Source organism: Manis pentadactyla, chromosome 2, assembly GCF_030020395.1.
Source record: "Manis pentadactyla isolate mManPen7 chromosome 2, mManPen7.hap1, whole genome shotgun sequence".
Taxonomy (NCBI): Eukaryota; Metazoa; Chordata; class Mammalia; order Pholidota; family Manidae; genus Manis; species Manis pentadactyla.
Window position 1 is genome coordinate 142,750,200 of NC_080020.1, and position 122,717 is coordinate 142,872,916.

Sequence of the window (122,717 nt, forward strand, 5' to 3'; positions counted from 1 at the left end):
CCATGATCTCCCCTTAGGAGGCTTGTGGGGTGGTCCCAAGTGAGCTGGGGAATGAGGCAGAGGAGCAGGTTTCCAGAGTCATGGTGAGTTTTACTGGATGTGTTTAGTTCCCGGCATCTATGAGACTTCCCAATGAGATGTTTCCCACTTAGCTGGGTATGAGAATGGAAGCCCAAACGACGAGATCTGGGCTAAAACATACATGTAGGAGCCATCAGCCTAGGTGTGGCTCCTAGAACAAAATGACCAGGGAATGCCAAGGCTGGGTAGGAAAAACTCTGGAAATGCTGCCACCGAGGAGAGATTGAGGATGAATTGCCCAGAAGACCAAGACTCAACCATCAGAGACAGAAATGGAGAACCCAAGGGACTGTGGAACACTAGGGTGTTGGGGGTCATGTGGGAAGAAGGGATTGATGGTCTCAGTGGCAATGGGTAACAAGCTCCTCGAGAATAAAGACTAAAAGGCACTTGTCAGCTTTGGCAATGAGGAGGTCCCTGGTGACCGAGGCAAGAGCAAACTCAGAACATGGGGACAGCAACAGCCAAGTTCTATCAGAGTGAAGAATATATACAGCTGTTTCATTGTGAAATCCATACCTATGAACGGCAACAATGGTTGTCAGACATGCATACACAGACGCTCTGAGGGTGAGTGGCTCAGCCCACGTGTGCATGCAACAAAGTTCAGAACAGGCTCTCAGAACCAGGTCTTCAGACTCCAGGGCCAGGGTGTCAGGCCAGCCACCTGCCTCTTTATGTAAGTGTTCAACAAACATCGTTTTTCAGCATGCAATAAACATGTTCTCTGGATGTTTCTAAACTGACATCAACCATATCTTTTATATTCATACTAGGCCACCTATTTTCCAGTCCAGCTACCTAGAAGAAGGATCTGGAAAAAGGGACAGAAATTGGATAAGTTTGGTGAAACAGAAAGAATAGTTTAGGAAAGTATCTTGTGACAGAGACTGGTTAGACACTCACAAACCCCGTTTTCTCCCCCTGGATGTACAAGGCTGCTGCAATTCTCAGCTGCAAGTCTCTCCTCGCAGACAAACCAGCTCTTTCCACAGCCTTTCTGGGAGTCCCACATACTCCTGCTGCGGCTCTGGGTTGGTGTGGAAGCATGGCGCTGGGGATGGCTGCAAGGAGGCTGAGAAAGGTTACCACTCAGCCAGGTGCATCTCACTGGGTAGAGCTGGGGAGCTCCTTGTGGGACAGAAGGCTGGACAGAAGGTGGCAGGTAGCAGTTCTTATGGTTGAATTCCCATAAAATACTTTTTTGTCCCCCATTTCTGGTTTTCCTCTGTGGATCACAGGTTTTGAGGACAATGAGCTCGTATCTGTGGTAGGTGAATAAGGATGTCCCCAATACTCTGTAGAGTTAGATGCCCCCCAGGGCCACATTAACCCTCATATGTTGTCAAGTCTTCTGCCTTACAGATAACCTATAAAATGTTCTCACACATGTGATAAAATGCCATCAGTAAGTGTCATTAAATATAACCCAAGAACAGATGTTTTACATGTTCATACTGTGGACTCACATCCTCTGCCATGAATATCCACTGACGCTAGAGTGACAACCCCATGAACTACTAACCCTGTTACCCCAAAGCCATGGATTATGGTGAAAATGTGAACTTGTCTATTGGAAGAACGAATTTGCTGACTGACAAATGAAGACATCAACATTCCGTATTTCCAAGCTCAGTTCTCCTCATTTCTTAATTTTTCTGGTACAAAGGAAATAGGTTTTATAACATTCTCCTGGTTCCTTTATTAGAAAGGCATGTTGATTTATGCTTGCAGCTAAATGACAGTATTACAGGTCATTGCACAGATTTAGCATTTTGGACCTTTGCACTGTTCAAGTCACAAAGTTATTCTCAGTGAGGATCAATTATACTTAGACATTTACTGCTTACATAAGGGAGGTGGGGGCCCAGGACCAGCACAGGGAGACCTCACTGCACCCTGACCTGTAGCTCTCCCCTCCACCCAGGTCTGGCCCTCCATCCCTGACAGAGGGCTCACAGCGGTACCTTCCTTATGTGACTAGAATCATTGCTGAGTGATCCAAATCCAGGCGAATTCAGGATCAACACTGTCCAGGGTAGGAATCGTGGGCAAACAGGCAGTAAAGGAAGGAAAACCTTAATTTTTTTCATTAGCAGCAGGATATTGGGTATGGCAAAGTTTAGTTAAATAACTAAATATGAATATCATTCTCCAAAGAGACAAAATCTGCTGGAAGCCCAACTGGTTACCTTGCCTCTGACCTGGAGCTGTCCCATCTGACCTTGTCCAAGGGAAGGACAGATTACCCAGGCATTCATGGATCACTGACCCCTTCATTTCTCATGTCTAGTTAACTGAGACCCAGGGTCTAACATGGGCAAATGCCCCCCACCCCCACCCCAGACTGTGTCTTCTTCCTCACTTTGCTAGGGATAGAGGCTTGTTCCTGTCCTAAAATAAGTTTCCATCATATTTAAATCATGATCCAAATCCCTTTATGTGGCCCATGGTCTCCACTGCCCTTCTGTAACTCCAGGCGGGGGGGATATGTTTCCAACCTGGGGCAAATAAGCTTTGAAGCCAAAATCAGTCAAAGGGAGAAATAAAGTGGGAGAAACCGGTTTACTGCTTACAAGCAGTTGTCTACTCCTGCTCGCCTGTACCTCTTGTGACCCAGCTGCAAAAGGACCCCACCAAACCCCTCCAGTCCAGATATGCCCTCACTCCCTCCACCCCCCTTGTGATTACCTATTGGTGTAGAGATGGACTACTTCTCTCTACCCCTTGGAAACACCTACTGATACACACTAAGGCCAGGTGAGATTCTGGAAATATTGCAATTTTACCCACACCTTCCCTGCCTGGCTCTGCCCTCCTAGACCAGCTCCCTGCCTCTCTAGGTTTCCCCAGCTGTCTGGTTCTCTTTTTCCTCAGGGCCTTTGTATGTGTTCTTTGTTCCACGTGGAACACCTTTCTCCCTTGCTCTGCAGGATTCCCTCTGTCTCAGACCAATCCTGACCGCTCTCTCAGCCACAGCACTGCCCTCACGCACCCTTATCCTCAATGCCAACTACTTGCTTGTCTCCTGCTACCACGTAACTCTGTTCTGATATTTTGAGCTTCTGTTTGCAAACCAAGGTCCTCTACAGGATTTGTGCTTTTAGGAAGACACTGTAAGAGTTTCGGCCACAAATCTTTATGTTCCTGTGTTTGTTGCATGTGGAATGGTGATGCATGGCCAGCAGGAAGTCAGGTGAAGCTTCATCAGCTAGCCTGCCCATCTCTCAGGTGGGCAGGACTCCTGGGGCACTGACTCCAGAGAGCATGGCTCAGCATCCAGAGAAGGGGGAAGAGTGGAGCCAGGCCCCGCCTGCTGAGCCTGCCGTCCTCTTCCCACATGGGAGAGCAATTCGAGTTCTGCTCCGGTTCTGAGACAGACTCCATGCCATAGACAGGGCTGTGGTCCTTGATTCTGAATAATGTAGTGAGTGTTAATTGAGCACCCACCATGGGCATAAACATGTCCTACAATAGTCATGCACTTCCTGTGATTTAAGAAATGTAATTTCCTGGAAGGAACTCAGATAAACTTTGTTTGCAGGTGACCAGAAGTCTGCTTATTGTGCCGACCTGCTAGGCAGAGACAGGTAAAATGCTGGGACCACCTACTGGAAAGGAACCTCCGCCTTGTGCACTGTATTGGCCTGATGCCACTTTTCCAGGATCTGTTTACCAGTGGGTGGGTAATAATCCTCACCCACAGAACCGAGGCACCTTCTCCCCTGTGCCTGCTTATCACATCCACAAAGCCCGTTTCGTCGTAGTTGTTTGACAACCTGACTACTGTCTGTCTCCTCTAACAAAGAATAGGCAGTTTAAGGACCAGAGATCTGAATGGTCTTTCTCAACACCAGAATAGTGCCTGACTCCAAGAGGTATTCCATGCGCATCTGCTGAATGAATAAATGATCTGTGAATACCTTAGAAGAGAAGAACCCTATTTTAATGAGTTGAGTAGGTATAAAGAGTTTTCTTCCTGCTCGCCCAGCATGAGATTAATAGTTAGGACACAAATTTTTAAATAATGATGACCAGGATATGGTTGTGCTTTACTCACTGAGATAATTCTGATGTGCTACAGTCTGGGCATGTTTTCTGCTGACGTGGGAGACCTACCAAATCTCTATGATCATGTGCAGAACTGCGGCTCCTTGGAAATGAGAACCAGGGGTACCTCCCCCGTATGCTCCAGCCCTGCTGGGCACACTGGAGGAAGAGGGGGACAGGCAGGTCATGGGTCAGCCATGTCATCAGGCATGGGTTCTAAATTACCTTCCATTCTCCACAACTCTGAGAGGCCCCATGCGCCCAACCGTGATCCCCAATCTTGATTCATGTTTGTATCAAAAATGCTATCTTTGGCCATTTATGCCTCAGCCTTTTAAGGAAATGTGCAAAGCAGAAAACCATGTTATCTTCAGGGTTCCCGAGGCATAAATAAAGAAGATAAACAACAATCTCTCTCATTTAATTCTTTCTCTCAATGAACTGAATTAATTTGTTCACTCATTTATTTGCATGTGGCAATCGAACATTGAGGGATAACTCCATCTTTTCTTAGTGGCATGTTTTTGGAGAAAAATGGCTAATTTTTTCTCCTTTTCTCCTATCTTTTGGCAATGTAAGCATCATCTCTCTTTGGTTAATTTACTATCACCATTTAATTTCCAATAGAAAGAAAAAATTACACCTGAAATAATCTCTGTCTTACACTTACAAAATGAATATGTCAAAGAGCCAAAATTATATTTAATAGTAAAGATTAGCCCAGAATACCTACTGCCATTTGATTCCCTAGGTTCCTAATTTGATAATTTTAGTAATTTTATCATAAACCCTCTGTTAAATTCAGCATGGGCAGTATAAACAAGCAAGCGTGAACACTGAGTCAGAATTCTCACTTGAGAACCTGCATTATCTGATTAAACGTCCATATTGGTCAAGGAAATTGAGTAAATGTGGTTCTGGTCAATTTCGTAAGAAGCAGAATGTGTCTTTAATCCAGGTTTCTTGCCCCAGGACCACACATTTTGTCTCTCTTTTTTCCTTAAGCTCTTTACTTTCTCATGTGTGAATTAAATTGCACGTACCTAGGGCAGGAGGGACAAGATGGAAAAGGAGAGAATAGAAATCTAAGGTAGAGGAGCTGTTCTGTTCCTGTGTGTGTGTAGGTGGGGCTGGGGAAGAAGGGTAGGAGAAATTACATTCCTTTAAAGATTAGGGGTTTTTCCTAATTACTCAACTTTTGCGAGAGAATTGACCAATACTGAAAGCAATGTCCTCTCAAAATGTTTGTGTTTCTAATGTCTTTCTGATTATCCACTTACATGAGGTAGTCGCCTGGAGTTAACATGGGTCTGTACGTTTACGCGGAGTTACACGGGGTGTATATGGTTATCTAGAGCTGTACTGGGTGTGTGCGGATGGCGGGGGTGCCAGGGGAGAGGAGAAAGAGCAGTCCTGGTGACTCAAAGCCTGTAGTAGACGTGGGGGGTGGCGGAGGCGAAGACAGGAACGTGCCCGAACCTGAAGAGGTGTCTCACGGCTGAAAGCAGGCAGCAGCGGCCCTGCCTGTGGCCATCTCGGTGGGGGGTCTTCGGGTGAACGTATCTTGATTAATGGTATTTTAATGCTAATTTAGCACTCCTGTGCCTAAAGGCTCTGGTTGTTCTGGTAAGGACAAGACTCCTCCTCCTCCTCCTCCTCCTCCTCCTCCTCCTCCTCCTCCTCCTCCTCCTCCGGAAAAAAAAATCAATGAGTTTACAAATCCCAGCTGGTGTTTTTGCGGGGCAGGAAGTCCGGAGCCAACTGTGCGCGCCGACGGGCTGCCGAGGGGCCCGGGCCGAGCGGGCGCCCGCGTCGCCGCCGGGGAGCGGCCTCTAGGCGGCGCCGGCGAGCTCGCCGCGAGGGAAAGCCCCTGGCGAGGCCCTAGCTTCCCGGCGTGCGCCCCGGACGCGAGCGGTCGGGGAGCGTCCCGGGAAGCCCTTCGGAAGAGAAGCGAAGCCGAGCTGACCGCGGAGAGGCGTCTCGCGGCAGGCAGCCTCGCAGGCCTTCAGCGCCCGGAGCACCTGCTTCCGAGAGCCCTGCCGGGCGGCCACCTGCAAGACCTGCGGGCCCAGACGGGTTCCAGCCGGCTGTCCTCCCTGACCATCTTCTCGGAGTAGACGCCGGTCTCCAACACGGCCAGGTAAGCCCCGGTGCTTCCCTTTGAGCCTTCCATACGCTTCGCTGTGGACGAGACAGAGGTGTCAGCTGCTGAGAAACAGCCTGAGTGCATTTTTGAAATGCGTGTCATTTTTGGGTTGCGTTTGAACAAGCTTCCCCCATTACTGTGCGTCCGCGCTACTATTCTCAGACATGAGATTGCTCCTTTGTTTTCAGGAAAACATCGGAAACCCGATTTTGCTATTGGTCGCTCGTTTGGTTTAGTGAGGCAAACTGTGTGCGCGCTTAGCGAACTTGAGGATCTAGGCTACTAAGACAACCGGTGTCTCCTGGAAGCGTGAGACGTGCCTCAGGTTTGCGCCCGAGCCAGGCTCATGGGGAGGGCAGGCAGCAGCTAGGACTTTCCTTTAGCTGGACTCTGCATGCGCGTCCCACCCCCAGGTGTCCTCAGTGTTGTGGACACCTGTGGAGACATTTCAGGTGCAGTTTTGAATCAAGTCTGATACCTGATGTCATCACCCCTGTCTTGGGGGACTGGGGAGGCGGTGGGAGGAGGGGTTATGTATTTCTGATGACTGAGACTTTCCTTTCCTGCCAGGAGGGTTTGACAGTCCACAGGACAGTCCGTGTCCCTCCCCTCGCGCCTGCTGGGAGTCCCAAAATCCTGCAGCAGTCGCCCCTGTGTGGAGGAGACTGAGGTTTTAGGACAGAGAGGGCAGCAGGGGAGGGCCCAGGAGGGTCGGGGCAGGGGATACCTTAGCAGGGCAGAAGCCCCGTCCACCAGGGGAACTGGAGGGTGGTTGGGACACAGGGATGTGACAGGAATGAGGAGTGGGGAGATGGGGCAAGTGAAAGCCAGGCCCCTCCCCGGCTCTCCAACTAGCCTTGCTCTGTGATTCTGAAGGTGCATTTGTGAGACACTCTCTGACCAATGATAAAACTGAAGCTAATTCAAAGTATTAATGAGGTGAAAAGCCATAATAGATTAAAGGAGAAAGGGAGTCAGTTCATATACTAAGAGAATATGTCTAATTGGCTTTGGTACTTACTCTGAGATCTCTAAGCCACAGACACTTAAAGCCTTTAAAGTTACGTTTTGACTGAGTTCACCAAAAAGAGTTACTCATCAAGATTGGGAATCAGCGTTTGTGTGGATGGTTGCTGGTGTGTACCCTTCACTGCTGAGGAGGAGGCCTGGGAACTCGGGGCTGGGCCAGCTAGGGGGGGTGCTGTGCCACCTCCCCCAGTCTGTAAGTGAGCCAGCCTGCATGGTGTGGAGTATCAATTGTGACAGCGCATTGGGAGGGTAATCCTGGAAACACATGTCTTTGGGAGGAAAAGTAAATAAAATTTTCCTGAAATGTTTGATTTTCTGTCTGGCCACTACCCAGCTTCTAAAAGTAAACAGAATTTTCATTTGTTGAAGATAGATCTTTGTGAAGGTCAGAAGGGTCTGGGGCTCACCCTTCTTTCTGAAGTGTCCCTGTGTTCCCGTTCCTAGCACGCCCTGCCACTGGCAGAAGCCCAGTGTTTGCTTGGGGAAGTGACAGAGCCCGGTCTCTCCCACTCACACGGGCAAGCCAGACTAACCTTTCAACTGGGAACATCTCGTCAAAAGTGCCTTGGTCCCAGAGGACCACAGATAGAAGCCAGGTCACCTGAGTCTCCTTTCTGGGTCCAGGTGAGTGAGTTTTGTGGTTTCCAAAAAAGGAATTCCTTCTCAAGGAAATGTCCAGGAACTCAACTTCAAAGACTCAAGTCAATCTGAAATTCAAGCATGGAAACTATAAACAGGTTGGTGTTCTTGAGGCCAGCCCAGTGGTCGCCTGGTTGGGCCCCTCTGCTGGCGTCCCGCCCTCAGCCTGCTGGGTGTCCTGCCCTTGCCTCTTAGCAGCTTTCCTCAGCCTAGAGGACACCTGCTCCTTGCTTTGATGCTGTCTTAGCCTGTGCCTAGCTAATTGCACACACCAATAACATTGTTAATTAACTCACATTAAGTTCATTTAGCACATTAGGTCAATTAAGAAATAAAGGCCCCAGTCCCTACATCTGAGACTGCCACCCACTGCGGCCCTTCACTGCCCATTGCTGCCCATCACTCCCATCACAGCCTGGGATGCTGGCCTGAGTGAATTCTCATATAGCAGGCTGGACTTTCATTCAATGTTTTTTGTTTTCCTGAAAAATGAAGCAAAAGAGAAAAAATAGATGTCCTGTCATTTAACCTCTGCCCTATATTCCTATACCACTTTACAAAGCATTTTCATTCAGGTCTTCCCTATTCTCAAATAAGAAATAGGGCTTAGAAAGGTTCTATGACTCACAAATAATGATTATGGCACCAATGACAGCTAACAGACCTGGAGCACCTAGAATGCTGGGCCTTGTGCTACGAAATATGCTCTTCGGAGCATGAACCTAGGACTCAGTGCCTGCCTCTGGCTGCACCCCTGCCCTGTAAGGACCGGTGGAGAAGGTGCTATGACAACCACCAGGTAAATGGGAGGGTAGAGGGGGCAGACTTCCCCTTCGTGTGCATCAGTCCCCAGGGGCCTGTCAACCCAGATGCCACACTGCTTACTGGCCTCCTGTCCTCATCAGAGGCAAGCACTGCAGGGGAACAGCGACGTTTTGTTCTTTGTGAGCCATCCCCAGAAAGGTTTGGTAATAAGGAAAATACAGCGGATTTGTACATAATGCAAACATAGTTGACTATATAGCTTTGGCGGGTTCAGTCTTGTACCCTCTGGTAACAGAGAGAAGTTTTCAGGTGGCTTTGGGGTTTAGGCGCCCTGACAAACCCCTTGGCCTCTTTTAGTATAAACAGGTGAGACTGCACTGTATTTAACTTTTTGTCATCCTTTGTCCTGAGATAGTCACAAAGCATTGCCCAAAGGGGGTCACCTTCCACAGTCAGAGCTCAGGAGAAAGCTTTGTCCTGGGTCCTGGAAGCAGGGTGGACCTCCATTAGATAGCATATAAGAGACTCCAGTAACTACAGGTGTCCTCAGTCCCCACTAGCACATAGTCGGCACTCAATGAAAATTCCCACTGATGGAATGCATGGGATCCTTCTTGTCAAAGAAAGGAAACCCATCACCCCTTCTACTCACACCATGGGGGTTAGGGGTGGCCCAAACAGCAAAGTACTCTAAGCCAACAAGCAAACAGATTCCAGCTGGCAAAACCACCCTTTCCAGGTACAGAGATGTGTCATTCTTAAAGGCTAGGTGCCCAAGGATGTTAAACACACTGGCTACAAGGTAGAGCAGACCGAAGCTGACCTCCTGCCTCCACACCTTCCAGAAATGCCCAGAGGTCTGTGTTCACAGCTGCACGCACAACTAGCCAGGAGGCCTTTGTTTTCTACTTCTGACAAATCAGATCACTGTGGGAATGGACGGTGGTAAGGAGACTTGCATAGGGAGATGCATTTGCACTGACAGCCACAGCTGTGCCCCCCAGCGGGCCCACATCATGTCAAGTCCCTTCACAAGCCATTGTGCACTAAGCACTGCAGGAAGGTGCCGTGGCTTGTCCCAGTGAATCAGCAAGCAGAGCAGTGCAGTCACAGTCGTGCTGCCTTTACTAATAGCAGTGAGGCCCAGGGTGCCTGCAAGCCGAGCTCAGCTGTGGCATTTCTACAGCCCTTTAGTATCACTACTGCTAAATGATACTATTCAACAGCTATACATGAGCAACTAAAAGGTAGGCTCAGTACTGAAACAAGGTATTTGTCTACTGAAAGTAGTAGGGAGGTCACTCTGCCAGCATCATGTTAACCCTGGTATCAAACACTTTCTCAGGATATGAAAGAAGATGAACAAACTAGACTGCAAATGAGAAATGAGAGGTCACAGTTTGGACAGCTGTCACACCATTACCAAATCTTCTCTCTCAAAACAGTATGAAGGTGCCTAAGAAAATTTAAAACGGAACTACCATATGACCTAGCAATTCCACCTTAGAGGTATTTGCCCAGAGAAAATAATAACACTAATTTAAAAAAATATATGCACCCCTATATTCATTGCAGCATTATTTGTGATTTATCCATTTCACCTGGGTCATCCAATTTGCTGGCACAGTTATTCATAGTGATTTTGATAATCCTTTGTATTTCTGTGATATTGGTTGTAACCTGTCTTTCATTTTTAATTTCAACTGAGTGCCTTCTTTTCCTGGATGAACCTGGTTAAAGTTCTACCATATCTTGCTTATCTTTTCGAAGCACCATCTTTTTACAGTGATCTTTTCTATTGTTTGCTTAGTCTCTGTTTCACTTATTTCCACTCTGATCTTTATGTCCTTCCTGCTACTAACTTTGAGCTTTAGTCTTCTTTTTCTAGTTCCTTTAAGTGAAGGTTAGATTCTTTGAGATTTTTCTTGTTTTTTGAGGTAGGCCTGTAACACTTAAACTTCTCTCTTAGAACTGCTTTTGCTGTGTCCCAAAGATTTTGAAAAATTGTGTTTCCATTTTCATTTGTCTAAAGGTATTTTTTGATTTTCTCTTTGATTTCTTCCTTTACCCACTGGTTGTTTAGTAGCATGTTGTTTAGCCTCCACGTGTTTGTGATTTTCCATTTTTTTCTTGTAGTTGATTTCCAATTTCATACCACTGTGGTTGGAAAAAATGCTTGATGTGATTTCAGTCTTCTTAAACTTATTGAGACTTGTTTTGTGGCCTACCATGTGAACAAACTATCCTGGAGAATGTTCCATGTTCACTTGAAAAGAATGTGTATTCTGCTGGTTTGGGATGGAATGGTCTGTATATATCTGGTAAGTCCATTTGGTCTAATGTGTTGTTCAAAGACATTATTTCCTTATTGATTTAATGTCTAGTGATCTATCTGTTGATGTAAGTGGGGTTTAAAGTCCCTTATTGTTATTATATTACAGTCAATTTCTTCTTTTATGTCTGTTAATATTTGCTCTATGTATTTATGTGCTCTGTTGGGTGCATATAATTGTTATATCTGTGTGCTGGATTGAACCCTTTATTATATAATGCTCTTCTTTGTTTTTCATTATAGTCTTTGTTTTGAAGTCTATTTTATCTAAGTATTGCTTCTTTTTTTTTTTGCTTCCACTTGCATGGAATATCTTTTTCTATCCCCTCACTTTCAGTCTGTGTGTGTCCTTAGGTCTGAAGTGAGTTTTTTGTAAGCAGCATATAGATGGATGTTGTTTTGTTTATCCATTCTGCCACCCTGTCTCTTTTGATTGGAGCATTTACTCTATTTCCGTTTAAAGTAATTATTCACAGGTGTGTAGTTATTGCCATTTTTGTTACTTGTTTTCTGTTTGTTTTTATAGTTCTTAACTCTTCCTTTCTTCTCTTGCTTTCTTTGTGATTTGAAGACATTTAGTATTGTGATTGGATTCCTTTCTACTTTTTTGTGTATCTATTATAGGTTTTTGGTTTGTGGTTATCCTGAGGTTATATATAACACCCTATATGTATAGCAGTCTACTTTAAGTTGATGGTTGCTTACGTTTAAATAGTCTTAGAAGCACCACATTTTACTCCATCCACCCATGTTTTATGTGTTTGATGTTGTATTTTACATACTTTTATTTTGTACATCCCTTAACTAATTAATGTATATGTGGTTGATTTTACTACTTTTGTCTTTAACCTTCATCCTGGATTTACAGGTGGTTGACCTACATACACCTTTGCTATGTTTGCTTTTACCAGAGAAATGTTTCCTTTCATCATTTCCTTGCTCTTGTTCTGGCCTTTTCTTTTCCACTTAAATAAGCCCCTTTAACATTTCTTGTGAGGCCAGTTTAGTGGTGATGAACTCTTTAACTGCTGTTGACCTGAGAAATTCTTCATCTCTCCTTTAATTATGAATGGTAACCTTGCTGGGTAGAGTATTCTTGGTTGGTAGGTATTTTTCCTTTCAGCATTTTGACTATATCATTCCACTCCCTTCTGACCTGTAAAGTTTCTGCTGCAAAATCATCTTATAGCCTTATGGGTATTTCCTTGTATATAACTTATTGCTTTTCTCTTCCTGCTTTCGAGATTCATTTTTTATTTTTTATTTTTAACATTTTAATTATTATGTGTCTTGGTGTGGACCTCTTTGGGTTCATCTTTGGAGCTCTCTGGCTACCTGGATCTGGATAGTTGTTTCCCACCCTTGGTTAGGGAAGTTTTCAGCTATTATTTCTTCAAGTAAGTTGCCTGCATCTTTCTTCTCTACTTCTTCTGGGATTCCTATAATGCAAATATTTGGACATTTGATGTTGTCCTAGTGGTCCCTTAACCTATCCTCATTTTTAAAACTTTTGTTTTTGCTGTTCAGATTTCTGCTACCCTGTCTTCCAAATCACTGATGCATTTTCTGCATCCTCTAATCTGCTGTTGATTCCCTCTAGTGTATTTTTTATTTCATGTTTTCTATTCTTCTCTGATTGTTTCTTTTTATATTTTCTATTTTTGTTGAAGTTTCCTCTGAGTTCATCCACTCTTCTCTTAAGTCTGTTAAGTATTTTTATGACCATTACTTTGAACTCCTGATCAGATAGATTGCTTATCTCTTTTTCACTTAATTCTTTAACTGAGGTTGCGTCTTGTTCTTTCTTTTGGGACATATGCCTCTATCTCTGCATTTTATCTGACTAGCTGTGTTTATATGTGTTAGACAGCCAGCTACATCTTCTGGTCTTGAAGATAGGGGCCTTATGTAAAAGGCATCCTGTGGGGCCCAGAAGCACAACCCCCCCGGTCACGAGAGCAAGGTGCTCCAGGGGTGACCCTTGTGTGGGCTGTGTGCTCCTTCCTGTTGTGAGTGGGCCATAACTGCTGCAGGCTTGCTAGTGGGTGGGGCTGGCTCCTGGCCCAGTTGGCTGCAATGTCATTCTGTTCTTAACACATGGGCATACCTTACAGGTATGCTGGGTTTGGTTCCAGACCACCACAGTAAGGTGATTATCACAGTAAAGGGAGTCAAAGTTTGGTTCCCAGTGCATATAAAAGTCATGTTTATACTATAGTTTACTAAGTGTGTCAGTAGCATTATGTCTGAAAAAACAATGTGCATACCTTAATTTTAAAATATTTTAATGCTAAGAAATGCTGCCCATCATCTGAGCTTTCATCAAGTCAATCTTTTTGCTGGTAGAGGGTCTTCCCTTGATGTGGGTGGTTGCTGACTGATCAGAGTGGTGATTGCTGAAGGTCAGGGTGGCTGTGGCAACTTCTTTTTTTTAAAATTTTGTTATCATTAATCTACAATTACATGAAGAACATTATGTTTACTAGGGTCCCCCTTCACCAAGTCCCCCCACAAACCCCATTGCAGTCACTGTCCATCAGCGTAGTAAGATGCTGTAGACTCACTACTTGTCCTCTCTGTGTTGCACAGCCCACCTCCATGCCCCCCCACATTATACATGCTAATCGTAAGGCCCCCTTTCTTCTTCCCCACCTTATCCCTCCCTTCCCTCCCATTCTCCCCAGTCCCTTTCCCTTTGGTAACTGTTAGTCCATTCTTGGGTTCTGTGATTCTGCTGCTGTTTTGTTCCTTCAGTTTTTCTTTGTTCTTATACTCCACATGAGTGAAATCATTTGGTATTTGTCTTTCTCCGCTTGGCTTATTTCACTGAGAAAAATACCCTCTAGCTCCATCCATGTTGTTGAAAATGGTAGGATTTGTTTTCTTCTTATGGCTGAATAATATTGCATTGTGTATATGTACCACATCTTCTTTATCCATTCATCTACTGATGGACACTTAGGTTGTTTCCATTTCTTGGCTATTGTAAATAGTGCTGTGATAAACATAGGGGTGCATCTGTCTTTTCTAAACTGAGCTGCTGCATTCTTAGGGTAAATTCCTAGAAGTGGAATTCCTGGGTCAAATGGTATGTCTATTTTGAGGAACCTCCATACTGCTTTCCACAATGGTTGAACTAATTTACATTCCCACCAGCAGTGTAGGAGGGTTCCCCTTTCTTGTGGCAACTTCTTAAAGACAACAGTGACCTTTGCCACATCAATTGACTCTTCCTTTCACAAATGATTTCTCTGCAGCATGTGATGATGTTTGATAGCATTTTGCTCACAATAGAACTTCTTTCAAAATTGGAAGAACCCTGTTCCTGCTTTATCAACTAAGTTTATAGAATATTCTAAATCCTTTGTTGCCATTTCAGCAACCTTCACAGCATATCCACCAGGAGTAGATTCCATCTCAAGAAACCACTTTCTTTGCTCACCCATAGGAAACAACTCTTCATCTGTTCTAGTTTGATCATGAGCTGCAGCCATTCAGTCCCATCTTCAGGCTCCACTTCTAAGTCTAGTTCTCTTGCTGTGTCCACCACATCTGCAGTGACTTCCTCCACTGAAACCATGAGCCCTCAAAGTCATCCCTGAGGACTGGAACCAGCTTCTTCCTGTTAACGCTGACACTGTGACCTCTGCCCATGCGTCAGGAATGTTCTTAATGGCTCTAGAATGGTGACTCCTTTCCAGAAGGGTTTCAACTGACTTTTTCCAGAGCCATCAGAAGAATCACTGTGTATGGCAGCAATAGCCTTACAAAATATATTTCTTAAATAATTAGACTTGAAATTAAAATGGCTCTTTGTTCCATGGGCTGTAGAATGGTGGTTGTATTAGCAGATATGAGAACAGCATTAATCTCATAGATCTCCATCAGAGTCCTGGCTAACCATGTGCATTGTCAATGAGCAGTAATAGTTTGAAAGGAATTTTTTTTTTTCCTGAGCAATAGGTCTCAACAGTGGGCTTAAAATATTCAGTAAACCATGTTGTAAACAGATGTGCTGTCATCTAGGCTGTATTGTTCCATTTATAGAGCATAAGCACAGCAGATTTAAAGAAATTCTTAAGGGCCCTAGAATTTTTTTGGAATTGTAAATGAGTATTGGCTTCTCCTTAAAGTCACCAGCTGCATTAGCCCTTAATAAGACTGTCAGCCTGTCCTTTGAAGCTTTGAAGTCAGGCATTGACTTCTGTAGCTGTGAAGGTCCTAGATGGCATCTTCTTGCAATAAAAGGCTGTTTCATCTGCACTGAAAAATCTGCTGTTCAGTGTAGATCATCTGGGTGACTTGCAGCGTCTCCATCATTTGCTGCCTGGTCTGCATTTTGATGTTATGGAGATGGCTTCTGTCCTTAAACTTTATGAATGAACCTCTGCTTGCTTCCAGCTTTTCTTCTGCAGCTTCCTCCCCTCTCTCAAGCTTCACGGAACTGAGGAGAGGTAGGACCTACCCTGGATTGGGCTTTGGCTTAAGAGAATGTTGTGGCCGGTTTGAACTTCCATCTGACCACTGAAACTTCCTGCATATCAGCAGCAAGGCTGTTTGGCTCTCTTGTCATTCTTGTAGTCACCAGAGTAGCACTTTTAATTCCTTCCAGAACTTTCCCTTTGCATTCACCAGTTAGCTGTTTGACACAAGAGGCCTGTTGGCCTATCTCAGCTTCTGACATGCCTTCCTCACCAAGCTTAATCATTTCTTGCTTTTGGTTTAAAGTGAGAAATGTGTGACTCTTCCTTCCACTTGAACACTTAGAGGCCATCATAGGGTTATTAATTTGCCTAATTTCAATATTGTTGTGTCTCAGGGAATAGGGAGGCTCATGAAAGGGAGATGTGGGGGAACAGATGGCTGGTGGGGCAGTCAGAACACACACAAATTCATATGCATGGTCCTATATGACTATGGTTCAAAAATAATTGCAATATTAATATGAAAGATCACTGATCACAGATCACCGTAACAAGTAAAATAATTTAAAAGTTCAAAATATTGTGAGAATTACCAAAATGTGACAGAGACATGAAGTGAGCAAATGCTGTCAAAAAAATGATGCTAATAGACGTACTCAAAGCAGGGTTGGCACGCACCTACAATTTGTAAATAAGTACAATAAAATGAGATATTCCTGTGCATTCACCCACTCAGCAAATCTTTCTGAGCATCTGTGACAGACACTGTGCTGTGATGTGATGCAGTGGTCCTGTGCATGAGCAGAGAAAATGCCTCTGCTTCCTGTAGTATGGATTCCAATGTGGAGGGAGAAGCCATAACACAGATACAAGTATAATTTCAGATAAATCCAATGCTGTGAAGAAATGACTGAGCAGGGCAAGCAGGGGGAAAGCTCTGAGGTGGGAGTGAGGTGGACCTCCTGGGGATGTGCTCTCCAGGTGAAGCCTAAATGCAGTCAGGGAGTGAGCCACACAGAGGCCCCGGAGTGGGTGAACCCAGGGCATCCTGGCACCAGCAGTAGGCAGCGGAGCTACCACAGGGAGAAAGGCAGGGAGAATAGGAGGGGAGGGCAGGGAGGGCCGAGAGCCAGAGCACGCTGTCTGGAGGCCACGGGAAGGTGTCTGACTGCACGGAGGGTGTTGGGAGGGAAATGGACTGTACCTTAGCTCAGCTGCTTTGTGGCAGGCTCATTTGTGCATGCCCACAGCATGCCAGTCAATGTATTTTGAAGCCACCATGATTCATATTCTAGATACCATCTCCTTGAGAGGGCTGCTTTGGCTGGTGCAGAGGGCAGGAGGGGCCGGCAGCAGGAAAAGCTAGCAGGGTGGTGGGACAATCCGTTCAACCCAACAGAGGTTCTCTTTGCAACTATCAAATGGCAAAGGGGCTCTTTCAAACTAGAAATAAAACACTTAACATTCTAGTAGAGTCTAATGTCTCCTTCTATGCCACTGCAGCCCTACCCGGGGCTCTACAGTCAGCCCAGAGCACAGAGCCTGAGCCACTCCACTCACTCCTGTTTCTCGCCTGGACAGATGGAGACACACTTGCCAGCGCTGGGAGAGATGGGTTGTTGTGGCTGGAGAAGCATTGCTGTTGGTACTGCCCAGTGCCCTGACAGCTCCTTTAGGAAGGTGCCTCTTCTGAGTGTGCTGTTGGGAAACTAATTTAGAGGTCAGTTCACACCTGATTTGGCACGCCAGAGCTGTTCCTGTCTGTAGTGCACAGCCCTGTAGAGCCAGGAGTACCCTGGTGGCTCGGCCCCGTGCAGCATGCAGCCTGCCAGCACCTGCAAGTCTGATTTCCTTCCAAATAATAGGACTGTGGAGATCGATTAGGTGGGAAGTCAGCCTAGAGGAGACCCCGTCTCTGGTAAGCCAAAGCAGTGAGGGTGTAGGAATGGGCCAGAGGGAGGGGCAGGGCGTGGATGCATGGCCTGGCATCCAGCTGAGCTGAAGCTCAGGAAGGCCTGAGACCACGGAGGATGCAGGTGGGATGCCAAGTCTATTGGTTTGGCTGATTTTGCTTACGTGGGAAATAATGTTTTATGGTTTAATATTTTAATTAAGGCTCTGTGATTTTGCATAACAAGCATTACCTCTGGCCCAGAAATGCCCTAATCCTTAAAAATATTGAAATATACTGCACTGCCCTAAAGGCACCTCAGAGGACTTTCAAAGTTCATTTTCTTTAAGATTTAGTCCTTAATAATGGCTTAAAATGGCTGTTCCTAAAACTTCCAGTGCATAATGAAGAAGTTGATCAGAATAAAGACTTTGGGGATGCGGCTGCTTAGATGCTCTGTTCTCTGCCGAAAGCTGGCCTCTCCAAGAAGCATAGCCAAGTGGGGAGGGGGGCGGTGGCAGCCGGGGGCAGCGCAGCACCTGGGAAGGGCAGGGTCAGCTCTGCAGCATTAGGTTTGCTGTGTGGTTTCTGCCCAGTGGATTCCCTTATGGGTGATAATATTTCAAAAGGTATCTCTTAAATTCAGCAGAAGACCTTTTTATGTTTAGCTTGTTCTTAAAGAGATTTGGAGAGAGAGAGATCCATTTTTAATATGGGAATATGCAGCAGATGCCTGCTCTCCCAGGGGGTCTGGCCAGGACCAGCTTGGCCACAATCCAGAACACCACTGTGACCTGAGCTCCCCAGGCCCCTGAGCAAATGTCCTCATCCCCCTTTGGCACTTCATGCAGTTTGCTCCTCATTTTATATCAGGGGAAACCAAGGCAGGGAGACTCCAGTGATTAGGACACTTGGTTTTGAGTCGCGTTTAAAAGCCAAGACACCAGGCTTTGTCTAGACCTGTGGCCGTAGGTTTCCAACATGAGGCTTCTCCATGAACCTCGTTTTCTGAGCCGACCACACACAGCTCTGTGACTCAACTTCTGCGCCCGGCGTGTGTGAGAGAAGTGGCGCTTTAGAATATTACCCAGTGATGATCACAGTTGCTCTTTGAAGGCAAATATTTACTTTGTGAAGGTTGCAAAGCTAAGAGCAGTAGACTGCCCAGCTCCTCATGTGTACAGAAGAGAATTCAGACACTCACACACGTGTCCCTTACTCTCTAAGGAGCTGGGTGTTCGCCTCCCACAGCATCCCACAGTTAAAAGCCTCTTGGGATGCAGGCCTCCATCTCCCTGAGCATCCTTCCACCCACCCCGTGGCTTTTGGGCATGGGGGTTGAGGACGTGGGCTCCCCGATTGTGGGCTGCACAGCAGGGTTGGGGGCATCTTTCCTGTTTACTCTGGTGGCCTGAGAACACTTCTCTAGGCTTCCCTGGAGGGCCTCTTGTTAAATTACCAAGGCCACTGCATTGGCCATAGGATGATGTGCTCCAAATGCTGCTACAGGTTGTATAAGAAGCTGTAAGAGAAGCAGAAGGCCTGGCTCCTCTCCTCATGGCCCACAGTGCTGAAAGGAAGAAAGAGGACAAGTAACCAAACAGAAAGAAAAACGAACATAGGCAGTGGAACGAGCAGCACTACCCTGCTCAGGGCTGGCCCCGCACTGCTCCGAACTGGCTCCCTCTAAGGATGGGAAGTATCTCTACAGGGTCACTAGTGTGTGCCTGGCACAAAGTAGTTACTCAGTAAATGTTTATATAAACCAGCCTTTATTGGCCACTTACTACCTTCATAGGTTTTCTTCATTTAATCTGTATAACAATCCTACAAAATAGAAATTATCATCACTGCTTTACAAAGGTGCCATTAAGGCCTGAAGGGGTGGATGATTGCCTGAGAACTCTCTTCAGGTTCAAGGCAGCCAGCCTTTCAGCCCAGGTTCATGGACTCAACCTGGTGTCGTTCCTTCAGAGATCAGATCTGGGAAGAGGTGAGCTGTTGTAAGTTAGTCTGAAGTTTAGTTTTACATCATAACCATTCAGGGTAGGCACAATTTCTACCCAGATAGAAACCCTGGACATGTCTGAGCTCCCCAGGCCCCTGAGCAGAAACCCTGGTGGCTGGGCCCCCAAGCCTGCTCACCTGTTGTTCAGGGCAGTAGGATACAGGGAGCTAGAGCAGAAACAGAATCTCCTTTCTCCACCCCCAAGGCTGGTGCAGACCCAGGCAGCCATCCTCACAACGGCAGTATCCTAATTGCATGAGACCGAACAGCAGCCAGGTCTACTCAGGAAGCCTTTCTTCTCTGATGTGAGGCTGGATGGGTCCTGTTGAATTGGACTGGAGGGGTACAGCCATGGGAAGTGGGCACAGCCCAGTTAGAAGGGTGCCGAGGCCAGGACAGGGTGGGAGGGTGGGGAAGAGCACTGCTCCCAACTTCTGGTGGACGTGGGCCAAGTCTTGGCATCCCGACATGTGGCGATGGGAGTCTGGACAATCGTTGCGGGGCGGTGTCTCTCAGCCACCTGAGGAAGGATGACAGCTCTTGCCTCCTGGGATGACTGAGACAGGAGAGCCCTGAGCACAGAACAGGGCACACTGCCTGCCTTCCCATCCTGCCAGTTCCCCACATGCACCCATGGGTGAGCTTAATATGTCAGCCTGCCTCTGCATGTCCATCGTCCACTTTGACGTCACCAAGGCCAAGTCTGGCTGAGGTGTCCATCTTTCCCTGGGACAACCTATCAGCTTGGCCACAATCCAGAACACCACTGTGACTCTGCCAGCTAAGGGGCAGCTGCCCGAGGAGGAAGGCAGGGTGCGTGAGCCCTGGGAGCATGTTATCTGCCTGGTCACCCCCACAGTGCCACTCTGACCCCTGCTGCCCCTCGCACAGGCCGCCAGGTGCTGCACCCACTCTTCATTCAGCCTGCACCTCGTTTACTACCTTTGGGTCTCAGCTAACAAGCGTGCTCATCACACCTTCCTAGCCCCTCTGCATAACTGGAAGCTCCCACTCCAGAACTCACAAATGGCATTGATTACTAGATGCTTTATTAACAATGCACTGTAACATAACTACCATCATGGGAATGTGAGCCTAGAACTTGGTGGGCAGTTGATAATGTCTGTTTAGAAATAAGGAATAAGGCTTGCTGCTGAGACTAGTGGTGGGCACCCTGCCAGAGGTTGGGACTTCCCTCCTCTGTTTGTGAGCCACACATGGCCGATCTCTCCTCTGCAGAGGTTTTGGGATGTGACTCAGGAGCCTTCTGGGGTTTCACTCACAGGAGATCTGCCTGGAGGCAGTGGTGCGGATAGGGAAGTGGACAGAATGAGCCAAGAAGAACAGCCAGGAGATGCTGACACAGCAGGACTTCGGGCTGAGGACAGAAAGCAGCAGGTCCCTGGCCCACATGCCCACACCTGGGAACCCCCCAAGGCTGCACTATTCTGTGCAGGTCACATGCGGTTGCCAAAGCGCACAGCCAGCTGGATTGGGGTGGAGAAGGCCGATTGTCACACTCCGTCACACCCTGGCAGCCGTCCCCAGTTCACCCACCCCAGGACCACCCTGCTTCCCTGAGCTGCCTGACACAGCTCACTGGGGGCCCATCAGGGAACACAGCTCACGGCAGGTGGCCAAAATGAAGAAGCTGTGTTCAAGGGGCCAGTAAATCTGGAGGTGAGGTCAGGGCAAAGGGAAGAGCCCCCTGACCCCCATCCTGAGCACCCCTGAATGGCTTCCCTGGCCTAGACCTGTAGGACCTCTGCCAGATCTTCGGATCTTGCCCCTGTGTCCTTTGTAGTTAATCACTGGATGGGCAGGCAGGAGGGGCTTCTTTTCTCCACAAGCAGCATGGGTCTCAGCAGCCCCAAACCTGCCACCCTGACAGCTGGAATGTCCTCCATCCTTCCAACCTCCTGTCCTTGTCATGGGTAAACTCCGCTGAGTTTGGGGCAGGTGCTGCTCTGCGATCACCGCTCCCCAGCCCCACCCCAGCTGCTCTGGGGTGCCATGGTGGTAGGGAGGGGTATGAAATATAGCAAGCAAATCAGCCTGGGATGAGGTGGGCGCAGGCTGGGAAAGAGAGGTGAGGGGTGGGGGACAGCCTGGTGTGGCCTCAGCAAATGAGGACTTTGCAGGGGTGGAGGGTCACCAAGTGGAAGTGGCAGATCTGGCTCCCAACTCCCCCAGCCAAGTGATACCTTTACTTCCTGCATGTCTGGGCTCTAAGCTGCACATTCTCCCTTAACCAGTACCAAGGTGTGCCTGTCCCTTAAGCACGAGTCAAATACTTGGGAGGCATGATGAGGAAACGCGGGGGGCGGGCATCGCTGGGCCGTTCATTATCTGGAGTTTTAGGTGCATCTCGTCTTCTACAGCACTGAACATTTTTGAAGCTGGCATTTCTCCACAAAGCCTCCTGAGGCCCCATTGGAAATAGAGTGTCTAGTCCTTATGCACCCCTGCCCTGTGAGGGGTAGTGGTTTCCTTTTGAAAAGCTTTCAAATTGCATTCATTTGAGTTTACATTACCTACTTTCTTCTACTCCATGTGTGGATATTCTCCTTTTGGGTTGAATTTAACCAGATCTGCAGGTGTACTAACAAACTCACTGGCGCCCTCCTCTTTCAGAATGGATGTTTCTACGCCTTTTCTCTGACTTTACTGGTAGACCATCTATAGTGAATCACTCCCAGCGTCGAGCACTGTGTGCTGTGTGTTCCTAGTGCTACAAAACCCATTTCCTCTGACTTTACTGCATCTCGGACTCTAACAAATTCATTCTAATATTTTCATAGTTAAATTAATTATTCAAAAAAATGACTGTTGGAAACAAACCTGCAACACAAAAGATGTTTCTCCCTCCACATCTGCCAGGAGGCTCTGTGTGACCCATAAACATGGAGCCCCCTTAGAGGCCTACTCTTTAGAAACACCCTGGAATTCAGTCTCCTAAAGAACGTGACAATCGTGCAGATTAGCAAAGACACACAGAACCTGCCAAGTTCAGTCTTCTTGTGGTTTTTTAATGAGCTTCCCATAGTTAATTGGACTTAAGGAGACCAGGCTACCAAATAACATGGTGATTATTGGGAACCACAGAGATTTAATGGGGCATTCTAGACCTAGATAGTATATTTTACCCCTTAAAGTGCTACTCCTATACCCGGTCTAGATTCTTTTGTGCCTCGAAGGCCAATAACGGGTTTCTGGCTCTTCTCAAGAGAGGCATGACCCATGCAGCCTGGCCTCCATGCCAAGGTGCTTGCTGGCAGCTGAGCATGAGCACTGTTCCATGTGTGTGCCCTTTGTTAGGAGAAGGAAGGGTGACTGACTGCAGCCCTGTTCTGCTGGGTGAAGTTTGGTTGAAGTGCCTTTATTATAAATAGGCTCCTGAGGGTCTTATATGTCCACAGATGCCATAAACCCTGCCTACAGATAAGAACAGACATGCCACTTGACTCCTTAGCTCACCGAACAGTAGGATGCCTTGCATTTAATAAGCACTTACAGAGGATTAGTTTCTGTGAATGAGAGACTGGCCAAGAAAAGGAACCACAAATGATGGTGTTCCCTTCTCTGTGGGAGCTATACTGAGGCCCAGCTGGCCTCTCATAAACACTGAATCCCATTGCTAGGGTCAACTCTGAAGTCTTGCATTATTTAGAGTCTTCAGGGATTGTTCAGCAGTTGAAATAACAAAGTGTCTTTCAGTGAGAACAGAAATGTGTGTCTTTAAGCTGAGAAGCAGGTACTGGCAGAGAGGACTTTCATATGTGCCAAGTCCTTAATACCTGGCTCGCCTTCCCTGTTTAAGGATTCTGGAAATGGCAGGTTCTTCAAAGACCCCGATAGGAAGGTCACCACCTGGGAGGGAGGCTCCTGGGAGCACTGATGAGCTGTGAAGGCAGCGCCCCAGACCAGGAGTCCAGGATGCCTCCATTCATCTGGTGCTTATCTGTCTGGAAAAAGGCCAGGGTGGGCTGGTGGGGGTACCGGCATGCTCAGCATGCCACTGTCCACTTACTAGGACAGCACTGGGACCGCCACACACATCCCTCACTCCCCGCCTTGCAGGGTGTAACAGGCACTCCAGAATACCCTGCTTCCCTTACCCAGCACCACGCCCGCGTTTCCAATGCCATGCTCAAGTAAAAGGATCAGAGGTCCTTAGGGGAATGGCTCATCCTGGGCTGGGCTGGGGTGGGGAAAGTACAAGGCGACCTGGAGCAACCTACAGTGGCTGGAAAGTGAGGAAGAGCTGAGCAGTGGGGGTGTGCCATCACACAGGGGAGTCAGGAGAGCCCCCTCCCCAAAAAGCTGGGATAAATATGAGTGGTAAAATAATAAAGTGGTACTGGACTGCAGTCCAGAGTTTAAAATAAACATCCATGCACCCAAAACAATACCCATAGAAACATGATTGAATGAATAATACATGGAATGCATGCATGAAGGAGAGACAAGTCTCCCGAACGGCCTCTCCAGGAGAGGGAGCAAAACTCCCACCCCTGAAGTGTGCTGCTCATGGGACATCCTTCCAGAGAGAATAGTGTGGATGGGGAGGTAGCCAGAAGGAAAGCTTCTGGAAACAGCCCCCACGAGTGCTCAGGGTCACCGCTGGCAGTGATGAGATGCAGTGCAGACTCCTGGTGTAATGTGATGTGAAGAGATGAGATGTGATGAGAAGGCCCTGCCCCTGTGTCTTCCTCCCAAACCCACAACCCAGTCCAACTATGAGAAATACCAGGCGAGCCCCAGCTGGGAGCTGTTCCACAGAAACCAGCCCACACACCATCGAAAACCATGACGGTCTGAGAAACTGTCACAGCATAGAGGGGCCTGGGGCTGTGGTGACTAAGTGTTATGGAGCGTAGTGCCCTGGGTGGGATCCTGGGGCAGGAAAGAGGCACAAGGGGAAACTAGAGTCTGAATAAATAGGGGTTTCCGCTAATAACGACTCTGCTCATCAGCTGAGACAAGCATATCAGACTATTAACAAGGGGAAGCTCGGGCTGGGGTATCTGGAACTCTCTGTACTGCATTTCACAACTGTTCTATAAATCTGACACCATTCTAAATGAAGCTGATTTGAAAAGAAACTGTTCTTTAGGCTCAGACACTCCTCTGTGCTCCTGTGCTGGTCCTCACTAACCACAGAGCTGCCCGCCTTGTGGGCTCCCGGCTGGCGCCTAGGAGGACAGCCCTGACGGCAGAGTGCGCCCTGTAGCCAGCCGCCCGCGCCCAAGCCCTGGGCTTCCCCTTCGGAGCTCAGTGGCCTCGGGCAGGCTGCCCACTCTCTTCAGCTCCTGACTTCCTCCTGTGTAAAACGAGGATGATCTGCCTCCCAGGGATGACATGGTTCAGCACACGTGTGTGAAGGACGAGAACAGCGGGTGGTGTGTGGTGTGTGCTCCGTGTGTGTCACTGGAACTCCTTTCCTCACAAGGCTGCTTATGACCTTCCAGGTCAGGGTTAGGGTTAGGGTGGCATCCTTTTACTTTGTACTCCTGCCCCTGGTGTGATCAGCAAGTCTGGGGCCACTGGCCAAGGGGGCACAGAGAGAGCTCCTTAGCAATAAAACAAAAGCCCATACTGCCTCTCCAGGTGGTCCCTTCCCCTGTAGGAGCAGGATGGGGGAGACTGAGGAGCCAGGCCTCTCCTGCGAGACAGCCCATGGCCTCAAAGAGCTGTGTCCTTAGGCCCAGCAGGCTCAGGCAGCTGGGACTTCTCTAACCTGTCAGGAACAATTTTACAAGAAATCCTGCTCTGTCTGCTCTGTCCCTTCCCTGCCCTGTACGCCTAGGCCCACTCTCTCAGACATCTCCAGACTGCTGTGCCAGGCTTTCTCTTGCTGGACCATCAGTTCATGTCCCCAAGCGATTCCCAGCAGCCTCCACGGGGCTCTGACCAGCAGCTCTCTGCCAGAGCTTTTTCCAGCTCCTTTGCCCCCAGCCCCCTCCCAGGCCTGTGGGTGCTGGCGACCGCCTGTTTGCCTGGAGCTGTGACCCTGCATCTGGGGCTGGGGAGGGGCGCAGAGGCTGTGTTACATACCCCCCACCTCCACTCACTCAGGCACCCACCTCTCTGTCAACATTGATGAGGACCTGATGCACGCTGGGCCCAAGCTGGGGCCCCTGCACAGAGGACGGGCCCTGTCCTTGCTGTGTGGGCTCTCCGTCTCTGCCCCCAGCCCTCTCCTCCCTCAGGCCCAGGTGCCTGTCCCACACAGTTGCACCCAGGTTCCTTGCCCTCTGGCCTCCAGTTGAATTTGGCCAATAGGAGGCTGGGCGGGAGGCAAAGGGCAGAAGCAGGCTGGTGGCAGGTAGGGCATTTACACCCACCTGCTCCCTGCACCCTTCTGCCTGATGCCCTGTCCCTAGCTCAGACCCACTCTGCACCCCTCCCCCTGCAGGCTTAGGGAGTGCTGACTCCAGGGTGCCCCCAAACCTTGCCCAATACCTGCAGGCAGTATCTTTGCACAGGGGCTGGGCTCAGAGGAAAAGCAAATGCTGTGAAGAGCATAGGCTCTCCAGGCCCGCTGCAACCTTGCTGCCCTAGCAGGAGGCTGCAGACTGGCTACCTAGGTAGGCTGAGGGCAACTGAGTGGCGGCCTCTGCAGCCGCCTAAGTCTCCACCAGAGGCGGGTAAGCTCAGGAAGGTGAAAACCACTATGCAAACTACACGCAGTCCAGGCCCCGTGTGGGGAGAGTTGCAAGTCTGCCTGTGCCCCTCATTAGCTGAAGTTCCTTCTCTCTGTGTTTCCATTTCTTTATCTGTAAGGTGGGAATACAGCCTACTTTTCATGGTGTAAGGATTGAAATAATGCTTGTAAAGAGGGTGCCCCGCTTGTAAAGAGGGTGCCCCACTGTCTAACACAGAATCCACAGTCCACCTGTGGCACCTTGTTTTTCTTACTACTCCTATTTGGAAATGAATGGATAGCCAGGTCTTAGGTCTCCTAGAGGTAAAACACTGGGCCTTTTGTAAACCAAGTTGAGGCTTAGAGCTCCATGCGTAGCTTATGGTGCATGGGCCTGTGTGCTGAGAATACCCCGTGGGGCTGATCTTGAACCCCAGGAAGGGTCGTTGAGTTATTAACAAAAAATCAAAGGCCAGTGGGGCGTCCAAGAGAAAGGGCCTTTGAGAATTCTGATGTTTGTCTTCCCAGTGTTGGGGGAGCATGTGTATTTTCCTCGGTCCTTGTCCCCGCCGAGACAAAGAATTGAAGGGCAGAGACACAGTAGTGAAGCAGAGTAAAAGTTATATTTAAAGTTACTTAAAGAGAATAAGCACTGGTCACCTCAGCAAGGAGAGGCGCCCTGAAAGATCAGAGAAAGTTTAAGATTAAAAGGTTACACACTTAGGAAGTGCGGGCAACCTCGGAGAGAGGAGCACCCTGAAAAGTTGGGGATTCTTCAGGAATGTGACTAAGGCCTGGGGGTGCAGACTTGTTAAGTGGTCTTTGAATACTTAGAATTAACTTAACACAAGCAAATTCCTGCTCTGATTTCTCCAGAGTCTTGGTCTGGGAGGAGATCAAACAGGCTGTCTGCCCAGCCCCCAAGGTGGGCTGAGTTACTGTCTGTTTGCTAAAGAGTAAATTAAGAATCTTACTTCTTAACTTCTTAGGTATTAGAATACAATCTTTAAGATGGAATCCTTCCTGCCCTTCACTATGTTGTTTATGGCTGGGCCTGCATGCTAAATTAGTTGCCTAGGTTACAAACTACTTGATTAGGGCTGGAAGGAGAAAAAAAAACAGCATACAGATAAAGGTAAAAAATAAGCTGGGCCTGTAAGATAAACATAATAAAGACACGGGCTGTGCTGAGGTACCCTCCTTAATCTGGGGAGTATTCAAACATTCCGGGCCAAGTTGTCCTGGCTTTTTGAGCTTTAATTGATTAACTCTGGGTCTTTTTAGTGAACTTTCCTGGCCCTTTTCTCTTTACGCCCAGCTCATGTCTGTTTTCCTGCCCAACACCAGGAAATGGAAGCCAAGCGGGTGGCTCCAAGCCAGGCATTTCCAATGTCTGGAGTCTGAAGCCACGAGCAGGCTCTGGGCACTGGGTGCAGCCTGGGCTCTGAACAGGCCCTGCAAGAGCCACATTCCTCGCCTTCCTGCCCCAGAGGCAGCCAGCACCTAGGAAGGGAGGGAGAGAGGCACAGTGAGTGCTGGGGGCCACTGCTTGCAGGTGCCACTGTCTCGGCGGCACGCAGAAAGGCAGGGGCACCCGCTCACTGCCAAGATGTCCTCAGGCACTAGGAAAATGGCCTGCTTAGCCCAGACCTCTGGGCCTCCCCAGGGCAGGAGCTGCTGTGGGACAGGCTGCTGCTCACTCAGGAGCCCTGTTCCCACAAAACTGACAGGGAGGTGGCATTACAAATGCCAGGCAATGCACCCTCACAGGGAATGCTTGGGGCTTGGGACACAACTTGCTGTGTTCTGGGCATGCCTAGCTTGGAAAGCTCTAGATGAAAATTCAACAAGGCAAGAGGAGGATCCAACTCACTGGGTACAGTGGGTGGAGGAAGAGGCCACTCAGAATGTCACCAGGGGAGCCAGCCTCGCCTGAGGCCACCTTCACTCACTCCCTTGCTGAGTCTCAGCATTTATTTCCTGGACTATTGACCATTGTTTGGTCAGTAACAAATCAGCTGAGTGTTGCTTGTGTTTGAAATGAGCCAGACAAGTTCTCACTCCAGCCATCACGGCCACAGCTGCAGACACGCAGCGAAGGGGAAACCCATCGGCCTTGTTTAGACACTGGTTCTGCCAACACTTGGCATGCAGGGCCAGACATCCTGTTCCTGAACCAAGCGTACAGTCTGGCTTTTCCAGGCTGCCTTGGCCTGACCCTGCCCCCAGCACTCTCACAGCCTGGCAGGGCTGGAAAGGGCAGGGGCTGGAATGTTGGCACAGAAGCCAGCCAGAAGGGCTGGGCAGGTGCCTGAGGGGCTTCGAGCAAGGAGTGGTGGCCGTAGCGAGACTGCATGTGTGCAGGCTGGTGGCCACACTACACTAGTGCCCACCTACCTCCCTTGTGTTTTGATTTCACTGTCATTGTCTGCTTTGAATCCTAAGTTTCTGAAGAACTGGGGTCAGCATGTCTGTTTAAGTTCTATGGACCAGAAGTTGGTACCACACAGGTGTCTCCCTGTGGTGTGGCTGGTATAGCAGGGGACTCAAGGTGAAACACCCAGTTGCATAAAAAACAACTCCAGAACTTGGCAACTTGAACAATAAACCTTTTCTACGTCAGACAGTTTTTTGGGGTCAGGTTCAGGGAGCGGCTCCGGGGGTGGTTCTGACTCAGAGCGTCATGAGGTTGCATTCGGCACCATGTGAAGGCTTGACTGGGGCCACAGAAGACACATCCAGGAAGGCGCACCCAGGAAGGCACACTCACCTGGCTGTCGGTAGGAGGCCCCGGCTCCTCGCCACATGCGCCTCTCTGTTGGCTGCCCGAGAGTCCCCGCTGTGTGGCAGCTGGGTGATCCAGGAGAGCAGGTGGAAATCTGCAGGGCCTTGCAGCTAGGCTCTGAAGTGCCTCCCACTCAGGAAGGGATAGAGAAAAATTCTGCTCTTTTCTCTTTGCTAGAAATGAATCACTAAAACCAGCCCACCCTCAGGGAGCATTTGAAGGCTGTGTTAGAGAAGCGGCACGCACATTCTCACGCACCACACCTGGTGTCTGATGGCAGCTTGTCTGTACCATACCTGTGGCCTCCCAGCCTCTAGACCTCATGTTCTTCCTCTCAAACGAGAAGGCACATTACACCTGAAAGCTCCCCTTGGCCCGCACGCCCTGCAGGTCACTCATGCTCTGCATTTATTTACTGAGCGTTTGCTCAGTTCTTACTTCACATCCAGCTCTTGTCTAGATGCCTGGCCTCACTCCAGCCCACCCAAGAGATCCAGTTTTAGCTGGCCTGGGGTAGAGCCCAGGAACTCACCAGTCCTTAAAAACATCCCCAGGACATTAACATGCGGGCAGGACTGAGGGCTGTTGTCCCAGCGCCGTAAACCTGACCTTCAGTGGGCACAGAGTCATCTGGCCAAGCTGCGGATTTGGGCACTGTGGTCTGGAGGCCCCAGAATTTGCATTTCTATCAGACCTCTGGAAGGGTACAGGAGTGCAAAGGTAATTCCACCCTGAAAGTGCAGAGGATCTAGATGGAGAGGGAAGACACAAATACGGACATGGACCTAGCAGCTCGTGATCCCAGTGCCCAGTGCAGCCCCACGATTGGCAGTGGGGATGGAGTCTGAGGCGGTGAGGGACTCCCCCGTCGTGGGCTCCCAGCTGGGCCGCTGCCTCTCCCCCACCAGCACCCTGCCCCTCATCCTCCCTCCACGCAGCAGGATGGGGGAGGAGTTTGGGCCTCTGACCCTGGAAGGCTCTCACAAGTTGGTTTGTTTTACTAAACAGTAGTTATTTCCATGGGGAAAGAAAATATTAGCAAATGTATTATTTGTATTCATTCAGTCTTGGAGACTGTATTCATTCAGTCTCGCTGTTCAGTGAGCCTGCTTTTATTGGCACGACTAGCAAAGTATTTCTCTGAACTTATTTTAATGCTGTGAAATTCTAGATTTATGAGATTCTAGTGAAATTCTTTTAAGGAAAAGCTGTGAGTCACCATTGGCCTGGTTGTCCTTTCTCTCGTACAGGTTCCTGCCCTCTCTGCTGGGTCCTCCTCTTGTCCCCTGCGTAGGGAAAAGGCAGACTCCTAGAACCTCAGCTCCCAGCAGAACCCCTCTCCCGCCCAGTCATTCTCTTCCCCTAGGACGTATCTCATTCCCTGGGCTCACTGCTACATGTGGGTGGCCGTGCACACCGACCTGCCGGCCCCAGCCTGGCTCTTGAGGCCAGCCCAGGTGTCTGCACCAAGTACCTCAGGACTTCCACGGTGACACAGGACCCTCCTTGTTGCAGGGCTCAGCCACTGAAACAGACACTTCATCGATCTCCTGGCTCCCAGGCTCTCTGAACTCTGACTCAAGTGCCACCTACAGAGTAGTTCTCCTGCAGCGGGCCCCTGGCCTTGCCACGGCTCCCCATACCCTGCAGAAGTGCTTCTCAGACTCGCGTGTGACGGCGTAGGTTCCCATGCAGCAAGCCCCAGCTGGGGCCTGGGAGCTTACCTCTCTAAATGCCTCCCGTGTGGCTGAGATGTGGGCCAGCCTGGAGCAGCAAAGAGCCTTCAGATGAGCTTCACTTGGCTGACCTTCCAAAGTCCCTAGGACCTGGCCACGTCCCCCACATGGCAGCCCGGGACCCGTTGTGTCCCACGTAGCCGGAGCTTTATCTTGCCGGGCTCTCCGCTCCGGTCACACTCCTGTCTCCTCCTGCCTCCTGCCATGCCTGTGGCCCAACCAAAACCAGGCCCCCAAGCCACTCTGACTTTGTCCTGCGCCCCCGGGCACCTCCGCGACTCATTCTCCACTGTGCTTTTGCTCTTCATGACCCTCTGCCTGCCTTGTTATTTCAGTTTTTCACATGTTTCTGACTGTCTTCCTAACTAGATGGTGAGGCCCCAGGGACTGTGGCTTACTCATCTTTCACTTCTTTTGTATTCCTTTCAGCACTGAAATGGTGCTATGCCTTTATTAGGCACTTAGTACATGTCTTTTGTTTAAATGACTCAGGTGAAATTACCACACTTAGTCAAAAATTAGTCTGAAAACTAAAGGGAATAAAGAGCTAAACGGAGACCGAATTTCACCATTTTGTAGCTCTTGCCAAATTATACAGTAATTGTCTGTGAATCCTCAAGGCTGTGATCTGACAGTCGTCAGAGGCCTAGCCCGCTGTCTGCCCCATGAACATCTGACAAGTGCCTGACTTGTGGGTTGCTAACCTCTCTTCTCACTGGGGACGGAAGCCATCCATCACATCCAGGAGTCATACAGATCAACCGAAAAACAAGACTGAGGGGAGAAACAGGTAATTTGGATGAAGTCTTGGAAAGGCACTATCTAGCTTTATCTAAAAAAGGGTGGTAGGCACTGGGACCCAGGACAGAGAAGAGCAGACGCAGAGGGGAAACTGAGATGACCTGGGTCTCATGCGCTCCCCGGGGCACATGAAGTGGGTGCCTGCCTGTGGGCTTGCCTCTCTGCGTGGGTCACGGTCACGGCAGACTTGCACTGCTCTTTCCGGGAGAATGAAGAGCCTGTAGAATGTAGCTAAGAGCTGAAGGTGTGGCTCTGGCTCAGCACGGGCGAGGACTGTGCCAGGGATTTCTCCAGCCTCCTACTGACTGATGGAGCCCACAAGGCAGGAAAGCTGCTTCCAGGAGCGTCGGGGGAGCTGGACTGCAAAGAAATTCTTACCTTTGGGGTTATCTATCCTACAAGGCCCAAATCTACAAGCTGAAGTGTGGCCCCACAGCACTGGGCTTCCAAACAGGCCACAGCGAGGCCATGCCCAGGGTACCTCCTCGGGAAACCTAAGTGGCATCAGATAGCCCTTGGTCATTGGAGGGCTGTACTGCCCCTTCCAGGCCGCCTTGATTGTAAGTGTTGCATGTGGTTTTTTGAATCAAGGTCAAGCTTTAGCCCAGGGTGGTCTGGCCTAAGACGTAGAGGAAACAAGCCCTCTCTGCCAGTGTGTAGGAGGTGCCAGCCCCCTCTCCCCTCTTTCCATGTTGGCAGACAGTAAGTAACTACACTAGTTGGGGTCAGCATTTAATAGTACTGCCAAATCACTGTGTTGTATACATGAGACCAATATGATATTGTATATCAACATTATACTTTAATTTAAAACATATATATAAAAAAGAAAGGAGGACAGAAAAGAGCACACCCCTGCCAGGAGCCTGAAGCAGCCTTGCTCATGGAGAGCACCACCCCCAAATCCTGCCTGGAGGCGGCAGGCCCAGACGGTGACCGGGAGCCTCTCTCTGGTCCGCTCTGGGCCAGCTCCCAGCGAGGCACAGGGACGTCCCTCAGCTGCTCATGGTTCTGACCTGAGAAGGGGCCTCCCTGTTACACACACGACATGCTACAGCCATGGTTTTCACCATTTTTGCACCATGGTAAACTTTGCTTTTTTTGTCTAAACCTTAAGCTTTTCAGTTTCTATATTTGTGCATATTTATACATAATACACTGGGTGTAATAGGTATCACACATATGTGACATTTGCTCAGTGTTTTCCTGTTCGGGATGTGCAACCGGAGAAAGCGTGGGGGCCTGTGTGCCATCCCCTCCAACTCCACCAGTCAAGGTGTGTCTGACTTCCCTGAGAATCTGATTCAAATGTAGATTTGAACTCAGCTGGCCTGGCAGGGGCCAAGACTGAGCCTTCTGATGGCCCTCAGGTAGTACTGAGGTGGCCCTTCTGTGGACCACCCTGAGGGGAGGCCAGGCTCCTCCTAGTCTGTAGGAGCTGCTGCCCAGGCAGCCTGCCTGGAGGTGTGCACCCCAGCTCCCTGGGACCAGGAGCTGGGCCGTGGGTACTCGTCAGTCCTCATTCCCTCACTTGGGCTCAGTGCTGTAAAAGAGTCTATGTGTAGATGAGTTCCCCAGCCTCATGCTTTTGGGGTGGAGCTCCTACCTATCACTTAAGATTCAGAAGCCTCTCTGTGTCCCCGTTTCCTTGTCTGTAACGTGGTCAGTACAGCACTGCCCCTACAGTGTTGTATGGAAATGTGGTGAGAGCCCCTGGCAGCGCGCAGCGTGCACAGGGCCAGGAGGAAGGCTTCGGAGGTGGGCGTGGGCCTCTTGCCTACTCGCCCGTGGCCTTGGCCCGCCAGTAGCCGGGCCAGTGTGGCCAGCGCTCACACTGCGTCTGGGCCTCCCTGTGGGCCAGCCCCATGTGTCCTCGGGCCCCGCCGTCCCCGCGGTGCTGCTGCCCAGCAGTGGGCGCTCCGGTTTGGCTCAGCTGCTCTGGCAGGTCTTAGACTCGGGAATCTCCCCTGTTTTTCACCGTGCCCTTCAGAAGGCGCTGCTCTTAGCAACACTGTCACATGGAGAGAAACCTCTCGGTGGGCTCTCCCCTTCCTTGCCGAAGCCCAGATGTGAAGCTCTCAGACACAGGCATGGGGCAGCATGACCCAGCAGATGGTGTGGTCTGAAACTCTGAGGGTAAAGGAAAATCGGTTTACCAAGTAAAATCGAAGCAGTTGAAGGATTCAACTCAAACTAAATTCTTCTGCACAGACCTCAGTTCCCATGCATGGCAGCGCCCAGCTCTTCTCAAGTTTTACAGCCACCTTGTCCTGGCAGAAAGACTGGGAAGTTACTTGTTGCACACAGGACTTTATAAGCCTCTTTGATTGTAAAGGAAAAGGATGAAAAGCCAAGTAAGAAACATGTAAACAGCAGCTTTGAAGACCGGGAGTGGCAGGCCACCCCTTGGCTGTGCCCCTTCCCAGCCTTCCCGCCCCAGACCGTCCGCAGGCCCTCGCTGCAGCCGCCTGGAGAGCACCAAGTGCTAGAGAAAAAAATCCCAGTCTTTGATAGTGTTCTTTTTTTTTCTGGTTTTCTGTGCGAAATATGAACCCACCGGCTGATTATCCCAGGTTTTCAAAAGTACGAGGCTGGCTGGTGCCAGGGTGCACCTGAGGAGGGGCCCGACCTGCACCCTCCACCCTCTGCCCCGCTGCTCTCCTGCCCACCCCCTGCCCCCTGTGCAGCTGGTTGTCCTGCTTGGCAGCTGGTATCCTGGGATCCAAGGACCTGGTCCTGCCTCTCTGCCACCCCCCAGGGCTGGCTCTCCACCGTGTCATGCAGCTCAAGGGCCGGCGGGAATCCCACATGCACACGAGGAAGGGCACAGGTATGGCTGAGGCCACGGCTTCTGTGCTCTGCCCCACACGACTGCATCGAGGTCCAGAGAGCATCACCTGATGGGACTTCCTGTGAGGAGCACTGTCCCAAAGGGGATCCCCCCATGACAGTCTCCCAGAGTCACTGTGCTTCCGGAGGCTGGGGTCCGGAAATGCTACGTCCTTACCCGTGGCCCTTGTGTTCACACAGAAATATATTAATACTAGAAATAGCAAAGGCAGAACTCGAGCAGCTGAAAAAATCCTACACGAATACCCTTTGAAGTACATGAAATGTAATACATGGGATGAAAATGGGCAGAACCCTCCAGGAGGGTTGCCTGGGAGGTAGTCTGATGGAAACACCGGCTGTGCCAACGGCAGAAGCTGCCTCAGAGCCAAGGAGACAGTGACATCAGGTGCTTCCGTTGTGCATGCTGGGAGCCCAGTTGGAAAGCGGGATAGTCACACACAGATAAGGGCACTGGGCCTGATTTTATGACCCGATTTAATTAGCAGGGATCTGAGGCTGCTAGTGCCTGGTTTTTCCAGTTTTCGGAAATACATCTTTGCCTGGGGGTTGCAGAGGGGGTGCAGAAGGAAAAGGTGGAGGGTGGAGGCGAGTGCAGGGAGGGTTTGGGGGAGGTGGACTGTGAGACATGAAAGGCCTGATATTGAATTTCCTCCGTGATGTGATGAAACCCCAGGCCCCCCTCTCTTTCCCTGCTGATGTGCATGGAGCCCGCCCCTCCCACATCAAACGCTCAGTCACCATAAACCCAGGAGACTCTCTGTGGAGCGGTCACCAGAAGGAGAATGAAAGACGCACACAGACACCCAAAGGTAGGAGGAAACCACCCCAATCCGTGAAAAGCCCGCAGAGCTCAGGCAGAGGAAACCCTTCTGGGGAGAAAGCCGTCTAAGGATCCACTGGATCTGAGGACGACTGGGACATTTATGGCCATTAAGAGATATAACCAGGATACTTTAGGGACTCAGAAAAACACACAGTTTTCTGATTTGGTGGGATAAGTTTTAAACACTTGGGGGTATGTTAAATAAAGAGTAAGTTTTTAGGAAGTTAGTGTAAAGTAGTTGTGTAACTGAAGGTAAAGAACCTTAGAATATAATTAAGTATATGTTTAATATTAAGCAGAATTTATAGGGTATAATTAGGGTAAATGAATTATCCCTTATTCTGAATGTGCTGATAAGCATGTTTATATCATGCCACCTGGTTTGTAGAATTTCTTCAAGCATGTTGAACCTGTAATTCTCTCAAGGGTTATGATGAGGTGTCTCAGCAGAAGGCCCCCTGTGGGCTGGCGCTGTCACTGCGGAGCAGTGAGATCAGCCCAACGGGACAGCATCAAACCAGCGTTTGTAAGCTTCCATAGGGGTTTACTGGCAACTTTCTTTCTTTCTGGAATTGGTTTGCTATTTGCTGTTCCACTTTGCTCTCAGAAACCTGGTTCTTTAGAGCCTCTTAGTTGTCAAAATGATCCTCGTTTTGGTCATTGCTGTGGTGTTTTTCCTGAAAGTGCCTGCTTTTCTCTTAGAATATAAACTTTCATCTCCCATATCTTGGGTTTCATATTGAGTCCAGGGGAGGGATGAACAGTTCCATGACTCGACTCCTTTTTGTCACAGGTACGTGTTTTGAGCCATGACACAAAGGATGGGGATTTGGTGTAGAGATCACAGACCTGGGGTGGGTTCGCCAGTAGAGCCTCTGAGAAGACCTGGGCCTTTGTGAGCATGAGTTTCTCTAGGACTGAGGCCCAGTGCCGGCCCACAGGGAGCAGGAAGGGTCTGGAGGGCCCTGGGTGTGTGGCAGAGGACGGGAGAGGCCAGAGGACCTGGAAGATGCCCTCTGTGCTCTGGGGGGCAGCCACTAGCCAGCGTGTCTCACGTCTAGTGGAGTCAAGCTAGTTCACACTGTGGATGTGCTTCCTTGGTCCCATGAGCCCCATTTCAGGTGCTCACAGCCACCCTGGCCGGGGAAGCATCATCCTGGCCAGCTCCAGGCTCAGTGCTGCATCCGCACATTACAGCGAGGCACACGGTCGAGCGTCGCCTGGCAGAGGGTGCGGGCGCCTTCACAGCCCACTGTGCTCTCCTCCTGTGCCCACTTTCACAGGAGAAGGCGAGAACTTGCAGAGAGAAAGTTTCCAGATCACAGGTTAGGGTCCCAGCCCTCCCATGAGACCCTCAGCCTGGCATTGCCCCAAATTGGTCACAACACCCTGATGAGCCCCCAGATTCATCCTGCTGCTGAAATGTGGCAGGTGAGAGAGAGCGCTTTGTAAAACAAGTCTCTGAAAATTCTTCTTGTACCTGTTCTGCGTTCTGACTGTGTGATCCTGACCCCGATTGCAGGGGTGACCCCATACTGTAGAATTCTGCAGGGAGAGACGACTGGCCTAACGGGGACACAGAACCTCTCTGTGTGACTTCTCAGAACTGAATTTGAATCTACAGGTACCTCAAAAGAAAAACATTCATTTCTTTAAATGTCCTCTTACAGCTCTTCAATTCAGATCTTTTTGAATTTAAGAATGTCTGCGTTTTAAACACCCTAGAAACAGATTATGAATGGCCTTTAGGGGAAAACTGAATTTTTTCTTCACAGCTTAACTTCAATTTCACTGAATTTGGAATTGATGACCATGTTTTGCTTACAATAGCCATTTACATTTGCTGCAGAATTTCAGATAAGAATATGTAGCATAAAACTTCAAAATGTGGTTTTCCACTCAAGCGTCTGTTGTTGGGTTCAGGGGCACTGCTCAAGCCATTGGAGTCAAGAGTACACAGGGTGCAGAGCCTCGGAGGTCTGGGGCTGTGAAGGCTGCGAGGGGTTGTGACTGGGCTGGACGACAGGCAGAGCCACGGGATTTTGGTCCCTTTGATGGATCATTGCTGCTGACATTACTGGCAAGAGGTAGGACACAACAACCATAGCTGGCAAACCCTTTCCTTGTGTGGCTGTCTTATCCTAGAAAAACACTAGAGCTATCTGTGGGTCTTTAATACAACCATTAAAGAGTGAGGATCTTTGAATTAATGCTTTTGATTCAGTGTGTCCCTGCTCAGTCTCTCAGACACAGTGATAGTCTGGCCTTGAGCCGCATGTGCTGGGATATGGGGGAGCAGTGTGTGGCCGCTTGCAAGAACTCAGCCTTGGGGTGGGAAACCCTTGATTTGAGTTCCTTTTTCATCACTTAGGATGGTTGTGTGAACTTAGGCAGTGGACCTTCCCCTTCAATCCTCCATTTCCTTATGTGTCAGGTGGGCACCAAGAAGCCTGCCCATATCACAGGAGTCTCAGGAGCAGGAACTTTAATGTGTGTGCAATGCCCTGAAGGAGTGAGAGTGACTCTCCGCAGCAGGCAGAGCGCTGGCTCCGCCTCCAACCTGCAAAGGGCCAGTGCATGGGTCTCTGAAGGTGTCCCACCTCCTGGGCCCCAACAGAGTGCAGACCCCACATGAATATTTTAGTAGCATGCCCATCTGTGCTTTACAGAGTCTGCACAGAGAGAAAGTCTCTCCCGTATTTTACCCAAACTCATATTGTGGATGGGGGGCTTTGAGAAATCACTCGTGACTCATATACTGCATTTCCCCCTTGAGTTCCCTGAACACAGCTGGGGCTTTCCTTACAAATACCTACTTGGAAAATGAGTCGGCCTGACCATCGTTGACATGCATCCATGGCCTCTGTCCTTTTGTACTCTGGGGACCAAAATCTAGTCTGGGACCAACTGGACCCCCAGGAGAGGCCCTGAGAGAGGGGCTGCAAGTAGCTGAGCTCTCCACCTGTGGGTCTTGGATGCAGCCATTCTGTCCCCAGGACTCCATTCTAAGGAAAGATTAGGGTCCCTTACACTATGTAACATTGACTATAATAGTGAAAGACATTGGCATAAACTCGACTGTCCCACCTCAGGGAATGGGTTACCCATCAGTGGTACATCCATGTGGTGGAATACTGTGAGCCATGCTCCTGAAGAGTAGTTCACGACAAGGGAGATGTTCATGAAGTTATTGAGCAAAAAGGGCATAAAAGTCTATATGCAATATGATTCTCAGTTTTATATATGATATATATGATGGAAGAAAATACATCAAAATCTCAATAATATTTCCAGATAGTAGGACTACAAGCAATTTTTAGGTTTCTTCCTTATATTTTTGCATACTTGAAAACTTTCTATAATTAGTATGTATTGTGTTCATCATCAGGAAATTATGAGAAAATGTCAGGGGCTGAGGCCGAGTCTTTGCTCGCTGAGAAGGCAGTGAGACAGAAGTGGTCCCCACCCCGGTTCTTCATGCTCCTTCAGAGTTCTAGAGACTACTCATACTTGATGATCTGAAATTCCGATGTCTAGTTCAGTTGGAGGAACATAACAGTTGATCCATGCAGGCATTCCCCATCAAGACCACCTTGTGAACTCAACTCATTCTCCACTAAAAATCCAGAGATACCGACCACCTGTTTTTTGTTCCGTCTCCTAGGAAAGTGTCAAATCCAGTCCTGAAAACACGAAGTGAGAACTCTGGGGAATTGTCAGTTTACTGCTCTCATTTAATGGAGAAACTGTAGCCCAGTGAGACCTGGGGGTTGCCTGAGATGCCCAGGCGGAGCCAGGCCTGGAACCCACCCTCCTGCTTGCTGCTGCCACATTGGGAAGTCCCTCATGAGCTGTGCTCCGTCCTGGTTGCTCATCAAGGACTCCCATCCCTCCTCCCCAGAGGGGAAGGTTTTCTTGAACTGCCATTTGCCTCCCATGAGTGCATTGTGAAATCCATAGAGTGGGTCAAGACTAGTGTTTGTTTTGAATGGGATGGAATACATAATATGGCATTGTATAACATGGAACAGAGTAGAAAATATCATGTAGAAAGGGTAAATGTTGGTTTGTAAATCTTTTTATTTTAGTTAGATACTCTCATACCTTTGTGCATGTGTTTTAAGAGGAGGCTCACGTTCCAGGGTGACAGACCTGTGGAGAAGCTAGTGTCTCAGAAGACACACCTTCCTGATTTTTGTCGTATTTTCTGCTGAGCTGCTGAGTAGCCCATTTAACTCATGTCATGCAGACTTACTCCAAGGAAAGCCTTATCCTCAGTCATTTCTGTGAGGCCAGCTTCCCACCGTACCTGGCACATCGTCCCCAGCAGCCATTTACTGGCAGAGCTAAGTTCTCAAGATGCACCCCACACCTAGGTGCTGGCCTGGCTGGGTGCCCCAAGGGTGTGTGGGCCCCAACTTCCCCATAGCTTCATGACTGCCATGGAAACCAGGGTCCCTTGGAAACCTTACAACTTGAGTCATTTTGGCAGAGGTTTTGAACATTACAGAAAACCAAAGCATTGAGAGATACAATATTTTGGTCATAAAAAACCAGGAGGACCCCAAAATGGACCAGAGAATGGAGAATTCCATGTGACAGGCCCCTCTCAGCTGGGAACATGACACCTTAACTTCTCCAAGCCAATGCTAGCCCACTCCCTTCCTGGGACTCTTTCTGAACACTAGCTGAACAGTGGTTTGGTTTCCATTTTTCAGACTCACCTCCAGGCATCCGGCTCACGATATCCTCCATTTCACAAACACTGAGGAACTCTAATTTCCTTTCCTCCTGTCTTGCTCACTGGGAAAGCAAATTGCCAACTGCCAATCACCCTCCCCTCCACCCAATGGTCTTTGTGAATCCCCTCACCCCAGACACAGGTCACATGGAGCATCATTGGCCCCTCTGCCCAAACTTGACCTTGCAGTGACCTTGTTGGCTTCCTGGAAGCTTCTGCTCCCCCTGATTTTGCCCCCACATGCCCACCCTTCACTCGGCATTATTCCAACATGCTCTCAGAGTCAGGAATTCATGGGAAGCCACAGGGTGCTAGATGCTGACACAGATGATTCTGGTCTCACCCACTTCCTAAGCATGACCTTGAAAGCAGTGTCCCATCCTCCCTGGGTACCAATTCCCACTGTATCAGCCACCAGCCGTGTGGACATGCCAGAGGAGGACAGGATTTCATTAGGCAGTTATAGTTCCCAAATTCTTCCACAGACCGTGTCATCATCCTGCCCAAACCTGGTGTCTTTCCTCAGCCTGCCACGAGCCTGTAGAACCCACTCTCCTGATGAGCTGATTGGCTTAGGGTTGCAGCGCCCCCAAATAACCAAAGCCTCACTCAGGCTTTTCTGGCTCCTGGACTGCCAGGTATCTCAGGGCATTCCCCAGACACCAGCCTGCAGAGGTTGAGAGCCAGACGGGAGGGGTGGCAGAGGAGAAGCAGGGGCTGCCTGCTGCCTGGGCACCCCTGCCCTCTGTCCAGGGTTTCCCTGAGCATGTTGCTCCGCCCTATGCCACTGCCCACCCTGGTCCCATGGGCCCTCAACCTCAGCCCGCTGGGTGCATTTGCCTGTTATTTTTTTGTACCTGCTGAAGGAAGGAATATTTCATGGTTATTAGTGAAAGTGATAGCAATCCCTTGTGTATTTATCTTAGATTATGTGGTCGTTATAAGATGAAGTACCTCAAGCAGTCAGTCTGCGGGTGATTTGAAAACAGGCGAGTCTCAACAATGAGCTTAAGGAAAGGTGTCAGGTATAAATCTTGTCTTCAAACAGCCAGGGTGCATTCCAGACTTCAGAGACACTTCTTTGTTCAAAGGTGCTCTTCCCCCCACTTTCTTTTCCTTGGGCTGGAGGAGGATGAAAGTGCAGGCGTGGTACCTCCGTTCAGTCTGATAATGAGGGCGAGGCTCCCGGGCAGGGCAATTTGGCAGCTTCGGCACTTCCTGTAACAGTTTCTTTTCTTTCTTTTTTTTTTTTTCATCCCGAAGCTGCTTAAAGACAAATATTTTTTGTTAAACTGCTGGTAGTTCATTTTCTGCAAGAACCATACAATTAATCTTGTTTATATTAAGGAGACAAGTTGCCTTTGTCAGCTTTCCTGGGCTATAATTAATGAAGATCAAAAATGTTACAAAGACATAATATTTAGCTTAATGCCGATGAGGCTAGGCAACAGCTGCATCCATTAGAGGAGCAAAAGGGAAAACCAATCTCCTCTCCTTTGGAATAACTCAGATGCATTAAAAGCAAGGATCATGAGGTGTCTTCCCTCCACCAGCCTTCCCTGGTCGGCCTGCTGAGAGATGGGCTTAGACACCAAGTGGTTTGTAATACCACATTAATTATGCTTCAAATGCAGCTGGAGGCACCAGACCTCTCTCCTCACTTAGCTCAAGTTTACCCAGGTGTGTGGCTGCATGTCTGAAGCCCTTCCCTGCAGGGAAGGCTGTGAGCAAATGCGGGCAGGTAGACCCTGGGAAAACCAGCTAGCCCGCTGGGGGGCGCTAGACACAGCCGGGGACTACTTTATTTGGAGCCTTCTGCTTGTCAGGAAAATGCCCACCAAGCTGATAAGGTATATTCAAACGGGCACCATCAGCTACCGTGCCCCGCCCCTGACTTCCTCACCTGGTGATGAAGACCTCTGGCTTCTAACTGAGAGTTCAAAAGGCATCACCTCTGCCTGTGAACAAAAGAATGTGGGCTTTCATCTGTTACAGGAAGCCATTGGTAAATGGCTACCTGGGAGCCCACTAGGAAATTTCATGGAGATCTACCATCTCCATGAATATAAGGGCTGGACCCATCTGTCTGTGTGGCCAGCCTGTCCCCTCACTCTGTGGATAAAATGAAAGTTCCTATGGCCAGGATTCTCACCTGGCCCTGGTTGGCTAGCTCACTACACACGTGGGGGCAATACGTTGCTATTGACTCTATAAAAAGAGTTCTACCCAGTGCTCTGGGTGACATGGTGGCAGGGCTGCAAGGCTTCAGGAGAGCAGAGCAGAGGCGGGAGCGGTGGCAGCGCCCAGGACAGAGGCCCAGAGGACGGCTCTGCGGGCAGAGGGGCCCAGAGGCAGAGATTGGCTTGCTGCACGCAGATTTGCTCTGAGTCAACGGGATTTTAGTGAATGACCTGCCACTGTGGAAATAAAGTTGGGTATAAGCTTTTCACCCCAAGAATGTTCTACTGTCATTTCTTGGGTCACAATGAATCCATAGTGAACTTGCCCAGGGCTGAAAACCATTGGTGAGACAACTCACAGCTAAAGAAACCGAGGCCTGGGAAATTGTGGAAACTTGTGCCAAGTCTCACAGTTAGTGAGGCGTCACCTTTTCTGTGGGGTGGCACTAACTTGAAATCCCAATCATGAAAGTATAGGGTGAGGAGAAAAATGCTAAACAAATCATAAACCAAAGATTTTTAGCAAATGCTGGTGATGTAAGACAGTGGCTGACCAGCAAGTAGGAAGCAGCTACTCATAGTCCACAGGGAAATATTAATTGGTTGACTGAATAACCTACTCACCAGAAAAGCACCCACAGAACCCTTACGTGACACCATGACCCATGTCCTTCCCTGTCCTACCCAGAAGGACTGACAAACGTCAGAATCTTCCAGCCCGAATGACTCACTGCACAGCTGGCAGACAGCAGGCAGAGGATGTGGAGTGATCAGACAGACATCAGGAACACTGTATTCAAAACCACATTGTGTTCTTAGTGGAAACAAAACCAGAATTCATGTCTGGTTAAAGGATTCCTCCACAGGCATCCTCCTCACACATCAGGTCTGAATAATCTCAGGTCCTGCAACGTTATAATTGAGCTTTATGGTATTTATAAGCTCATCACCAGACAGGCATGAAGATGTTCCTTGCACATTAATTATAATAGGGAAATTGGGAACTGACCTGCAGGTCAGGTATTAGAGGATTCATTGATCTAATTACGGTCCCTCCATACACTGAAATACACAGAATCCATTATACAGAATGTAATTTAAGAATAATTAAGGCTATATAGGGGAGGAAAAGTGAAACCACAGTAGTGGATACACTGCTGTTCTAATTTCATTTTGAAAGACACCTACATCTGTACAAATAAGACAGGAAGAAAATGCACCAAGTGGATGGCTTATGATTTTTCTTTCCTCTTTTTATTTTCCAGCTTTTCCACGATTAGAATGCACTTTATACATATCATTCACATAATTCTTGCATTCTGAGATAGGTTTATTAATATAATAATTTTTCTAATGAGACAAGAACCAAGGCACAGAGATAATTAAATTACTTGCCTGAAGTCACAGAGCTAGTAAATGATGAAGCCAGAACTTGAACCTAGGAAATCTGACTTCACGGTCTTGTATGTGTAATCACTACCCCATAATGTTATCATTAAAGTCAGCTGTGAGTGCCTCCCTAGGGGAGATATGCCAATCTGTAGTATGAATTTCTGTATAAAGTTATCTTCCCAGTGACAGCTGGCTCCATAAGACACTGCGGGAATGGTGGAGGAAAGCAGATAAAGACAGAATTCAGGGGCCTGGTACACAATATGAGGCACAAATCCACTGGGATAGGCATCTACTAAGATGGAAGGGCAAATGACAGCCTCTTCAACAACTGGTGTTGGCAAAACTGGACAGCTACATGCAAGAAAATGAAACTGGATTATTGTCTAACCCCATACACAAAAGTAAACTCAAAATGGATCGAAGACCTGAATGTAAGTCACGAAACCATAAAACTCTTAGAAGAAAACATAGGCAAAAATCTGTTGAATATAAACATGAGCAACTTTTTCCTGAGCGCATCTCTTCAGGCAAAGGAAACTAAAGCAAAAATGAACAAATGGGACTACCTCATGCTAAAAAGCTTCTGTACAGCAAAGGATACCATCAGCAGAACAAAAAGGCATCCTACAGTATGGGAGAATATATTTGTAAATGACATACCTGACAAGGGGTTAACATCCAAAATATATGAGGCACTCACATGCCTCAACACCCAAAAAGCAAATAACCCGATTAACAAATGGGTGGAGGATATGAACAGACACTTCTCCAAAGAAATTCAGATGGCCAACAGGCACATGAAAAGATCCTCCACATTGCCAATTATCAGAGAAATGCAAATTAAAACCACAATGAGATATCACCTTACAATAATTAGGATGGCCAACATAGAAAAGACTAGGAACAACAAATGCTGGCGAGCATGTGGAGAAAGGGGAACCCTCCTGCACTGCTGCTGGAAATGTAAACTAGTTCAGCCATTGTGGAAAGCAATATGGAGGTTCCTCAAAAAAACTAAAAATAGAAACACCATTTGACCCAGGAATTCCACTCCTAGCAATTTACCCAAAGAAAATGACTTCTCAGATTCAAAAAAGACAGATGCACCCCTATGTTTATTGCAGCACTATTTACAGTAGCCAAGAAGTGGAAGCAACCTAAGTGTCCATCAGTAGATGAATGGATAAAGAAGATGTGGTACATATACACAGTGAAATACTATTTCAGCCATAAGAAAGAAGCAAATCCTACCATTTGCAACAACATGGATGGAGCTAGAGGGTATTATGCTCAATGAAATAAGTCAGGCAGAGAAAGACAAATACCAAATGATTTCCCTCATTTGTGGAGTGTAACAACAAAGCAAAACTGAAGGAACAAAATAGTAGTAGACTCACAGACTCCAAGAAGGGACTAGTGATTACTAAAGGGGAGGGGTGGGGGAGGGTGCATGGTGAGGGAGGGAGAAGGGGATTGAGGGGTATTATGATCGGTGCACATGGTGTGTGTGGGGTCACAGGGAAGACAGTGTAGCACAGAGAAGACAAGTATTGACTCTGTGGCATCTTACTACACTGAGGGACAGTGACTGTAATGGGGTATGGGGTGGGGGACTTGATATTAAGGGTGAATGTAATAACCACATTGTTTTTCTTGTGAAAACTTCATAAGAGTGTATATCAATGATGCCTTAATAACAAAAAAAAAAGATGGAAGGGCAAAGCATACGTTTCACAATTTTGCCAAGAGGAGTTGGTGAGTTGTTTTCCAAGCATAGTTTCAGGGCTGGCAGCCTCATGGATGGGGTAAAGGCCATAGCTACTCAGAGTTAGCAGGGTCTCCAAATTTGGAAGACAGAGGGCAGGTTGGCTTCAGAACATCTGTGAGATTCTGTTAAGTAATGAATCATTCAAATGATAAACACATTGAGATGAATGAAATCTCAGCCCATTTATCATAGGTCTTGATATATAACCATCTGCTGCACACACCACCATCCTCCCGCTGGTCCTGGAGCAGAATCCTTATTTGGGAGAGAAAGTGGTCCAGGGCACAGAGTTCATGCCATAGAAATGCATCTTGTGCTTTCCAGACTGTCGTAATTGACGGACTTTGTAGGGAGGCAGTGAGGGTGGTGAACGCCACTTTTCTTCAGAGAGACAATAGTGAGAAATCTTGGAGGAGATTGTCTTGCACAGAGAGGGACTCTTTTAGTTATTTTTCTGGCCCCAGAATTTTTGTCACACTTTTCAGGACAAAGCTGAGAGGTGCAAGGATCTTGGGAGTCTTTTTGTCTCGTTCATAGTTTGTAGACAGGCATTGTTTCAAGGACTCTCCATTGTCTTGGTCCCTTATGCCAGAATGGTTTGGCTTTGGTTAACTTGGGCAAATGGTGGTAAAAGAACAGAGAATGGGCTCAAAACTGCAGAACCATTTTCTTCTGTCTAACTTGCCCCTTCCCAACAATTCCCCAGATGTTCCCTTTTTGTCCATTGCCACCACCCTACCGTAGGCCCTTATTTTCACATGCCTGCCTTCAGTGTCTCATTGCTCCTTGCCATCCTGCAGTGGCACCACCAAATTAATATTCCCAAAGAATGATCTTCACGTGTCCTAGGCCAACCAAAAACAGCTACAGGACTAGACAAGTGTAGGAGGCAACTGCAGCTGTTTCCAGGCAGTAGGCACAGCCAGCACAGAACTGTGACCTTGAAGAGAAACACACTCCTCACCCAGGCTTCTGCCAGAAGGCACTTTCCAGACCTCAGAGAGGACATCTCACTGAGATGAGAAGGCAGGTATGGTAGTTTGGGGCTGATAAAATATCTAGAATTTGTAGGACAGGATACCAGATAGGAGAGAGTTATATAAAAGGGAACCCCAGAAATTAGCATGAGGTCCTTGGCCAAGACTCAGCACAACCCAGCAAAGAGCAGCTGCAGTGGGGCTGTGAGCTGAGCAGAGCTCAGGGGTCTCATCGGGCTGGGAATTTTAGAGTGCTGGCACAGCCAGGGTGGAAAAGCCTCCCTGAGTGCACTAGACCTCCAACTGCGGGCCCAGAAAAGTCCATGCCTTACATATTAGGATCATGCCTCGGGAGGAAAGACAAAAAGCTAAGTAGTCCTGCCATGCTAAAGAGTGAGACAAAGGCTGACAGGCCTCAGAGGATATGCCAAAAAGTCAGCACTTGCCAGAATAGGACTCAGAAGTCTTCTGAAGTAGATTATCTAAAACATATCATTATAATGTCCAGCATACAATACAATGTTATCAAACACACAAAGAAGGACAATGTCACCCATAATCCAGAAAAAGGGTAGTTAATAGAAAGAGACCCCAAGAAAACCCAGTTGTTGGAACTAGCAAAGACTTTCGGGCATTTCGTATTAACATGTTCAAGAATTTAAAGGAAAAGTTGGGCATAATGAGGGAACAGATGGAAATTCTCAGCAGAAAAGGTGAAAGCATTTTTAAAAAGAAAAACCTAGAACTGAAAAGTACAATATCTGAAATGGAACAGTCACCAGTGAGTTTAGCAACTTGTGGACACTGTAGAAGGAGGAGGCCATGAATTGAATTCAGATCAAGTGAAATTATCTAATCTAAAAGAAGAGAGATTTTTAAAAATACATTTTACTATCATATCCTCCCAGTGTTCAGAAAACCCTCATCTCCTACTTTGTCTACTTAATGAAAACTAAATCTTGATATTCAAGGTCTTTTGCAATCAATCTCCAGACTATCTTCCAAACTAATCTCCAAATACCCTCCCGATACCCAGTCACCATTCCAACCAAAACTGTAAGCAGACCAGCACCACCTATTACCTCCCCACCTCAGCCCTTCCCCACATGAGGCCACATCTGAAATCCATTGCCCTTTCCCAGGTCCTTAAGACAATGCCACTTCATCCATTGAAATTTTCCTCACTGTGCCCAACCAGCAATGTAATTTCTCTCTTTTGCTCTCCCACCCCAAAAAAAACAAACCAATGAAAAGGCAAAACAACAAGAGAAACTCCATGGTCATGCTTGCTTATGGAAGCTTTCTTGGTGCTACCATCAAGGTCATTTGTGTACCGTGTGTGCCTTCTTATGAAACTAAGAGCCTCAAGGGTCAGTCTTACCTTTTTATTCCTGTGGTACCCCAGCAGCCCCTAGGAGGATAAGGTTTGGTGAATTAACTGTGATATAACTATGGTATAATAATATAGTCATAATGCAGGTATTATTCTGGTAATAGTGTTGCCACAAACTTTCACAACATATCACAGATCTAAGAGAACTTCATGAACTGGTAGAGATGGAGCAGGCTTTAGAAATGCTCTAGTATCATAGGCTCCTTTTAGAGTTGAAGAAGTTGAAGCTTCTTAATACAGTGTCTTACCCAGGGCCCCACCCTGGTCCAGAATTCCTTCCTCTAAACCACATTGCCTCTATCTATATACCAATATCTATATCAGATTATAAATAGGATTAATGTAAGATTTGAATCAAAGAATCTCAAGCATGTATTTAAATTCTGGTAAAACTAACCTTCTTCCATGAAAGTGTCCTTTATATTGAATTTCTTGCAATTCTCCTGAAGCTCATTATGTTACTGCAATAATCCCATAAGACATCCTGGTCTTCCTGGTTGAATTTTTGTCTGACCTAGGGTACAGTGCTGCCCGGACAACAAATTCCTGATAGCTCAGCTCTTTGTTATCATGTGCTAAATTTAGAGTTTCTCTAGTATCAGTACCATGGGTGGTTTGGAATTAGACTCCATTAGCCTGGACATATGCAGAAAAAGAATGTTGAAATGACTCAGTACGCAGCACAAATAGGGTAACTGATTTAGTATAGCCGGGATAATGGGAAAGAGGGGCCTCCACCATGGCAAATGACAGTGTGTCTCATCAGAGCCCTGGTGACATGTGGTGTGAAGTCTCACACCTGCTTTTTCATCACATTACATTGGAACAGGGAAGAACAAATGGTCATTCATACTTCCCTGATGAAGCTGGCCCGGGCTGGACTTCCCTGCTCTTCGGGCCACAGCCCATGTAAGAGGAGTCTTGGAGGGCTCTTGTCTGCTTCATGTTGTAGGAGTGCGTATTCCCCTATTCCTTGTAATCCAGATCCCAGCTAGGAAGCTCTGTCCTGTGGCCAGAGACCACTCTGTAAGTGCTGCCTAGGCAGAGCTCATGATTATGACCATTGGATTCATTGATTTGTCCAGTTTACTGCACCCATCTCAGTTCCAGAGCAATGAATTCCACTCACTCCGAGATAACACTAGTTTCTTAAAAAACCTAAGGAATACAAAGCCACAGTAATCAAGACAATTTGGTACTGGCACAAGAACAGACCCATAGACCAATGGAACAGACAAGAGAGCCCAGATATAAATCCAAGCATATATGGTGAATTAATATATGATAAAGGAGCCATGGATATACAATGGGGAAATGACAGTCTCTTCAACAGCTGGTGTTGGCAAAACTGGACAGCTATATGTAAGAGAATGAAACTGGATTATTGTCTAACCCCATATACAAAAGTAAACTCAAAATGGATCAAAGACCTGAATGTAAGTCATGAAACCATAAAACTCTTAGAAGAAAACAGGCAAAAATTTCTTGAATATAAACATGGGCAACTTTTTCCTGAATGCATCTCCTCAGGCAAGGGAAATAGAATAAAAAATGAACAAATGGGACTACATCATGCTAAAAAGCTTCTGTACAGCAAAGGACACTATCAACAGAACAAAAAGGCATCCTACAGTATGGAAGACTATATTTGTAAATGACATATCTGACAAGGGGTTAACATCTAAAATATATAAAGAAGTCATATGCCTCAACACCCAAAAAGCAAATAACTCTATTAAAAAATGGGCAGAGGATATGAACAGACAGTTCTCCAAAGAAGAAATTCAGATGGCAACAAGCACATGAAAAGATGCTCCACATCGCTAATTATTAGGGAAATGCAAATTAAAACCACAATGAGATATGACCTCATGCCAGCTAGGATGGCCAACATAGAAAAGAATAGGAACAACAAATGCTGGTGAGGATGCGGAGAAAGGGGAACCTTCTACACTGCTGGTGGGAATGTAAGCTAGTTCAATCATTGTGGAAAGCAGTATGGAGGTTCCTCAAAAAACTAAAAATAGAAATACCATTTGACCCAGGAATTCCACTCCTAGGAATTTACCCTAAGAATGCAGCAGCCCAGTTTCAAAAAGACATATGCACCCCTATGTTTTTCACAGCACTATTTACAATAGCCGAGAAATGGAAGCAACCTAAGTGTCCATCAGTAGATGAATGGATAAAGAAGATGTGGTACATGTACACAATGTAATATTATTCAGCCATAAGAAGAAAACAAATCCTACCATTTGCAACAACATGGATAGAGCTAGAGGGTATTATGTTCAGTGAAGTAAGCTGGGCAGAGAAAAACAAATACCAAATGATTTCACTCATCTGTTGAGCACAAGAACGAAGCAAAAACTGAAGGAACAAAACAGCAGCAGACTCATGGAACCCAAGAATGGACTAACAGTTGCCAAAGGGAAAGGGACTGGGGGTGGTGGGTGGGAAGGGAGGGAGAAGGGGAAGAAGGGGCATTACAGTAGCACACATAATGTAGTGGGGGGGGCACGGGGAAGGCAGTACAACACAAGGAAGACAAGTAGTGATTCAATAGCATCTTACTACGCTGATGGACAGTAACTGTAATGGGGGGGTATGTGGTGGGGACTTGATAATGGGGGGAATCTAATAACCACAATGTTGCTCATGTAATTGTACATTAATGATACCAAAGAAAAAAATAATGCCACAATTCCAACTTATTATAAACCAGCCTTCCCTTTAAATTTTGAAAATAATTAAAGTTTACTTTGTTTTATCAAAACAAAAATCCTAAGGAAATGAAGACATTGGCTTCCATGAGCTCATAGAACCTTTAATTTGGAAGGGACATACTATTCTGAGGTCATTTTCTAGTCACATCTGCTTCTAAGGCAGCATGAAGACCTAGCTCATGACAAATCATAAGCCATGTACATCAGTGTTTTAAACGAGTCAGTCTTTGGAGGTTGGGAAGAACTGAGACATCCATTTTCCATGTGGCACACAGGGTTGGTGGGCGTGTCATGGGATGTCACCCAAGGGGGCCCACTGCTTGGTGCAATCAGTTTCCCAAAGCCCCAGATCAGCCCCCAAACCTTAAATGATTTTCTTTTTATGAGCAAGAGTAGGGATCTCATCACAATTGTTAAGAAAAAAATGTTGTCATGCTAAAGTGAATCATAGGTCATGCACTGGTTTTGAGATTGGTTCTGAGGTGCCATGGCAGCAGGAAGGTGGTGGTCAATAGAGTGACTGGATATACCAGGCATGTCATCCTGAACTGATGGGCTTCGGGCCTCAGCCAATCACAGCTGTTTGGAAGGGTCAGTATCCATGTTCTCCTGTTACCTGAAAAGCAAAGTTATCAGGAGTTGTGTGTGTGTGCGCATGTGTGTGCGCACACACATGTGCATGAGTGTGTGTGTGAATGCCAGTGCCTTTGTTTTTTCTTTCGGAATAATTATTTTACTATTTTTATTCCAATTATCCTGTGCTTCAGGGAAAAAAAGCAATATAGAAAGGTATGAAGAAGAAAGCAACAGAAAAATTCCTAACTCTTCCAATCCAGAAAAAAACATTGCTAATGTTAAATGTCCATTTATGAGCATAATGTCTTCATGGTGCACCCGCATTGCACCAGATATCAGAATGTCCTTCCTTTTTATGGCTGAGTAGTACTCCATTGCATGTTTATACCATGTTTTGTTCATACATTTGGGATCCATGGCATCTTACAATATATATATATATAAATTTTTGTTAGCTGTGTTTTTATTTTTTAATCATTTCCTGGCATTTTTGCTGGTTGACATTTAAAACACTGGCAGTCCAAATAAACCAAACTGTGTTATTCTATCCAGCCTTCTAATTAGCTCCCCTTAAAGGACATTTTCTCTGCTTAAGAATTATTATTTTTTTCTAATTAATAGGTTTACAAGCTTTAAATGTATTTTTTAAAGTTTAGTAACAATATTGTATTTTCAAATACTTTGGCATCATCTTACGGCTCTTGATATGGGACTAAATAGCATTCAAAGTGCTGTGTAGTGAAATGCTTAATGAAACACCTAATAAAAGCTGTCTTTAAATGTGATAAGCTTGGATGCGTTGGTATAGCATCCCCTGCTGGCCCATGGAGTACACAGTGCTCTGCTAGGTCAGGAGGGCTCAGGGAGTGAGGGCCACAGTGAGAGGGCTCAGCCCCACTGCCATCTCATTTTGGCTGATAGCTACACAGCTGTTTGTCCTGCACTGGGACCCCTAGGCACCCAGGGTGCGACTGTCTCACTACAAGCAGGTAGCACTGTGGCTACAGTCCCAGCTATTCCAGGGCCAGAAAGCTCCAGACTAATGCAGACCAGAAAGTAGGGTACAATTTTCTGGAATTGCCAGTCTGGTATAACATGGTGATCCTGGAAACCCTTGCTTCTTTCTACTATGGGCAACCACAGAGCTGCAAAAAGGTAAGGACCCCGTGAATGCTCGGCTTCTGTCAAAAGACTTGCAGGCTTCCCTAGAGTCAGCTCCTCCAAGGCAAGACTGTGTCCCTGGTCTGGGTGTTAAGAGCTTGGCCTCTGCAGTCAGCTGTGGAGCTCAGCCACTTCCTCTGACCCAGTGACCTGAGGAAGGTCTGATACATGCAAGAGCCACAGTCTCACCTGCACAGTGGTGACATGAGCAGGACCGCTTCCCGGGCTCATGTAGCACCTGGCAGGGCTCGAGGAGCGCGCCAGACCCGCACCCAGACCCCAGCACCCGGCAGGCCCGGCTGCTCTAAGGTCTGCAGAGCCCATGAATCGCGAATCCTTTCCAGCAGAGGAATAGCTGACTTTTGAAGGAGCCCTTCACCAGACCGGGAGGTGGCATCACCCGTGGCAAGAGTAACAGTGGCTTTAAGCTAAAGGCAACAGTGTGAGCTTCAAGGCCGACATCCTTGCAGTCAGGGCCAGGTTGGCTTAAATTCTCTCAAAGCAAGTGCCATTGCTGCGAATAAATGGCATTCCCTTCAGATGGCGTTCCCTGCTGCGTGGCCGGGCATGATCACTTGTGCACGGTCCTGAGTTGCCACAGTCCGCAGCGAATTCCCACATTCTCGGCTTCTGTCAAAAGACTTGCAGGCTTCCCTAGGGTCAACTCCTCCAGGGCAAGACCGTGTCCCTGGTCTGGGTGTTTGTCCTGCACTGGGCCTCTCGCGCTACCTCAGAGACCCCTTCAGGAGATGCACCCAGCACGGGCAGGCGAGCTGAGGGGTTGCTGAGCACGAGGCTCGGCGCGGCGGGGTGGCCCCTGGAAAGCAGCGCATGGGCGGCGCCGTCAGCCAGAGGCCCCGCGGCCGAGGTGAACACCGGGCCGGGGCGCGCTCCCCACCTTGCAGCGGTCTCGTTCGCAGGGCTCTGCATCATCCAGGTCGCTCTTGCTGCTGCCGCTGCCGTCGGGCTTCAGAGCAGGGCACTCTGCCACATGCACCGACTTAGCTCCTTGCTGAGGAAAGGCCCTGGTGGGAAGGGGAATGTTCAGTGAGCGCAGCGCAGCCTGTGTCACCTACGGAAACATGACCACGTGCAATTTAACCATGTGTTGAATGAGTTAAGCGTGAGCAAGAGGTTTCAACACCCCTCCCCCCCCAATCCCCAAGTGCTTAGGGATACAAAGTTGCCTCAGTTTCTGGGTTCATCAGCAGGATCATCCTGGGGGGTCTTTTGATGAGCCTGCCAGGTGCCTTTGCTCAGTCCACCCTCCTGGAGGGTCCCCTTACTGTACTTGAAAGAGAACATGAAAAACGAATCCTCTTTCAAACCGGTTGGACAGGACCCTGAGTTTGACAGGAAGGATCCAAATTCATAAGTTAGTGCTTCATGCCAGGACTTGAATTCAAGGGGGAAGGGGCCTCTCCAAAAGGGTCCTAGAGTTATTTATAGCCTTGCCCCACTGGGTCTCCTGTGTCTCATACCCATGCTGCTGGGTACACCCACACCAGGGGTCCGGGAAACTCAGGAGAAGCGCCCAGGCAGCCTGAGGATTGGGCTCCAAGACAGCCTGGAGCCGCCCCCCAGCCCCTCCCAGGAGTCTCAGCTGCCATGGATCCGGATGATGTTGAAACAGGAGGGGAGATAAGAGGGATCTGCTGGAACCACCAAATGTCTCTAGAAATTTCCAAAGGCCCCGGTTGAAGCTTCAGGCACAGCAACAGACCACCTGGCTCTGCTCTGGGCTGCTGCACCTGCACTCCTCGTGGTCCACCTGGTCTCCTAAAGAATTGTCCAGCACTCAAAGGTCTGCAGAAGTTAGAGGCGTTGTGCTGACCTGGCCTCTGTCACTGAGGTGGTGGCTCACCCCGTACTCCCAGCCATCCCAGCCTTGCTCCATGGCTCCAGGGACCCCCTGGTCCCCAGGCTTAGAAGAAAGTGGAGCAGATTTGGGTGTGTGCCCAGCTTTCCCACCTCTGTGTGACTTCAGGCAAGTCACTCAGCCTCTCTGAACTTCACTGGGTCAGCGAGTTAAATGGGGGCAGCCTGAGTGCCTACATTGTAATGAACAGAGGATGAAAGAAAAAAGTGCGCAAATGAGGCCCCTGCCCAGGGAAGCCCAAGCCCGGGGGCGACCTCCATAAACCATCTCTGTGGGCTGAGGGGATACCGGCCTTTTGAAAACCCACCTGGATCCTCTGCCTCAAACTGAAGCCTGAAGACACCCGGGAAAGGGCTCAGTGCAGAGGCCTCCCCTTGCAGCAGGGTTGTGCTGGCTGTGACCAGATAAACCCACGCCCACCATCCTGCCTAGGCCCAGGACCCACATGTCTGTCCTGGGCTGGGACTTGGTCCAGTCCTGCCTGCAGGAGCACAGCCTCCTTGGAAGGGAGGCTGCGCCCGCGCTCTGTGCTGGCTCCCCTCTAGCCAGCAGTATGTGTGAGTATGAGAGCCTCTTAGGGCAGAAGAGCTGTGCCAAGAACGACTGTTTCTATTGGCCAGTGGGCTGCACTTCCATTCAGTTCACTGACAATCTTTCTGAAGTAACATTTTGATAAGCTTCCCCCTGGGGTCAGCTCTGGGGATTGCTGCAATTTTTCTTCTCAGGCCCTTCCCTTTTGGCCAAGCTCACTGCTGGTATGGGAGGGGACTGTGGGTTTTATTTGTGAACCCTGAGCACTTCATGTAGCATCTCCGTGGCTGCCACCAGTGGGAGGGAGCCGCATCGGGAGCCTTCAGAGCACATCTCAGTGGTAACAGCCAGGGAGCTGGATCCAGGTTGCTGCCTCCCAGTCATTCGGGTGGCTTGAAGTGAAGGCGGCTGTAACCATGAGTCTGGGAGCATCTAGAACAGACCTAGACAAAACCAAGCCGCAGACCCTTCTGGAACCTGCCTGATATTTTGGTCTCTGCATCAGATGTGAGGTCAGGACCAACCCAGGTCCAGGAAACAACCAAAGACCATTTTTAAAATGTAATTTTAGCAAAAATATTGAATGGGTGAATGGGTGAACATCATGATATATCAATACATTAAATACTGTTCAACAGCACAGAGGAGGAGGCCACTAACGTGGAGAGCACAGACAGATGCAGACGTGCATCCCAGGAGGGCAGCCAGGCACACAGAGCCACGAGAGCAGGCCGGCAAATCAGACCCACGCGATCAGATGGGCCAGCGGGTGGGCCACAGAGGGTGCAAGGAAACCTTGAAGCAACAGGATGTTCTGTGTCCTGATTGCACAGATGTTACATGGTCTGTACATGGTCAGAGTCATCAGCCTGTATGCTGGAAATGTGTGGATTTTATTGTGAGCTAATTATACCTCAACAAAGCTGGTTGTTTTTTAAAGGCATACTCTTAGCAATAAGAACATAAAAATATGTGCCGTTATCTAGAACAATAAACCATGGATTCTTAGGCACATGCAGACTCAGGTGTGCCCGGCCATGTGTGTAGCCACAGTGTGCTGGCCAGAGTCCACACTGCAGCCTCCCCCTGCCTGCATTTCAGTCCCGCTCACGTGGGTGAGAGTGCTCTTAGGCTTCTGGAAGAGCTGACCACCTTGTCTCTGGCCTCCGTCTGAGGCCCAGGGCTGCCTGAGAGCCCAGAGTGGGAGGCTACGCTGAGCCTCTTCGCTCTTGGGGCTGAGACTTCAGAGGGAGGCCCGGTGGGCAGAGGGGACTGTGTGCATGCCTGATGGGGCCGGACTGCAGGGGGTACCCCTCATCTGCCTCCCATGGCCCCCTCACCTCTCCCTTCAGACAGCTGTCCCAGGTCCCAGCCTCTGCCACTGTGTGGGAGCCGCCCCAGTTACCCACAGGAACGAGCCTCAGAGGACCACGAGCTCTCCAATGGCCCTGCAGGTGAATCATCAAAGTGATGGTTTCCAGCCCCTGCTTGTTTCACTGCTCACTGCAGCTTTGCAGCAAATTTAGAATCTATTGATCCCAGTGCCAATAAATGGTTTATCTCTTTCAACTTCCTCTGCTTGCTGGGCATCTTTGCCATCGGGTTAATGCCTTTTATTCAGTTGACATGGTTTGGGATTCTAGTGGTGTGTTTATAGTAATTGTTTATTATTTTCTTGTTTGGGTTCTGCCATTAGGCAAAATTGGTGCAATTCATGCATCAGGCCTCACCTCCCGAAGACGGTGTGAGTGTCCTAAGGCGCCAATCACTGATCGGTGGACTCTGCACACAACAGCGGTATTTGAGGGTGATAGGGAGGGCTGACTGTGCTGCTCTCCAAACACCTCTGAGCTAATGACAGCAAAGTAGAGGACAGTCAGCTGAGGGAGAACCTGGCACAGAACCCCTTGGCAAGGAATGAGAAGGAGTTCTGGATTTCACCGGTAGACAGTTTAGGACAGAGCAGGACCTGGGGGGAGTCCCGGACAACTGCCGTTGCTCCGGTGGGACGTGCCCTCCCCGGGCCAGGTCCATCTGCTGCTTCCTACCCCCACCTTTCACTGTGGCTCCTGGCTAACTCCTGGCCAGGCTCCCTCCTCTGGCCTGGGGACATCCTCCCTGACCCCATGAGTGTGTTGGTTCCCCCACACACATCTCACACCCGTGTGCTAGGCCTGCCTCTGCCGTAGTCCCCATCAAAGTGCAAGGCTCTATCCAGGCAGGGACTGTCCGTTTGCTGCTGCTCAGCCTGGTCTGGACTAGGTGTTCAGTGACTTCATACATGGCTGGATGCCTGGGAGGATGGATGGACAGATGGATGGGTGGATTGCATGCATACTGCAGGGCTGGAGAGTGGCTGCTTTTATATCTCACGTAAAGCAAAGCATATGGTTTCAGTAACCTGATTTCACCCTGAAAAGGGTTTCCTTCGATTTTGATAAGGCAATAAAATAGGGACTTGCTTTAAAGCTTCACCTAGCTCTTCACTTCCACAGGTCCTTGCAGCTCTGAGGCATTAAATGAAATAGAAATGAAATGGTGAGCACCTGTCTTTGCAGCAGGAGATTTGGACATGGGCGAGGGGTAATTGCTCTCCCTCTGAACTTCCTGGGTGGGTATTTGCTGGCCACACTATGTTCATGAGCAAGCCATCCAGATGTTAGTAGCATCTGAATGCCACATTCCGTCCAAATGCAGACGGAGCTTCCCTCCTTCTCAGGCTCCAGCCCCAGGTCCGGCTGCACAAATGCGTGAGCACCTGCTTCACCATGTGATTCGTACTCTGGGAAGCCCAAAGCTATGCTGACAAACACAGTCTGGGTGTGTAGGAAATGGCTGTAGGCCATGACTGTCTCCAGCAATTCAGAAATAACTACCACCATCACTGGTTTATATGTAGGAAAATAAGCTAACAGGAAGAGTTGAGTCAAATAGGAAGATGAGATGTGAACAGAGATGTTGGAAATAGTGGTTTTTCTTGCTCTTGTGTCCCTCCCTGGACTCTGCTGTCAAAGAGCTAAAGATCCATAGAGTAGTCAAAATAGTTTGGGCTGCATGTCAGTGTTAGTGGTGACCCTGCAGAAAAAAAGCTAGTAACCAAAAATAATTAAATGTTCCATGCATGATACTTACTCTATGTGTGCAGGAATATCTATTTTCTGAGCATTACTTCAATTAAAATTAACAAATGAAACTTGGGGTTTCTCATTTTAAACTTTCAACTCAAATCACCAGATTGTTGGCATCTTTTAGGCAAACCCTTCCCAAGGGTTCAGCCCCTGTGGGCTCTGCCTTGGCCTCTGTGCAGCAGGGTGGGTGCCCACCTCTCAGAGGCTCCATGTGGGCACTGCAGCCCCACCCCCGTTTCCTCCCATGCTCCCTGCTCATCACCCCACCGCCCCTGAGACTGCAAAGTCACTGTATTTATTCCTTTCATTTGAAAATCCATCAGCTCTGTATTGCGTTAACCCTCTTAGAATACAACAGGAGTCAAGTAAGCATCTTAGGGTGAAAGCCCCCAGCTGCCTTTTGCTCAGTTTACAGCACCACAGGCTGATAGAAGAGGCTGGGGCCCTAGAATTGTCCCCAGGTACAGTCAGGTGGCACTTGAGTAAAATGCCTCCAACAGGCAAGGAAAGGTCTTGGACCTTTAAAAGAAACTATATACACACATACACACAGAGGCATACCCACATATATATGTATATACAAACACAATATACATGTTAGACACTTCCAATCAAAAATACATCCTTGAGAGAGTGTATGGACACTGCCTGTGTCCCTAGATGTTGGTGGAGGTCAGTTTGCCCATCATGGCCCTGAAACCTTCACCCAGGAGCTCTGAGTGGGTTTCTCAGTGCAGTGACACAGGACAGAGATGTGTCCTTCAGGCCCTTCATGTCATGTTATGTTGTCCATTTTCCGAGGCTCTGAGACACCCTGTCCACTTTGCTATGGGGTGTTTCTCCCTCAGCGTTTGTTCTCTGCCCTTCTGGGATTCTGCATGTGTTTTGCAGGGCGGGAAGGCTCCTGTCGGTTTGACAAGAACAGGGACCTCTGCCTGCTGTCTTGTGCTCTCCCTGATCCTGGCCACACTGCCCTTCAAGGTCCCTTTCTCCAGCAGGGCTGCCCAGCCAGAGCGGCTGAGATCAGGATGGGCTATTTACTTTTTGGGACCCTGCAAAGTGGAAATGAGGGGCTCCTCATTTAAAAACCACTAAGAATACAAGACAGCAAGTGAAGTGTGGGCCCTTCCCACAGACTGTGGTGGTGAGGTCTCAAGCCTGGGCTGCAAGAGGCCCCTGCTCCCAGGGTGCCCTCCAGGCCCAGTCTAGCTCTCCAGGGACAGATCTGACTAAAGCAGAAGTGAAGTGGAGTGAGCTGCCTCTTACAGTCCAACGTTAATTAGCACTACCCCATGAGAACAGCCAGCTTCCTGGGAGCCAGAGATCACATCAAATGCAGGTGTTTCAGTGCTCTGATAATGAGCTCACAGGGAGGGTGAATGAAGGTCCATCTGCTGGGGAAGTGGAGGCCTTCTGGGGCATCTAGGGTGGAGGCTACCAGCATTCACACCCTACCCCCTGCCAGCATCCTCCTGCAGAAGGGCAGAGTGTGGTGGGCAGGGGCAGGGAGCTCTGCACAGGCACCTCACCAGACACAGGCAGTTGCCCGCACCTCCTCTCTCCACAGAGGGCATCTGCTGGGGACCAGGGTGCCAGCTCCTGTTGCCCACCCTGTGACAGGGCCCCATGGGGGCCATGCTCCTGGGGTGCCAGCGGACTCTCTATCCTCAGGCACTGCAGTCAAGTGAGGATGAAGGGCTGCACCACCTTCAGAGCCCCCTTGGGTGGGAGGGGCCAGAAACAGAGGGATGCCCGAGCCCCACACTTAGGAAGGCAGCTGTGAGGGCCTATTCCTTGCAGAGGCTTCCCCAAGTGGCACTGCCCGCTTCCCACAGACCCGGGCAGGCAGAGCCCAGGAGTGGCTCTGTGGCTTAAAGCGCCTTCGCAGAGAGAAGCCCTTCTGGGCAGGGCAGCCTCCCCCCACAGAGGGGCCTCAGAGACACCTCCTGCTCAGTGTGCTTCCCTCCCGCCACTGCAGCGTGGGCCCCTGGGGCAGCTCCAATGACAATGTCCCTGAGGCAGAGCCGTCCCCTGAGGGTGAAGGTCATTCCAGAGGCAGGTGATGGGGGAAACGTCCCCCGCTCCTCTTCCCGGTTCTCTGGCTGCTCTAATAGTTAAACTGACTTAAGACAGATGAACAGGAGAAAAGCAAATTCAACTTTGTGGGTACAGGAGCTCATAAAAATATGAGACTCAAGGAAGTGACCAGAGCAGGCAGCTTTTATACCTTGTAGACAAAGACACAATAAAACTAGGGGAATTGACAGGACAAGGTAGTTGGGCTTTGGGGTAACGAATCCATGAGGAGTTAGGGGGTCTGTTGTGCCACCTTCTGGGTGCTGAATTCTCTCCAATGATAAGGATGAATGTCTCCTACCTCAGGGTACAGAGAGGGCACCTGGCCCCTGGGAGATTCATGTCCTGCTTTCTGGAGACAAAGGAGGGTCAGCACATCCTTTTTACATTGGCTGTTTAAGAACTTCAAATTCAGAATAATCAATATGCTAAGGTGGCATATTTTGGGACAGCCTGTCTTGAACCCCAGCCAGAAGCTGGATATGAGCACATGGGCCTTAGAAATGCAGGCAGCCTACAGTTTTTTGTGGTTGTATTTGTGGTCAGTGTCTTCTCCTGCACAGATGAAGATCCAGGGGCAGGGCCCTGTCTGCCCATCCCTGACCCCACTGCACAGTAGCAGCTGCGTCTGGTGAGTAAATGAGGCCTGAGCTCACAAACAGAAGCAAAGTGTGGAAATTGTGACCAATGCACAGTGCTGGGTCTGGTGATGCTGATGGGGCATTTATCCCTTCGAAGGGGACTGGTAAGGAGGGAGAAACCCAGGAAGAAATCCTTGCCTGGGTCTGCAAGAGGCAGTCAAGCAGGGCAGGAGGGTGAGGTCGGTGGGAGGTGCTGAGCTCACCACCACTGGGCATTGGATGAAACGCAGCAGGTCTGCGAGGGGCCCAAGATGCGTCATTTCCACAAGCTGCTAGTGATGGTGCTGCTGGTTTGGGGGCCCCATGGGGGCAGCAAGCTGGGTGGGCATTACCATGTTTCAGGCTTGTGTGATATCCAGGCAAAGTTCAGACCTGGGAAAGGTGTAGTCTGTGTGGCTGGTGTGAAAGCAACCCAGCGGACCTCTCTCCCACTGTCCGCCTCCTGGGGTCTGAAGCTCACAGTCCCAGGCAGAGGGCTGCGCCAGCAGCAGCTTGAGGGGCACACCCCACCTCTCCTGCACGCTTGGAGGCTTGGGACTTTCAAAGGCTTTCCATGCCTCACCCGCTAGGATCACCTAGACCCCAAAGGAGGCTAGCTAACAATTCTCACCCAGACATGCAAGATCCCCCATTCATGGTGCTGTCTTACAGTGGGTTAGCGACATCACCGAGCTCCTGGAAAAGCCCTCAGCAAGACTCCAGGTAACCTCCTGGGCAGACCGCTGCAGGCTGTGGTCAGAGGCGGGCCCCCTGGGTTCTTCCAACGCAGACTTGCCTGTGGCTGCCAGGTCCTGACCATGAACAAGCCCTGCACCCTGCCTGGGCTTCCTCTGGGAACATGGAGCCCTACCACCTGCCTGACCCTCCTAGGAATCAGTGTAAGAGAAGATGCAGCAGAAACTGTCAGAGCTCTTAAAACAGAGAACATTGCTGTCCTAAGATGGCAGTGGCCCCAGCTGCCTGCTGTGACTGAGCCAAGAAGACATGCCCTGCTCTGAGCTGTCGCCACCCGGAGGTCACTGTTTTCTGCTGGGGACACTGCCGCCTCACCTTTACGGTGTTTCTGAGCCAGCCATGCCCTGTCACACGTGGGGTCTCCCTGCCTCCTCAGAGGGCTCACTTAGTTGGAAAGGAGGCTGTGCTATCCTGTTGCAGTAGAGTGCTTGCTACCGGAGACCAGCCCCTGAGGGGCCCCATAGTCTGCAGACCTCTTACTTCCATATGGGGGCCAGTGGTGAGCAGTGGGGGTAGGTTCTAGGGGTCCAAATGGTGTCATATCCTGGCGCTGCCCGCCTGCTGTGCAGCCCAGCCATGGGCAGGTCACACAGCCTCTCTGTGCCTTGGCTTCTACATGAGCAGAGTTACAGCAGTCCTACCACAGTGGTGAGGACTAGAGGAGCTGACACAGGCTGAAGGGCCCGGATGAGGGCCCCCAGAGCATGTCAGTGAGGAGGGCGAGGGTTCTAAGCTGACTGCATGCTGGTGCCACCCACAACTGGGGCTGAGGAGAGGAGTGTGCATGCCAGCCCTGGGGCCCGACACCACAGCATGGGCCCCTTCCAGGTGGGGCCCAGCATGCCCCTAAGGGCCTCTTGGGTGGGGGCTGCAGCTTGGTGACCCCTTGGCCTCTGTTCATATGGGCCTGCTTCACTTGATGTAAAACACTACCTCATTTTTAGCCTCTAGAAGACGGGCTGAGAGCAGTTCATTTTCAAGTAAGCAGGACTTCCCTTCAGCTCCTAGTTAACTGTGCCAGGGCACTCACCGCATGGAGAGGTGTGATGTCCTTGCCTCACCTTCCATACTGAAGTGATTTCCAGTGCACAGAAATGTTGCAAGCCTCCGCTGTCATCTGACCTATTGTGGCACCTTTGGCCCCTGGTTCCCCCGCAGGCCAGGAGGGTGTGCTTCCCCCATGCACACTCCAGCCGCCTCCTGAGTTCTGGTCAGGCCCCGCCAGCACAGCACCCAGCCTGCAGGTGTGTGGGAACAGGGAGCTCTCTGTGCCTCCGCAGGCCTAGACCATGGCCCTGCAGGCACAGGTCACAGGTCGTGGTCTGGTGGGGCAGGAAGGGCGGGCCCACTGGAGCCCATGGTGCCTGACACTGTTCCCGCGTGTCTCCCCCAGCTCTGACCTTTCTGATAAGCTAAGCACAGCTGCCCCAGGCTGCTTCCTCCTGAAGGCCCTCGAGGCCCATCAGTATGTCCACATCAGGCACTCCCACCTGCCCCTGCTTCCTGCCCAGTAGGAGCCTCCCAGGCACCCAGCAGCCTGGTGGAGACCTGGGTCAGCGTCATGGGACACTCTGCCACCTGGACCTCTCCGGTCCAGGCCCTGAGCCCCTGGTCTTCCCAGTCCCGGCCCTCTGGGCCTGCTGGCTTCTCTGGCAGCCAGACACCATCACCTGCTAGCAGTCTCCATTCCTCCTTGCCTTTCAAAGCTGTGACTTTTGGATGATCAGCCTGTCCTGGCAGTGGGTCATGAAATCATTTTCATGGGCTCCAACTCTCAACACTCTTTAAATGTAGTAAAAACAACAGGACAAAATAGCTCACAGCCCTTTGCAGGCAGTAAGGATAAATGTTGCTCCGTGCAAGTTGACCTCAACTGTGGTGTGGTGGGGGGGGCTGTTTGTCTGTGTCTGTGTGTGTGCTGGGATGCTCCCACTGCACACTCCCTCTCGGGGGCCCCCCTATGTCACCAAAGGAAAGGCTGGTCCTGCCACTGTCTGTCACACAGACTTCCACAAGGCCCACTGCAACCTCGGCCCTCTACTACCACCCATGGCTTCACCTCTGTCCCTTCGGGCCACCTACACCCCCATCCCAGGAAATGTCTTTCCCACTTCTATCCAAGTGAACTTTATTTTTCTTGGGGCGGTTGTACTCATACCAATTTTTTTTTTGTATCATTAATGTACAATTACATGAGCAATAGTATGGTTACTAGACTCCTACCATTATCACATCCCCACCACATACCCCATTGCAGTTACTGCCCATCAGCGAAGTAAGATACTATAGAATCAGTACTTGTCTTATCTGTGTTGTACTTCCTTCCCTGTGTGCCCCACCGCCTACATTATGTGTGCAAATCATAATGTCCCCTTTCCCCCCATATAACCTCCCTTCCCACCCATCCTCCGCAGTCCCTTTCCCTTTGGTAACTGTTAGTCCATTCTTGGGTTCTGTGAGTCTTCTGCTGTTTTGTTCCTTCAGTTTTTGTTTTGTCCTTATACTTGACAGATGAGTGAAATCATGTGATTCTTGTCTTTCTCCACCTGGCTTATTTCACTGAGCATAATACCCTCTAGCTCCATCCATGTTGTTGCAAATGGTAGGATTTGTTTTCTTCTAATGGCTGAATAATATTCCATTGTGTATATGTACCACATCTTCTTTATCCTTTCATCTACTGATGGACACTTAGGCTGCTTTCATTTCTTGGCTATTGTAAACAGTGCTGTGATAAACATAGGAGTGCATATGTCTTTGAGACTGGGCTCCTGCATTCTTAGGATAAATTCCTACAAATGAAATTCCTGGGTCAAATGGTATTTCTATTTAAAACTTTTTGAGGAACCTCCATACTGCTTTCCACAATGGTTGAACTAATTTACATTCCCACCAGCAGTAGGAGGGTTCCCCTTTCTCCACAGCCTCACCAACATTTGTTGTTGTTTGTCTTTTGGATGTTGGCCATCCCTACTGGTGTGAGGTGATATCTCATTGTGGTTTTAATTTGCATTTCTCTGATGATTAGTAATGTGGAGCATCTTTTCATGTGCCTGTTGGCTATCTGAATTTAGGTCTGTTCAGATCCTCTGCCCATTTTTTCATTGGCTTATTTGGTTTTTCTTTGTTGAGGTACGTGAGCTCTTCATATAATTTGGATGTCAGCCCCTTATAGGATATGTCATTTATGAATATATTCTCCCATAGTGTAGGATGTCTTTTTGTTCTACTGATGCTGTCCTTTGCTGTACAGAAGCTTTTCAGCTTTTTCAAGTCCCACTTGTTCATTTTTGCTTTTGCTTCCCTTGCCCGGGGAGATATGTTCATGAAGAAGTTGCTTGTGTTTATTTCCAAGAGATTTTTGCCTATATTTTCTTCTAAGAGTTTTATGGTTTCATGACTTACATTCAGGTCTTTGATCCATTTTGAGTTTACTTTTGTGTAGGGGGTTACACAAAAATCCAGTTTCATTCTTTTACATGTAGCTGTCCAGTTTTGCCAACACCAGCTGTTGAAGAGGCTATCATTTCCTCATTGTATGTCCATGGCTCCTCTATTGTACATTAACTGACCATATATGCTTGGGTTTATATCTGGAATCTCCATTCTGTTCCACTGGTCTGTGGATCTGTTCTTGTGCCAGTACCAAATTATCTTGATTACTGTGGCTTTGGAGTAGAGCTTGAAGTTGGGAAGCGAGATGACCCCTGCTTTATTCTTCCTTCTCAGGATTGCTTTGGCTATTCGTGGTCTTTTGTGGTTCCATATGAATTTTAGAACTATTTGTTCTAGTTCATTGAAGAATGCTGTTGGTATTTTGATAGGGATTGCATTGAATGTGTAGATCGCTTTAGGCAGGATGGCCATTTTGACAATATTACTTCTTCCTACCCAAGAGCATGGGATGAATTTCCATTTGTTAGTGTCCTCTTTAATTTCCCTTAAGAGTGTCTTGTAGTTTTCAGGGTGTAGGACTTTCACTTCCTTGGTTAGGTTTTTTCCTAGGTATTTTATTCTTTTTGATGCAATTGTGAATGGAATTGTTTTCCTGATTTCTCTTTCTGCTAGTTCATCATTAGTGTATAGGAATGCAACAGATTTCTGTGTATTTATGTTGTATCCTGCAACTTTGCTGAATTCAGATATTAGTTCTAGTAGTTTTGGAGTGGATTCTTTAGGGTTTGTATGTACAATATCATGTCATCTGCAAACAGTGACAGTTTGGCTTCTTCCCTACCAATCTGAATGTCTTGTATTTCTTTGTGTTGTCTGATTGCCATGCCTAGGACCTCCAGTACTATGTGGAATAAAAGCCAGATAGTGGGCATCCTTGTCTTGTTACTGATCTTAGGGGAAAAGCTTTCAGTTTCTCGCTGTTAAGTATGATGTTGGCATTGGGTTTCTCATACATGTATGGCCTTTATTATGTTGAGGTGCTTGCCCTCTGTACCCATTTTGTTAAGAGTTTTTATCATGAATGGATGTTGAATTTTGACAAACGCTTTTTCAGCATCTATGGAGATGATCATGTGGTTTCTGTCCTTTTTGTTGATGTGGTGGATGATGTTGATGGATTTTCAAATGTTGTACCATCCTTGCATCCCTGAGATGAATCCGACTTTATCATGGTGTATGATCCTCTTGATGTATTTTTGAATTCAGTTTGCTAATATTTTATTGAGTACTTTTGCATCTATGTTTATCAGGGATATTGGTCTGTAGTTTTCTTTGTGGTGTCTTTGCCTGTTTTTGGTATTAGAGTGATGCTGGCTTCACAGAATGACTTTGGGAGTATTCCCTCCTCTTCTATTTTTTGGAAAACTTTAAGGGGAATGGGTATTATGTCTTCTCTAAACCTGATAAAATTCAGCGGTGAATCCATCTGGACCGGGGGTTTTGTTCTTGGTTAGTTTTTTTATTACCGATTCAATTTTGTTGCTAGTGATTGGTCTGTTTAGATTTTCTGTTTCTTCCTTGGTCAGTCTTGGAAGGTTGTATTTTTCTACAAAGTTGTTCATTTCTTCTAGGTTATCCAGTTTGTTAGCATATAAATTTTCATAGTATTGTCTAATAACTCTTTGTATTTCTGTGGTATCTGTCATCATTTTTCCTTTCTCATTTCTGGTTCTGTTGATGTGTGTAGATTCTCTTTTTCTCTTAATAAGTCTGGCTAGTGGCTTATTTATTTGTTTATTTTCTCAAAGAATCAGCTCTTGGTTTCATTGATCTTTTTCTATTTTATTCTTCTCAATTTTATTAATTTCTTCTCTGATCTTTATTATGTCCCTCCTTCTGCTGACTTTGGGCCTCATTTGTTCTTCTTTTTCCAGTTTCAATAATTGTGATTTTAGACTATTCATTTGGGATTGTTCTTCCTTCTTTTAATATGCCTGGATTGCTATATACTTTCCTCTTAGCCTTCACTTAGTCCCACAGAAGTTGGGGCTTTGTGCTGTTGTTTTTATTTGTCTCCATATATTGCTTGATCTCTGCTTTAATTTGTTCATCGATCCATTGATTATTTAAGAGCATGTTGTTAAGCCTTCATGTGTTTGTGGGCCTTTTTCTTTTCTTTGTACAGTTTATTTGTAGTTTTATACCTTTATGGTCTGAGAAGTTGGTTGGTAGAATTTCAATCTTTTTGAATTTACGGAGGCTCTTTCGTGGCGTAGTATGTGGTCTATTCTGGAAAATGTTCCATGTGCACTTGAGAAGAATGTGTATCCTGCTGCTTCTGGGTGTAGAGTTCTGTCGATGTCTGTTAGGTCCATCTGTTCCAGTGTGTTGTTCAATGCCTCTGTGTCCTTACTTATTTTCTGTCTAGGTGATCTGTCCTTTGGAGTGAGTAGTGTGCTGAAGTCTCCTAAAATGAATACAATGCATTCTATTTCCTCCTTTAATTCTGTTAGTGTTTGTTTCACATATGTAGGTGCTCCTGTATTGGGTACATATATATTTATTAATAGTTACATCCTCTTGTTGGACTACCCCTTTATCATTATGTAATATCCTTCTTTATCTCTTGTTACTTTCTTTGTTTTGAAGTCTATTTTGTCTGATACAAGTACTGTGACATCTGCTTTTTTCTCCCTATTGTTTGCATGAAATATCTTTTTCCATCCCTTCACTTTTAGTCTGTTTATGTCTTAAGGTTTGAGGTGAGTCTCTTGTAAGCAGCATATAGATGGGTCTTTTTTATCTGTTCTGTTACTCTGTGTCTTTTGATTGGTGCATTCAGTCCATTTACATTTGGGGTGATTATCGATACATATGTACTTATTGCCATTGCAGGCTTTGGACTCATAGTTATCAAAGTTCAAGGGCAGCTTCTTTAATATCTAATTGTCTCACTGAACTCACTTATTATGCTATCATAAACACAGTCTGATAATTCTTTATTTCTCTGCCTTCTTTTTCTTCCTCCTCCACTCTTTATATGTTAGTTGTTTTATTCTGTACTCTTTTGTGTTTCCCTTGACTGATTTTGTGGATAGCTGATTTTATTTTGCATTTGGTAGTATTTGGCTTGTCTACTTTCTCATCTGTGGTTTTATTTTCTCTGGTGACATCTAATTACCCTTAGGAGCACTTCCATCTCGAGAAGTCCCTTTAAAATACCCTGTAGAAATGGTTTGTTGAAGGTAAATTCCCTCAGCTTTTGCTTATCTGGGAATTGTTTAATCCCCCCTTCAAATTTAAATGATAATCTTGCTGGATACAGTATTCTTGGTTTGAGGCCCTTCTGTTTCATTGCATTGAATATAGCATGGCACTCGCTTCTGGCCTGTAAGGTTTCTGCTGAGATGTCTGATGATAGCCTCATGGGTTTTCCTTTGTAGGTGATCTTTTTTCTCTCTCTGGCTGCTCTTAATACTCTGTCCTTGTCTTTGATCTTTACCATTTTAATTATTATATGTCTTGGTGTTGTCCTCCTTGGGTCCCTCGTGTTGGAGATCTGTTGACTTCCGTGGTCTGAGAGTATTTCCTTCCCCAGCTTAGGGAAGTTTTCATCAATTATTTCTTCAAACACACTTTCTTTCCCCTTTTCTCTCCTTATGGTACCCCTATAATGCGAATATTGTTCGGTTTGGATTGGTCACACAGTTCTCTTAATATTCTTTCATTCCTAGATGTCCTTTTATCTCTCTCTGCCTCAGCTTCTCTGTATTCCTGTTCTCTGATTTCTATTCCATTAACAGTCTTGCACCTCATCCAGTCTGCTCTTAAATCCTTTCATTGTTTGTTTATTTCTGTTGTCTCCCTCCAGAAGTCATCCCTTAGCTATTGAATATTACTCTGTAGCTCCATCAGCATGCTTATCACTTTTATTTTTAATTCTTTTTCAGGAAGATTAGTGATTTCGGTCTCACCAGGCCCTCTCTCAGGTGTTTGATGGATTTTGGACCGAACAAGGTTGTTCTGCCTTTTCATGGTGATGGAAATGATTGCTGGAGAGTGGCACATGTGTCAGCCTGGAGAAGAAAGTCCCTTTATGCTTGCTGGTCACCTTGCCTGTCTCCACTACCCATGCCAGTCAACTGCATACAGGGAGCAGCCTCTGGGTTAATCCCCTGAGCTGCCGTGGGTGGTGTGGCCCTTGGAATGGCCTAGGGCACTAGCAGTTGTTGCAGGTAATAAGTGCATGTTCACTGTGAGAACAGAGCCCCTACATGCTTCTCAGACTCCGTGTTAGTTTCCTCTGCCCCTGCCAGTCAGCCTCGTGCAGGGGGTAGCCTCTGGGTTAATCCCCTGAGGTCCTGTGTGTGGGGCTGCCCTTTGGATGGCCAAGGGCACTGGTGGGGGTTGCAGGTGAGCTGCGTGTGTTTGCTGTATGAATAAAGCTCCTTTGTGCCTTCCAGACTCTGTGCCAGTGTCCGCTGTCTGTGGCGGTTGACTGTGGGTGGGGGGCAGCCTCTGGGTCTGGCCTGGTTAGCCACCTGCTGGGAGAGCCTCTGTGTGGTTGCTGTGGGTGGGGCTACTCCCCAGTTGCTCCTCAGCAATGGCAGATCAGCTGGTTTGCTTGCAGTGCCGGTTGGGGGGGAATGAACGGCAGGCTGCTTATCACCGTGAGGGGCTTTGGTGCTGCATTGCCACCCAGGGTCTTGGGGTGCCTGAAGTTCCTTATAGTTCTCAGCCTACTGGGCTGAGTGTGCCAGGGTGATTTTGTCAACCTGTTAAACCCTTGTCCCTTTAAGACTTTTAAAGCACCCGCTTTTCTTTTGTCCCAGGACAACCAGCTGTGGGAACCTGTTCACAGCCTTAGTTTCAGATTTTGCTTTTCTGTTCCTCTAATATCCAGTACACCATGCAATGTGTGTCTGTGCTCCCGGTGCAGATTACTAGGGCTGGTTATTTAGCAGTCCTGTGCTTCCACTCCCTCTCCACTCTGATTCTTTTCCTCCCGCCAGTGGGCTGGAGTGGGGGTGTGCTTGGGTCCTGCCGGGTCACGGCTTTGTATCTTACCCTTTCATGAGATGCTGAATTCTTGCAGATGTAGATTTAGCCTATATATTGTATCTTCTGGTCTCTCTTCTAGGAATAGTTGTATTTGCTGTATTTTCAAAATATATATGGTTTTGGAGGAGATTTCCGCCACACTTCTCACACTGCCATCTTAAGAATCTCTTCTGCCCATTTGTAGGCAAGGTTTGCCCAAGATGTGATTCATCCCTTGCTTTTAATTGCTACACATTTTTCCTATTTGGTTAAGGGCAGGCCGGGAACTACGGGCTGAGGCCATAGGGCAGCCCAGAAACCATGTGCTATGATCGCAGCAGCATATATCTCCAAATGGGCCACAGTTCCCGCCTGTCCTCCCCACTGACCTTCGGACCGGAGCTTGCAGAGGAGCAGTGAGGGCAGGTGGGCGGGCAGGGTCCATGCACTTCTGTCATAAGCTGCAACTTTTATTGTTGTGTGGTTATTTCAGGGAGAAACAGCACTGAAGGACTCGTCAAAAGGCCAAAGCAGAGTCAGTGGAGGGAGAAGCAGTAGAGCAGGGGCAGGGTGCAGAGCCTTCCTGTAAAGGTCAATGGCAGGCACTGCCTGCTGGCCTGGTTGGACCAGGCAGGGTCAGGAAGCACCTGGAGGCACCAGGCCACCCGAGGCAGGGAAGTGGGAGTACCAGGCTAGTGCTGGGTTCACCTGCAGACTGCCGCCGACCCTGAACTGGGCCATGCGTCAGGCGGTCAAGCCCACAAGTGAAGCAGCCTCGTCTGCCACTGATGGGGAGAGGGGTCCCCATCACTGTCATTGCTGGAGGGCTCAGCCTCCTACCCATGCCCCTGATGGCTGGAGGGCATGGGTACTGTCTTGTACAGGGGCCGGGGGTCCCCAAAGTAAAAATAACTGGGAAGTAATGACTGGGAGCAGCACGGACCCCACTGGCTCACAGGCTCCCAGGTGCAGGAGGGTGCCATGCAGCAGCCAATCAGACCTGGTCATGGGGCCAGCCCGGGCTGCTGTGACTTTCTCCCCTGCCCCAGCCACCTTCTGGGAGAACTGGTGATCATAGAAATGCACCCAACCCACAGACTTCTGTTTTACCTTATATATTCATTTGTTCTCGTGGTCTCATCTGGGAATGTCTTTAATGAGCCTTTCAGTGAATGCTCCTGACTGACACAAAGTGGGCAGCCTAGACCTTGGTGCTTGCAGGGAAGACCTTCCAGGCTCTTTTATAATTAGAGGCCAGTTAAATCAGAGAAACCCTTCGCTTCATTTTTGGAAGGCCTCCACGGCTGCAGCCCTCCTCTGGGGGACCCTCCACCCCACTGCAGACTCTGGGAACTCTGCTACCTGCCATCCCTAAGCAAAGGCAGGACTGCCAGGCTTGGGCGCTGCTTCCTACACTCACCTTGCACCCTCCCCGCCCTGGAGCTGCATGCAGGCCAGCCTCCCGCTGGCTCCCGCCTACCCCAGCTTGCCCCATTGCTAGAAGGAGAACACCCTGAGGCCACTGCTAGGGTTCCAGGTGCTTTATTCTTGCCTTAGTGCATCCATTCAGTGCTATTCAGGCATGGCTCTGAGTTGCAAGACAGTGTGCTAGAAGGTGGGAAAGGCAGCTTTGTGTCTCTGCAAGAGGTGGGATCCTAACCCTTCCCCAAAGGCCACCTGATTTATTTGCCAGGCGAGAAATACCTCCAGGGTAAGCACTCCAACAGGGGATAGATCCGGGTGGCCGGAGGGTCCCACCCACATCCCTCAGGGTCCCTAAGTGGCTCTCCTCTCCTGGGACCACCCCGGAAAAGTCCTTTCCTAGCTGGTCACAGAGCAGAGACAAGCTTCTTCCCAACCGGAATGTCCTCACTGCCTTTTCTCTGATCATGAAGCTCATCTGTGTGTGCTGGTAGGAACCGTATAAAAGGCAGTGTTCCCATGCCCCTCCCTCAGTTCTTAGTCACCCCACAGCCACTTCCCTCCCTGCCAGAAATCCTTGGTGGAGATGTGCTGGCCATTCCTGCACACCTGCTCCTGTGCACACAGAACCATGACAGCATGGCCCAGAGCCATTCATGGTTCCCTCTCGCAGGGCCTCCATGCAGGACCACGCAGAATCCATGTCCCACTGGGCTCCTGTTCCTTGTAATGGCAAGCCAGCCGGACTGCCGAGGCTTTGCCCGGAGGCCATCCAGCCTCCTCCCAGGGGAGGCGCATTGGCGCGGCCAGGAGGACACAGAGGGACTGGGTGGTGCTCCCTAGACGTCACTGAGCAAGGCCTAGACAAGAAGCTGAGTGACACTCCAGGAGTTCGCCTCTCCCACACCCCAGCCCTGCTCTCTGGGTCCCTGCCTCCTGAATAGACACCCTCTCTGCCTCCCACTCACCTTCCTCAGGTCTGACAGATCACTTTGTGGCTGCTTTTCCCCTTTAGGATAATGTGGGATAGAGACAACGTTCAGGGCTTTTCTCTCAAAAAAGTACAGCTCTCCTGTGTGCTGGGCTTCTACCCTAATAGTCTGTGTGTGGTCCTGGGAACTGGGGTTTCCGTGACCAGGAGCCAGAGGAGCAGGGTGCACATTCATGGCCGCTTGCTGAGGAGCAATCTGACTTCTGGTCTACATCAGTGGTTGATTCTGGAAGGTTCCTTATACAACCCAGCCTTTAGAAAAGGGCATGGTGTTTTGCCACAAATTCACCACCAGTGTCAAAGCAAGACAGCCATGACGCTGTGTGGCAGCTGAGGGATTTAGGTGCCCCAGTGTCATTGGGAAGTCCAATCCAGGGAGATGTCCCTGTGGCTAGTTAAGCCCTCAACCCTGGAGACAGTTCTTGACTCTGGTCAAGAAAGAATTCACAGTCAGGTGTGAGCAAACAGGAGTTTATTAAAGTGAAAGTACACACTCAAGGGGGGAGTGCAGGTGTGCTCAAGAGGCGAGCAGCACGGGTGTCATGGTTTGGGGTTGTAAAGTGTCTGATTAACTATGGGGTGAATATTCACAGGTGCTGGGGTGGGTGCTTGGCCTAACGGGCTGGGTTGCACATGCCTGACAAGGGAAAGAGAAAATGTTTCCTCCTAAGAGGAAATAGACTTGGTAGGCAGACCGTGGAGAATTTATTTTGGAATGTGCCAGTCTGCAAGCATCCTGTTATTTTGTACCTGTCGTATTGAACCCTGTTACTTTGCACTTTGCAAGCATCTGTTGTCCCATACCCTCTGATTTGGACCCTGAGTCTCTCTGCTCCCTGTTCTAGCCTGCCTCAACATGACCACATCTTCTGTGTTCAGCCAGGCTCCCAGTTAAACTCGCTTTGAATTGGAAACACAGGGCTCCCGTTTTGATCTGGGAAAAGTGAAGAACTCCACCTCCTCCTGCTATTGAGCTCACCCAGCCCACTGCTGACTCCAGGTGCAGAGACAGCAGGTGTTGGCATTGCCATCCAGGGAGGCTCTCTGCTGGGTAACAAGTGGGAGTTTTTAGAGCAGAATGACAGGCAAGGGGCACAGGGCACATGACTGACTCACGCACATCCTCTGACCAGTTAGTGATGAGGTAATGGGGGCTTACTTCTGGCATCTTGGTTCTCAGTCATCTGGGGTCCATGCTTGTAGCCAGCAGGTGGTCCGCCTGATGGGGTCTGAAGATTACGTGTGTTGAGCGGATTTGCACCTTTGGATGGGAACTAAGGGCTGTGTTAATGCATGTTCGTGGAGTCTGCTTTCCTTTCCTTGTTGCTGCATCCCCTCTGCACCCCACTCCATATCCTGAACCCCTAACTGCCTGTCAACACACCACCGAGGGAAGGGATTCTCTGTGATGTGTTAATGAGAAGTCTGAGAGGCTTTTCCCAAAGCAGATGTCTGCTCTGCGTCATTCCTTCAAAGCAGTGCCTTCGTTTGGCTGCTGAGGAATGCATCTGAACAGCTGCCTCTGGCCCCCTCTGCCCGTTAATTGCTGTGTGACCATGGGAGGTCACTAGCCTCTCTGGGCTTCAGCTGTCTCAGTTTAAAATTAAGTGGTTAGACTCAGACATTCTTTGAGTGACTTTGATAGATGACCCATTCCAAACAGAGACGGGCAAGATCCTTCCAGGCGCTGCGAAGGCAGGAAGTTGGGTGGGGGGGACAGATTCTGAGTCTTGCCACTCTCCCCGGGGTCCCCCAGAGCCAGAGGATCAGGCCTAGCCCCATGCTCAACACTGTGGGTGTGAAGACAGCTTTCTCTGAGCAACCCATGCCTGGCCTCAGCAGTCAGCCCCCAGCGTGCTCTGGGGCTTTTCCCCAGGGGTGGGAGTGGTGCTGGGAGCCATGGATGGGGCCTGTCCGAGTGGCCAGGGGCTCAGCTTGAAGTCTGCCTCCTCCCCTGCTCTGCCCGCAGGAGGGCCCGCACACCCAGTGGGGAGCAAGCAAGCCTGGTGGACCGGGCCCTCGGCTGGCCATTGCTGGTGGGGCCTTGGGCCCTACAGGCACCTGGTGCTGATGAAGCGTGTCTTTCAGGCAGACCTGCAGGAGAGGATGGCCCATGCGGGAGGCCACAGACAGACGCCCTGGCTCCCTGTCCTTGTGGTAAGTGGGTCAAAGCACCTGCCCAGAAACCGCCGCAGGGGCTCTTAGAGATGGCTCCGGTGGGGCTCTGCCGAGGCTGAGTCCCTCACTGGCCACACTGCCTGGGACGGTACCTCAGCTTCCACAGCTGTGCAGTGGGGACCGTGGTAGCAGCACCCTGGATTTGGATAAGACCTCCGGCTGGTGGCTGCTCTGTGGGGCTTCATGGATAGAAACGTCCTTAAGTGCTCATCTGTGTTGGGATGTACACAACCCCATGCCTGCGTGGCGAGCTCTCCTGGGGGTCATGCAGCTGAGAAAGACCCAGGCGTCCATCCCGGCTCCCGGCAGAGAAGCGCCCCTGGGGGCGCTGCTTCATCCATGGCCGTGGAGAGGTTCGAAGAGGGCCCTCACGGGTGAAGGCTGAGAACAGGCCTTGAGGACGGGGTGGAGTCTGGGAGGCAGGAGGGAGGCCAGGTGGTGGGAGGCAGGGCTTCTCCACTGACCCACAGGGGCCTTGGCACTGAGTGACCGCTGGGCGCCTGAGCAGGGCTCTCACCCTGGGGTTCCTTCCCAGACTCCTCAGTGTGCTGCCTCTGGTGTGGGCATTTCCAAGGAGGCATGAAGGCCGAAGGGACCCCTCTCTTGTGTCAGGTGTCCCTGATGTGCCCGGCCAGAGCAGAATACTCCAGCTGTGGTGAGAACGAGTACTACAACCAGACCACGGGGCTGTGCCAAGAGTGTCCGCAGTGTGGGCCAGGCGAGGAGCCCTACCTGGTAAGGCCCCGCCCGCTCCCAGGCCACAGCCCCCAGGCCTGGCGAGCTTGTATGGCTCTACATGGGGCCCCCACGCTCAATGGGGCCCGTGGTCCGTGGTCTTCAGATGTCGGGATGAAATGGTTCGAGCTGCAGAGTGCACATGCTTACCCAGTGGGCGGAAGGCCGAGCATTTGGAACAGGTCTCTCAGGAGTATTTTTTAGTATTTTTTAAAGGACAATTACTTTCTTGCTGCATCTTGATGAAATGGGTTTCAGGTCACCTAAATCAGAAGCATGACTGAACTGCTCTCCAGGAGCAGCATACTGATGCCTGAGGGCTGCGTCTCCCATCTCCTTTGGGAAGAGCGGAGTATGTATATTCTGTTAGGTGCTAAGGATGGTGTCCTCAGCTTCAGTATGTGGGGCTCTTGCGGAAAGCTGGGAAGTCGGCTGCCAAGGGCTACATCATGGCAGGACCTCACCTCTGCTGGGGAGTTTGTTCAGGACGCTCAGGAGAGGGGCTGCATCTGAAGCCCGGGAGCCCTGGGGAAAGGGGCTCAGAGGTGGGGACATGGGGTTTGCAGTCAGGACAGGTCAGGAAGCCAAGGCCCAGCCAGAGAAGCTTCTGGACACAGCCAGTGCCCTCGATGCACAGTCATGGCAGTGTAGCTGCTGCCCTCACCTGTGCTCTCACCTGTGTCCTCTGTCCTCTTCCTCACCAGTCCTGTGGCTATGGCAGCAAAGATGAGGACTATGGCTGTGTTCCCTGCCCAGCGGAGAAGTTTTCCAAAGGAGGCTACCAGATATGCAGGCGCCACAAAGACTGTGAAGGCTTTTTCCGGGCCACCGTGCTGATGCCGGGGGACGTGGAGAATGATGCCGAGTGTGGGCCTTGTCTCCCTGGGTAAGCAGGACACTCTCTGCAGACAGCCCTGTGTGGCCCAGGGGGACGCCGGGAGCCTGCAGTGTAGACCATTTCTGCCATTTGTCCTGTTCTCCCAGGGTCAGCCTGGCAGGGGAGAGGGCACGCATCCGGTGTTGGGAGGCATGGTGTCAGGGATGGTGAGTCTTGCCACCTTTCCCAGGACAGGCAGGCCACTGCGGCTCAGCAACTGCATCTCTTAGTGGACACTCGCCATGATGACATATCCTCACCACCCAAATTAAACAGGTCATAGAACACTTACATGAGAAAACACATATGGAATGCTTTGGAGGGAAGAAGACTAAAATTCCATATAAATGTATTATATTTACTATTTTTAGTATTCTAGAAAAAACTGAGGGTAAAAGCTACTAATAGGAATATGTGAGTCATATGGTACCTGTGATCCCCCCACAGTTCTGTGATGGGATCAAAAGTCTTCCCAAAAAGCAAAAGGAAAATGTAATTAACCTGAAAGAGAAAGACAAAATGTTCCCTCTTAGAGGCAGACACGTCAGCAAGCCCTGCTTGAGGCAGGATAGTACAGCTTTGACTCCCAGGAATGGCTAGGCACAGCTCCTGCTTCCGTGGCCCTGCAGTGGCCACAGCATGTGACATGGGCCATGATGGGGACGGTGGAGGTGGTGGGTGGTGAGGGGGGCGGTGATGGGGATGGTGGAGGTGGTGGTGGTGGTGAGGGGGGTGGTGATGGAGACAGTGCAGGTGGTGAGGGGGGCAGTGATGGGGATGGTGGAGGTGGTGTTGGGGGGCAATGATGGGGACAGTGAAGGTGGTGATGGGGGGCAGTGATAGGGACAGTGCAGGCGGTGAGGGGGGCAGTGATGGGGACAGTGGAGGTGGTGATGGAGGGCAGTGATGGGGACAGTGCAGGTGGTGAGGGGGGCAGTGATGGGGACGGTGGAGGTGGTGATGAGGGGCAGTGATGGGGACGGTGGAGGTGGTGAGGGGGGCAGTGATGGGGATGGTGGAGGTGGTGAGGGGTCAGTGATGGGGAGGGTGGAGGTGGTGGTGGAGGTGGAGCAGGCAGTGGCTGCGGTAACAGCAGGAGGTTGAGGAGTGCACTATAATTGACAGCCCATCTCTGCTCACGTGTTATCCCCCTGGATCACTGCATCTGATTAAAAGGTGAGAGAAAGTAAAAAGGATATACCCAGTGTCAGAACTGATGTCTCTAGGAAGGAAACAGAAAGACCAGTAAATTTAAGAATGCAGTTGGCCTTTGAACTACATGTGGGCTAGAGTGTCAAGCCCCTGTACAGTGGAAAATTCATATATAAGGTTTGACTCCCCGAAAGCTTAACTACTAATAGCCTGCTCTTGACCGGAAGCCTTACCAATAACATAAACGGTTGATTAACACATATTTTGTATGTTATATTGTATCTTGTGTCTTACAGTAAAGGAAGCTAGAGAAAAGAAAATGTTTTGTCAAATTGTTGTAAATCTCCAAAAATTTTCCAGTATATTTATTGGGAAAAAAATCCACATTTAGGTGGACCTGTACAGTTCAAACTCTTGTTGTTCAAGGGTCAACTGCACACTCTAAGTGCGTAACTCTGCAAAAGAAGGAGGTATTTTGTTGGCAAAACTGGACAGCTACATGCAAGAGAATGAAACTGGTTCATTGTCTAACCACACTTACAAAAGTAAATTCAAAATGGATCAAAGACCTGAATATAAGTCATGAAACTATAAAACTCTTAGAAAAAAGCATAGGCAAAAATCTCTTGGACATAAACATGAGCAACTTCTTCATGAACATACCTCCCCAGGCAAGGTAAGCAAAGGCAAAAAATGAACAAGTGGGACTATATCAAGTTGAAAAGCTTCTGTACAGCAAAGGACAGCATCAGTAGAACAAAAAGGCAGCCTACAGTATGGGAGAATATATTCATAAATGACAGATCCGATAAAGGGTTGACATCCAAAATATATAAAGAGCTCATGCACCTCAACAAACAAAAAGCAAATAATCCAATTAAAAAATGGGCACAGGATCTGAACAGACACTTATCCAAAGAAGAAATTCAGATGGCCAACAGGCACATGATTCTCCACATCGCTAATCATCAGAGAAATGCAAATTAAAACCACAATGAGATATCACCTCACATTGGTAACGATCACCACCATCCAAAAGACAAACAACAACAAATATTGGCGAGGTTGTGGAGAAAGGGGAACCCTCCTACGCTGCTGGTGGGAATGTGAATTAGTTCAACCATTGTGGAAAGCAGTATGGAGGTTCCTCAAAAAACTAAAAATAAAAATACCATTTGATCCAAGAATTCCACTCCTAGAAATTTAGCCTAAGAATGTAGCAGCCCAGTTTGGAAAAGACAGATGCACCCCTATGTTTATCACAGCACTATTTACAATAGCCAAGAAATGGAAGCAACCTAAGTGTCCATCAGTAGATGAGTGAATAAAGAAGATGTGGTACATATACACAATGGAATATTATTCAGCCATAAGAAGAAAACAAATCCTACCATTTGTAACAACATGGATGGAGCTAGAGGGTATTACGCTCAGTGAAATAAGCCAGGCAGAGAAAGACAAGTACCAAATGATTTCACTCATCTGTGGAGTATAAGAACAAAGAAAAACTGAAGGAACAAAACAGCAGCAGAATCACAGAACCTAAGAATGGACTAACAGTTACCAAAGGGAAAGGGACTGGGGAGGATGGGTGGGAAGGGAGGGATAAGGGGAGTGGGGGAAGAAAGGGGGACATTATTATTAAGAGACATAATGTGTGTGGGGGCACGGGGAGGGCAGTACAACACAGAAAAGACAAGTAGTGTGATTCTACAGCATCTTACTACACTAATGGACAGTGACTGTAATGGGGCATGGGGAGCAGACTTGATGATGGGGGGAGTCTAGTAAACATAATGTTCCTCATATAATTGTAGATAATAGTACCAAAATAAAAAAAATTTTTTAATTGAATGTTTACAAAAACATTTTTAAAAAAAGGAGGTATTTTGATCTTGCAGAAATTGACCTTAGTTCAGATTTGTTACTAAGAAGCATCCCTCTCCCTGGCTTCCAACCCAGTTTCTACTGGTGATTGTCGCCACGACAGTCTCCCCAGCTTCCTGTCTTCAGTTCAGACTCGTCTCCTGAACTAGACCTACATCTGTAAATATCTGCAATCCCACGTCAAGGTCCCAGAGGAAAGCTCAGGGAACCTTACTATAGAACCTTGCTTATCAGTATGCGAAAGGCAAGTTGCTATACCCAAGGTATTAAACTATTCTCTTGGAAAATATGATAAAAATCAAAGTTCTGTAGCTGGCAGTTTTATATTGAGTTGTTGTGGTTATTGTGTTAGAAGCAGCAGATTGACACATTCCCACCCAATGGTATGACATCCCTTCAAGGACTGCTCTGTGCAGACACGGTGCTTGAATGAGAGAAATTCAGCAGTTTTGTTAGACGGCAAGAACAAATCTCTGATAACGATACATCCTAGAACTTGGTTGGTCTTTACTGGTGTAGATGCATAATCCATGAAAGAAATGCAGTCTCATTCATTAACTATAGACGTGCCAAGCACATGCATGCACAGCTTGCCATGCTCACTTTGGAAATAAAACAGTGCTCCTTGCAAAACCTCAGCTTGTTTTGAGAGCATCTCCATGTGAGAATCTGGCCTGACATTAGCAACCTACGTAACAACTCTGTGTTTACTTTATAAACCTCAATTAGGAGCCTGTAGGTAGATACTAGTGGGACACAGGAAGGAATGAGACAAGAAAGTCAGCGCTCACAACAGAGGGTGGTGGCACACGTGGTGTCCCAGAGGTCGAGGATGACCCCCTCTGTGTGGTTGGGGGTGTGTCGTTGGGGTGGGTGGGGGCCAGTCAGGTGAAGAAGTAGGACGGAAGTGGAGATGTGCATGCCAAAGACCAAAGGCGTGAGCAGCCAGAGAGGACGTGGACCGTGGGCTGGGTGGCCAAGCGGAAGGTGCACGGGTGGGGTGTGGACTAACTAGTGAGGGGCAGAAGCTGGACGGGAAGGGCGCTGGACGAGGGTGCTGAAGGCTCAGGTGTTCAGCGTGGTGCTGAAGCAGGTCACTCGCAGACATGTCAGCTTCTGTGGGGCACCATCGGCCATGCCTCCGGGACAGTCCTCTCGGCAGCTGTGAGGAAAGCATGCTTGGCAGGGAAAGGTGGCAGCCTGGGGACCAGGGATGAGGTGGAGGTGGTGAGGACTGGGCAGCGCAGGAGTGCAGGAGGTCGGGGGAGAGGAAGCGTCTGAGGCTTTCTGCAAGACAGCATGAGCAGACTTGCAGGTCAAGAGCAGGGCCGGAGGGGCAGATACTGACATGGACTCTCAGACATGGCCTTGGCCAGAGTGTGGACCCTGAAGTCATCTGCTGCCAAGACGTAGACTACAGGAGGAAGAGGACTTTTGGTGGGGAGGTGGAGAAAAAAGATGGGGTGCATGTGTGGGACTTGGGGTGGTTGTCACCTCCAGACCTAGATTTCCAACCCAGAGATAGACAGGCATGAAGCTCAGGCCAGATCTGGAACCATCCCTGCATTAATGGTGTGGGGGCCGCTAGTCTGGGTAGTCTCTTCCAGAGAGGCAGCTCGTTGGGGGGTGGGCACACAGCATTGCTGGCTGACCCAGCCACAGTGTGTGCACCCCCAGGGCGCAGCCGTGCCCATGCCCTGGACAATCCACAGGCAGGAGTGTGCACACTGAGCAGCCTACCGCATTCTTACATAGACCCACTGAGACTTTCTGGCCAGAAAGGACTGCCTGGACCAATGCAGTGAATGATGATCCCATAGCAGCTGCCAGCTTGGTCACAAGAAAGGCTGCTCTGTGGCACAAAGACAGTTTGCTTGGTACCAGCACACTGACCACAGAGAAGTTTGAGGTTGGAATGGCCATGAGCTCCCTGCCTCTAGAAGGCTTCAAAGAGAAGGATGGTCTCCCGCAGAGCCAGTGGGGAGCCTGTGTCTGTACTCTTAAAAGCCTCTTTCCAGCTCTGAAGTCTCCAGGGAGTCCCCCCTGCTCCCCGGGAGGAGGGGCCTGCTCACTGCACACGCTATCTTGGGCACCAGGACCCGCAGTCCTAGAGCCTCGCTGAGTGAAGGGAGACGCCACGCAGGAGGCACCCTCAACTCAGCAGCCACCTCGGTGTGTCCCCACACTGCTCCTCCGATGGGAAACGCGTGGCTGCACTGTGCTGTGACTTCAGATGAGAGGCTCCCGGCCCGAAGGCCACCAAAGCAGAGGCCCCAGCTGCATCTCCAGGGACCCCTCCCCAGAGCCTGTCTCTAAGGAGCCAATGCCTTGTCAGGGTCAGACCGGAGGCCTCTGCTTCCTATTTTACGCCCCCGGTTTAGAGAACGAATTGCAGCTCTCGTGTGTACAGAGGATTCCAGGCATTTGGCAGGTGGTGCTGTCAGCTCAATGAAAGGCTGTGTTCATTCCTGAGACCCTGTGGTTCCCAGGCGGCGGATGCAGCCCGCCCCCTGTTTGTCCTCCTGACAGCAGGTTGCCTCGGCCTCTCCTCCTGCGGTTTGGCAGGGCCTCTCTCCCCATTCCGTGCCCTCCCGTATGTCAGTTATGTGGCCCAGACGCCCAGCTGAACAGTGCGCCATGGGCGGGGCTTTCCTGTTGAGAAAGGCATGTGGGAGGGCCAGGAACAACACGTGGGGAGAGGGAGAGGGCAGAGGTCAGGTTCATGACCCCTGGGGCCTTGTGCTGCCCGGGGAGAAGCACCTGCCGGCTGGACGCCACACCGTGGCCCCCCCTGCACATACGGTGTTCCGGGCCGGCTGGGGCCTCCTGGGGAGCTTGGTGCTCAGGTTCACATGCCAACATTGCAGATGGAAGGGGAGCCTCCAGGGCACAGTGGCATCCATTACAGGCTTAGGAGGCCCGAGAAAAGGAGCTCTTTGGGGAAAATCTCTACACTGAGCGACTTGGCGGAAGTCATTTCCTACATGGAAGGTCCTAGAGGCCCCATTTAAACTGAGCCTTGTCTTAGTCTCTCACCTTAATCCTTCCTTGAAGAATAGGAGAAAAAAAAACTCTGGAAAAGTCAAAATACAGATCAAAGTGTAGGGAAGTTGGCCTTTACAGCAAGATAAAAGGACACAATACTCCCTGGCTGAGCAGCAGGTCCCTAAATGGACACCCAGCTTCCAGGGGATGGAAATCTGTCAGATAAAAAGCTGAAGTATTGTTCCCCACTCCTGTCAGTCAAGACAAGAGGTACACCCTGGGTGCAGTTAGTCCTGGAGAGGGACTGACGGTTAATGTGGTTCTGTGCGGCGGCTGTGCTGGGCGAGGTGCGCGGTGAGCACACAGGCCAGTTAGGCGGTGCGGTTCTGTGATGCCCTCCCGGGTCCGGCAGACTTTCTGTAATGGACAGCCTTTAATATATTGCACAGCTTGGTCCCGACACAGCACCAGGCAGCAGGCACAACTGCAGCTTCCCGGAGCTCCTGGGGGGCCGGAGGGCCTGGAGCGGGAAGAAGGGTGTGGTGGGCCCCAGCGGTGCACGGAGTGTGGCGGTCCTGGGTCACACTGGGCCCCTGGGCCCCAGCACATGCGTTCTATGCCCCCAGGTGGCTGTGGATCTCCACCTGAGACAGAGCTCAGCTCTCGTGTGAAACAGCACGGGCTCAGCTCTGGCTCTCCTTCTAGAAAAGGGAGGAAGGGTGCACAACATGCCCTTGGGGCTTTTGTTGTTTCAGCACCTTGAGCTTCTGTGGAGAAGAATCTGGTCTCATTCACCTGTGTTTCCAGCCATCATTTGCCTAGAACCTTCCGTCCTCAGAACCTAGCACAAGGTACTAGGAGTACAATCTGGGCAAGGCTGTCCCTGAGGGACTCCCAGGCCAGAGATGACAGTCAGGGCCCGTGGAGAAGAGCGGCCTAAGGTGGAGAAGGAGGCAGTAACTAACGGCCCCGGGGTGGTAACACCAGATCTGGAGGAAGACAGCTGAGGGTGGCTGCCTGGCTGGCCTGGAGCCTGTCACCCTTGGGAGGCCATGCACAGATGTGTAGCCCCTGGGAGCAGACACACTGGACCCCACCCCTCCCAGAGTTATCTCCTGCTTTCAGAGCACAAATGGCTTCTGGACGGTAGCAGAGTATCATTTGAGAGAGGCTTTTTCCAGAAGGCTTAACTGTGGGACTGGCTGTTGTAGCTTCTCTGAGGGGTGTTTTGAAATTGGTTAATTAATGTTTACCACTGATCTGAGGATAAAAGGCTCTGAGGAAGGGCAAGTAATTTTCATAATGTAACTGGTAATGGTCTAGCTCATGGTGCTGGAGTCCAAAGACTCCCCCAGCAGTCCCGCACCGCACTGCTGCTTACACGGCCCCCAGGGGCCCTGGATGTGGGTGCACGGCTAGTAAATTACAAAGCAACCAAGGAAAAATCCAATAGCAGAGAGGGATTCCTCTCTCAGATATAATAAGGGAAAGCATTGGCACCAGCCCAGTCTACTTAATTGACTTCTCACGAGATGCATGGCTTCACAATCATGGGCTGAATGTGTGTTTATGGAGAATCGGCATGTGCCAGGAGCAGTGCCAGACTGGAGCTGGGCAGCTGGGGAGGCAGGGTGGGGGCCTGGGCAGATGCTGACCCACCATGGTGAAGCTCTGAGGGGCATTCTGAGACTTAGCATGGCCATGGGGCTGGCATATTGACATCAGGGAGCTCCAAAAACATACCAGGCTGTCTCTGGGGAAAAAGACTTCACAGTCGCACCATGAATGATTTGTGCTTTCCTTTGACTGTGTGTAACCCCTGCATGAGCACTTGCACTCAGTTGTGTGTCACTGGCCACATGCCTCCTGAGGAGGAAGTAAAGGGACCTCAGTTAGGACCGAGTGTCTCAGGCCAGCTCTCCGCCCTCTGTGTTGGCCGCTTGTCTGCTGCAGCCACATTGCTGGCTCAGTCTCGGCAAGCGTTCCAGGTGGTCTGGGGAGGTCCCAGTGTCCCAGGGGTGGACGGGCATGTCTGCCAGTCACCTCAGCCTATAGGCCCTGCAGCAAGTGCGTGCTGAGGGGGTACTCCTCCTCCCAGGGGGCTGCCGAGACTCCCAGAGAAGTCCACAAGATCCACACAGGGTGGGTACACATGGCCTCGTGGGGGGAACATGGGTGAGAAGGGTGAGGACATGCACATTGAACACGCCCATCCGTGAAAGGAACCAACAGGGGAAAAGACTAAAAGAAAGGACCAGTCTGGCCCAGTGTTGGAAAAAGACTGTCCCACCCCCAGCTCAGGACCCCCGAGGAAGCTCAGTGGTCTTGTAGCTGCCAGCTCGCAGGCTCCTGTGTCCCTGGGATCTGCCTGGTTCCCGCTTGGGTGGTGGGCATGCAGGGCTCAGCCCTGCTGCTGGCAGCACCCGGCTCACCGCCCTGCCTCGTGTCGCCCTCCCCGCAGCTACTACATGCTGGAGAACAGACCCAGGAACATCTACGGCATGGTCTGCTACTCCTGCCTCCTGGCGCCCCCTGACACCAAGGAATGTGAGTGCTCCGCCCCGCCCTTCCCCAGCGCTGCTGCCTCTGCAGCCAGTCCCAGCGCTCAGCCAGTCCCGGTGCTCGCACCCAGCGAGAGCAGCAACAGTCCCAGCGGCCGGGCCGCCAGGCAGCAGGCCCAGGAAGGCAGGTTTGCAGAGCTGAGCCATGAGTCAGGCTTGGGTCTGCCACTACTGCCCCGAACCAGCCCCGTAACCTCTGGGCCTCAGCCTTCTCGGCTAGAGTATGGGGCACTAAACTCCCAACTGTCCCGCGGGAATATTGGAAAACTAATGAAGTCACAGATACCAGGAATTTAGTAACTGTTTTAAACCAGAAGAGCCAAGGGAAATATGAGTGTCACCATTAATGAGAGAGAGCTCACAGAGCAGAGCAGTGGGGAGTCTCGTGAGATTAGGACACCACCTGCTTCTTTCCTGTGTGCATTTTGGCTTGGCTTTCGTGGCATTTGTTTATGAGGACAGCCAGGAACCTCTGCTCCAGAGAATGCGTCAGGAGAGACACCTGGGAGGGTGGCTCGGTGGCCGGGGAGGCCCTGGGGGCCCTGCTGCTGGGCAGCAGGTGCTTGCCTGCTCCCCCTCCAGCCCTGCCCCACTGGGTTTCCCCTCTGGCTCCCCCTAGGGCCCTGCCCACCCCATTTTCTCACCAAATAAAATAAAGGACTGCCTGTCAAAAGTGCCAGGACAGGAGAGAGAGCAAGGGGAGGGGACTGACTTGGCCCCATCAGCTGGGGAGGGGCCCTGGGCATAGGCAGTGGGGGGGCCATTCTCTCCTTCCAAATCGCTCAAGTGGCTGAGCCAGGCAATAGATTTGCAGTTTTCCAAGCTGAGCTTTCCTACCCAGCCGTCTGGTGGTAATTCACAGGTCAGGGGGCCACCAGCAGGCCTGAGGTGTATCATCTGCCCCTGCCGAGGCTGCTAGGTGGCTGAGAATTCTGGGGTGAAGTCCTCGCGGGAAGGTGGCAGACAGTCCTACCTGCTTAGGATAAGCTCTCTGCCCTTGAGGCCCTGACTGAAGGCTCACACACACCGAACGTGCTCATCAGCGCCCGGTCTCCGCCGACCGCGGGCTGCCCAGAGGAGTGCCAACCAGGGAGAAGCCCCTGTCATCTGTCCAACAGCGAGGGGCCCCCACAGGGAAAGCCAGCAAAGCCCTAAGTCCTGGAGGCTTTGAAAACGAGTGCAATCCCCCAGGCCCCAGCTCTTAATCGCCTAACTGAAAGCCAGGAAGGCCTCAGAGCAGAGCCATAGAATCCAGCCATGAGGGAGGCCAGTGAGGAACCTGAGAGTCAGGCACGTCAACAGCCCTGAGTGCCCGTCTGAGGAGTGGGGAGACCCAAGCAGCTAGCCTCGTGGGGCCACAAGCTGAATGGAGCCCTGCTTGGGCCTAGGGCTCAAATGCAGACATGAAAGTCGCCCTCCCCACCTCCGGGGTCCGCTCTAGTCCTCCAACCAGATACCGTTTTGGCTCAGGAGCAACATAGAACGAGAAGGGCTGGTTAGGACCCCAGCCTCCATGAAGACCCAAACTCACAGGGCTGGTCTCACAGCCCCACACCGGGAAGCCTGGAACTCTGAAACCTCCGTTCACCAGGCCCCCGGTGTCATGGGCTGGCCACCCAGGTCCAACCAGGCTGTGCCCATTCCTGAGCCCATGTCAGTGTTGGGAGCCCCTTTGCCCCACCCTGAGAAGGTTTCCACAGTGATGTTCCTGGGCCCTTGCTGTAAGAGTCTGATGCCCTAGGGGATTGTATAAGCCCACCGTCAAAGAGATGAAGGGGTCCTGGGAGTGACCCCCTGCATATGGGGTGGAGCAGAGGGTGACAGCTGGCCCCGGGCCGCCAGCTGTGCCAAGGAGCCTGACCAGGCGCCTGGCAGCTCATGTCAGGGCCTGTCCCGGGGCCGCAGCTGTCCTCCCGCGGGGGGCACAACTGCTCCTCCATCCTTAAGTGGGTGGTGCTTCTGGGCTCTCTGTGGTGTAGGACTGCCCTTAGAGTGCCCGTGATCTCATGGCATCATGCAGGACTGGCCTGACCCTGGCCCAGCAGGTCCAGGGGCCGAGGATGTACATCCCTGAGCAGCTCTGCAGTGAGAACTGCTGGTAGGGTAGAGGCTCTGGAGCCTCCCTGGGAGTTTAAATTCCTGGCTGACTTAGATGAGTTTTCTGACCCCCGAGCCTCAGCTCCCTTGCCTGCCAAAAGTGGGCGGCTTGTGCGGCCGGATGGAGCTGCACCCTGAGTGTAGCCGGCGCGCTGGCTGATGCCATGCACCCTGCAAGCAGCCATCTGAGAGGTGGAGGAGTGCCATGCCCTTATTTTATAGCAGAAGAAGAGCCTTCCAGTGTCGGGCCCGCCAAGCAGCAGAGGGAAGGGCAGCACGCCGTCGTTGGTTCTGATGGGCAGGCTGTCCCCTCAGAGCAGGTGGGGGCTGGGGCTCGGCTGCGACAAGCCCGGCCCCTCAGCCCTGCTGCTTTCCTGAATGATTAGGAAAATAGCATCCTCTCTCTGTGCCCACGGGACTGAACGGTTGTGCCCCAAACTGTTCGGAAGTTGAAGGCACAGAGCAAATGTAAACGGGGACCCTTTCCTGAACCCCCAGAGCGCAGCAGGAGATGCCGCGGGGTACTCCCCTTTCCTGCCCATGGCTTGCCTTCCTTCCGGATGCTGGGTGAGCAGACAGCCTCTCCTTCGGCCGTTCTCCAGCTGAGTCAGGAGCAAGACCCGCTGGGGGCAGCCCACACCCTGCAGTTGTGTTTGTTCCCCTCGCCATCCTGAGAATGCGTGCCTGGGCACCTGTTGGAATCCGAGCTGTTGGGACGAAGAGGTGGCACAGTGAAATGTAGGGAACAACCCATGTGGCATGAGATTTGGGTCTCACGGAGTCCCCATTCCTGGCAAAGTTACTGGACTTTGTACCTCATTTTCCTCATCCACAAAATGGGGAGATTCAAGTGGTGGGGCTGAGATGCCATATGCAGCACCCGCTCCAGTGCCCCGAGGGCCGTGCACAGTGTGGTGGTGTCACTGCCACACCTGCCCTAGGCAGGCTGTCCTCACCCTGACCTCCTGGCCCAGCTCACAGGGACACAAGTGCCTCTCAGAGAGCTGGGGTTCAGGGAGATGGCACTGGGTCTGGCACCTACCCTATGCTCCGTTGTGCCATTCTTGTTATCGCTTGTCAGTGACCATGAGCCCTGGTCTGGGCGGGCCGCACGCCTTTGGGGGACCCCACTCAGGAGCGTGTGGCGAGCTCCTGTGTGGACACCGTCATGTGTGCCCAACACAGAGCTAACTTGCATGTGAGCTGGCTGGTTTCACATCCCCAAATGCTGGTTTTCATCAGCTCCTAACGTGTTTCTCAACCTTGAATGTACATACTGCCACCACGGTCCTGTTAATAAACTGACTGCAGTGCAGCAGGTCTGGGGCGAGTTCCAAGACTGAGTTTCTAGCCAGCTCGGGGGCTCCATGGTGAGCAGCCAGGGTCTAGGGGCTCCACCCAGCGCCCCAGGCTCTACCCCTAGGTGTGTGGAGCCACCGCGCATACTCGGCAGCTGTCACAGTCGTTCCTAAACACGCAAACTGAGAAACATTTTCATCAAACAATCTATTCCAAGGAGGCCAGATGAACCCAAAATACACAGCACCTGTTGGAACAGAGGGAAACCTCCCAGACATTAAATGCCTTTATTAGTGCTGAGTTAATCCTCAGGAGCAGAACCTGGCACAGGAAACTGTGCTGTGCAGGCTCCTAGTGGGGAGGACATGTGTCCTAAGACCACCATCCCTCAGAGATAGACCTCTAGTCATGCAGCCTTCCTGCCCAGCCTTCTTCTCACCCCAGGACATACTCAGAACAGAACGTTTTTCTGACCAGCCCAGGGATCAGCCCACCCAGACCTGCAGCCCAGGGCTGTTCAGTTAGGGGCAATGTCCAGTAAATCAGGGTAGAGGCATGGGCCGGGGTGCATGGGGTGAGGTGACATGTTCATTATGGACTTGCGGGAGCCTGCTTGTGGTGTTTGGTGATGTCATTGCTAACCAGCCCCGCCCATTTGTGCAAAGGCATTTGCTGTGTGTGTGCTGCTGGACTGCTCTCATTGTCCCTTGGTAGACCGCAGCCTGGGCGTATTTGTGTCCCCTGCCTATCCCCTGTCACCCAGTCTCAGTCAGCAAGCCGTAGCTGAAAGAGACAAAAAGAGAAAAAGATAAACCCATAAAGAGACCCCATGGTTGTTTTATTTTCCTGATGACATAGCTTAAGCTCCATTAGTACCTTACCAAACAGACAGCTAGCTTCACTTTTTGTGCCCCATTTGCTCTTGAAAAGGAAACCACATTATGTTTGAAGCTGTGCCCCATGCTGCTTTTTCTCACTTGCCAGGATGAAGCTTTATGGGCTGCTTCCCAGCATGATGCAAATGGGGCTAGAATCTGACGCCCACCCCATCAGGCTGGAAGGCTTGCAAGGGATCAGCATGTCTGTGGGTAAAAGGCAGGGCCTCCAGCTCTGTTCTTTGCCCACCCCCAGCACCTTCCCTGACAGGCCCTGGCCAGGTGAGAAGGTTAAATTAAAAAGCAGAGATTAATCCTGAGTTTGGGGATAGGACAGGGCAAAGCTTCTCTTTATCCTCCAGAAAAGCCAAGAAATGTCTCTAGGCTCTGGACACCAACAGGGGCCACACTCAGGGAACCACAGATGCAGGAAGACCCGGGCAGGGAGGAAGAAGCGATCCTTCCAGCTATGATCAGCGACCTGCCTCCCGCTACCACTCACCCTGCCCCATGTCCCATGCCAGCTGGCCATCACAGGAAGGAAGGACGGCCCCCAGGGACACGAGCCAGGGGCCTGGTAACGACATGCCGCTGGTGCTCTGAGCAGGTCACCTCCGCCCGTGGTACCCCATTCCACTGCTCAACAGTGCCCTGCTTTGCGGGGAGAGCTGAGAAGCTGTCCCAATGACCAGCCGTTGGGGAGAAAGAAGGAAAGAAACAGGACCACAGAACTCTTAGCAGCCTTGGAGGTAGGGGCTGCCCCGTCCTCTGTGCAGTGGTCAGGGCAGCCCGCCCGCCTTGGAGCCAATCACAGGTGATTGAGACCAGGCAAGGGGCAGAGGCCAGGAGCTCCAGAGAAGTATAAAGGCCCTGGGCTCCTGAAGCAGCAAATCAGAGAGGAACCACCGCTGGTTCTGCGCATCCGACTTGGCTACCAGGTGTTTTACGCGACATGGAAAACTGCCCAACTGTGGGCTGGAAGGGCCTTGCCAGCCCCCATCCTGGGGTCAGTGAGGGGGTGTCTGTCTTCCCACCACTCGGTGCTTCCAAACAGTGGGGTCTGCAGCCTAAAGAGCCTGCGTCTTTGCCACTTCTCAGGCCCAGCGACAGCTACCTTCCCCAATGAGCGATGGCCGCCCAGCTGTGCACAGCGCAGAGGGTGGTGCAGCCACTCCCAGGATTCATGTCCTGGCTTAAAGCAATAAAGCCTGTTAGTCCTGGCAGCCTCGTGATGAGCTGACCAGCGTCCTGGCGTGGGCTGGTCGCCTGCTGGGCTGCCAGGGGGACCGGTGCCCATTGATTCCAGGGAGGCTGGCTCACCTGGCCTTACTCAGGAGCATGCAAACCCACTTCACGGATTACTCCGGAACTGGTAGAGACAAAAGCCAGACAGGAAGAAACTTACCTGAAATGTGATCATTTCTATTCATTGCAAAACTCAAGTCTGGCCTAAAGGAAGGCTGACCATCATGACGTAGACTTTTCTGTGCAAAGCATTTTTGTTTGTCTCACTGACTTGATGGATCATAAAATTACCTTCCATTTCCTCCCTGCTACATGATGTTTTTTACATCGAAGGGGAGTTTTATGAATCACCATTTTGAGGAAAGGCAGAAGTCATCTCTGCTCTTAACAATTTGGTCACAACTCTAAAAAAGCCAATCATGGGAAAATACACCAAAATGTCAACTTTAGACAGTGAGATTGTGGGCAATTCTTTTATTTTGTGCATGTGTGTTTTCCATTATACTGCTACACACACCTTTTCATCCCTGTGGATGGCATACATCACATATATTTTATCTTAGTGGAAGCTGATCTGGTAGTTCGCACACTCCCCCAGAGCTGTTAGCTTATTTGCTGAGTGTCTTCCCACTGAGAGGGCCGTTCTGACCTCAGTGGGAGGCCAGCAAACACTTACAAAATGAAGGTGCCTCCCACTCCCACCCCCGCCTGAGCCCGGGGACCCAGAGTCCTGGGGGAGTGGGTGCTGTGGCCAGCGTGGGGTGTCTGAAAGAGGGCTTCCGGCGCAACTCGGACTGTGCCCCTTGCAGGTGCGGGAGCCAGCCCAGGGGTCTCAGCCAACGTGCCCAATGCCTTGGGCGGCAGCACCCGGTCCCCTTTCCAGCATGCCCACAAAGGTAAGGGCCGCGGAGGCTGGCAGCCCCCAAGAAGGCAGGCGGGATGGAGGCGACTGTGCAGGGAGATGGGGACTCCACGGGATGGCTGGGAGCCCTTCCCCCTGGCTTCTCCGATGGGGCTGTCGCGCCAGCACCCTACTCGCTGGGGAGTGCTGATGTCTGCGAGGAGTGGAGCTGGAGTCTCCGAGGGAGCCCGGACCAGAGAACGAGCTGCTAAAGAAGCACTCCTGTTCCAGGGGGCAGGCGTGGTGCTGGGCGCAGGCGGCCAGGGGCTGCGGCTTGGCTGCGCCTGCGCCACAGCAGCTCCGGGTCTGCCTCAGAGAGCCCGCCCACCTCTCAGTGTCAGGGTCCTTCGCAATGACTGTGCTTCACTCCCTAACCCCTTAGGGATGGAAGAATCAAGGGGGACCCCCAAGGTCCACAATTGAGAACACAGCCTCATGCCTTTAATGCCGTTGTTATCTAAGGCTCAGGCCTCGGTGGGGCTGGAGGACGTCAGAATCCCTGGGTGCCCTGAGCACACCAGCCCCGCTGTCACCCCCCAGACCTGATGCTTAGGCAATCACCCCTAGGGAGCATCAGAGTAGGAAGGTTCTGCTAGGAAGTATGAATCTCATTCCCACTGGGACCCAGGAGAAGTGGCACACAACACCGAATATTAAACATTTGTAATCGTCCACACCTGGCAGCTATATGGTGACGGCCTGAGGCTGGCCCTGCAGACACCCAGCTGCGACCGGGTGGCCTCCCTCAGGCAGCGCCTGGTGCCTTCCACACTGGTCTCTTTCCATGTGAGCTGTGGCTAACCAGGACCCTGCTTCAGGAGAACGGGACTCTAATTTGCATATTTCAGAGAAGTAGAGCTACCATCAGGGCCTTCTACATGGCAACAGCAGACATTCGGGAAATGAGCAATTTCCCTGGGGCAAAGACTGCCTCGGGGGTGTCATCCTGGGCTCCACCTTTGCCCTGGGACTCTCACTATCACACTTATGTTAAACTGCTTAAGACACAAAGATAGGGCCAAATCCAGAATAACATCTCTCACTCTCACAGGTGATTTTGCATCCTGGCTTTTGCCTGGAAAAAACTTGGTTGGAACTGTGTTCAGGACACTTTCTCCCAGGCCCCTCCTCCTCTCTACAACCCACCTTGCTCCCCCAAAGTAGTCCCAAGAGCAGGCACCCCAGGAACAATGGAGTGAACCCAAACCATGCACCCTGTGCAAGTCTGGATGGGCCTCGGTTGAGACCAGCAAGGGCAGCTCAGGAGGCCCTGACGCTGTGACCAGAGCATGCTTGCAGGCCTTGGTTCTCAGACTAAGCCAGTATACTGGATTCCAAGAGTCCCCTGGCAGTGTCCCTGGTGGGGGCTGGGGCCTTGAGGAGGGGGGCTCTGCCTGCCTGCAGTTCCTGGGGGGCCCTGGAGCCCTTGATTGTTGCCTTCTTTCCCCAACCCTGGCAGAGCTTTCAGGCCAAGGGCACCTGGCCACAGCCCTCATCATCGCTATGTCCACCATCTTCATGATGGCCGTCGCCATAGTCCTCATAATCATGTTCTACATCACAAGGACGAAGCCTCCTGCCCCAGGTGACTTCCGCCCGCGCCCCCTCCTGCCCTGCACCCTCCACCTCTGTGGTTCCATCCCCTCGCCCTGCCGGTGAGCCGGACTGCTCACGCCCTGTTTTTCCTGCCAGCCTGCTGCACCAGCCATCCGGGGAAGAGCGTGGAAGCCCGAGTGAGCCAGGAAGAGGAGAAGAAAGAGGCCCAAGGTCAGCACACAGAGTGCCCCGAGCGTGTGTCCATCTATGTCACCACCGCTGGGCAGCCTGCCCTCCTAGGTGCTCACGCCCCATGCCCTGGGGACGGGGCCACAGCAAGGCATGTGGGTGCCCACGTTGCACTTCATCCTCGGGGCGCTGTGGCTTGGTGACCAGGCAGGTGTGTTGAGGGGAAGCGAACAGGGAAGGGCAAGCTCGGAGCCGAGCCCACTCTGACTCTTCCCCTCTGGCCCTCTCATTTACCTGCAGACAGTGTGGTGATTTTCTCTGAGAAGGACGAATTCGAGAAGCTGACAGCAGCCCCAGCAAAGGCTGTCAAGAAGTAAGTCGAGCCAAGGCAGCCCCTTGCAGTGGAGCAGCCCCAGCCCCAGGCTGCAGTCAGGGACCCTCTGGGGTCCTGAGCAGGAAAGGGAATGGGGCACTCCAGGCAGGAAGTGCGCCAAGGAGCCTGGTGACTTCCTGGAGGTGGTGTGGGATGGCTCCAGAGGGCACAGGGGTCCAGGCCTGCACCAGGCCTCAGCCTCACGCCTGACCTGAAGTAGGGACCAGGCAGCATGAGGGCCAGCAGTTAACACCGGGCCAGGCCTGCTCCCCTCTGCCAGGGCCAGGCCCCCAGGCCTTCCTCTTTACCACCTGCCTTCCATGTGCAGGCCCCAGAGCTTCCCGTGCGCGTTCTCCACAGTGACGTGACACCACGAGCGCCACAGCTGGAAGGACACATGTGAAGCCCGCATGTGCACCTCCCCGAGCCCTGTCAGCAAGGGCTAAGATTTTCCTGTTCATAGGAAGCCAAGGCCTGGAAGCTGTCACATGCTTGAGGTCATGTGCTCAGTGCGCAGCCGGGCGGGGCACCCAGTGCAGCCCATTTGACTCTGTGCTCTGCAGGCTCTGGGCCAACCACCAACACATGGTGAAGTAAGGACTCCTAAGGAAGAGTTTTGACATGAAGTTTCTACCCTGTTTACCACACACTGGATGTGGAATCAGCCCAAACTTTATAATACAGGATAGAGGGAAGTTAACTTGCCATTTGCCCCCTAGATGGTCACCTGGACTTGGTCCTCCTGCTTAGGTTCCAAATACCTACCTCATGGCATTGGTCCCCTGCCAGGCCTCTGTCCCACGGCCAGGTGGCAACATAGAGGCCAGGAGATGCCCCTCTGCCGGTGCAGGACCCCCCTCTCCTGGCCCTGCCTGGGATCCTTCCGTGGTGCCTGGACACACAAGCCTTTCCTGTTTGGTAGTGATCATGAATCCAGATGTTGGTGGGGAGCTTTGACATTTGTAAGGCACTTCTAAACATGCTCCTGCATTTGGAAAATTTCAGCATTTTTCAATACTCCTGAGACAAGGGCAGGAAGCAAACTTCAGTCACGCTGTCTTCGCATACTGGAAAAGAAAAGCAGGTTGTGAGCATTCCCCTCGGCAGCCCTTAGAGAGCAGTATTTCCTGAAGTGCCTCTGGCCGCTGATCATCTTCGATCCCTGATAATTCATGCTCTAAGCAACTCCGTGCGCCTTGAATAGACTGCACCCTGTCCCAGGCTGCCGTCCCAGGGCCGAGACCAGGCTGGGCTCACCACTGTGCCCTTCCATGTCCTGTGGCAGCCTGTCCTCTGTCCCTCCAGCCTTCTCTCATTCCCAAAGTAGAAAAAATGTTGCTCAAAGAGCAGGGATGTGTCCTGTGACTTAAGTTTCATCCAAATATTGAGAGAAAATTGGGGGATCTGACTTGGAAAAATAATACTCATCTCGTACACAAATATTAAATATGTTAAAACCTGACGATTGTGCTATGTAAGACAAATCCCTCTGCCTGCTCTCGGGTCTTAGGGGAAGGACGTGCGGTTGCCCAGTGGTCTCCAGGGACCGCAGAGCTTTGTGCCTTGCCTGCTGTCTGCTGGGGACAGGGGCAGGCCAGCCAGCTCCCTCTGAGGCCCTGAGACTTTCTGGGCCTCCCCCACCCTTCTTCTCTTGGTGCCATCCTGCCTCTAGGGTTGCATTTGAATGTAGGCTTCATTATCGTTATCCAGTTGCCAGCAAATATAATTCTTAGTAAGACTTTAGCTAAACCACAGAATGTTGTTTTTCATACACTTAGAATGACTCGGAGAGGTCAAGCTCCAATCCACATGTGCCGAGGGCCATGGACAGTGAGCCCCCTGCCTTCCTGTGGGATTTCCCAAAGCCCCTCCCACCCATGACCACACAGTTCAGCCAGGTCACCCCTAGTCACCTAGCCAAGTCCCCAGACACAGGTTCTGTTCAGCTTTGTTTCAGTCATTCCAGAGAGCTTGCATGGCTGCAGCCTGGCCATGTAAACTTTTTGCTAAATGAAGACACCAGGCTGAACTTGATGCTTATCTGGATTAAATGTAGGAAGAGCATCGTAATCAGAAAACCTCAGTGGAGCCTGGCAGGGCTGGAGAGATGCATGGAGGCTGTTCTCAACTCATTGGCACCTCCATGACCCTGAGGATCTGGCAGGGTACCTTGTGGTGCTGTCACACAGCACCTGTGGGCCACCCCGCACTGGGTCACTTGTTTTGAAAAGAGCAGAGAGCAGGGCGTGTGCTTCTCAGCTCGTGTCCCCATGCCTTGTGTGCATGAGCTGCTCAGGAAGAGCATGAGGGACAGGCCACTGAGTCCTGATGGTCCCCAGCATGGCCCTGTTAACAGACACCCTCTTGTTTCCACAGTGAGAATGACGCCTCGTCTGAGAATGAGCAGCTGCTGGGCAGGAGCATGGACAGTGATGAGGAGCCCGCCCCCGACAAGCAGGGCTCCCCTGAGCTATGCCTGCTGTCACTGGTGCACCTGGCCAGGGAGAAGCCAGCCGCCACCACCAAGATGGCTGGGGTGAGGTCTGGCAGGCCACGCACACTGGGCTCAGGCACCCGATGACACAGCCTTCTTGGGATAAGTGCCGGGGAAGGAGGTGGCATTTCTCCCACAGGCCTAACACGGGAGCCTAGAGGAAGTGGCAGGTTTAAAACAAGATATTAAAAAAATAGAAAACTATTTCCCTTACTATATAGGTTTATAGAAGAAAATGAGAGGAATGATAAGCAAAGAGGTAATGGTTAATTGCCCAGAATACCATACTGGTGTACATCCCACCAAATATGTATATCTGGTGTACACACACACACAGTAGGCATTTTTCACATGACAGTGGTCCACGTGGCTGGTCACCTAAAGCAGGCACCTTGGAACGAGCCCTAGGGCATGTGCAAAGATGAGCACAGGCCTGCCCTGCTGGAGAATGGTCACACCGTCAGCTGTTGCTAGGCAGCACTGCTCTTGGTAAACCTGTCCAGCTGGGAAGCTGGACCTGGCCTGGGTCCTGATGGGATGCCAAGCTGGAGGATCTCTGCAAAGGGCCTGGCACTGCCGGAAGCCTGAGGCTCCCATAGGGCACAGGGCCTTCCCAGGGCTGCTCCTGCACCTGTTTGGCGAGGGCCTCACACTCTGGGGAGAAGACGGCCCTGCTCAGCTCTGTGCACTGTGGCAGGAGCAGCAACAGCTCCCAGCTGCCCCGACAGACAGCCTCGGAAGCCTCCGGTGGTCTCCGAGTGCACGCCCAGCGGAGCCTCAAGCCCTCTGGAGAGCCCAGAGGAGAGGCCCTCTCCCTGAGAATTGTGGTGGAGATGGCGGGAGGGTTCAGGGCAACCTTCCTGGTGGGGAGTCTGGGGCAGCAGCCAGCCTGACACAGACGGCTTGGTTCTTGGTTTGCCACCTCTGTCTCCCTTCCTGAACATTCTCTTTTCTCATAGATTCAAAGTCGAAGGAAAAAGATATTGGATGTGTACACCAATGTGTGTGGAGTGGTTGAAGGTGAGCACAGAGACACTGCTCGATGACACCCCACCCCAGGTTTCCCAAGGGTCAGCCCCAGCTGGCTGCTGAGAGGCGCCTTAGGACGGAGGCCGGGTGCTCCTGGGAGGGGCAAAGGAGGTCGCCTGCCCTGCGTGTCATGTCCGTATCGGGAGGCAGTTAAGCTGCCAGCTGTTTGAACACATTTCCACAGCACATGCCGTGGCCCTTCCCTCCAGGACACTCAGCCCTCAGCCCCATGCAGAACCTGCCTGGGGAAACGTGAGGTCAGGACTCCCAGGTGCTAGGCCATGAGTCCCCTCCTCAGGCATTACCATCTTAGAAATCTTGGACAGTCGGTGGCTCACTGGTAACTCGTGTGTCCCCAGAAGTTCATGGTGTGTCCCCTTTGTGAAGATGCCTCCCGAGAAAGCAGTCAGCCTGTCTCACTGTTACTGTGGTATGAGGATGGGAGGGACAAGGCAGCAGGACTAAGAATATAAACTTTTCTATCTGAAGCAATCCATACCCCATTGTCTTGCAGATCCAGTCTCTAAATTACCTTCTATCTCCAGGAGATAGAAACCCTCGTCACTGATGTTGGCCCACATCGCCTGCCTTGTCCAGTGGCCGGCCTCTGGTCCGGCAGGGTCCCTCCAGGCACATCCCTGTCAGCTTCTCAGCAGGCCTGGGGCCTGGTGCCCTCTTTTCTCCCTGTGCAGGCCCAGCCCTGCACCCTGAGCCTGGAGCAGGCCTTCTGGTGAGGTGGTATCATTGGCCAGAAATAACTTCTGAAGGCAAGTTCCAGGGTCCAGGAAATGTACCTGGCTGCCTGCTGGCAGGTGGCACTGCTCTCTCAATGCACATGCTCCAGGATTAGCCTGTCTACCAAGCCTGGTGCGGTTGGGCCTGCAGCTGTCCAGTGGAGGCTGGTCTGTCGGCCTGGACCTCTCTTCTCTGTTCCAAGGGATGTCTTAGATTTAAGAGCCCACACCCTTGGGACAGCGGCTTTCAAATTAATCTTAGGAACTCCACAGGAAAGAGGGGCCTGCCAGTGAGAGTGGGTGGGGGAGGACCACTGTCTGGCTGCCCAGGTGTGAGGTGTGCCTCATAACCTCAAGGTGATGTGCACAGAGCCAAGGCTGAGAACCTCAGACCAGTGGTGCCCAGCCACCCTGCCTGCTCCACGGTGCAATGTCTGGGGTTAGAATCCCAGGCATCAATAGAATTTAAATCCCAGGCATTTAAATAGAATTTAAATGAACATTTAATTCTGAGGTCGTTGGAGATTCCCAACGAGCAGTTAGAGACACTGCCTCTTAGCCTTTACTAAGTTCCTCCCAGTGGCAAAATCTTGCCAAACATCCCTAAAAGTCACAACCAGGGCACTGACACTGACACACCACTCCATATCTGGCCCTCCTGCTGCCCTTTTACAGCCACATCCACTTCCCCCATCCTGCCCTCTCCTTAGCTGGACAACCACTTACCTGCTCCTCATTCCTGTAATTGTGTCATTTCAAGGATGTTATGGAAGTACAGTTGGGCATGTGTAACCTCCTGCAAAGGGCTTTTTCATACAGCATGATTCACTGGAGGTTCACACAGGGTGTTGCACATATGGGAGTGTGTCCCTGTCCTCCTTTGTAGTAGCCCATGTTAAGGAGGTACCACCATTTAATCATTCATCCCTTTTAGAACATCTTGGTTTCCAGTTTGGGGCTGTTATGGAGATGAAACTCATGAGTAGTCATGTGCAGGATTTTATGTGAACAAAAGTCGTCATTTCTCTGGGATAAATGCCTGGGAATATAATTATTGGGTCATATGTTAGTTGCATTTTTAGAGTTTTAAAAAACTGCCAAACTGTTTCCCAAAGTGGCCGTACAGTATACCTTCCCACCAGCTATGGATGAATGGTACAGTTTCTCCACTTCCTCACCAGCATTTGGTGGTGTTACTATTTTTTATTTTAGTTATTTTGATAGATGTGTTTTGATCTCTCATTGTGGTTTTAATTTGCGTTTTCCTGATGTTTGAACATCTTTGCGTGTGCTTACTTGCCATCTGTATGTCCCTTTCAGTGAATGTTCTTCTTTTGTCCATTTTCCAGTTGGGCTGCATAATTTTTTTGCTGTTCAATTTTTGAGTTTTTAAAGTTCCAGATAGTAGTCCTGTGATGTGATTTGCACACATTTTCTCCACTTTGTAGTTTATGTTTTGCATTTCAGTCCCTGATCAGTCGGAGTTAATTTTATATAAGATATGAGACTTAGGCTGAGATTCATTTTTTGCCTCTGGAAGTCATTTGCTGCAGCACCATTTGCTGAGAGGCTACCTTTCCTCCATTGAATTGCGTATTTGTCAGAAATCAACTCAGGTGTGTTGGTGCGGGTCTGTTCTCTGAGTTCTCTGTTGTGTCGCACTGATCATGTGTCTGGTCCTCTAACACCGTTGTCCCGATTCCTATTGTATATGGTTCAGTCCTGACGTCAGATAGGCTGACTGCTTCTACTTTTCTTTCTCTTCAGAATTGTTCTGGCTATTATAGTTCTTTTGCCTCCACATATAAATTTTACAATACCTTCCCATATATCTACAAAATATTTTGCTGGATTTTGATAGGAATTACCTCAAACCTGTATACTAAGGTTTGGGGAAATTTGACATTTTTACTAAGTATTCTAATCCATGAAAATAGTAGGTCTCTTCTTATTTAGATTTTCTTTGATTTCTTTCATCAGCATTATGTAGTTTCAGAATGCAAGTCCTGTATATATTTTGCCAGATTAATACCCAAATTTTCATTTGTGTTTTGAATAATTGTTAATGAATTTTAATTTCAGTGTCTATTAATTGTTAGCATACAGAAATATAAGTGATTTTTGTATGTTTATCTTGTATCATGACCTTGCCGAACTCACTTATAAGGTCTGTGAGTAATGTAGATTTCTTAAGATTTTATACATAGATGATCACATTAGCAAGTGGGGACGCTTTTATCCGACCTGTCTGCCATTTCTTTATTTATTGCGCTGGCTATGACTTTCAACACTGTGTCAAATGAGATCAAAGCAGAAATCCCTGCCTTCGTTCTGATCCCAAAGTAAAAGCACTTGGTTTTTCACATTCCTAGGTTTTTTGCAGATGTTACGCATTAATTTCGTGAACTGATTACATTAATTTTTAAATATTGAATATTGCATCCCTGGAATAAAGCTCACTTGTTGTGGTGTATAATTCTTTTTATATGTTGTTGATCATGTTTGCTAAAATTTTGTGAAGGATTTTGCATCTATATTCATGAGGAATAGTGGTAATTTTGTTTTTTTGTGCTGTCTTTATCTGGTTTTGGCATCAAGCTAATACTAGCTTCATAGAGTAAGTTGGAGAGTCTTTCCTCCTTTTCTACTTTCCAGAAGAAATTATGTAGATTTGGCATTAATTCTTCTTTGAACATTTGGTAGAGTTCTCCAGTGAGACTATATGGGTATAGACATTTCTTTTTGAGAGATTTTTAAAATTACAAATTATGTTTCTTTAATAGTTATAAGGCTATGCAAATAATCTATTTCATATTGAGTGAGTTGTGGTAGTTTATGCTTTTTGTTAAATGCGTGTGTGTACAGTTGCCCACAGTACTGCTGTAGCATCTTTTTGTTTCTGCAGGGTCTGTATCCCCTTTTTCATTACTGCATGTTGGTAATTTGTGTCTTTATTTTTTCTTTTTCAATCTTACTAGAGATTTGTCCATTTTATTGATCTTTTCAAAGAACTGGTCTTTTCATGTTTATTGTTTTTCTCTTTTCAAGTTCTTTGATTACTGCCTTTATCTTCATTATATCATTCCTTCTGTTTGCTTTGGGTTTATTTTGCTAAACTTTTCCTAGGTGCTTGAGTAATTGTTTGTGATCCAAATATCCCTCTCAGTTGCTATTTTAACTGTGCTACTAGTTTTGATATTTTGTATTTTCATTTTTTTAATTTCCCTTGAAATTTTTCTAAATGAATTTCATTCATTTAAAAAATTTCCCATGGATTATTTAGAGATGTGTTGTGTAGTCCTTAAACTGCACCAAGTGCATTCACAGTGGTGTCAGCCTGCTGCAGCATGGAGCTCCTGCAGTGCAGTGGAGGCCGGCACTGTGCTGTCCCTCCACCCAGTGGCTCTCCTCATGGTGCAGGACACAGAGCAGGAAGTGAGCTGATGACTCTCTCCTGCCTGGAAAGCACCAGCAGCCTTTGGCTCTGGAACCTCCCTGAACAATGATGACCCCACATCTTTTCTCCCTCCACCCATACATACAAATCAATATTTTTAGGAAGGAAAGTCAAAGGAACTGGCAGAAACCTAATCAAGGTCTGAAAACAGTGTTTCTCCACTTGAAAAATAAGCCATGTCTTTAAATACATTAACTTCTTGGGGAAATAAATGTAATGAACCGAATTCAATCCCTGCCACCCCACCCCCAAAAGTGTGTTGTTTAGTTTGCAAGTGTGTGCTTTTCCTGCTATCTTTCTGTTACTGATAATATAGTTTGATTCCACTGTGGTCAGTCACTGTATAATTTTGATTCTTTTAAATTCTTCTGTTGAAGTTTAAGACCTACTAGTGAAAAGAATGTATATTCTGTTTCTCTTGGGTGGAGTGTTCCATGAATGTCAATTGGATTCTGTTGGTTGACAGTGTTCTTGATGATTAATTATTCCTTTAATCACTGAGGGAGAGGTATAAAAGTCTCTAACTGTACTTGTGGACTTGTCTGTTTCTCCTTTCAGTTCTGTCCCTTTTTGCTTCAGATATTTTGGAGCTCTGTGGTTTGATGGTTACACATTTAGGATTTCTTTGTCTGCTTAGTGGATTGACCCCTTTATCATTAGATAATGTCCCTCTCTGTCTCTGGGAATTTCGTTTGTTCTGAAGTCTACTTTATCTGATATGATAGCCACTTCTGCTTCTTTTTTATTAAAGTTTACAAGATATACCTTTTCCATTCTTCTTTTTTCATTCAACCTGCCCAACATGAGTTTCTTATAGATGCAAGCTCTTTTAGTTGGCAGTTAAGCTATTTACATTTAATGTAGCTATTGACATGTTAGGTTTTAAGACTGGTATTTTATTTTTTGTTTACTGTTTGTTGTCTCTGTTTTCATTTCTCTATTTTCTTTTTCCTGCTTTCCTTTGGGTCACTTGAACATGTTTTAGAAATCCATTTTTATGTTCTTTGATTGATACATTTGATGTGTTTTCAGTGCATCTTTTTCCATAGCTATTTTAGTAGTTTCTCTATGTGCTATATATACATAACTGATCACAATGTCCTGGTGCCATCATTTTACTAGCCTGAATGAGGTATGGAAAGCTTACTTTCCTTTATGTCCTTCCTGTTTACAGTTGTCTCAAATACTTCCTCTGCATATATTTAGGGCCACATCAGTTGCTTCAACTGGCAAACATGATTCAGAACACATGACAGGAAAATGAAAGCCTATGGTATTTACCCATATTTTTCTTACTGTGTCCTTTTTTGATGTTCCAAGATTTATTCTTTTACCATTTCCTTTCTGTTTGGAGATCTTCTTTGATTATTCATTTAAGGCAGGTCTGCTGGTGGCAAATTCTCTTCATTTTCCTTCAGCCTAAAAATGTCTTGATTTCCCCTTTAATTCTAAAGGGTATTTTCACTGGGTATTGGATACCGGATTGACAGTTCTTTTCTTCTAGGACTTGAAAATACTTCTCAGTTTTCTTCTGGTCTCCAGGTTTCTCATGAGAGAAGCACTGCTGCCCAAACCACTTCTCCTCTGTGGGGTGGGTGTTGTCTTCCTCTGGCTGCTTCCAAGACTTTGAAGACTTCTTTGTCTTCAGTTTTAAGAAGCTTATTGATGATGTGTCTTGATATGAATTTTTTTGGGTTCATCCTCTTTGGAGTTTTCTGTTTCTTGAATCTGTAGGCTTATGTCTCTTTCCAAGACTCGGAAGTTTTTAGCCATTCTTTCTTTTTTCAGCCCCACTTTCTTTCCTCTTCCTCGGGCCCCATGAAACATATGTGAGATCTTTTGTCACAGCCCCAAAGGTCCCTGAGGCTCTGTGCTTTCCAGTCTATGTTTATCTCTGCTGTTCAGTGAGGTGATTTCTGTTCCGTTATTCAGCTCCCTGATTCCTTCCTCTGTCTTTGTTCTGCTGTTGAGCATATCTATTCAGCTATTTATCTTGATTATTGTATTTTTCAGTTCTGACATTTCTATTGGGCTCTTCTTTTTATATTTTCTATCTTTTGCTAATCCTTTCTATTTTTTCATTTTTTTCAAGTATATTTGGCATTTTTTTCATGGCTTCTTTAAAATCCTTGTCAGATAATTGTAACTTAGCTCAGTGTCGGCAGCTATTGCCTATCTTTTTTAAGTCGTTTGGGATCTTCATGTTTTCACGTCACGTTGTGAGACTCTGGAGCTTATCCACACCTTGTGTGGCAGCTGGCTTCCTCTGATACCTCTGTGGCAGGGGAGGAAGGGAGGAGGGTGCTGCCCCTTCCTTTCAGGTGGAGGTAGACGTCCAGGTCCTCACACAGTCTTCATTCACACCCCAGCAGGGACTCCTTTATATTGCTGGTTGGGGAAGAGGGTGGAAATCTGTTTCTCCAAGTGGTCTCCAGGGAGTGGGAGGCTCATGACCAACGGATGATGACAAAGTCCAGGCCCCCTGCCTGGACATTCCTAACACCACCCTGGTGCAGTGCTACAGCCAACACGAGACGGACATCCAGGCCCCATTCAAGCCTTCCTGGCCTTGGCGGGGTGCAGGGCCAGTTTTTCTGTGATGTTTGGCTATAATAAAGCAGTTATTGTCTGAATGCTTTTTTCTTGCTAAGCTTCTCTTTGTCTAGGTTCTGACTAGAGGAAGCAGGCTTTTGTTGGGGCTGTTTCTGTTTTATTTGTTGGTGTTTCTGCATTGCTGGACTTTTCAGCTCCATGTGTGGGATAACGGGGCAAAAGAAAATCTAAGGAGCTCACCGCCATGCCATTGCTCCAGGCCTGAAACCCCTGTTGGTTTGCCTGTTCTCCACTGTCCAGCGTCTTCTTGTGTTTGCTTTGTACACGGTGTCCAGGGTTTTTAGCTGTACTTACCAGGAGGAATAGGGGAAAGCATGTTTACTCTGTCTTCCAGAAGTGAAATACATCAGTTTTTTTAATGGTCCTAGGTGAACCTGACATGCATGGAAGACTGGGAATCATTAGACTGCTGCATTGGCTGTGATAGCGCCAGCTCTGGGCTATCTTTGAGAGCACCTTTCAAAAAGGTGACTGCTATTCCATAAAGGGACATCATGCTGTCCCTTGACCCCCTTCTCAGCCCAGCTCCATGTAAGGCAGAGTTACCCAACTAAGGGCAGCCTGTATTGAGCCTTTGGTGGCTGCTGAAAATGGTCCTGAGCAGATCACTGTAACAGCTGGTGAGGCAGTTTTTTCATAGGAGGAGACAGACTCTTCTGGTATCAGGACATATGGAGAGGCTTCTCATGTGGCCAGCAAAGTCCTCAGTGTTGTTTGCCCTAAGCTATGTATTATTTTCCATGGTTTTCTTCATTTCATCTGTTTTATTTTACAAATTTTTTTTTTTATTTTTTATTGAAGGGTAGTTGATGCACAGTATTACATTACATTAGTTTCAAGTGTACAACACAGTGGTAGAACATTTATATACATAATTCTAGGTTCCAGCTATCACCCTACCAAGCTGTTACAATATCTTGACTATATTCCTTATGCTATACATTACATCCCGGTTACTTATTTATTTTACCATTGGAAGTCTGTCCTTTTTTTTTTTTTTTTTTTTTTTTGTGAGGGCATCTCTCATATTTATTGATCAAATGGTTGTTAACGACAATAAAATTCTGTATAGGGGAGTCAATGCTCAATGCACAATCATTAATCCACTCCAAGCCTAATTTTCGTCAGTCTCCAATCTTCTGAGGCATAACAAACAAGTTCTTACATGTAGAACAAATTCTTACATAATGAATAAGTTACATAGTGAACAGTAAAAGGGCAGTCATCACAGAAACTTTCGGTTTTGCTCATGCATTATGAACTATAAACAGTCAGTCCAAATATGAATACTCACTTGGTTTTTATACTTGATTTATATGTGGATACCACATTTCTCTCTTTATTATTATTATTTTTAATAAAATGCTGAAGTGGTAGGTAGATACAAGATAAAGGTAGAAAACATAGTTTAGTGTTGTAAGAGAGCAAATGTAGATGATCAGGTGTGTGCCTGTAGACTATGTGTTAATCCAAGCTAGACCAGGGCAATAAGACATCCACGTATGCAGAAGATTTCTCTCCGAACAGGGGGGGTGAGGTTCTAAGCCTCACCTCTGTTGATCCCCAATTTCTCACCTGATGGCCCCCCTGCGACTATGCCTGTCTTAGGTTGTTCCTCCCTTGAGGAATCTTACCCGTCTCTGGCTAACCAGTCATCTTCCGGGGCCATACAGGGAAATGTGAAGTTGGTAAGTGAGAGGGAAGCCTTATTGTTTGAAAAGGTTAGCTTTTTACTTCTTTGCATATTTATGCCCTGTGGCTTCTATGCCCAGCATTTGTCTTGAGGTATCTTTACCACTTGGAAGAATTATGATACTCTATAAATTTGATATGAGGCACGAATTCTATTTAAGGGTTGTAGTTAGGAAGGAAGAAGAAAAGCTATAGAAGTAGCAGGCGGAAGAAAACATGGGAAGATTGATTATTTCTTTGACATATCTTCTTGTAGAGTAACTTCAGCATATATAGGTTTTAAGCTACTACTTAAATTGCGCACACACATTAACATAATAGGAGTATAGTTACATAACCAAAGCATATCTGTAATTACCAGCCATCTCCAGTGAAACCAAGAAAACCAGTTAGGCACCTTAGGCATTTGTGAAAACTTATCTATGATATGGTGGATATTGCCCAACTGAACTTGAACAGTCTGAGAGAAATCAGACAAATTAAAACAACCCATTCCTGGGGACTGTTCACATGCCATATGTTCTTTTAACAGTAAATAGTCTGTAGTTGTAAGATTTTGGAGCGCTACAATTTGCACTTCTCCAAATTCTTGGTTGAGTTCCAACAGTATAGATCCAGTCAAATTTGTTGTTTTACTGTATGCAAACGCCAGCTTAGATATCTCCTTCCTCATTCCCATGGCAAGTCCAGGAACTGGTGGGATGAGTGCATCTACAGCTGTAGCAGTGCGTGGATCTTTGTTGGGGTTTTTTGATGATCATCTTCTGGCATGAGTCTTCCAGAGAGTGCTGATGTTGGAAGTTCTTTTTCATATCGTATCTTAGTTCATTTTCGGGATAGCCCAATTAGGCTTTGATCCTCTGTATAAACACAAACAGACCCTTTGCCTACACTTTTATATGCCCTTTATACCCTTGTGTAGAACTCATTGGAAGTTACCACACAGGAACTGCCCTTTTTTTTTTTTTTTGCTTTGTTTTTGGTATCACTATTCTACACTTACATGACGAATATTATGTTTACTAGGCTCTCCCCTATACCAGGTCTCCCCTATAAACCCCTTTACAGTCACTGTCCATCAGCATAGCAAAATGTTGTAGAATCACTACTAGCCTTCTCTGTGTTGTACAGCCCTCCCTTTTCTTCTACCCCCCCATGCATGTTAATCTTAATACCTCCCTTCTTCTCCCCCCCTTATCCCTTCCTACCCACCCATCCTCCCCAATCCCTTTCCCTTTGGTACCTGTTAGTCCATTCTTGAGTTCTGTGATTCTGCTGCTGTTTTGTTCCTTCAGTTTTTCCTTTGTTCTTATATTCCACAGATAAGTGAAATCATTTGGTATTTCTCTTTCTCCGCTTGGCTTGTTTCACTGAGCATAATACCCTCCAGCTCCATCCATGTTGCTGCAAATGATTGGATTTGCCCTTTTCTTATGGCTGAGTAGTATTCCATTGTGTATATGTACCACATCTTCTTTATCCATTCATCTATTGATGGACATTTAGGTTGCTTCCAATTCTTGGCTATTGTAAATAGTGCTGCAATAAACATAGGGGTGCATCTGTCTTTCTCATACTTGATTGCTGCATTCTTAGGGTAAATTCCTAGGAGTGCAATTCCTGGGTCAAATGGTAAGTCTGTTTTGAGCATTTTGATGTACCGCCATACTGCTTTCCACAATGGTTGAACTAACTTACATTCCCACCAGCAGTGTAGGAGGGTTCCCCTTTCTCCACAGCCTCGCCAACATTTGTTGTTGTTTGTCTTTTGGATGGCAGCCATCCTTACTGGTGTGAGGTGATACCTCATTGTAGTTTTAATTTGCATTTCTCTGATAATTAGCGATGTGGAGCATCTTTTCATGTGTCCGTTGGCCATCTGTATTTCTTTTTTGGAGAACTGTCCAGTTCCTCTGCCAATTTTTTAATTGGGTTATTTGTTTTTTGTTTGTTGAGGCGTGTGAGCTCCTTATATATTCTGGACGTCAAGCCTTTATCGGATGTGTCATTTTCAAATATATTCTCCCATACTGTAGGGATCCTTCTTGTTCTATTGATGGTGTCTTTTGCTGTACAGAAGCTTTTCAGCTTAATATAGTCCCACTTACTCATTTTTGCTGTTGTTTTCCTTGTCCGGGGAGATATGTTCAAGAAGAGGTCACTCATGTTTATGTCTAAGAGGTTTTTGCCTATGTTTTCTTCCAAGAGTTTAATGGTTTCATGGCTTACATTCAGGTCTTTGATCCATTTTGAGTTTACTTTTGTATATGGGGTGAGACAATGGTCCAGTTTCATTCTCCTACATGTAGCTGTCCAGTTTTGCCAGCACCACCTGTTGAAGAGACTGTCATTTCGCCATTGTATGTCCATGGCTCCTTTATCAAATATTAATTGACCATATATGTCTGGGTTAATGTCTGGATTCTCTAGTCTGTTCCATTGGTCTGTGGCTCTGCTCTTGTGCCAGTACCAAATTGTCTTGATTACTATGGCTTTATAGTAGAGCTTGAAGTTGGGGAGTGAGATCCCCCCTACTTTATTCTTCTTTCTCAGGATTGCTTTGGCTATTCGGGGTCTTTGGTGTTTCCATATGAATTTTTGAATTATTTGTTCCAGTTCATTGAAGAATGTTGCTGGTAGTTTCATAGGGATTGCATCAAATCTGTATATTGCTTTGGGCAGGATGGCCATTTTAACGATATTAATTCTTCCTAGCCACGAGCATGGGATGAGTTTCCATCTGTTAGTGTCCCCTTTAATTTCTCTTAAGAGTGACTTGTAGTTTTCAGAGTATAAGTCTTTCACTTCTTTGGTTAGGTTTGTTCCTAGGTATTTTTTTTTTTGATGCAATTGTGAATGGAGTTGTTTTCCTGATTTCTCTTTCTGTTGGTTCATTGTTAGTATATAGGAAAGCCACAGATTTCTGTGTGTTGATTTTGTATCCTGCAACTTTGCTGTATTCCGATATCAGTTCTAGTAGTTTTGGGGTGGAGTCTTTAGGGTTTTTTATGTACAGTATCATGTCATCTGCAAATAGTGACAGTTTAAATTCTTCTTTACCAATCTGGATTCCTTGTATTTCTTTGTTTTGTCTGATTGCCGTGGCTAGGACCTCCAGTACTATGTTAAATAACAGTGGAGAGAGTGGGCATCCCTGTCTAGTTCCCGATCTCAGAGGAAATGCTTTCAGCTTCTCGCTGTTCAATATAATGTTGGCTGTGGGTTTATCATAGATGGCCTTTATTATGTTGAGGTACTTGCCCTCTATTCCCATTTTGCTGAGAGTTTTTAACATGAATGGATGTTGAACTTTGTCAAATGCTTTTTCAGCATCTATGGAGATGATCATGTGGTTTTTGTCTTTCTTTTTGTTGATGTGGTGGATGATGTTGATGGACTTTCGAATGTTGTACCATCCTTGCATCCCTGGGATGAATCCCACTTGGTCATGGTGTATGATCCTTTTGATGTATTTTTGAATTCGGTTTGCTAATATTTTGTTGAGTATTTTTGCATCTACGTTCATCAGGCATATTGGTCTGTAGTTTTCTTTTTTGGTGGTGTCTTTGCCTGGTTTTGGTATTAGGGTGATGTTAGCTTCATAGAATGAGTTTGGGAGTATCCCCTCCTCCTCTATTTTTTGGAAAACTTTAAGGAGAATAGGTATTATGTCTTCCCTGTATGTCTGATAAAATTCCCAGGTAAATCCATCTGGCCCGGGGGTTTTGTTCTTTGGTAATTTTTTGATTACCGCTTCAATTTTGTTGCTGCTAATTGGTCTGTTTAGATTTTCTGTTTCTTCCTGGGTCAATCTTGGAAGGTTATATTTTTCTAGGAAGTTGTCCATTTCTCCTAGGTTTCCCAGCTTGTTAGCATATAGGTTTTCATAGTATTCTCCAATAATTCTTTGCATTTCCGTGGGGTCCGTCGTGATTTTTCCTTTCTCGTTTCTGATACTGTTGATTTGTGTTGACTCTCTTTTCTTCTTAATAAGTCTGGCTAGAGGCTTATCTATTTTGTTTATTTTCTCGAAGAACCAGCTCTTGGTTTCATTGATTTTTGCTATTGTTTTATTCTTCTCAATTTTATTTATTTCTTCTCTGATCTTTATTATGTCCCTCCTTCTGCTGACCTTAGGCCTCATCTGTTCTTCTTTTACCAATTTCGATAATTGTGACATTAGACCATTCATTTGGGATTGCTCTTCCTTTTTTAAATATGCTTGGATTGCTATATACTTTCCTCTTAAGACTGCTTTTGCTGTGTCCCACAGAAGTTGGGGCTTAGTGTTGTTGTTGTCATTTGTTTCCATATATTGCTGGATCTCCATTTTGATTTGGTCATTGATCCATTGATTATTTAGGAGCGTGTTGTTAAGCCTCCATGTGTTTGTGAGCCTCTTTGCTTTCTTTGTACAGTTTATTTCTAGTTTTATGCCTTTGTGGTCTGAAAAGTTGGTTGGTAGGATTTCAATCTTTTGGAATTTTCTGAGGCTCTTTTTGTGACCTAGTATGTGGTCTATTCTGGAGAATGTTCCATGTGCACTTGAGAAGAATGTATATCCCGCTGCTTTTGGATGTAGTGTTCTATAGATGTCTATTAGGTCCATCTGCTCTACTGCGTTTTTCAGTGCTTCCGTGTCCTTCCTTATTTTCTGCCCAGTGGATCTATCCTTTGGGGTGAGTGGTGTGTTGAAGTCTCCTAGAATGAATGCATTGCAGTCTATATCCCCCTTTAGTTCTGTTAGTATTTGTTTCACATATGCTGGTGCTCCTGTGTTGGGTGCATATATATTTAGAATGGTTATATCCTCTTGTTTGACTGAGCCCTTTATCATTCTGTAGTGTCCTTCTTTATCTCTTGTTACTTTCTTTGTTTTGAAGTCTATTTTGTCTGATATTAGTACTGCAACCCCTGCTTTCTTCTCACTGTTGTTTGCTTGAAATATGTTTTTCCATCCCTTGACTTTTAGTCTGTACATGTCTTTGGGTTTGAGGTGAGTTTCTTGTAAGCAGCATATAGATGGGTCTTGCTTTTTTATCCATTCTGTTACTCTGTGTCTTTTGATTGGTGCATTCAACCCATTAACATTTAGGGTGACTATTGAAAGATATGTACTTATTGCCATTGCAGGCTTTAAATTCGTGGTTACCAAAGGTTCAAGGTTAGCCTCTTTAGTATCTTACTGCCTAACTTAGCTTGCTTATTGAGCTGTTATATACACTGTCTGGAGATTCTTTTCTTCTATCCCTTCTTGTTCCTCCTCCTCGATTCTTCATATGTTGGGTGTTTTGTGCTGTGCTCTTTCTAGGAGTGCTCCCATCTAGAGCAGTCCCTGTAAGATGTTCTGTAGAGGTGGTTTGTGGAAAGCAAATTCCCTCAGCTTTTGTTTGTCTGGGAATTGTTTAATCCCACCATCATATTTGAATGATAGTCGTGCTGGATACAGTGTCCTTGGTTCAAGGCCCTTCTGTTTCATTGTATTAAATATATCATGCCATTCTCTTCTGGCCTGTAGGGTTTCTGTCAAGAAGTCTGATGTTAGCCTGATGGGTTTTCCTTTATAGGTGACCTTTTTCTCTCTAGCTGCCTTTAAAACTCTTTCCTTGTCCTTGATATTTGCCATTTTAATTATTATGTGTCTTGGTGTTGTCCTCCTTGGATCCTTTCTGTTGGAGGTTCTGTGTATTTCCGTGGTCTGTTCGATTATTTCGTCCCCCAGTTTGGGGAAGTTTTCAGCAATTATTTCTTCTAAGATACTTTCCATCTCTTTTCTGTCTCTTCTTCTTCTGGTACCCCTATAATACAGATATCGTTCCTTTTGGATTGGTCACACAGTTCTCTTAATATTGTTTCATTCCTGTAGATCCTTTTGTCTCTCTCTATGTCAGCTTCTATGCGTTCCTGTTCTCTGGTTTCAATTCCATCAATGGCCTCTTGCATCCTATCCATTCTGCTTATAAACCCTTCCAGAGTTTGTTTCATTTCTGCGATCTCCTTTCTGGCATCTGTGATCTCCTTCCGGACTTCATCCCATTTCTCTTGTGTATTTCTCTGCATCTCTGTCAGCATGTTTATGATTCTTATTTTGAATTCTTTTTCAGGGAGACTGGTTAGGTCTGTCTCCTTCTCTGGTGTTGTCTCTGTGGTCTTTGTCTGCCTGTAGCTTTGCCTTTTCATGGTGATAGGAATAGTCTGAAGAACTGGGACGAGTGACGGCTGGAAGGACTTCCTTTCTTGTTGGTTTGTGGCCCTCCTCTCCTGGGAGAACAGCGACCTCTAGTGGCTTGTGCTGCGCAGCTGCGCGCAGACAGGGTTTCTGCTTCCTGCCCAGCTGCTATGGAGTTAATCTCCGCTGTTGCTGTGGGCGTGGCCTGGCTCGGGCAGCTACTCCAAAGTGGTGGATGCGCGTTGGAGGGGGAGCGGCTGGGAGGCTATTTATCTCTGTAAGGGGCCTCCCTGTTCCCTGCAGCCCAGGGGTTAGGGTGCCCAGAGATCCCGGATTCCCTACCTCTGGATTAAGTGACCCGCCCTGCCCCTTTAAGACTTCCAAAAAGCACCCGCCAAAACAAAACAACGCCCACCAAAAAAAAAAAAGAACAAAAAATTTTTTAATTTAAAAAAAAAATGTTTTTAATTAAAAATAAATAAATAAATAAAAGGTGGTCGTTCGTTTTTCTTTATTCTCCGGTGCCAGCCTCAGGCCTCTGCTCACCGGTCTTTCTGCCCTGTTTCCCTAGTTTTGGGGTCCCTATCCCTTTAAGACTTCCAAGAAGCGCTCGCCAAAACAAAACAGCAAAAAAGCAAAAAAAAAATGGTCACGCGCTTTTCTTATGTCCTCTGTCGCCCAGCCTCCAGTGCCTGCTCACTGTTCTTGCTGCCCTGTTTTCCTAGTATCGAGCGCCCTGCACTCTGGCCCGGATGGCTGGGGCTGGGTGTTCGTCAGTCCTGGGCTCCGTCTCCCTCCCGCTCTGCCTGCTCTTCTCCCGCCGGGAGCTGGGGGGAGGGGCGCTCGGGTCCCGCCAGGTCGGGGCTTGTATCTTACCCCGTTCGCGAGGCGCTGGGTTCTCTCAGGTGTGGATGTGGTCTGGATATTGTCCTGTGTCCTCTGGTCTTTATTCTAGGAAGGGTTGTCTTTGTTATATTTTCATAGATATATGTTGTTTTGGGAGGAGATTTCCGCTGCTCTACTCTCGCCGCCATCTTCCGCCCCTCCCTCTATTTTACAAATTTTTAAAGATAGTTTTTAAAGTAATTTTTATGGTTTTGAGCTTCTGTTGACTGCCATTGACAATGTCTGACCGTGGCCCTTCAACTCCACAGGTCTGAGCCCCACAGAGCTGCCATTTGATTGCCTTGAGAAGACAAGTCGAATGCTCAGCTCCACGTACAACTCCGAGAAGGCCGTGGTGAAGACGTGGCGCCACCTTGCCGAGAGCTTTGGGTTGAAGAGGGATGAGATCTGGGGCATGACAGATGGCATGCAGCTCTTTGACCGCATTAGCACGGCAGGCTACAGCATCCCAGAGCTGCTCACAAAACTGGTACAGATTGAGCGGCTGGATGCCGTGGAGTCCTTGTGCGCGGACATCCTGGAGTGGGCTGGCGTCATGCTGTCTGCCTCCCAGCCGCCCGCTGCCCCCTGAGGAGCAGGCCTGTGGACCATCCTCCCTGGGCTGCGCCTGGATCTGACGAGGACCCGGAACTGTGAACAGAGCCAGAGGCTGCCAGGGGTCAGGCTGCTCCTGCCTTGTCACCAGGACGTGCCTTAGGCTGTCCCAGGCAGCAAGAGGACAGGAGTCCTGTCTTCCAGTCTAGCCAAAGATCAAAGCGTAAAGCTGGGATGCTCCCCACAGCTTGCCTGTACCTCACCAGGCAGAACACATATTTATTCACCCAGCTACCGGCCGGCCAGCCAACCATTAACTCACTCAAGGGACTTTATTTGGTATCAAAGGAACAAAACAATGTGGAATGCTAGATGAAGAGTCTGGTCCCTCTCTTTAAGGGAGAGACAGGAGTAATGTCTACAAGGCAGAAACAGCCTGATCCTTGGCTAGAAGATACCAAACAACCTGGATGAGGGGGATTCTAAGAAAAGGTAACAGAAGTTCTAGGAGAGGGAGATGGCCTCCCACTGAGGTGATGGTAAAATGGCCACAAAATGCTGACACCCCATTTGGTGTGTTGTTTCGGGTCCAGTACAAGTCTGTTAATATCCCATGTGGCTTCATTAGGATAACCCTGCCTATTCTTGAGGTTGTTGTATTCCTACAGCCCTTCCAGTCACTGATGGGGGAGCTCACTCGGCTTGTCCAGTCCGGGAGACCTGTACAGGAGTCTCACCTGCTCTAAGTACGAGGCCCAGGAGCCCAGTGGTTTTGTATCACATGTGGATTGCCTTCCACCCTCATCCTCAATCAGATTTGGCCCTTTTGGGGCAGCAGTGCTCAAGGACACAAGCCATGTAAATTACATGTCTTGCTGAACAGAAATGAGTGGCCAGCTCTGCTTAGAAAGGGGAATGGTGGCTTCCTAAGAGTTCAGCCATGCACTATTCTAGATTTTGAGTGTCTGAGACTTGTGAATGAGCTCATGGTATGAGAGTTTCGGACTCCAGCCTTCTGAGCTGGAAGGAGAAGGAAGCCCCGCAGTGAGGGAAGAGCCTGGGCTTAGAGTCCAGGGACCTGCTTCTAGTGCTGCCAACTTGGGCCACTTCCTTCTCCCTCCCTTGGCTTCTGTTTCTCTTCTGCAAATGAGAGGTTAGTCTGTGATTCTATAGTCAGGAAAATAAGGCTCAGGGGAGCAAAAAGGAATGTGGGGCTACAGGAAATGCCAAGTCTTTGAGCTGCTCCCTGGAAGTGAGTACAGTGTGAGTCATCAAGTAAAATGGGAATAAAACAGAAAAACTCAGATTTGGGGTTTTCACAGTAGCTATAATTGTTTGGCATACATTTACAGATAAGGTTAATAAACCAGCACTGTTCTTGGCAAATTCTCTTATTACACTTGCAGCTGTCCAGTGCTGCAGAGCCAGGGTGGTGAGCAGGCCAGGGGGTTAATGTAGTGCCACTGCTGAGTTCCCTACTGATAGGTCTGACTGTGGTTTTTACCAAATTAAAAATAGTCTCTCATTTATAAAGCAATGTTTTCAAAGTTACATCGCGTAACTGAAGAAATGCTTTGGAGGAGGAAATCCATAATATTTTTAAAGCCAACAAGCAATTTCCCACCAGTGAATGTAGAACATACTGCGATAGGATCATAATTAGGTTGTGAATATTTAGTATCGTCATTTGCTGTGTCTGTTTGCTGCTGTGTTTCAGAATCTATCTGGTGTATCCTATAAGCTGACTACTCCACAGCAGTATTTAACCATCCTTGTAGCTTCTCTTGGAAATCCTGCAGCGCCCCTGTCCTCTGCTTTGTGATAACGACGATACAAGCCTCCCCTTAATTCGACTGCAGGTGTCACAAGTGATGAGCATGCTACTCTAGGGGATGGCCTGCAGCTTCCCTAGCATGTTCTCAGAGAGAGAGCAGGTGTAGCTGTCCTCTGGCTCCAGGGCTTTGCCCCATTTCACACTGTTGGGATTCTGGGGCCAGAGTTCCAGGCAGCATCAGACTGCGTCTCACTGACTCTTGGCCGTTTTTAAGGCACCAGTCCTTATATGGTCACACATTCAGTTGTTATTTACTTATTTGGAAACAAATCCAAGAAAAGTTTACTGCTATGAACTTTAGCCTCCACTGTGGAATTCAGACCGAGACTGTAGTGATCCCCACTGACCAAAGCTGGGACCCCGCCTGCCATGTTGTATGGAGACAGACGTTATTTTGCCAGACTTAAAAGCATTTAGGAAACACCCCAGGCTAGAGCTATGGCCCTTAGCCAATGAAGTCTTAACTGTCAATGTTTTTTGTCTAATTCTGTGTATGTAACTTATTATATTTTACAAGTTTAATCAACAAACTAATAAAAAAGGAGACCTTCACACTGCCTCTGTGAGAGTCTTTGTGGGCCTTGGGGAGAGGCGGGTGAGAGGAGAAGGTTCTGACTGGTTGGAGCCAGCCAGGTATGTGCTGCCTAAAGCATTGTGGCCTGGCCCATGCACTCAACAGAAGCAGGTATCACAGTGAGATCATGTGAAACGCACGTGGAGCATGGCTTGCAAGTTGCCATCATTACTTTATAAGGCACTGTATCACTTAGCTGCTGCTGCATAGCAAACTGTCCCCAAACTCAGTGGATTAAAGCCACAATCCCTTTATTATTAAAACTTGGGGTCAGTTTGAGAGTCCTCGCTGACCCAGGTTGGGCTCAGCCAATGCAGCTCTGCTGCCTGCTGGACCTCCTCACCTGGGGACACTCTTCCCTTTGTCTCTCACCTGCCTCCTCAGACCTGTCATACAGCCCAGCCCTGCCGCCATCAGGCAGCGATAGATGTGTAGATGTGCTCAAAACCACAGAAAGGTCATTCAGGCCTGGGCTCGGAACTAGCACACCATCACTTTAGTTCATTCTGTTGGCCAAAGTAAGCCATTTGGCAAACCCAGAGTCAAGGACAGGGAACTTGACCCCACCCTAGGTATATGAGGAACCACAATGTAGGACAGAGGAAGGCAAAAAATGGGGACAGACAATGCAAACAACCCACAGGTACGTTAGTGTCCTATGGCTGTTGTAACAAAAGCTAACGGTTTAAAGCAACACAGAATTATGATCTCACAGTTTGGAAGTCAGAAGTCCTAAAATCAAGGTTTCAACAGGTTTCCTTGTGGAGACTTTAGAAGATAATCTGTTTTCCTGCCTTTTCTGAGTTCCAGAGTCTGTCTGTATTCCTTGGCTCAGGCTCCCTTCTGTCTTCCCAGCCAGTGATCACATCACTCCACCCCTGCTTCCATAGCCACATCTTCTCTCTCAGTCTCCTGCTTCCCTCTCTCCCTTAATGGGACCCTTGGGCTGACATCGGTCCCACCCAGGTAATCCAGAATGACCTCTCCAGCTCAAGATCCTTAACTTAGTCACCTCTGCAAAGTCCCTCTGTCATGTATGGTCACTGCTCATAGTGATCTCTTAGAATCCTTTGTATCTCTGTTATCAGTTGGAACAAGAACACTTTCATTTCTGATTTTATTTATTTGAGTCCTCTGTTTTTTCCTGATGAGTCTAGCCAAAGGTTTGTCAATGTTATCTTTTCAAAGAACCAGCTGTTAGGGTCACCTGAAGGGTACATGATAGTGACATAGGAAAATCCTGAACTCACCTTCTCCCTCAGCACTGAGCCTATACTTACATAGGAAGCAATTTCCTCTTAAAAAACCTAAAGGCTGGCTGAGCGATGACTACATATAGAGCAAATGAGAAGAAAACCACATCAAAGTGGGTAGGAGATGCTGGAACACACCCACACCCAGGAGGGAACTCGAAACCTGGAGCTGCTCCCCGAGGAGCAAAGAGCTCAGACCCCACATCAGGCACATCGGCTTTTAAGACATGCATCTGAGAGCTGAGCCCCCAAAACATCTGATTTTGAAAACCAAAGGGGTTCAAGTCCTGAGACCCACACAACTGTAGTGATCGGAGAAGTGCTGCTTAAAGGGCTCCTGCACTTGGACTCACCCACCCCAGGGTCCAAGCTCAGAGGCATCTGCTCAAGCCTGGACTTAACGTGAAGGCAGTTCTCCTGCTCCTATGAAAACCTGACCCCAGGGCTGACTGTGACCCTCAGCAGAGACCTCTGGGTGGGCACTGCCTCCATGCTCACCTCCACTCTGCATACCAAGGGGGCTGTGCATGCACGTGGTTCTTGGCTTTTTTGGTCCCATGGAACTGTGGCAGTTGGAGGGACAGTTCTTGGAAGGCTGGAACCCCAGGCACCGCACAGAAGACCAAGGCACACCCCTCTGTCTTTCTATGAGTGAGGCCACTTGGCTTGTCCCAGACTTCCCTCCTGAGGGGCAGGCTTCAGGTTTGGCACACATCCCGGGCCATGCAGAGCCGCTCTCAAAGACTGTAGTCAGTGAGTGCCATGTTGGCACTCTCCCTCTGCCTTGCCCCAGCTGGCCAGTGTCTCCCACATGGAGCTTATCTACTTGTCTGGAGCCTTGGTTTTGTACCTGCCACCCAGGGGACACGTCCACTTTATCTGGCTCTGGGGGCCAGTGGAGCTTACATTTGTAGCTTGTATATATTTGCATACTTCTAAAAGTTGTATCTGATGGCCTGGCATCTAGTCTGCCTGAATCTAGGGGCTGAGATTCTCCCCCCTGGGACAGAGAGGTCTTGACAAATCCTCATCTACCTAGAGCTATTAAAAATATAGGTCTCCTTGGACAGACACAGAGGTTTTAGAGATGGCAAAGATGGAGCAGGGGTGGTAGAGAAGTTCATCTCCTAAACAAGGCCATGCTTTCAAGACTGGGAGAGGCAGTTGTTCCATCTACTGTATAGGAGCCAACACAGAGAGTCAAGCAAAATGAAGAAACAGAGGAACATTCCAAATGAAAGAACAAGATAAAACTTCAGGAAAAAACCTTAATGAAATGGAGATGAGCAATTTATTAATAAAGAGTTCAAAGGGTGGTTATAGTGATGATTGCTGAGAAAAATGAATGGATGAACACAGTGAGAACATTAACAAAGAGATGGAAACATAAGAAGGTACCAAACAAGTCACAGAACTGAAGAATATAATAGCTGAATGGAAAAAATACACTGGAGGGGTTCAACAGCAGACTAGCTGAAGCAGAAGAATGGATTAGTCAACTCAAAGACAAGGCAGTGGACCACACCCAATCAGAGCAGCAAAAAGAAAAAAAGAACAGGAGGGGCTCAAGATGGTGGCATGAGCAGGGTGGCAGAAATCTCCTCCTAAAACCGTATATATTTTTGAAAATACAACAAATACAACTAGTCCTAAAACAGAGACCAGAAGATACATTACAACAGCCAGTCTACATCTACATCTGTGAGAACTCAGCATCTCACGAGAAGGGGGTAAGATACAAAGCCGTAACTGAGCAGGACCTGAGCGCTCCCCCCACCCCAGCTCACCAGTGGGAGGAAAGGAGTCAGAGCAGGGAGGGAGTGGGAGCCCAGGACTGCTAAATAACCAGCCCTAGTCATCTGCACTGGGAGCACAGACACACATTGCATGGTGTACTGGATATTAGAGAAACAGAAAAGTAAAATCCGAGATGGAGACTGAGAGCAGGTCCCCACAGCCGGCTGCCCTGGGACAAAAGAAAAGCGGGCACTTTTTAAAAGTCTTAAAGGGACAAGGTCTTAACAGCTGGACAGAATCGTCCTGGCACACTCAGCCCAGCAGCCTGGGAATGTGAAGGAACTTCAGGAGCTCCAACCCCCTGGGGGGTAACCCAGCCCCGAAGCCCCTCACAGCGATAAGCAGCCTGGTATTCATTCCCCCCGGCCAGTGCTGCAAGCAAACCAGATGACCCACCACTGCTGCGGACCAGCCGGTGAACAGCCCCTCCCACAGCAACACCCAGAGTCTCCTCCCAGGGCGCAGGTAACCAGGACAGACCCAGAGGCTGCCACTGGCGCGTAGCTGCCAAGCACAGACAGAGGAAGCTGGAGCAAGGTCCGGGAGGCACGAAGGGGTGCCGCTCTCGCAGGAGAACACACCCTACACGTCTGCCACTCCCCACAGGGCTCTAGGCTAGCCCTAGGGCCGCCCTGCCCATGGCAGCTCAGGTGATTATCCCAGAGACTGCTCCCTGTGTGCGGGTGTCTGGCACAGGCAGCAGAGGCCAGAGCAGGGTCTGAAGTCATGGAGGGGTGCTGTTCTCACAGGAGAACACACGCTATGCATCTGCCACCCCCCGCAGGGCTCTGGGCTAGCTGGGGGGCCGTCCCGCACATAGCAGCTCAGGGGCTTGTCCAGGAGACTGCCTCCCAGTGTGCAGGTGACGGGCAGGCAGCGGAAGCCACAGCAAGGTCCAGAAGTCATGAGGGGGCACCATTATCACAGGAGAACACACCCAAAGCGCCAGTGACACCTTGCAGTGTCCTAGGCTGTCCTGAGCGGTGTCCCCACCCATGGAAGCTCGGGGAATTATCCCAGAGACTGCTCCCGGTGTGTGGATAACCAACACAGGCAGCAGAGAAGAGCAAGGTGACCAGCAAGCAGGAAGGGACTTTGTTCTCCCAGCCTGACATACACGCTATCTGCCTGCGACCCCTTCTATAGCAATGAGAAGGCAGAAGAATCTGGTCCAGTCAAAAATCACTCAGACAACCCCAGAGAAAAGGCCTGGTGAGGTAGATGTAACCAATCTTCTGGAAAAAGAATTCAAAATAAAAGTCATAACCATACTGATGGACCTGCAGAGAAATATGCAAGAGGTAAGGGATGAAGTCCAGGGGAAAATAACAGAAATGGAACAATCTATAGAAGGACTTAAGAGCAGACTGGATGAGGCACAAGAGACTGTTAATAGAAGGGAATAGAAATCAGAGAACAGGAATACAGAGAAGCTGAGGCAGAGAGAGATAAAAGGACCTCTAGGAATGAAAGAATATTAAGAGAACTGTGTGACCAATCCAAACAGAACAATATACACATTATAGGGGTACCAGAAGAAGAAGAAGAGAGAAAAGGGGATAGAAAGTGTCTTTGAAGAAAATATTGCTCAAAACTTCCCTAAGCTGGGGAAGGAAATAGTCTCTCAGACCATGGAAGCCCACAGATCTCCCAACACAAGGAACCCAAGGAGTACAACACCAAGACATATAATGAATAAAATGGCAAAGATCAAAGATAAGGAGAGAGTATTAAAGGCATCCAGAGAGAGAAAAAAGATCACCTACAAAGGAAAACCCATCAGGCTATCATCAGACTTCTCAACAAAAACCTTACAGGCCAGAAGAGAATGTCAAGACAACATAAAGCCCCAACTTCTGTGGGACGCAGCAAAATCAGTTATAAGAGGAAAGTATATAGCAATCCAGGCATATTTAAAGAAGGAATAACAATCCAAAATGAATCCTAAATTCACAATTATTGAAACTGGAAAAAGAAGAACAAATAAGGCCCAAAGTCAGCAGAAGGAGGGACATAATAAAGATCAGAGAATAAATAAATAAAATTGAAAAGGATGAAACAATAGAAAAACTCAATGAAACCAATAGCTGGTTCTTTGAAAAAATAAACAAAATAGATAAACCCCTAGCCAGACTTATTAAGAGAAAAAGAGAATCTACACACATCAGCAGAATCAGAAATGAGAAAGGAAAATTCATGACGGACCCCACAGAAGTACAAATAATTATAAGAGAATACTATGAAACATTATATGCTAACAAACCGGATAACCAAGTAACCAAGAAGAAATGGACAACTTCCTAGAAAAATACAATCTTCCAAGGCTGACCAAGGAAGAAACAGAAAATCTGAACAGACCAATTACCAGCAACGAAATTGAATCAGTAATCAAAAAACTATCCAAGAACAAAACCCCTGGACCAGATGGATTCACCACTGAATTTTATCAGACATATAGAGAAAACAGAATACCCATTCTCCTTAAAGTTTTCCAAAAAATAGAAGAGGAGGGAATACTTCCAAACTCATTCTATGAAGCCAGCATCACTCTAATACCAAAACCAGGCAAAGACCCCACCAAAAAAGAAAATTACAGACCAATATCCCTGATGAACATAGATGCAAAAATACTCAACAAAATATTAGCAAACCAAATTCAAAAATACATCAAGAGGATCATACACCATGATAAAGTCGGATTCATCCCAGGGATGCAAGGATGGTACAACATTCGAAAATACATCAACATCATCCACCACATCAACAAAAGGAAGGACAAAAACCACATGATCATCTCCATAGATGCTGAAAAGCATTTGACAAAGTTCAATATCCATTCATGATAAAAACTCTCAACAAAATGGGTATACAGAGCAAGTACCTCAACATAATAAAGGCCCTATGTGACAAACCCACAGCCAACATCATACTTAACAGCGAGAAGCTGAAAGCTTTTCCTCTAAGATCGGGAACTAGACAGGGATGCCCACTCTCCCGACTTTTATTTAACATAGTACTGGAGGTCCTAGCCATGGCAATCAGACAAAACAAGGAAATACAAGGCATCCAGATCGGTAAGGAAGAAGTAAAACTGCCCCTGTTTGCAGATGACATGATATTGTACATAACAAACCCTGAAGACTCTACTCCAAAACTACTAGAACAAATATATGAATTCAGCAAAGCTGCAGGATACAAAATTAATACACAGAAATCTGTTGCCTTCCTATACACTAACGTTGAACTAGCAGAAAGAGAAATCAGGAAAACAATTCCATTCACAATTGCATCAAAAAGAATAAAATACCTAGGAATAAACCTAACCAAGGAAGTGAAAGACCTATACCTCGAAAACTACAAGACACTCTTAAGAGAAATTAAAGAGGACACTAACAAATGGAAACTCATCCCATGCCTTTGGCTAGGAAGAATTAATATTGTCAAAATGGCCATCCTGCCTAAAGCAATCTACAGATTCAATGCAATCCCTATCAAAATACCAACAGCATTCTTCAATGAACTGGAACAACTAGTTCTAAAATTCATATGAAATCACAAAAGACCCCGAATAGCCAAAGCAATCCTGAGAAGGAAGAATAAAGCAGGGGGATCTAGCTTCCTGACTTCAAGCTCTACTACAAAGCCACAGTAATCAAGACAATTTGGTACTTGCAGATAGACCCACAGACCAGTGGAACAAAATATAGAGTCCAGATATTAACCCAAACGCTTATAGTCAATTAATATATGATAAAGGAGCCATGGATATACAAGGGGGCAATGACAGCCTCTTCAACAGCTGGTGTTGGCAAAACTGGACAGACACATGTAAGAGAATGAAACTGGATCACTATCTAACCCCATACACAAAAGTAAATTCAAAATGGATCAAAGACCTGAATGTAAGTCATGAAACCATAAAACTCTTAGAATAAAACATAGGCAAAAATTTCTTGGACATAAGCATGAGCAACTTCTTCATGAACATATCTCCTCTGGCAAGGGAAACAAAAGCAAAAATGAACAAATGGGACTATATCAAGCTGAAAAGCTTCTGTACAGCAAAGGACATGACCAATACAACAAAAAGGCATCCTACAGTATGGGAGAATATATTCATAAATGACATATCTGATAAAGGGTTGACATCCAAAATATATAAAGAGTCAATGCACCTCAACAATCAAAAAGCAAATAATCCTATTAAAAAATGGGCAGAGGCTGACCAGACACTTCTCCAAAGAAGAAATTCAGATGGCCAACAGGCACATGAAAAGATGCTCCACATCGCTAATTATCAGAGGAATGCAAATTAAAACCACAGTGAGATATCACCTCACACCAGTAACGATGGCCTCATCCAAAAGACAAACAACAACCAATGTTGGTGATGATGTGGAGAAAAGGGAACCCTCCTACACTGCTGGTGGGAATGTAAATTAGTTCAACCATTGTAGAAAGCAGTATGGAGATTCCTCAAAAACTCAAAATAGAAATACCATTTGACCCAAGAATTCCACCCCTAGGAATTTACCCTAAGAATGTAGCAGCCCAGTTTGAAAAAGACATATGCACCCCTATGTTTATCGCAGCACTCATTTACAATAGCCAAGAAATGGAAGCAACCAAGCTTAAAAGACAAAAGTAGCCAAAATAACCATGATTATAATAATTACTTAAGGGATACACAAGATAAAAAGATGTAAAATGTGACATCAAAAACTATGAGGGAGGAGAGAGTAAAAATATTGAGCTTTAGAGTGGAATCAAACTGAAGTTATTATCAACTTGAAATAGACTGTGAAAGATATAAGTTGTTACATGTGAGCCTCATGGTAACCACAAAGCAAAATCCTATAGTAAATACACAAAAGATGAAGAGAAAAGACTCAGTCATACCACTAAAGCAAGCCGTCACAACTTAAAGGAGAAAAGCTAGAGAACAAAGGAACAGAGTGGAACTAAAAAACAGCCAG

General features: G+C 48.6%; 1 protein-coding gene across 4 annotated transcripts; it reads left to right on the forward strand.

Annotated features, from left to right (window-relative positions):
* Window positions 1-5,850: 5,850 nt before the first annotated feature.
* Window positions 5,851-114,669, forward strand: EDAR (ectodysplasin A receptor). 4 transcript variants are annotated; one of them, XM_036920572.2, is made up of 12 exons: window positions 5,852-6,271; window positions 73,854-73,922; window positions 74,556-74,678; window positions 75,383-75,564; window positions 84,041-84,126; window positions 90,466-90,552; window positions 92,017-92,142; window positions 92,250-92,324; window positions 92,583-92,655; window positions 95,032-95,191; window positions 96,109-96,169; window positions 111,998-114,669. In XM_036920572.2, exons 2-12 carry the CDS (start codon window positions 73,872-73,874, stop codon window positions 112,318-112,320), a joined length of 1,347 nt encoding a protein of 448 aa, XP_036776467.2. In that variant the 5' UTR covers window positions 5,852-6,271; window positions 73,854-73,871; the 3' UTR covers window positions 112,321-114,669. The 4 variants fall into 4 exon arrangements, with proteins under 4 accessions (XP_057352845.1, XP_036776467.2, XP_057352846.1 ...); XM_057496862.1 differs by lacking the exon at window positions 92,017-92,142 and having other exon boundaries at window positions 5,851-6,271; XM_057496863.1 differs by lacking the exons at window positions 90,466-90,552; window positions 92,017-92,142.
* The last annotated feature ends 8,048 nt before the right edge of the window (window positions 114,670-122,717 follow it).

Coding starts and splice junctions, on each gene's coding strand:
- EDAR (XM_036920572.2), top strand. CDS start 73,872: ATGGCCCATGCGGGAGGCCACAGACAGACGCCCTGGCTCCCTGTCCTT. Junction 84,127..90,465: donor GCCCCCTGACACCAAGGAAT/GTGAGTGCTCCG, acceptor TGCCCCTTGCAG/GTGCGGGAGCCAGCCCAGGG. Junction 95,192..96,108: donor CCACCACCAAGATGGCTGGG/GTGAGGTCTGGC, acceptor CTTTTCTCATAG/ATTCAAAGTCGAAGGAAAAA.